The 144,179-nt window shown below is 39.1% G+C and overlaps 2 protein-coding genes across 4 annotated transcripts; one reads left to right on the top strand and one right to left on the bottom strand.

Annotated features, from left to right (window-relative positions):
* Positions 1 to 31,094: 31,094 nt before the first annotated feature.
* EIF3H (eukaryotic translation initiation factor 3 subunit H) lies at positions 31,095 to 117,421 on the bottom strand. 2 transcript variants are annotated; one of them, XM_074808164.1, is made up of 9 exons: positions 117,275 to 117,404; positions 116,881 to 116,962; positions 96,935 to 97,091; positions 47,990 to 48,157; positions 46,401 to 46,500; positions 44,862 to 45,011; positions 36,488 to 36,608; positions 33,778 to 33,910; positions 31,095 to 31,355 (listed from the first exon to the last, which is right to left on the bottom strand). In XM_074808164.1, exons 2-9 carry the CDS (start codon positions 116,890 to 116,892, stop codon positions 31,258 to 31,260), a joined length of 939 nt encoding a protein of 312 aa, XP_074664265.1. In that variant the 5' UTR covers positions 116,893 to 116,962; positions 117,275 to 117,404; the 3' UTR covers positions 31,095 to 31,257. The 2 variants fall into 2 exon arrangements, with proteins under 2 accessions (XP_074664265.1, XP_074664186.1); XM_074808085.1 differs by lacking the exon at positions 116,881 to 116,962 and having other exon boundaries at positions 117,275 to 117,421.
* Positions 117,422 to 128,440: 11,019 nt separating this feature from the next.
* Positions 128,441 to 132,002, top strand: UTP23 (UTP23 small subunit processome component). Of its 2 annotated transcripts, none has more exons than XM_074807960.1 (3): positions 128,441 to 128,650; positions 130,441 to 130,615; positions 131,503 to 132,002. In XM_074807960.1, exons 1-3 carry the CDS (start codon positions 128,499 to 128,501, stop codon positions 131,860 to 131,862), a joined length of 687 nt encoding a protein of 228 aa, XP_074664061.1. In that variant the 5' UTR covers positions 128,441 to 128,498; the 3' UTR covers positions 131,863 to 132,002. The 2 variants fall into 2 exon arrangements, with proteins under 2 accessions (XP_074664061.1, XP_074663973.1); XM_074807872.1 differs by having other exon boundaries at positions 128,443 to 128,686.
* The last annotated feature ends 12,177 nt before the right edge of the window (positions 132,003 to 144,179 follow it).

The raw sequence follows: 144,179 nt of genomic DNA, 5'->3' as shown, positions 1-144,179 counted from the left end.
GGCCTGGGTACATGAGCGAGTGAGGAGGGTAAATACAGACCTTGCCAGGGAGCCAGGCCCATGCAGCATCCACAGCCTGTAGCACTTCCCTACCTCAAAACCTGAAATAAACTTGGACACCACACCTTCAAGAAAAGATACAGCTATTTATAAGCATTCCAACTATGCCTTTGATGCTATTTCAAAACCCTAAGATATAATTTAGTTTTTAAAAAAAGTGAGAGTATCAGAGAAGAGGGAAAAAAAAAAGTTTAAAACCAGAAATAAAGTCCTACCATCACATTTTACTGCTGATCTACAGGCCTGCAGGTCTCACTCAGCCCCTGCCTTCATCGCAATCAGTTTTTTTAATTCACTGATTTATCACTGAATTCTTATACAATTAAATGTGTATTTTTTCCAAATATAAATTTTACATTTATCAGCTGCTAAACATGCATCGCCCATGCCCCTTCAGGAAACAGAATAGATATCACCATTTTACATATGGCAAAACTAAAATATCAGCACACTAGATGACATGTTAAGTTTGCCAAGGCAAGCCTATGTCAGAGATAAGATGAGAGCATGACTGCTTCATTTTCAGTTCTGATGTTAAATGTCAAGGTTTTCTATTTAATCTATTTTACTGCAACCTGGCAGTGGTTGTAAGTCTGACTCGAGAAATAATATCTTAAAATTGAATGTCTCTCAGTGATCTCACTGTGACTCTTACATTTATTTTATACCAAAATCCTGACAGGGATAGAGTTTTTGCCTGTTCTTGACAAGAATGTAGATTATACAATGTCTTAATTATTGGACATACCACATCTTTTTGGAGGTTTCCCTGTTATATCACAAAGGTCATGAAGGAGTTGCAAGATCCAAGCTTTAGAAGTGCCATTGATCAAGATCCATGCAATGATGTTAGCCACCACAGAAGGTTCCTGGGGATAAAATATGCAGAATTTATGCTGGTGCAAATGGGTCATCTCGTCAGGACCTCTTCTGCTTACCCATATTTTGCACAATCTGTCAGCTACAATCTTGAAAACTCCTTGACTAGGTTTTACAAGGGGAGCAAGCAACCTGTTTGGGACAGGTCTTCCCTGGCCTCCTCAAATGAGGTGAGAGGAGAATCTGAACCAGTGTGTCATCATCCTGAAGAAGCACATCAGGTCTTATACATTCTAGAAGGTGGCATTTAAATAACGGCTATGACCTTTTCTGGTCCTGGCCTTGTGCCCATTATATCAATCACATGTTATGAGAACAGCAGCTGGGTTTATCACAGCATACATTTTCCTCTATCTAATTACAGTCCTGCAGCCCAAATTATCTGCACAGCTTTGTTTAAAGTCTATAATGCATGCTTTGAACATCCCTTAAACTTCCTGCCAGTCTTGCAAAATCTTCCTCTGATTGCTCTGGAAGGTTTCTGGGGCACCCACCATACAGAGCAGGAAGCAACAAACTCAGCGTCTTCAGGGAAGTGGAAGAGACAGAGTCTAATGTGCCAAAATTCCGCAGTTGCATCTATGGGATGCGTACTGCATTACGTTACATTTATATCCATTCACTCCAGCAGTGTGTTCTCAATTCTTCTCCTCCTTTAAGGCTTCTTTATACTGCTCAGCTGATACCAAAAAAACCCCAAATAAAAAACCTTTAAGGCATCAGAGCTCTTCTGCTAGGAAATATCATCTGTATAAAACAGCTTGCCAGCTGGCTTGAGAATGGTGTAATGACTCTGGTCCTCTCAAGGCAGTGGCCCTGGAGACGAGTGAGAAGAGCAACAGGAAGTCCAGGGCAGAGGACAGGGAAGGGGAGAAGCACGTATGCAGAGGGCAGCATGGAGAGCATGAGGGTGCCTGGATGCCCCAGCACAGCTCAAAAGATGCTGCTCCAGAAACCCAGCAGAGCCCAGAAGGTGCCCCAGAACACTGGGAAATGCAGCCATGGCTCCCAGACCTCCCAGAGGGTATTTTATTCATACTGTGCTTTTTCATAGGACTCCATGCATACCTGCTGAGTTTAACATTTATGATAGCCTGAGTGCATCACTGAAGACATTATACTTAACTGTGGGGTGGGGGGGAAGATACCAAAATATACTGTGAACAGACTTTTCTTAAACACCATTTTCAAAATGCCTCAAGGATTATTCACCTCATTTTAAATACATACTGTATTTTAAACCTGCTTAAATATATCTTTAACTGAAGACTGGACAAGTTCCAACGAAGTCATCCATGTAGTTGAGGTAAATGATATGCAGTTTATGACCATATGTTATTTTATTAAATAAAAAAACAACAAAAACTGTTGTTGCCAAAGAAAAAAAGAAAATATCTTCCCAGAAGAAAAACATGTATTTACTTAATATTATGGCTGCAATAGAAGTTAAGAGAAGCCAAGAGATTCAAAGTCAAGGCTATCCTTTATGCTTTTACCCAGCAGCTATATGAGGTAAGAGCTGAGTGCCAGCCATAACTTGCATTTCTTGTCCAGCACTGGTTAATGTACCAATTTGTATGTTATGGAAACAGGCCTCAGCTGTTCTGTCAAACCCTTTCCTGCTTTTGCAGTGCCCACAATAAGCACCCAGCAGTATCCTCTTCCTGACTCTTTTATCTTCTGTCTTTTTTAAGCAAAAGCTGCTGCAGCCCAGCCATCCCTGGGAAGGTGCCACAGGCAGAGTTGTGGGGCTGAGCCCTTCAGTGATGGAGCAATATCTGATGGCCTGGCCCCAAACCCAAAGACAGACTTTCCCAGGAGATGCAAACCCCCAGAAGACAGAGGGATGGAGGAGTAGGCTGTGGGCTGGTGGCAGGCTGAGCTGAGGGGCCAGTGTGTCCTGGGGTGGGGAGCGCTCCGGGCTGTGGGACTCTGCAGCAGCCTGCACCCGCATGCAAGGGCAGGGGAGCGGGATTCATACTTCTGCAGCTTTGAGCTGCTCTGGGCATCTGCTCCCTCCCCTTGACATCTCTGGGCTCAGATCCCTGGACTCAGTTACCTGTTTAGCATATGCTCCAGGCCCTATAGGCACTAACATGAAGCTGATCCCTGTCCTAAAGCAATGGTCAGATGGGCTTCCCCAAGACCTTGTCGTGCCACGGACCAAGACACCATTGTATCAGGTGCTGTGCAGACTCAGAACTGAGGGATAAGCCCCACTCTGACAAGCATACTCTGAGGAAAACCTGACGTTGTTGTTGTGAATAAGCACCGTTCATTGCTCTGAACTACTATTAAAACACGCCAGCAAATAAAATTTCCCTATATATTTTCCAGTGTTCCCCTGTCTCACAGCAGCACAAGGGCAGGTGAGAAGGGTATGTGCAGGGGGCGTGGGGGAGAAGAGAGGTGTCCCAGTTAAAGGTTTGTGGGGTGAATGGCTTACACTTGAATTCAGTGCATGCTGGCTGACAGGCTAGAGGATTAAAGGGTTGCATACCGAGTGGAATTAAGAAGTGCTAGTTTTCCTAGCTCCTATAATTTGTAAAGAACGGAAAGAAAAAAAAAAATCTCATGGAATTAATCTATTTCTTATGCTCATTCCAGCTGTGTTTAATTTACCCTCTGCTATTTCTCCCCTCTGATCAAGGAATGCTGTATCCTTACATTCATATTTCCCCTCAAAATCCCCACGTTGAGCAGAGCTTTTCTTAATTGCTTTAATATGCTGCATTCTGGGACAGGAGAAGCTGATCCAGAGTGACAACTGGTCCCTCCCCCTGGCACTGCCACTGCCCCCCTCCCCAGCCTCACCCACCAGCATGGGGGTCCTCACCCACCCGGCAGCCCCTGCTTGCTGCCTGCTCCCCGCCAGGGCTGTGCTGCAAGCAGGCTCTGGCTGCAGCCCCTGCCGGCCTGTTTGACCCAACTCTGCACGTGCAAAGAAGAAACTACGTTATGCGCTTGACACAGTCACACCAAGCACCCTGCGGCAAAGCCAGAATATTCCCCTCTGCCTGGCTCACTTTCATTCATGGATTAAAAGGCAAGCAAGAGGCCTTCAGGCAGGCAGCCGGAGCCAGGCGTCCTGGCAAGCCTGTTTACTAGTAATTTAGCAACCAACGTGCCAGATGGACCAAGCCTGGAAGAGCAGGGATGGGGGCAATGCCAAGCCAACAAGGCAAGGGGATTGCAAAAGGGAGAAACCAGGGAAGAGGAGAGGAGATTCAGAGGACTTTTCAGTTTTGTGCATGTGTGTTTGCCTTAACTCAACTTGCAGTAGGTTTCTGTGCGGAACACCTCAGATAACCTGAGGTCTGCACTCAATGTGCTCTTGCATATCAGAAGAGCTGCTAGGCAGGGCATCTGTGCTGCAGGCGGCCTGAACACTTACCATGAGCTCTAATGCGGCAGGGAGACCTCATTGCAGGCAGAACAAGACCCTTCCACCATCAAGTAGCATTGCCTGGACAAACGACACTTGTATCTTAGCCCAAATCCAGAGCAAGGACACACCCTCCACTTCCTTCATCTGCCAGTTGTGTACCAACCCACCTTGCAGATGGGGCGTTGCAAGACCATGGGACTACCAACTACCAAACCACAGCCCTCTGCTCTCAAAGTGAACCAAGATTTTCCATGAGTTGTCACCCATCATTTCATGTTTCTTGTGGGCCAAACATTTGTCCCTGTAACAGGATCCCGTACCTCATCTAACGTGTTATTCCGTTCAGCAGGAGTGGGGAGTCCATGCAGGAGTTACAGACCTCTCCTGAGGATGAACCACAGAGAGGTAATGTATCTAGCCCTTTCCATAATGACCAGACTGAACATAGCACAGCTCTTTGCCAAAATAATCACCCACATGTAGGCCACTCTCTCATGCTCTGTGCAAGTCATTAGACCTAACTTATGTGGCAGAACTGCTCAGCAAAATGGGAATTACAGAGCAATTTATGGGGGCTAGGATGCATATTGTCCAATAACTTCCTCCTCATGGAAATTTCCCTGTAGGTATTTCTTCCTCTGCCCCAGCCCTGTGCCTCCGCTGCCAATGTTCTTACCTCTGTTCAGCCCTACTCTCATGCCCCTTGCTAGGAGTCCACAGACACGGCCCCCTCTCCACAGCCTTCAGGATTCATTGCTCCCCCCTTTGAGAGCTGCCCCAGGGAAGCCTGGGACAGATCATGTGGCAGAAGTCTTATTTTTTTTCCCCCCTTAGATTCCCATTCTGACCTTTCCAGAGACAGCCGAACAACCATAAATAGACCAAACTCTTGGAAGGGAGGGAAAATAAAGAAGAAAGGCAGGCAAGTGAGATGATGACGTGAAGTTATGCAGCATGACCGGGAAGTTGACAAAGAGGTAAATTATGTGGCCTTTTGCAGGGACAGCTAATGGTGGTGTGCACACAACACCCTGCCTTCAGCTTTGAATGTCCAGGAAGCAGGAGACCCATCATCTGCAGTGAGCAGGGCTGAGTCTCCTGGATGCCAGGGGACACCAGCACCACTATGCCCACTAACAGGCCAACCTGGGGTTTCCTCCTTTTGTGGCCACAGGTATGCTCCACCACCGTCTGGCTGGCTGCTGCTATTTATTCCACAATTTTCTAAAAATGTGCCTCGGCCTAGAAGCCCAGACTATTGCCAACCTCCTTCTTTAATAAAAGTAACAACAGCAAGGTATTGAAAATCACGAGGCATTTAGAAATATACAGACTCCTTTATGGGTGAAATAATCTAATAGACAAGCTGTTGTTAATTTACAGCCTCAATTTTCAGACACACTTCTTGAGTCAAAAGTACTTCCTGCTCCATAATTCCTACAGGGACACAGGTGGCCCAAATTGCAGTATACATCTACTGTACATTAAAATGTATTTCGGACTTAGCTTAAACATTTCTGAAATCTCAAGTTTATGTCTAGACTATTTTAATCAGCTAAATGTCATAATAAGCCATATGTTGGGCTTGATAGGTTACATATACCAGCCCCGCTCATAAAGTATCAAAAGGTGTTTTTAAAAAGGAGTCTGTGTTTGTTTTACCAGGAAAATGGTGCTTTTAGTCAGTCGTATCAAACCTACTGGCGAAGTGTACAGGCTCTGACGTAACTACTGGGAAATAGGGAGGCCGGGGTGGCCGCGGCGTGGGGGAACAGAGATCGCTCAGTCTGCCCCACCACCCCGTGCCGGCTCCGCTGGCAGGGAGCCGCTCTTCTCCCGCCACCCACTCGGGACAGACGCCTTCACCCCTGCTGCGAATGGCTGCCACACGGTCGCCCGCATGCTCCTCAACCTGTTTCTCATTGCGGCGCATTCCTGGGCTGAAGCAGATGGATATTTTCTACCAGACCTGTCCACGCAAGAGTGGATGGCACCAGCTGGGTCCGGAGCACCCCTTCATATCAGGTCTTACCTGTGTAGAGGGGGCTTGCTGTGGGAGAGCAACGTGGGCAGGTTCTCTGGGTTACACCAGAAAAAGGGGTTTCACCAATAAATCTCTGCCATTATCAAATTAAATTAATTAAGCATAAGAGCACAAAATCAACCATTCCTTCTCCAGAGCTTTCACTAGTATAAAAAAGCAAAAATCAAAGTCTCTTTCCTGAGCATTGTTAAGCTGAAATGCCCAGCTTGGGAAATGACCCATGACCCAGGGATGCCTTGTGCCAGGAGGACGGTTCCCCACCATGTAGGCTGAAAGGGATCCTCTGTTTGCTCTGAGCCGTGGAGGGCCTATGGCACACAGACACGTAGCTTGGACTGCCTCCAGCAGTGAGCAGGGATATACATGCACACAAATTCATCACACTGTCATACAAGATTATTTCCTTATGCAAAGCTGGCTCCCTTGTGGATGCAGAAATTCTCCCTCTGCTTCCAGCCACTGCCACAGGGAGGTCTTACAGCCCCTCCTCGGGCACCCTGACCACCAGAAAGACTTGATGGCTATGGGCCATGCTGTACCCAGCATCCCCGCAGGGCAGTGTGCCCATCCCCCCTCATCCCTTCCCCCTGACAGCCCCAGCTCAGATCACTTGTATGGGAAAAGCCACATATGGCCCTGGAAGAAATACATGCATGTGGCCCAGTGGAGGAAATCCCAGGAGTTTTATGGCTGGGCACTTGCCTTTGGACGTTCCCCCAGGGACTCAAAGTACATACATGAGAGCTTAAGGAGTAGTTTAATTATAGACTTTCCTTCAGAAAAACAGTTCATTCAATGCACAGGGATCCCCAAGGTCAACACCTGAATTGTGTCTAAAAGAGTACTCTTCTGGTTACCCCATCATAACTCCACAGGATGAGTGATTTGAGATATTAGCTAGAGTAACTCACAAACTGTACTTTAACCCCTACACACACCCCCAGTTTTTTGGCTCCTGGGTAATTTAGCCCATCACTTTCCAGATGTACTTATTCTTCCTCCTTTTAACAAGCCTACAGGGCAGAGGATGAGAGAGAAGTTGTCACGCTCTCATTCTGCAGGGAAAGTGTACTGCCTCTGCAGATATTGTGAAATACAGTCCAGCAGGGTGAAAGCATGAAGAAGCAGAGCCTGCCCATGGTATCAGGTAGGAACACTAGCTTTTTTTTAAAATCTATTTTACTGTCAGTGTCTGCACCACAAAACATAAATCCTTACGTGATCCTTTTTTTCAGGATCCCCCTGTCTGCCAGCAGTAAACATCTGAGAGCTGTTTTTATTCCCATAGCAGTTTATTGCTGTGCAAATACCATAATTTTCAGTCTCTACAAACAGAGAGAGATCCTCATCCACCCAGTTTGTTACTATACTTGCTGGGCAGAGGGATGTAGTAAAAGTCATGATTCCTCTCATCATCCAAAGTGGAATTCTGGTTTTTAACTCTTTCGCTGCCTATGCAGGCTTAGGGTTATTCTTTCTAATGCTGACTAGTCAATTTGAACTCTGGTCTGAAAATCCACACCACTTTCTCCCTTCCATGCTGACCATCTGCAGAGGAAAGAATAGCCACGCAGTTACTAAGATACATCATCAGCCCACGGAAATTGGTATGGCTTCATTGAAGGTACCATGCTGAAGATATGCAACATGGGCTTATGGCCTTAGTTCCAAAATAACAATTAGTCCATGGTCATGAACCACAGTTGATCATTTCCCTTTCTTGTCTCCCAGTTCTGGTTGCATAAATCCAAGATCCTGTATTGCTGTAGTGTAGGTCAACCCAGCATTTTCCAGTCTTCCTGCCCCAGTGAGCATCCTTGGCATGTACTACTGCAGGAAGGGACAAGTCCAGATGCATTTAGGTGCCCTTTCAGGCTTTTATTGGTATAGATGGGTCAGCTCCTGTAACAGAGAGCACACAAACAAATGTTGCATTTGTGCAACTCTAGATGACTGATTCCTAAACTGGGTGACCAGTATCAAAATGACATAATTTCATCAATAGAAGCCAAATTCTATTGTTAAATCAGTATATATACTGAGTTGTGCCATCACAATCACTAGGATTAGGCATGAGTTTGCAGGCCCTGCTACCTGATAATGCTCTTTCTTGCTTAAAGAGTTCACAGTGTCACTGAGGTGAAGATTGGTCCAGGTGGGATCAAAGCCACTTAATTAAGGCTCCTCTAATGCTTAATGCCATTGCATTCTAATTCCTTATATATTCGTTATGGAAATGAAGTGCCTTCAGAGACCTCCAGAGTGTGAGTCCTGGCTACATCCATAATGGGGGCCTAGAAAAAGCTTCCAGGTCTTTGGTCCAGATGCATAACTCAGCCACAATCTTTTCTTTCTGTGGGAAGGAAATCCAGGTATGTAGATTGGAAAGGAGGCTAGCACTGTCCCCTCTCACCTAGCCAACAGGAAAACTGGGGCTGTGAGGCACCTGCTCTTCCTAAATTCACCTCTATGGGGAAATCAGACACTTATTTAAGGAGACCCAGATCCCATTAGCAAATACATCCATCTTTCCTGTCAATTAGATGTACCACTTTGCTTCCAGATGAAGGGAGTTGAGCACAGCTGTTACCTTGAAGGTCAAACTCGAAGTTTAGTCTTGCACCTGAACAGCAAAGGGCACCTCTAGATGTAATCCTACAATTATACTGAGACATCTTCAGCTAAACATTTTAATGCACTTTCTTGACAGAAAACATTTTCATAAACACTTACATTTCTTTTATTGTTGAAATGCTCTACATGGGTTGTTTGGGGTTTTTTCAAATCCAATCCTTGTGTAAAGCATTCCCATTTTTAATCTCTTTCTCATTAAAAGTTTTTTTTCTAAAAGTAGCTTTGCTTTCATTTTTTGAGGGTCTTTTGAGATTTCCTTTTTTAAACTTCGAACAAAGATGATATTTTTAACAAGCAGTAATTATAAAACACAATACCTGATAGCTTCCTAGACAGATGGATCACAAGAGAGTGTAATTGGAGGTGGGTAGGAAATTACACCCCTACCATTCACAGATGCCTCTGTTCCTTAGACAGAGACACGTCTTCTGATCCTTGAGAGCTCTTTAATCTAACAAGCACACAGGGAAGAAAATATCCTCTTATTTCTACATTGAATGTTGTTGACTACAACTCTTTCAATCAGCACAACACATTTCAATTAAGTTTTAGACAGTGGTTTTGACAAATCACTGTCTGTTAGAACAAAGTTGCTATTGGAACGAGTTGCTAAATGGTGTGATGCATTTTCCATTATTTATCCAGTCCTGACTCAAAGTCTCTATCTTTCTAAAATATGTGCCGCAGTTTCACCATAAATTGTTATGTTGGGAACAGTTTGCATAGTACAAAATCTATGGCTTGTGCAATACTAGTCAAAACAGGAGTATATCTTGCAGAGAAAAGCCTCAGTCCCCTGTTTGGAAGGGACTTGGGCCCATGAAGAGCAACCATTTTTCGATCAGTTTTATGTTCCTAAGTATCAAGCAAGGACACGAGGCTGCTAAGTCAATCAGGCATTTCTGAACGTGCCTAAGCCATGGTTGATCTAGGGGTAATCTCTAGTGTTTCTGGACAATTTCTTCTTCCAGAAATAACCTGTTAATTTATATGATGAAAGGCTGACCCCCGCCCACACAGAAGAGCACAGAGGCACTGGGGAAGCCCCAGTCAGAGACATGAAACCCTGTCCCAGTCCCTCCAGAGCTGTCCCAGGAGAGCATCAGCCTCATGGGTTGGGTGAGACCCAGCACCATGAATCCATGGGAGCAGCTCTCTGGGGCACTGCACAGACTGGGGGTCCCTGTCCTGGGGGACAGGGCTCATTATGGGGTGCAGGGGAAGAGCATGATGAGATTGTGCAACACTTACTATGAGATGTTTAGGGAAGGAACCAAAGGCTGGGAAAGGGAGGAACTGATGTGGTTTGGGGAGGAACAGATGTGGGAAAATAGAGGGAAAAGAGCATCAAAACTGCATATAAAAAGGTCAGCATGTTTGGCCATGCAGCAGTCTGCCCTATCTTCTTAACTCAATTTCTAACACTTTTACAGGTGTGGGGCTTTCTCTTCTGCACACACTTGTGCACAAGGGGGTCTCAGTGCAGCAACTGGAGTGGGCCGTGGCACTGGGGCTTCACGTGTGCAGGTGCCAGTAACTGGGGAGACTGGGATCCAGTCTGAACCCAGCTGCTGGAGGGTTCCACCTTGTATATATGTAGATCTATATATTCCTACTAATGGACCTCAATTCTGCTGAGCCAGACAAGGGGACAGGATTAGGTCATTTGTGTTATCTGTGTGTGCGTATTTCTATCTATCTGCTTTATTTGGTATTATAGGTAAGTGTGTGTACTCATGTGCCTACTGGGAACATGTGCTCAGTGTCACTGCTGGCTGGGCCGGTGGATGTGGAGCTGCAGCAGCATCCCCTCTGTAGGGCTACTGGTTTTGGCAACTCCTAACATAAGCTTTATGAATATTTTCAAGCAAAGTTTGAAATTAAGCATCCATTATTCCTAAATGAATTGTCAAATGTCAGACTGAAATAAAACATGAGCTGTGATGGCCATTAGTATAGGAACCATAGGGAAAGTAAATAACAATACCAGATCCCCTTAATAAAGCCACAGTATCTCCATTTCCAGCTCAGTCTTGAGCTCTTCTAGCAGTGAAAGAGATAGACGTGGTATGGAAAATGATGGAGGGAAAGCCACAAAGCAGGGAAGGGGACATCCTGGGAGGTCTAAAGGCTGTCAGCTCTGTCAGGGCAAAGGACAATTAGGTCGATGTAAGACATATTTGTAAAAGTGTCCTGACCAAGCAGATCAGCCTTATGAGGACCTGGCGCCCTCCCAAGCCACTGACATCCACTGACCCAGAACAGAGGCAATCAGGGAGGCACGCAGCATGGCCGAAAGCAAGAAACATGCACAGAAAAACACAACCAAGCCCAGAATGGATCAGCTGATGGTGTTTCTCCTGATTTCTCCCTTCACCAACACCAAATACATCCAAGAAGAAGCAGTTATAAAAATATCACTCACAAAATTAGAAGACAAGGGGGAGGAGGAGGAACAGAGGAAGTATTGACAACGTCAGTACAACAGACAGACGTGCACAGCACTGCCAGCCTCAATCAGAAACCAGGCCAGACGGTCTTTATTTGTTGGTTGGTTAGTTGGTTGGCTTGTTTGTTTGTCTTAATAATAATACCCTGTGGGTTTCTTCTTGTTCACCTTTTGAGTTTTGAGCCTTGAAGTTTTTCTCTCAAGATTTTCTTCAACAAACTTAAAGCATGACTTAGAAAATTATCTTCTAATACAAAATGAAACATGAGATTCTTCTGCAGTCACTGGAAATTACACTTAAAGAAAATAATCAGCATCATGAGCCACATAAGAAAATTGCTGCACCATCGTTTTTCCAATTGACTACAGGAGAGTCCACATTCCTACAGGGCAGGTGAGGAGGTTCCCTCCTCCTCATCCCCTCCTTTGACAAAAGAAATCCTAATTACTCAGCTGTGAGGGAAGATGTAGTTTTCCTTAGCTATGGGACAAGCAGGGTATGAGGAGAACACAGAAGTCCAATGCTGCCTGAACCAACTCTGCTGCGAGTCATGTACTTGGCAGGGCAGAAGTGTATTGCTCTTCAAGTAGATTTGCTGTTGCTATAATCAGGAATGGGCTGCAAAGTGCCTGAGGCAAAATAGCAGGATCCCTCTGTTTTAAGGAATGTGTGTGTATGCTGAGTATATAAACCAGATCTGACATCCAAAGCGGCAGACAAAATTAAAAGAAAATGAAAAGAATGTTATTTATGACTGAAAAAAATCGCTTTAAGATTAGGAACAAGCAAAAGAGAGCCAGAGAACTATACAACCTTCTGCCTTGTCTCTTCCAGTGTTTTGAAACAGCAACAAAAACGGCCACAACATCAATGTTTAAAGTGCAGCACATGCACCAAATGTTTTTATAGTGGCTGTTCACAAGCAGGGTTAAGCTCTACTGCAGCGTAGCCAGATTTATCACTTCAGCCAGTTACCCACAGAACAAGACATATGTACCCGAGAGATCAAGTATTACAGCCTATCAGCCACTCCTGAAAAAATTGGCCTGGCCAAACAGATTGAAAGCCTGGCTGCTAAGAGATATCCTGCTCGCTATTTACCCTTTTCACACAATAATTGATTTACCTTTTCTTTATCGATATCCTATCATTACCCACCTTTCCTGGGCTACCTTCACCCTTTGTTACTCTGGGAACTGCCCCACATGTAGGTGGATGTAGGGAGCAGGACCCCACCACTGCTACAGGACCACCAAGTCTCAGCCTGAAGCCACAAGCAGTAAATTAAACACTGGTACACGATGCCTTTTCGAGGCAAGAGCAGCTTTTTCTTAGTGTTTGCCCGAGGCGTCAGTCACAGGAATTAACAGTGGTTAATACAGTGATGTAAATAGGGCACTTCTCTCTGCCCCAGCCACTCATTCTCCAGCCAGACACCCAGTGCATCTGCCAACTCCTCCTCAGGGGAAGATAGGCTTTTCAGTTTAAGCTGGTGACCACCAACTAACACCTATTGACTCCAACGTCCATGAGCTCCACCTGATTTGACTCAAAAGAAACAAACGTCCCCTAGAAGGACTGCAGCTAATGGGGGTGTGGGTCAGCAGCAGCATCCAGTCCTCCACAGGACAAAGTCATGCAGATGTGCTTGCTAGTCTCCCACCAGAGTTTCAACCATCCCCAGGAAGGACCTCGTATTCCTGGTGAAGCAGCAAGCTCAGATCACAGCTCAAACCAAGATCACCCTGAGCCAGCCTTGAAGTCCAGCTCCTGTGAAACTTTATTTTTATGTTCAGATGGGCTAAAAAGAGAGCATCTACCTTCCAATTTCCTGTCTGCAGCCACTTTGAAGCTAGCACATATTATTTAAGTGTATTTTTTTAATGTTAAATTAAAAAATTCCTTCATTTAATACAGAAAAATTATTACAGATGTTGGAAGGCTTCTAATGTTTCACCTGAAATGCGCACATTAGATTAAACCTTTGGATGCAATGTCTGAATTAATGTAGATCATTGCAAAGACATATTTGCTAAATTTAAGCCTATATGAGGAAACCAGTGAAGGTGGATAATTGCAAAACAAGGCATGTAGGACTAGATAGGAACACAGATTCTACCTCAGTCACTTATCAGTATCAAAGTACTTGAGACAGAGGTGATTATTTCAGGGAATGTATGTAACAGCACATAAATCCTTCATCTATGTGCCTCTGGTGCAGCCTAAGTTCGTAAGTAATAGTCATCCAGCTCAGCATTGCTCCATGGGGCCCATGGGCAACCCACAATCCATAAGGCACCAGAAGGTGGTCTGTGAACTGATTGCAGGAAAATAATTAAGAAACTAAACCAAAACACACACACGCCATCCCATGCAGTTGGCAGGCACTTATGTCAGTGCCTGCCCACAGGCACCATTCACTCCCTGGCTGCTGGTGCTCAGATCAAAAAGCCTTGTAGGTCCTTTGATTTTAAAAGATTGAAAATGCTCATTTAGCTTCTGTGAAATCGGGCAGAGCTGTGACTTTGGCTCCCAAAGCCTGCGCGTTCTCCCACTGCAGTCAGGAATGTGTTACCTCCTACCCCCTGTCCCTCTCTCACACAGAAACCACTAGCGGTGTTTTCCCTGGCCAGCAACAGAAGTAGGTCCAAGCTGCAAAATCTACACCTTGAGTCGAATTTCCTCAAAACTCTTCCCCACCCTGCTCCCAAATCCCCTGGTCAGTAACATCAGCGGGGAGCAGGATAGGACCCAGCTGTGCTGAGATGGCCAGTAGACAGTGTTACCACTCCAGCAGCGATGCTGCTTCATCTGCATTCTGCGGGATCAACCCCACCACGGTCCCCTGCCTGGGAGCAGGACAAGAAATGCCTAACCCTGAAGGGTCTCCAGTGCAATGGAGTTAAACCATAGCTGCAACCAGAGGGATGTGGCTCATCCTGTACTTAAATAAAAGGTGAAAGGACCCCATTATTTATAAATTTGGCATCCTGACATCACCAAATGAAAATAAAGATTGAGAAATAATAACATATAAAAACAATTTCAAGTACTAGAGACCCCACAGTTTTCCAGTGAGCAGTTAGCATGACCTGCTAAGAGTTATTGGGTATGTATGTTTAGCTGATTGATAGATGTTATTAGTAAAGCAGATTTTTCTGTTTCAAGATCTGTTCCAGTCTCCAATTAGGGCTATGAGAATATCGGTTCTCCCCTGTAAAGAAACCAGCATCTTATAATTGCTCAGTCAAAAGAAAAATGTGGTTCAGGGATTTTTTTTTTTTTTTTTTAAATTACCCTGTATTTAAAGAAAAGATGTGCTTTTTTTATCCCACCATTTGTGTGCAAAATCAGGACCAGCAAGCTCCCTGTGTCTCCTTGTTTGGAGTTAACATCAAAAAATTGCCTGACATCTTTTCTAAGAGCCAAGAAAGTCAGCTAGTAATCATGTGGGGTTGTGTGGCCAAAGGTACATAAACTGACTTCACATGGGACCAGCAGTAGATCAGATTGCATTGGGTGGAATGAAATAAAAAATCCCAGAAGTCTAGTACATTTGGAAATGTACCAAAACTGTCTCACTATACCAACCTGGCACATCATATGTAAAAAAGTGACTATTTCCTAGTACAGTATATGGGGTGTTTTATAGAAGTCAAAAAATCAGAATGGCCTTAGTTTGACATCGTAAACACAATATACTGTAATGTCATTGAGAGACTACTTGTTAACCTACTTGTCCCAAGATTAAATGCTGAAATTGAGCACACAGACCTACCTACAGTTTCCCTCCAAACAGAGACATGCCAGAAAAATCTCTTTGCCATACAACTTGGAAATAATTACAATAACTACGTAATAGTAGAAACCACTTCTGTTTAATTCACTGATATTATTTACATCGGCCCACAGAGTTTACAGCACTGGAAAGTGACACTATGAGAATGACACTTTCCTGTGCAGCAAGTCTCCATATCTGCACCTACAGCTATTCTGCTTGCTTTGAAAGCAAAGCTATGTTTGCAGCTGCAGTTTATTCTTCCCCCCAGGGTGTCGCTCCCCGCAAGGGACCTGGGGCAGTGCAGTGGGGACAGGAGCCCACTGCCACCGGGGCAGGGCAAACAGGTCTGCAGTGAGGCACCTCTTCAGCTTGGACTGGCATACCTGATGCCATCCAAGATGTATTCCCCCTGGTCCCATTCAAGATCAAACCTGCAATGACAAGTTTGCAGGTAAAAGGGCTGCAGAGGATTAACAGGTGTCTCTACACAGTTTTAGCTTTTGGTGATGATGATCAGAAGCAGTCTGCTGTGCGTTGGGTGCAGATGTAGGCTTGGCAACAGGGCAGGAGGGAGAGAACTGTCACCAAAGTCCATAAACCCGGAGTCACAAACTTCAGTTGTTAAAGTTACTACATTCTTAATCTATTCATATATTTAGTGAGATTAGATTACCTTTTTTAACAGGCTGCACCATGTGTTGGAGTTAGTACATCATTCTTGCTGAATTAGATCTATATTGTTTCCAATGTAATTTACAGATCACCAACAGCCTGGAGGTAGAGATTATTTCGCTTTCAAGAATAAGAAACAATGGTAATTAAAAGATGTTGCAGACAAAAAGCTAAAATGATTTTATGCAAATCAAGGTTTTTTAAATGTAAAACAGTATTTGTTAAGATTATTTTCTCATAGATCAGCTTGTGAACTCCAAAAGAAAACCATGATGGCTTCATTTCTCATGCAAAATACCTAACCTTTTAGAGCTATGAAATATAAGATGAAACAACAGCAGTTAGATCTGATGACACTTTCCCTAACTCCAGATATTTATCACCAGGTGTCCATAGGCATGTAGATAGCAAAAAAAGTGAGAAAGCACTGGGAAGCCAATACAGCCAGCTGACTTCCTAAGCATAGGATCTAAAACTAGAGGTTTCTGCCCACAGCTCCTGCATGCCTAACTTTCAAAATAACTTTCTGTAGCTGCACCCAAATGAGGGCAAATCAGTCATGCTTGTAGAAGAGCTGCTCCAACAGTTAATGGTTAATAGATATACATAATAAAGGTGGCCTTCCTTGCAAAAGTGATCCATGCAATGAAGAATCCAAATTCTGCTTATGACACTGGCTTTTAAAGTCCAAAGGTGTTTCCGAAAATGGGAGTCAGACACAAAGGTTTACAAGCTCTTTTGTTTGCCTTGTATGGTTATTAACATGTAGCAATTACTTTAGCCGGGTTCTTGTTGCTGCTGACTCTCCTCAGTGTTAGTGGGTCTCACAGTTTGCTCTCCTCACTGCATTCCTCAGCTGTACCAGATGTCAGTCCCCTCCTCTTGGAAAGGCTGAAAGCTCATTCTAAGATAGAAAAAGCCCACAGCCCTTTCTAACCTCTCCAAGTCTGTCTTGGCATTTTTTTCCTTCTGTTGTCATGAAAGGACAGAGCAATGAGGAGCTTAACCCAGTACAAGGTTATTCAAGTTATTTGTTTGCCATTAGGTATCACTGCGCAGCATCAAATTATTTATTCCAGCTTCCTAGGCAGGTGTGTGGCAAATTTCCATACAGCTTTAATGGGAATCAGATTGCCAGCTTCAAACTCAAATTCTTCATCTGCACCACAGCATGACTGTGAAGTGTTGCTGAGCAAGGGCGGGGTGAACAGTTATGTAGGAACAGACCGCATGGTCACAGCTGGAAGAAGTATGTGGGTCTCACTTAATAAAACTTGAGAGAAAATATTTGTAGCTATACAAAAATATCGACAAAGCCAGCAACATGATACACCTCATGTAACCAACGCAATTCTCTCCCTAGGATGGGCACGTACCATATTTCTAAGCTTGATTGTCAGTGCGGACTTGATTGTCAGAGCACACAGGAGTGCACATGCAAAGCACCTGCTGGTAGACGCAGCTGACGGTGGCACAGCTCAGCAAGGACACTCCTTGTGTGAGGACTTGCTCTGTTTCCATTTCCAGGTGGAAATTCAGAGTAGCACATACCCAGGATGAAGAGATGGATCTTATCTACATATAAAGGTCATACAGATACGGATGAGCCAGGAAAATGAGGTGGGACCCTCAACCCTAACGTGATCTCACTGGAGGTAACAGAGGCAATGTTGTTTGACTGACAGTCTATGTGCACCTGATCAGGTAACACCATGCCTCCTCTGCAGTCAGTAGAACTCAGGGCACAAACATCTCATCCAAAAGTAGATGCTGATGGTCAGATCCCCTGACCATCGCACACTTCACCAAGAGGTGCCAGAAGATTGAATCTGGCAGAAGTCAGCTGAGATGAATCATGCTGTAGGCAAGAGCCCTTTGCAGGTGGTAGCCTCTAGATGAAAACCAGCTTGTGTGGCCTCATCAAAGGGCTTGCCCAGGTGGCATGACAGCCAGGATCTTGGTGGTACCAGAACTGCTGGATCTGGGCTAGGAGTAGGTGGTGGGGTGCTCCCTGGGTGGTGGCTCCTGGCAGTGCTTCCCCTGCCAAGTCGATTGCTAAATGTTTATCCTACCCGGCTCACAATTAGGGAAGTTTCGTGAGGAACTATGGGATGCACTTTCTGCGAAGCACAATACACACCTAAATGCCCGGAAAAACAAAACAAAACAAAACAAAAAAAACCCCTTGTTTCACAAGGAAACAACAGAATGCCTTTATTTATTCCCTGCCAATATCAAACATGACTTAAAGCCAGATGTTGAAATAAAATGGCCTGATTTTTACTGCCACTACTACTTTGTGCTGATTTGGTCAAAAATAAAAACCTCTTAAAAACAACAAAAAATACACAGCTCTGAAACAACAAACCAGATCAGCATGGAAGAACAAAAAGTTGCTACAAACTCACAGTGTCAGAATTTGTTTCTTTTAATAGATAAATGCCCGTGATTATCACAAAAGTGGTAAAGCCAGCAGTTTCACTGAAGAGTCCTTGACTGAAGGGTCCTCACTCTCTCCCTAGCCTTGCACAGATTGAATGACTGCAAGGCTGGCTTAGCTGCTTGCCTTGCCAGAGGGGCACCGAGGGATGCCTGAGAAATGATGGTCTCAGTTCTAGATGAAGTGAGGGAGAGCTGTGCCTGGGTACTGGCTGTGTTTGCGATGCCATAGCTTGAAAGCATACCAATGGCAGGCATAACTTTATCACAGTGAAACAAACAAAAACACTCAGTACGCTTGAAATGTCAGAGCTGTCTCAAATAACTGAGTCTTTAAATTAATTTAAAACACCTCTAAGGTGGCTTCTGTCAGTCCAGGTGATCAGGTTACCATGCAACCCAGGTGAAACAGGTCCTTGGTGGCAACCTGTATCTTAATTATTTACTTAAATGAATAAAAAAATAGAATGAAAATGGAAAGAACAAGGTGAAGAAGTTCAATTTAGGTTATTATTTTGATGCACAACATGGAGTTCAATACCTGCTGCTGTCTCACCTGGATCCATCTGTAAATCATAGAATCATTTAGGTTGGAAAAGACCCTTAAGGATCATCCAGTCCAACCATCAACGTAGCATTAAACCACGTTCCTAAGCACCACATCTACACGTCTTTTAAATAACTTCAGGGATGGTGACTCAACCTTTTCCCTGGGCAGCCTGTTCCAGTGCTTGATAACACTTTCAGTGAAGAAATTTTACCTAATATCCAAACTAAACCTCCCCTGGCACAACTTGAGGCCGTTTCCTCTTGTCCTATCAGTTGTTACACTGCAGAAGAGACTGACATCCACTTCACTACAACCTCCTTTCAGGTGGTTGTAGAGAACGACAAGGTCTCCCCTCAGCTTCCTTTTCTCCAGACTAAACAACCCCAGTTTCCTCAGCCACTCCTCATGAGACTTGTTCTTGAGACCCTTCACCAGATTCATTACCCTTCTTTGGGCTTGTTCCAGCACTTCAATGTCTTTCTTGTGTTTCAAACCGTAATAACTACCCTTGTGAATTAACTCAGTGAGTTGCATATTGAAAACTGAATGCAAAAGTGAAGTGGAAGCTCTGCAATGTTATTAAAGCTTGTTCCAAAAAAGACTCACACACACGAACAGATACAGTTGTCACTGGACAGCACAGGATGGTGCTGGGGGATGCCATGAGCACAGGGGCCTCAATGAAGGGGTTGGGCTTTGGTTTTGCAGACCTAACTGGCGAGGACACACTCCAATTCTTCAGAAGAAAGTGTCATCTGTGAACTAATACCTGAGAAAAAGTTCCCTATTCCAACAATTTCATTTCCATTTAGTATCACCTGTACTCAAATGTCTACTTTCTCTTCCCAGCTCACACCATTGTCTGAGTTCTTGCAGCAGACTGCTCATCATTGGCTCCAGTCTGCTCACATTCTTGGTTTTTCTAGCTAGTTTCAGCTTCCTCTATGCAGCGCTCTTCCCACTCAATAAAATCCACATTTGCATCTGCCTTTAATGTCTTCCTCACACATGGACATTTCTTCAAGTCAGCTAATTTGCTAGGGCAGGCAAACAGCTCTGTGTCTTTCTAATTCCTTCCCTTTTCTGTCTCCCACCAAGACTTTCCTAAATGATCCACCCTTTGCTTATCCTCTTAATGATCACCTTCCTGCCTGTGTTTTTGAAACATAACCTGTTTCTGAGCTGGCCCCTCCACCCCCATCTCCACTGCCCTCCAACATACCATGCTGGCCAAAGCACAGCCACTCTCTTCCCCGCAGTCCTCCCTGTAACCCCAGTGTTGCTTTGCCAAAAGCACAACACTCATGAAAATGCAAATCAAGAAACATTGGCCTAAAACAGGTTTTTCAAACCTTCCATGGCAGAAAAGACCAATATCTTCAAATAACCATTAACCTTGTTACATCCCCTTTAGAGAGTTCAGACTTTACGTTTTTGGCAAACCAGTCTTTTTAAGACAACCTGTGATGGGCATGCAGCTTATTAACTGCTGTAAAAAGTCTTGACCTGGAGATGGCAAAGCTTTTCATGACCAGCATGAACAAAATCACTTTGCTGAAAAAATAAGTAGTTCAAAACAAAGGCCATTAGAATATAAATTCTTTTCTTTTGTCATCTGCTATTTGTGATAGATTAGAAAAGGCCCTGTTATTCCTGTATATATCACCCTTCAGAGACAAGCAGGATTCAGGGCTGAGAAGACCACAAGACAGCAGAAGACAAAGGCACCATCTTCCTAAAATGTCACTTGTCACTGACCTACTTGCCAGAACTTTCTCCTCCTGTGGGACCAGAGCAGACATCTCTGCCCAGTGGCCCTCATAGGCTGCTTGCCATCATCATGCTCCATCCCCCCCCCTTTTTTTTTTCCCAACAAAACCACCCTTTTTTTTAAATGGCCTTACCCGAGCCCAGTTTTGATACTTGGGAAAACCCATCATTTTATCCCATCAGTTGTTGGCACTTGCTCTTCAGGAAAGTGAGCTCCTTTTGGTTCTGCAAGCCCCAGTCCTCTCCTGGCTTTCCTAGCTTCTCTTTTTCCCCTGCTTTTATTTAAGGCTTTCCCCAGGCCCCCCGTGCCACAGCAGCTCATTCCTCAATGCGCACACACACGTCCTCCAGCATGAGCCTGGCTGCTGCTACACCCTGCTTCCCCTGCACCCTGCACTCATGGCCCATAGGGAAGTGCTGAGTACAGCTGGATTTCCAAAAGCAACGGTAAATTGTGCTGAGAAATGGCATAGCCTAGCAGCACCTTCCAGCACTCATAATGGAAAACAATACAGGAATTAGTGAGGTCTAAAAGATTGAAAAAAAATTATTTCTCTGTATCAGGGTCCCAATAACTCTTGGGAGAAGGGTCCTGGCTTTTTTTGCCATGCTGAGCAATAGAGATGAAGAAAAGCATGAGTGGTCGTCTCAGGGTACGGCACAGAAGAGACAGTTATGATCTTGAAATGAGGAGACTTCATTCAAAGGGACAAATAAAGTAATGAATTAAGGTATCCTGGTGGCAAAAGGGCTATTACACATGAAATAAACAACTTTAATGAGGTTGTAACCCTAGATTTATAGTCTCATCTCCATACGCAGGACTTCAGGTGCGTAACTCCATTAGCACTAATGGGACGTGCACAATTAAAGCCACACACACCAGGATGAGATTGCTGATATTAAAATCAGCCACGAAAAAGCTTCAGAGAGGTTCTCCTATTTAGCTCAGCAGAGCGATCCGAAAGAGAGATGCTCATTTGTAGCTGATACGATCACTTTGTAAGGCGGTCAAGTATGAGCACTCGCTGTGAATTGTCTGTATGGTGGATGTAAGTGAGTGGATAGTCTGTACTTTTTGGGTCAGATGTTACTCCTGTCCCTGCACATTTTATTGGACATCAGCTCTCCTCTGCCAGGAATAGGCTCCTGCTTTCCAGGGAAGGTCAGTAAAACTCGACTTCAGTCACCGTCACCTCTCACTTTCAAACTGGGGAGGTGGCAGCACAGACTTCCCACCCCAGACGTACCAAAACCTCTCGCCTCCCTCTCTACTTCCTGGCATGTTGTGGGGAATGAAGCAGGCTGAGCAGAGTGGCTCAGCTCACAGATACAGCATATTTTCCCTGCAGGTATCTCAGACTGAAGGCTGTCTATACTATTCTACTATTTCAGAAGGCTTTCTATTTTTGTGCAGAGCAGCATGAAAATACTCCAGCTAGCTGGAATATGACAGCAGTCCTGCGATGTGAGTTATCTCAGGCAAAGATTCATACCACTGACTACTGGCTCCTAAAGCCAGCTCTAGTCTGACCCATGCCCTGGGCCTAAAAAAAAAAAAAAAGCCTCTGGGAACTCAAAACTGACACGAAACAGCATTAAAGATACTGTACACTTTCATGTGGACAAAAGAATTGCCTAGCACATACAAAATACAGAACAAAATAGCTTAGTATTTTAAACCTCTAAATGTCCTGAGACCCTAGGATGCCACTTGTTTACCTGCTATTTAATAGTGGCACCAGGCAGCAATCACCAGTTGAAAAGGGCAGCACCTTATATTATCAGGTTTTTTAGCTAAAAATGCAAGCAGTGTTTTTGGAATGGCTTTCTTGCCAGAGAGTGGTAAAAGCTATTTAAATGTGAATAATGCCACAGCATATGTGAGGGTGATGGAATAAGGTGCAGAGGTTGCAAGCAGAACTACAATGATAAAACATTAAATACCAATATGACTTTAGATATTTTATTATGTTCTCCTGAGAGTAGTAATTTTTGAGATATATGAAGCATTCAGAAAAATGGAATTGAACCCTTCATCACACAATTTTTTTTCTCTAATATTAAAAATGTAATTGTACCAGAAGCCATGGGGACTCCTATTTTCTTAATATACTTAAAGATTTTTACAAGCTAATGTTAAAACTGACTGAAATGCCATACACATTCTTGCTCACACTTAACTCTGGTCTGAAAGCTATTCACTTTAGTTTTGCATTGTGATGTCTATATTCTTGTATTCTTAATACTCACCAATTTCAACAGTACAAAATTCTGACATCATTCCTGAAAAGTCCGTGTTCACACAGAATCCAACAGTTTTACCATCAGCTTTAGTGGCAGCAGGCTTTAGCCCAGAAGTCTTAAATCTGATAGACATTAAAGATGGGGAAAATTTACTGGTTAATCTAATTTAGCTAGCACAAGAACATTCTCTACAAGGCCAAGGTTATTAATGGCAGCACAAGTAGCTGCATTTATGTGGAGGCTACTTAACATTTTCCATTGTAATACTCCACTTCAGGATAACTTTGAACAATTCAGGCTAAACATTCCTGATGTTAGCTGTCTGACTAACAGGATCTTTTTTGGGAAGCTTTTGCTCAAGGGATTCAGCTATTTCCAAGACTGAGGTTACAGAAAAGAAAAAAAAAAAAAAAACACAACCCAACATAAAAACTACAGTTTCACATGAAAAGCTCTGGTGCTTCCATAAAGTAAAACAAGAGTATAAAGTAAAACAAGAGTTTTGATCATCACCCTGCTGAAAATTCAAAGAATGACCAAGGGTGAAGGCTGAAAAAGAGCACAGAGTATGGCTGAAAAAAAATAACATGATGAGCTAATTACAGGATTAAGAAACATAAGAAATTAAAAGCAGGTGCTAAGTAGAGGCTAGGCAGAAAAACTTTGTCTGGCTGGTAGGGTTACAAGGCTAGGAGTGTTCATCACAGCTACGCATTTTGGCCTCCACACTGCTTTGCTATTTGGAAATAGCAAAGAAGCCCATTAACACCTCTCTGTTGTCAGGTACATATATCAAGTAATTGCATTGTGCTGGTGCTTTCCACTCTCTTAGCTCCGAGGGAGGATAGCTGTGCTTTCAATACAGCCTCAGAATACAGTTGGCATGGCAGTCTACAATAAAATCTGCTTTACTGAACTTTGGAAATCTGAGCCCTCAAGAGACAGGAAAAACTTGAATTGTCAGTGCAATCTTCGTCCAGTTACTCAGCACACAACCTTTTAATGGCCTAATCATGTACTATTTTCTCCATAAGATGTAATAATCAGGCAATTATACCTAGATTCTCCAAATGATATCAAGGACCTGCTGAGCATGGGCTGGATTGAGCATATGAAGCACTTTAAATGCATATGACAGACATGGCATCTGCCTTAAGGAGCTTACACTCTGAAAATACAGAAGAGACAGAATCGCTGCTTATTGCACTGGAGGAGCAAAGTGCTGGGATTCAAGGACCTGCTCAGGGCATTTATCTGGATCTACTGTATCCAGGTTTAGATACAGGATTCTTGCTAGGCTCATGTCTACATTGCCAGGCACTTGTGAATGATAAAGCAGCTCATGTTTCATATCAAGAAGAGCTGCTCTTTACACCTGTGTCTATCAACATCACTACCTATGCTCTAGTAACAGCAGTGGCAAGTTCACAGCTATTGCCTTGGTGGCAGGCGGAGGTGGTGGCAAGGAGAGCTTGTGGCTAGTGGACCACAAGACAGGGACAGGCTTCTCTCCAGGCATGGTGGTTTCCTCCTTTGGGACTGCTCAGCCCATAGCCCGGGTCCCCTTTTGCCTCCTTCAGCGAGGAAAGCCCTCCTACCTTTTGTAGGAGAAAAGCAAAGCTTTGGTTGTCCCAAGAGAGGAAGCAGTAGCCACCTACGAAGAGGATGAGAAATTTCAGATAGATGCCTGATTCATACTACTTTAGTCATTTAAAGATACCTGAAAAATACCATAAATGTACAAAAGGACTCTCTTCTAATAGTGTTGTGATCTAATGGAAAGTCTTATGACTTAAGAAATATTCATACCAACAAATGCTACAGGATTTGACTTTTATGCCAGCGTGTGTAATCTGCAGACAGTCACAATCCAGTCACTTCGTGACCACATAACTGGTTTAGTGGTCAATTCAGAAGCCTCTTTTCCTGTCATAAGTCACCTTATTTCCCTTCTACAGATATATAAAATGTCTGGGTATCCTTCCCAAGTAGAAATTTTTCCTTTGAGAGTGGGGGTTCATTAAATATTCATCGAAGTCTTATGAAAATCAATTATCAAATGGGAGAATTTTTCATTTCCGAGTAGCTTGTTCAACTGCAATCCACTCCAGGACAGATGCTGGTGGTCCATGCAAACTCAGATCTGCACAGCTTCCTCTTCACACACACCCCCAGTACTATGCACAGCTGTTGATATCAGCATAAATGGTTACACTGAGCTTCTCTAAAGAAACAGAGTTTATGCAGTTATGCAGTCTCTTAACTTCATTCTGATAACTTCTAAACTCATTGGGCAAGTGCAATGAGATGATAGATCAGTGGGCTGAGCTGCTGAGGTCCCAGAGCAGACCTGCACAACATGCAGTCCAAGAGGGGCTGGGAGCAGGCAGAGACAGGGCGCTGCTCCGCCAGGAGCCAGGCGGCCAAGGTAGAGCGCTGGACCAGCACACCTTCAAAAGAGGGAGAGTAAGAAACTCCTGGAGGGAGCTGAAGATATAATGTGGCAGTTGTGTGCAGGAGTCACAGCAAACAGCTATTTGTGGTTGAACTAAAAAGACCAAAAAGCCACAAGAAATTTAGTCCATGACTGCTTGTGCTCTCATATATAACTGTAGAAAGTGCTCTTCTATAAACTGAAAGTTGGGGGGTTTTTTTCCGCTAATTGTACTAGAAACCTAGATAGTGCTAGAACACTTCAAGAGTCACGTTAAAAGTGATTAAATTGAATATGACCTTGTAGTCCATGTAAACAAGTTGTTAACATCGTTGAAGCTCATAATTGCTAATCCTTTCAGAAAAGAGTTTTTTCATAGCTAGTAACAACAGATTTTCTTGACTACTGTGTTAAATGTTACAATTAATATGACCATGCTTTTTTTGCTTCAAAAAAATAAAAAACTGTGTGGAAGTTGCACATTTAGTCCAAAACAGAAACTGCTCAAGTGTTACAATCTGGTTGAAGACAGACTAGCCTGGATCATCATACTGCTTACTACTTCTTCTAAAATATCTAAATTGGTCATTATTAATTAGACTTCACTTTCAGGCATATTTATTACCACATCTTGAAACAGGCAAGTCTGTTGCAACTGGTGCATTCCAGTTATATGTTTTCCTGCCTTAGATGCAATCTGCAAGCCAATAATTAAATTTGCTAATGGTAAAGAAGCCAAGTGAAAGATTTGGGAACACAAAAATTAACCAATCCTGTGACACACAAAACCTCCTTTAAAACCTTTGATTCATTTTCAAACGTCAGGATACGTAAGCAAGCAAACACTGCACATGGGATGAGACCCCTGAATCTTTCAACTAGCTTTCAACTTTCTAATCTGTTGGATGTGACTCTCCATCTTTTACTGAGATAACAGATGAAATCACACAATGAATGATGAAAACAGGACACAATTTTGCATATAAGACTAAATTTGCATTGCTCTAATACAGAAAAAGAAAAAAAAAAATCAAGAGCTTGATGTATCATACAATATTTAAGGAACACCACTCTCAATAGTGAGATATTAATAAATCAATCATTTAAACTAGAATGGAAATCTTTGCTGCACACATTCTTTTCATCTTATAAAGCTTTTGAAGCCTTTAACTGTGTTTCTCACGGATAAATACATTGCTACCCTTCCTTGTTTAGTTTTACTGACACCCTAATGCCTTTTAATATCATTGTAAAATGGATCTGGCCATTTTTCCTCACATATAAATGTTTGCTTTAATTGAAGTAAGACATGAACTTTTCTCTCACTAAGAAGCCTTTTGCCAAAGCTGTTGTTTTTAAAGACATCCTCTACAGCTCTGTGCAATTCGCTACCTCTCAGCATATGATGAGTTGTGTCAACAGCAATCTGTTCTGTCAATTAAAAGATCAAAAAATAAAACACAGGCCCAACTTTGTATAAACCTCCTTCCAGTTGTAAAGTTGGTATGAAAACCCCTCCCTCTGGACTAGTCCCAAGGAGCAGCACCACCACCTCCTGAACAGTGTCAATGCATTCAGTCCCCTACAGCTGAAGACTAGGGGCACAAGAAAGCTGAACTCAGGACCATACCTGACACCTGAGCAACTGGAACTTCCATCATGACCTTGATGTTCAGATTACAAAATTTAAAGCATCTTTCCAACTGCAGACAAAGCTTTCCAGAAGAATTCATGGAAAAGTAAAGCACATAAGGACAGAAGGCATTGGATTTAAAGCAGTATGCTCTTTTTGCTTAAAAATCAACAAGCTGTGGGCAAAATCTGAAGAAAACTAAAAGGAAGCATAAAATCCAGGGGAAGAAAATGCACAGGAAGGGAAAATCATGAGGGGCATATCTCTCACCTGAGGGCTGGCAAACTGGATGAGAAGCAGTTCTACAGAGAGCAATTCAATTCCTCTTACTGCACACATTGCACATCTTCGGGCTGGTGATATTATTTGCATCACCAGCTCCTAACCACTCCTTAACAGAGCAGCAGGAGTCCTTTGACTATCAAGTGAGAACCATTAAATAGTGCTTGCTTCTTAAAGACGTCTCAGATTGTCACCAGTGATTTGTCATATCAGAGATGCATCAGAAAGCAAAAAAATCAGGCAAATACTGACCAACAAGAAGATTAATAAATGACTCTGTGCTCAGAAATTTGCAAAGCACAAAGAACATAAACACAAAGATGTCAGATGTTCGTTACAAGTGTTATTGGTTGCCACTGCCAATCCCATCCAACGTCCCTGTTAGCACTAAAAAGGACATCTGCAACCTCACCCAGACCTTCTCTACTCTGTATTCTGTGCAGTTGCTTACATCTGCACAAATGCCGTCCATTCTTACCTGGCAGTACCTTACACTCACGCTGTTCAGCTCTGCATAGAAGTCCAGACTTTGACAAAATGCAGAGTAGTGGACATTCAGCCTCTAAACCAGTTAAATATTTGGGGGAATATCATGTGGAACTGCAACGAAAAAGGACATAATAACCTCATGCAGAATTAACTGGGGAAAGCACCCCAGGTTTCCTTCGTGGGGGCAGTCAGTGCTAGAATGCGTACAGTCCAGATGGAGCTTGGTCCAACTTTGAAAATGACAAAAGGAGAAAGGCATACCAGTATGTATCTTGATGTCAAGATAAGGGCACACCAAGTATGTCTGTATTACAGAAAAGCGCTCTCCCATTTGGTTTAATTTTCCTTAAATATTAAGGATTAGTCTCTGATAACAACTGTGGTAGTTAACCATATCCAAGGAATTACACATATTTTCTTAGTTAACCAGGCAGATGGTTCACAGTTCAGCATCCTTTCCTACTGCCTGTCCCAAAGATGACCTCCGGGCTGTCAGTATAACCACACACATTTCAGATTGTTAGAAAGGCTCAGAGATGAACCTAGTCCACTTTGTGTTGTGGAACGAGCACACACCACCCATTACTGTGACTCCTCAGGGAGAGCGTTACCTCAAACTATAGGAGCACTGGCTTTCTAACTATTCATCAAGACCAAGTTGCATCCACCCCACTTCACACCAGCAAAACCCTTATGTTTTGTCTATACATGAAAAGGGATTTGAGTCAGAGAACTACCCCCTCCCATAAGCAGGCAGTCATGGCAGTATGCCCAAGCTAGTGCTACGATTAAGGGAGATGGCACTTCACATCCCACATAGGCTCAAATTATCTGTACAATTAGAGCATTTTACAAGGAACAGTAGGGCAGAGGAAGTAGATGTCACAGCAAAATCAGAGCTATACTGGTGAAGATCCCAAGTATTGACCAACTAGAAGAAATACTCGTTTTCTTCAGCATCAAAACTAAAATAATTGTCCCCTTTTTTCTCCTTTCAAACCCCTTTTGAAAGAATTGCACAACATGTATCTTAGAAAACTTGCTTGTAAGACTCATGGCAATTAGAGCTGGATTCCAAAGTAACATTTTCTCTTACGAGGATTATAGTTCTGCACAAATAAAAACCAATTACAAAACATTTATCTCAACACAGACCTGCGTGGTTAGGACTGTGACAGGAGAGATGATGGCTAAATGTGGACTATGTCTATAGCCAATGACGGCAGGGACGGTTTTCTCCTATGTGCACATTCGATCCCATGTGTGCATACGCATTACCTGTGGACGCATGATGGAGCTGGAACCCCAGCGCAGAGGCCTTGCTTGCCTCTGCAATGACAATAGGCTTGCTGACCGAAAAGAAGTTCTAACTTCTTTAGAGGGGGTTTTAAAAGACACTAATGTCACTGCATTTTTATTAGTATACAGAAAAGCCTTTCACAACCAAGGAAGGAGAAAAAATAGGTAGTGCTGTGACAATTAGAAATGGAAAAGATGGGTCTCATGGTGAATGAGCTTCCAGCTCACTCACATTAGGAAGAGAACACATAAAAGTGAAGTTCCAGGAATATAGTGGGGAAAGCTCACACTGAACCCAGCATGGAGACACAGCCCCATCCCTTTTAATTCCTTATCACCACAGCTCTTGATTCTCCTTTCTAGACCAACAGATTCAACTTGGCTCCACCTCCCTCACCCTTGGAGGCTTCCTCTAATTATTTCCACCATGACAAAAGACCAAAGTGTGACTCAGAACAGACTAGTCAAATCATCTCCAAAGTCTACTTACACCTCACCTACTTTTGTATCTTATTCCCCTGTCTGACTCAGATCCATACCTCTAGAAGCCACAAATCTCTACTGAAGTCTTCTGTATTTCTTCACGGACTTTAATTGACATTTAGCACATTAAATCTAGCTATATAAAATTCACTGATCTTGTTAAACTCCAGCACAGTAGAATATTACTGCCCTTTTTCTCACATTTACATCTTCAATCTTAAAGAACTAATTCAAAACACACAGCTTGTTTTTAACCTATTCCAAGTATTTATTTTGCTAACACCTCCTTTTGCAGACCTTCTAGTATGTATAATGTTACTGCTGCTTCCTTCTATACATAGTCACTACAGAGTCAGTCTTCTATTCCCAGTTATCCAGAAGATCATTTTTTCTATCTAAAATGTCTCATCTTAGTCTAATTACCTGCTCCTACTTCTGTTCCCTGGTGGTTATTTTGGTCCTTCAGAAAACTAGAAAATTAACATGGCTTGAATATCATTTGTATAGGAAATGAAACTCGATCATGTGGTAACTGTAGCAGGATACTTAACTAATCTTTGATTTCAAAGAAGTTGACTGTATGAAAGCTAAGACAAAGGTGTCCAAAGTTCCCAAGGCAAAAAATGAGACTGGCAATTTGCCAGATATGTGAGGGCTGAACAAAATTTGCATCCATATTTACATAAATACTGCAATCACTATAGTTGAGACTGGCAAAGAATTAGTTCTTCGTCTAACTCCCAATTTTCACACACTTCTGACTTTCCAGAACATAAACCTTAGAGGCTGAAATATTCCATGATAGGTTCATATTTAGAGGATGTTATTTATTTTAAAAGACCAAACCACACTCCTTCAGCCATTTTAGGCTCTCAGAACTCATCGCACATGACATGCAAGAAAGAACTCAAGGAAAAAAAAAGAAATCAATGACAGTGACACATGTGAGTTGCCATGTATTAAACCTTTAAATTAACATACTTATTAGAAAGGTAAGTAGCCCAAGTTCAGGAATAAAGGCACATCCAGATGGCAACGTTAATGCAGAGTAGGTATGGTGTACATTTAATGTACACTAGCTGCTCCAGGTTAGCTACTTCTACAGTTTCTGTCATGAAGATTTCAGTAGCACCACTGGATTTCAATACAGTTGGTGGCAGCAACAGAAAATGAAAACACAGCTTAGCATGATATGGTGGGGATCAGTCTCCACATAACACGAATTTTGTATGTTCTGAATGTGAAGCCTATGAAATATTTGTGATATGGAAGGTCCATCACACCATGCTGTCTAAACAGATTAAAATGAGCAACTGTTCCAAGTGAATAGCACATTATGGTTGTAAATTCTCAACCAGAACTGGGAAATCTTAAATTTCTTCTGTGAAGCCAGCTATACTGAACATTTGTAATAATTTTTTTTAATTTCAGATTCCAAGTTAAATAAAACCTGTATTATTTGCTATGACTAAACACGAATAACTGCCAAACATTTAGAAAACCTGAGTGACCACAAAAAATTCCAGTCCAATAGGGCCAACAAATAAGGAAATACTAAAATATCATTAAAATTTGCCTTTATTTTTCTTACAGGAGAATTCTACACAAACCAAGGTGACTGTTTTACAAGACTCTTTTCCCAGTACACTAAATTTTCAAGAGGATCATGAACAGTATAAAACTGTAAATAACTTTTCCTGTTGAGGGCTACAGCAAAATTTGTTCAGTTGTTGTAATCTTGGAGAGCCTGAGCCATGAAAAGCTTGCCCAGGTTCTGTGCGTTGAACTCCTTAATATTCTGGCAGTAGGTATTAATTTGACCTGTCAATAGAAAAGAAGAATAAACCCTTGTCAGTTTGGCAATTCAGAAAGACATCCTAGAACATTGTTTTTAAAAAGCTAAATGTGCATGAATCATTCAGGATTTATACAGAGAAGCAACCAAAACAGCTCAACTACTCTGTACTTAGGGATTTTACATTTTCAGTACTCCCAAATAGGTTTGGGAAGAAGAAACTAAATTAGCAGAATAGATAAACTGGTATGTTCAAAAAAACCTTAATTCTCCTACAATTCTATTATGTACAATTTCTGAAAAGACCTATGGCAATAAAAAGAATAAACAATTCTTGCTGCTGTATTGGAAGCTTAATGACATTAATTGTTCAATTTAGTTGCTCTAAAAATACTACAAGACTGAATTTCAGTTCTGTCCTTATGCATCTGCTGTCCCTATTAAAATATGTGTAAAAAATATTTTTCAGTAGCAGATTGAAAATTGTGGTACTCCTGTTTGACACTTTGCTAGACTTTTTTTCCACCTAGTATTTCACTTTATTAGCTATTTCAAAAATCATCAGGGTATGAAGACTTGTCAGTGCTTTACAAATCAAACATGCCCATCAAAACATTTTAATACACGTACTGCTACAAGTTATTTCCCTTGTTAACTAGGAATAGCAAAACATGAAGCCAGTTTAATCAAAATTAAGACTGTTTAGAAGGCCAATAAACTCTCAATTTAATGCTCTGTTTGAAAAGTTTTTAAATGCCTCAGAGACAAAAGAGCTAAGTTTTATTCTTTATCCACAAACTTTACCTCATCCAAGTTGAAGTGGATGCTTTCAATTCTTCCCCTGACTATGGTAAAAGAACAAATGAAGAGAGTGCTTTGGCTGAAAACTGTTTTTTCTTTTAAGTATAATAGTTTGCAATTCCTCCTCTTCTAAGAGATGATTCATCCTAAGCTATCACTTCATAAAACACATGTGTACACACATACACACTTCTGTTGCATTTTTAAGCTATGCTAAAGCTGAATGTTTAAATACTTTAATGCTGCTAGGATTCATTAACTGGTAAAAACTATCAAAACAATAGTTTTTTTGAAGAGTCTGGAAGGAATAATAAATCAAGAACATTATTTCTTCTAAAAGCAGCACTTATGACCAATGATAAACAGTATTAATATTAAAATAATAATCTCTTGGTCACTCCAAAATTTGAGTGGTGGTTCAGACTTACTTTTTTGTTGTTAAAGCATTCTTTTCTGTACAGTAAATTACCAGGAATTCGGCTTAATTTTCTCTCCGTACAAAATAAGGTGATAGCTGACTGATCCAAAAAGCTTGCTATAGTTAAACAATTTACTTTCTCATTACATTTTCCAAATTTAGATTGCTTATCAGAGCATCCAGGTTTTCTGCTCTGTTGTTGCCATTGTGAGGTCCCAGACACCAAACTGCAGCTACGTACTGCAGCATACCAGTAAAATGAAAAAACTGGGGAGCTGGGACCTATACCTATGTTTTGTTCCCATTTACATTTTCATTCACCTTGGGGTACAGAAAGATGGGGATAGTTTCCCTAAAACTCTGGCTGTAGAAATCAAAGAAATTATCCCAATTCTATGTGAAATTAAAAGTAAAGTCTTCTCAGCTGCCACAACAGTTCAACACCTAGTGATGTTATCAGTAACTCAGGGCTGCAGACAACTGCTCTTCTCAGAATCAGTAGTTCCAGCCCAAACAGCTTATTCCTGGCCTCTTCTCTGTACAGCCCCCTAACTTCTGGAGTTGAGGGAAGAGCTGGGGTATGAGTGCAGGGAACAGCTTACTGACTGCAGTAGTCACTACACACATTTGTGCTGAAAACCTGCTCTGTGGGGCACTTCTCCAGCTCTCCTTCAAAATCCCATTTCACCCTCTCAGAATGGAGCCAGGAAGAGGCTCTGGCTGCTGCTCCTGCCCCTTCCCATCAACCCAGGAGGCACAGATGGTGAAGCAGGAGCTAGGTACCATGGGAGAAAGTCTCCATAGATCAAGTTTGAAGCTTTATGAAGCCATTCTGGTTAAACATAGTGGCTTGATTTCAAAAAGCTACATATGTTCATATCTGTGTGGGTAATATGCCTCTGTTACTTACCTAGGTAGTTTAAAATTCTTCTATGTGTAGAAGCTTACTTTCTAACAGAGGCATGGACTGCCTACTAGTAATAAGGTTGTTTTTTTTAGTGTGGGGTTTTTTTTTTTTTAATACTTCAGACACTGTAGATCACAGGTTGAAACCACCGCCTTTGACCAAATGAAGGATAGTATTTGGAATACTACCAATGCCAAAATATCACACCATAATGGCAAAGGTAATGAAAAATTAAGATGTTTTTTAAGGTAACAACTGCACTTTTTCCCCGGCTAACATTCGTATATGAAACAATGAGTTAAGGAGGCTGCTAGCACGTTACCTGCAATAAGGAGTGACTCCATTCTTGGAGGAGGCTGTGGTGGTTTAAAAAGTTTATTGATATCCTCCTCAGGAAGAGGGGCTTCTCCTCGGCTTTGACGTTGTATATTTTCTTGCTGACGTCTCTGCTGGTACTGAAAATAAAGCAATACAAACAGAATGCAGCAGGACTTCCAAAGCAGCAAAAAGTTCTTCTTTTCAGATACTCTTTACCTAACCACCAGCACTTTTTAAAAATATACTTTTAAAATGCAATTCGGCTTATTTCAAATAATGCATATGCAATTCACATTTTATTTCAAGTCACTGGTAACAAGCGTTCCTCCTCCCCCCCCCGCCCCGGTTAGCACCTTAAATAGGTGAGGCACTGGAAAATTATGTGGTACTGAGGTGGTGGGGTTAATTTTTAAAATTTTTTCATACAGATAAATAGTGTATCTGATAGAAAGAATACAGCATGGTAGATAAAGGCCTCCATTTCCCCACGCAAAAACAGAAAACAAAGTTGGAATATGTAGGTATGAGAAGCCATTACTTCAGATAGTTATACAAACCAGAAATATTCCATTTTCCGCAAGTTAAAGGTCAAAACAGTATTAATAGGAAAGGGGAAGAGAACTTGATTAAACAAGGTATTTTAAGCCAAAAGATATTAACTCTAAACTGAGAACAAAGAGGTGCTGAAACAAACCATAATGGTTTATTTCTCCATTCCAGTTATTTAGATATTCTGCCACTTTGATGTCATTTCTTTGTGGGTTACCAGAGGATATACTAGAGTAGCAGTTTGTAGAAACTATTCTGCTGTAAAATAAAAAACCAAACAAAACCAAAAGAGATTTCAGTGCATCCCTTTGCCATGTAAATTACTCAAACTTTCTAAAAACTAAGGTAGACCACTTCTTTAGTTATTGGATAAACATTTGTTCTTGCAGAAGTACATACATTCAAAAATATCTATGTGAGATTTCATACTCTGTGTCACAGCCAGGAATTAGTTGTAAGGTTTGTCTATCGAAGCCCTCATATTCAACACACAAAAATTTTTAAAATAAACAGGCCAAAGAGTACAGGGTGTTTTCTCTCCCTTACTTAAATGTATCTGTGCATAAGAGTCTGAAAACAGTTCATACTTGGTGGCATACTCAAATTAAGTATTTTTTTTCCCCAGTAGTGACAAATACATGTTTTTGGACAATGTTAAAAATAAAATCTTAAATGCCCATATTTGTATGTGAATTGCATGTAGTTTCTTCTTTCTTTGCATTACCCCATTCACTTCTCAGCAGTCTGCCTATTATTCTCTATTGAAACGGCTTGCTCTTAATCACAATTGCTCCATTTTAAAAATGAAGTTAAGACCACTAACTATGCTGCAATGAGCCACTACTAAAGCAGCTATAGTTAGTAAAGAAATGAAGTGAGACACCATGGAACCTACTTTGCTCGGCTTTTCAAAATAAATAAATGCCCTTGTTATTAACAAAAGCCTTTGAAGTGGATGCCATCTTTCTATTCAAATCAGGCAGAAAAGGAAAAATTTTCTAAAGATAACATGCACGAAGTTTTTATGTCCTCAGGAATTACAAAGACAGGAGAGATCACTGATCATGTACTGCTTCCCTAAAGTATTCCCGGTTCAAGATACACTTTACTTACGTGAAAAAAGCCAATTTTGATTTTAATAGTCAGTGATGAAGCATTTCACATGAACCACAGGTGCTCTTTTTAATAATTAGCTACTTTGTGTAGCAATACCTGCAATATTTTATCTTTAAAGTGGCCTGGCCCATTTTCAGTTGGCCGATATTGAATCTTGTCATATCTGTCTGCTAGATTAAAGAGTTCAAATTTATTTTTCATGCAGGTACTTCTTGAGTAAGCAAGTCACTCATTAACTTAATTTATCACATGAAGTGAATTACATTCACTAAGAGCTGCTTTCCAGGCTTTTAAATCATTCTCATAGTGCTTTTTTCCAATTTACCAGCATTCTTCTATAATTAGACACAGTATTGCTTTATCAAATGCAGCAACAGCAAATGAAGTAATATCGTCTCCAAATCACAGAACTGTTCGTGTTGGAAGAGACCTCTGAAGGTCACCTTGTCCAACCCCTTCTGCTCAAGCAGGGCCACCTAGAGCCGGTCTCCACACTCTCAGTATTCTCTACTCACACTATTTGGGATTTTAAAGAGGCTCTTTGGCATCAGGAATTAAAAGTCAGCACCACCTGATCAATATCACTATCTACTGATACAAAACATGACTAAAATGTCATTTCCAAACAGAGAACAGTCCATTCTCTTAAATATGGACTATGTTTATTTCTAGGTGCATGACTACATGTGATGGTATTAAAACATGGTTTGTTTTGGAACAATCCACTTGTAGTTTCAGCTATTTCATTTCATTTACTAAACCTCTAATTCCTGTGTCCACAGCATATTTATCGATTATTTTGGCTTATCATAAATCACTAACAAACATGTAAAATAGCAAAGAAAGACCAATCCACACTACATGTCAGCAGAAGTGAATCTATTTGATAATTCCCCATTGACTAGCATATTTTATAAATCTACTTAGTGGGTATGTTTCTGTAAGAATTTTATCTCGACTAGAACCAAATTCATCTGTCTTAGTTAACACCACACAAACCATATTTTGTGGAAAAAAATCCTCTCAGTCAGGTTTTCCATGCTACTAACCTGGTGTTTCTGCTGCTGCTGTTTGCTTACATTCCTCAGGTAGGTATTGTATTTAACAATGTCTTGGCTCATCTCATCCACTCTGTCCATCAGCAGCTGCAGACTCTTTCCTAGATGATTACTGAAATACAAGAAACATTCATGAAAGATTGAATTTATTAAAAAAGTATTTAAAATTTAAAATTCATTTCAAGTCATTTGACCAGCATTTCTACACTAATGGCACAGTGTGCAAATTTTTAAGTTCCTGGTTATCTTTGTTCATATATTTATTTGATGATACTTTACATGGCATCTTCTTAACTAGCATCTTTGCCACATTGCAAATACCGTATTTAAGTGTTTTGGTCTTTGCAGGGAACCTCACAGTTATGAAAAAACAATGCCTTGTGTGAATTTACTGATATTACAGATGCAGGTCGAACGTTTCACAGAAAAAGTATGATGCTTTTCTGACATGTAACCCTGAACAATGTTCCAGGAGATGTGTTCAAAGAGTTTGGTTTCAAGTTTCTGCTAGATTTTTCACAAATATTTAACTATCCCTCTGCAGGGGTAGTTAAAATACTCTTCAGAACTCCGTCTCATTAACTAGTCTATCAAACCACGCCTGGAAGTTCAGCAGACATCACTTGATCTTAGCTGTTGAGAGGGAGTGTTGCATCCAGTCCAGCCAGCTCCACATTCCATACCATAGGCAACATGGAAGCTGCTAGGCTGGGTGGGTCCAGTTCCAGTTATGCGATCTATTGCCTTGGCCAGACAAATGCAGTCTGTTAAACAACTTTTATTGTAACCATTTTTAGAAGTAGATTCACTATTTTGCAGGAATGCTCAACTTAAGGTATAGCTTCCAAGTTAAAGTTTTGGAAGTTTTTAGGTTGGTGCCCATGGAGACAGTATTCATCCTAAATTGTGTTTACAGGGTAGTGCAGTAAAAGAAGGATACTTACTGCTCTCTATTGATCCCTCTGATCAGAACCTAGTTTGTTAGCTCTGATCTAAGTCTTACCCAGTCCTTGGCTGAAGACAAATGACTCTAAAAAGCTAAACTCCATCCTTCTCCTCAACTGAAATTCACTACTGCTCATGAAAGTTTCTTTCAAATAAAATGTTTGCTTCTCCACATTATCTGAGATTCTTTCTGCTTTTTACACTGCATTCCCACCATCCTACAGCCTATGGACTGGGGAAACTAACTGGAAGAGACAGGCATAAAGTGAAAAGGGAACCACAACGTAATACTACGCACATCCCTTTCTAAGTGTAAATTATTCCCCAAATCCATAGAACTCATAGCTGGAGACAGAAGCTGATAATGTACTAAGGCACTAGAGTATACCTGCTGAGAATGCAGCTAAAGACACCCTTACCTCTGAGTACTAGGACAGTTATTTCACTAGCTGAACTGCCTGCTCACTGAACAAAAGGTTGTATCAGTAACTTCAGAACACAATTTATTTACAAGCCAGAGTTTTAAATCTCAGTTGCACACATGAGCAGATGGTGAGGAGGTCTTCAGCTACACAGAAGCAAGAAAGGCGCCACTATAATAATTATTTTTAAACTTCTTGGGGTTTTTTTGGTTGAACATTTCAAGCACATGATATTTGGAACTGTGGAATATTGCCATGGCTAGGGGTGTGCATATTTTCAGGTTTTTATAGAGTTTATATTATACAGAATTAGTGTTACAACTGGATATTATCAGAAATGCCTATGTAGGTACACACTAATAGCCTTGTAGGGTATATGGACATCAGGAATACATAATTATTTTACAGATAGTGTCCATATGAAATATAGCTCATTATAAAGAATGATTTTACGTGAATCTCTTTGGGACCAGTGTAGTACAGCAGAATAGAAAAACAGAGAGTTATTGTTAGAAGTTGCAGTAATATAGTGTTTGCTCTCATTGCCAGGGAAACAAAAAGCTAAAAAACAGATAACTTAAACAGATGTGAACTGAGACATGAAGTGATAAGTATGCTGCAAATACAGGACTAGCTTTTTCCTCAGTTCTCATGTGGCTGATACTCCTTTTTGCTCCATCTCTTAAAAAAATAGAAAGACCAATAGGAAGTAATTTGTAAAAATGTATATATACAATGTTTAAGCAAGTTTTATTCAGCTGAAGTTTATTCTGGTGAGATTCAGGAAATCAAACCACATTGCTCCAGCCCATAAGACTCATCATACACTTACTCTGCCCAAAGTCTCTCTCAGGTACCTCCTCACCTTGGGCACTCCCCTACAGCAGATCTCAAAGATCACACTGCTAGGTACCTAAATGCCCCCTGCACATCAATGCAACTAAAAAAATTAAAAATAAAAAAATTTTTTAAAGGGGGTGCCAGTAGATGCTGCTCACATCCCCATTAAGATTCACTTTCCTACAAGGCTCTGTGATAGTCAAATGTAGACAATGTGGAGCTCAGCACCTGCATTTGTTGTTCTTCTGATGGCATCAGTAATAAAGAAATAGCATTTTCAATGAAGTGTTTCAGTCAGCTGATTCAGCAACAGAGTCAATTAAATCGAGTTTACATTTAGATTAGCAAGTAGTGTAGACCAACAGCAACAGATCTATAAAGCAAAACAGCTGGTGCTGACAAACCAGTGTCCACACTACCTGTGTTTCAGGGGGTTTCTTATCGCTAGTTCTGACATAGTCCAGTGATCATTAGCAGCTGAAGCACAGTAGGTGCTCCTAAAGCCTATTTTCAGTTTAGCTTCATGTGAAATGAGTCAGGTCTGAGATCACCCAGTGGTGATGATCTGAGCACACTCTTGAAGTGAACTGAAATACATCGCTCCACCTTCAGATAGCACCAGACCACACCTCAGCTATCAATGAATCTTTGTGGGAGAAAAATATCAGCTGCAGAACTGCCATCATACTGAGCATCAGAAAGTCCACACATGTGGACTGTGGGATTTTTTTAGGGGAGAAATATAGATAATAAAGGGGGAAAAAACAGAATGGAGCCTCTCCTGCAGTTAGGACAGTGAAAAAAATATCTGACGTGTGGATTCTTACACATGTAATGAGGAAATAATCTAATGAGAGCACTTCTTCACCAGAATTGTTATTAGGATCACTCACCTGTAGCTTGGATGACAACCAAAAATGCCAAAAAAGGACAAACATGTACAAACTGTGGAAAAAAACCAGACTAGAAAGTATAGCCTGCAAAGCACTTTCTCATGATGTGAATTTTTTGGGGGTATAATCCTACACACAAAGGGGCAGATATAAACTCAAGTCCTTGACACATGGTTCTGATTCCTTGTTTATCAATTATCAAAGGTCAAATGATTCTGAGGGTGAGAAGTAGAAACCCATGAACAGAGTAGCCTAATCTGCAGAAAACAGTCATGATCCTTTCTGTCTTGTTCTTCCTGCTGGTGAGCCTTGCATTTGGCTCATTGGCACCCACAAAAGGAGAAAGAAACAACTATACATCAACTAAACTTACAGATCACTCACTACACGAGGGCACCCTGTTAGGATACAGATCTGGCTAAGAGACCTGAATGCAAGTCCCCCTCTTCCTGAGGTAATGCTTGTACCACCAGAGGCTCCCTTTGAGGAGATATTTTAAGGAGAGCAAAGGTGCAGTTTTCTGCTGCCAGCAAAGCCAGTTTAAGAGGTTCCAGCATCAGCATCTTTCTGCCTCTCTCTCCCTCTTTGCCCAAGGATTACAGCACTCTCAGCTGTATGGATTCAGCTGTTTGCGTGGGCACACTTCAAATGCTTTCAGTGAAATAGTCTACTGTAAATGCAAAAACACCCTCTGTTGGGATTTTTTTTTTTAGGGAGGCTGAGCAAAAGGCTGGAAGGGAAGAGTGGGAGCCTGACTTTTTCCACCAGACTATTCCACAAAGCTATTTGTACAGCCATATTCTGAAACAGATGAGGGAATAAAAATCTTTGAGGGTGAGAGGGGTGTAGAGAGGAAATGGGGGTAGTGGGGAAGAATGATGCAGCAGCTGGGGCTGGAACCTCAAACTGTCTTCGTTTCTGTAGGATTCATAATGGGGAACTACACATGAAGTCCACATTTACTTCAGCATCTTTAATCAGGAAAGGATTCCAGACACACACTCACTAAAGGTCTGAAACACCCAGAACGCAGTCTCAAGTCAGACACCAAAGCTTCAAAGAGAGGCAGCACTTCACATATCGTTCTCAGTTTCCCATGTCCTGCTCATTAGTTCTGTCTACACACAGCTCATGGGCCTCAGCTTGCACTTTTGGAGAAGTCCACCTACCTACCTGGCCCGTGACAGAGCAGAGGCACCCAGCCTCCAAGATCTGAATTCCTGTGCTGTACCTAGACACCTCATTTTGGGGTATAACAATTCTGAAGCTGGAGGTGTCCAAAAAAGATGGTCCCCTAACTTGCCTACAATCACCACAAATGGATGCCCTTATTTATTTCATTTTATTTTGCTTGTACCCTTGCTAAGGAAGATGAGAACAGGGAGCAGTAAGAGGAAGCATAAAAAAATGCTGTATCTGCTGCTCGTTTTTCCACTTTCCATCAGCTCTACTGAGGCCCCTCTCAGAGTCACTGTTTTTCAGGAAAGGTGCCACTCTGTGCAGTGTTTCTCCTCCTGGTGGGAACAGCTTTGGGTGGATTAGAGAGGTACTGCTGGGTAAAGCACATCTTTTTGATTAAATATTTCTAAGGAACATTCCCACCGCTTAGTAGAACTTGTTTACGTCTCAGCATTTCAGCCTGAGTTCAACCTGTGCTCTTTTTAAGAGGATTTTGTTTGAATGAGATATGTAAGTCAGGAGTCTTGAGCTCCATTCCCTTTTCTATTCCGACTTTGATGTGTGCCTTTGGGCAACACATTTACCCTCTCTCTGTCAGCTTCCCCCATCTGCAAATTAGAGATTTTCATAATTATCTTAATAATCCGTTAAGCACATTGAGATTTTTGAATAAGCAGTACAATGTATAAAGGTTAATATTGTTTTCAAAAGCCAAAGTAACCCTTCCTTATGTCACTTTTGCAAAAATACTGCATCTGATGTTTGAAAAATATATCTGCCAAGTAGATGTTACTGCAGTAAATGTTCAGCACATGTTTGCTTCTACTGACGCACACTATTAGAAAAATTGCTTGAGACAAATTGAGATATTATAGAACAACCCTATTATGAAGCTAGACCACAAAAAAGCTTTTTTTAATTTAAACTAGATCATCAATAGAATAGGGAAGAGATGGATGAGAATGGGAAAGTTGGTTGTAATTATTTCTCTGAAGATCTGGAACATTATCTGACAGGGTTTTAATTCTTGAGTCTCTATCAAAAGACTGGCAGTACTCCAAGGTCTTCAAGACATTTTGGTCCTTAAGGGTAGCAGGAGGAGTTTGAGCAAAAGGCCTTTACTTGCTATTACTTGTAGCCTTATGCTATTCTGCCTTCAACTTCCTTCCCTAGAATATTCCAGTCAATTCAGATTTCACAGAGAAACACAAATTTATGCCCAAAAAAGTAAACTACTCTATACAATTATCACAAATGTATTTCAAAAGAAGACAGACATTAAGGTGCAGACAAAGTACCTCAAATAGGTACAGTTTCAAACTCAGACAAGGTGGGTGGCTGAACATGTGAGAATCTTGATGAAACAAACTCTCCAGAGAACTATGGGTAAATAAATTCATTGCCAAAACCATTGCTTCAGAAGATTAAAAAAGGTTCAGGGATGCTCCCAAAGCACTCAAAGAAACCCCAGAAAGCCCAACCAACCCCCCCCCCCCCCCCCCCCCAAAAAGTAGCCTTAAAGTTACTGCCAACTAATTCTACAACAGCAAAGTTAAGTAAGGAGGATATGCACCAAAATTAAAAGTTTGTATCTGAGATGTTTTAGCCACAAATATTCACAGACAAAAATAAGGAAATGCAAAGTGAAAATAAAACTCTAGAATAGTGGGGGTTTGAGCTCCCCTGCTTCAAGCAATATATTCTCTGACAGAGAAATCTTCGTTGCTGAATTCAAGTAAAAACTAGTTAAATATTTCAGCATGCAGTATAACTCATCCTACCTTGAATATATAAACATTAAAATGTTTTCATTTGCCAGCTGACGAGTTATACCAATGTAAGATATCACTTCATGTAACCTGCCTGGTAACTAAAACCAGCTATATAAAATGTTTAAAAAAAAAAAAAAGACACATAAAAAAACCTCCAAATAAACCCACTGGGGTTATTTACAAAACTTTATCCCCTTCAAACCAAACTAGAGCACCTTAAGTTTCTCAAACACACCAGGTGAGACAGAATGCCACCAGGAAAGTCAGTTCAGGAGACGTAATTCAGAAATACCTCTGAAAACTGATGAATCTGTTGAATTAATTCCCCATTATTGGGAAATTTTAGACTTCAATAAGCTCAAGAAATTGCTGCCAGTATACAGGACAGTCACTGGGTAAGTTCAAAGAAACACACTTAATTGAAAAGGCACTTTTAACCATGTTTATCAAGAATCCAGTTCCACCTGTGTCATCATCAAGAACACTGCTGCACTGCTCCAAGAAAACACACACAGAAAAGAAACTTTGATTCACTAAGAAAAAAGTTATCCATTTTTTTCCTTTTGAGAAGGATTCCTAAACAGAAATGGTGAAGTTTCCTTTTTCTTTTGGGCTCATGTTTCATTTGTTCACTTTTCATCCTGTTTACTGATATGAGGACCGACACAAAAGCCTGTCTTGCACCATGCTATTAACACTGTCATTCCAGAAAGGAAATTAATTTGTATGGTTCTTATCTTTTATCTTGAGTCAGGGCAGTGGTACAGAACAGATACCACGTAAGATGTAAAACTGATTAAAAACTTCAACTGTGGTTTGTGATCCGTTTAAATTAATTTCCATTTCCAAAATTGTGTCATGTGACTAGCGGTAGCCCATGCTAGGACTCAGGGTGCTGGGTAATCCCAACCATTTTTACAGGAGCAAACCCATAGAAACAATCAAGAGCAATGCTGTCAGGTCACCAAGAAATGTGATGGTCCTCCTTTTCACAGTAAAGTAGTAGAGCTCGTGAGCAATCACTGTCATCTCCTACATCCAGTGCCCATCCCCTTCGCAGATGGTAAAAGCTTTGTGATCTTTGACCAAGGAAAGAGCCTGTCAGAAAGCCTGCAAAGTCAAGCAGACTCGACATCCTGTCAAAAATTTTTCACTTTGTTAATTCCAAGGTGCAAAGTCACAACTTTACTAGACAAAATTAATGACTAAGTATCTCTTGCAACATTTATAAATTTCCTGGCAGAGTTCAACCCTATACTGTTCTCTCTTGACCAATTTCTCTAAAAGCTATTAGATCCCTCAATACATCCACATAAATTCAAGTAAAGAAAATAGAGTGGAAAATTTCTGCTAACTTGGGCAATATGTGGACCACCAGCAATATGGATCCATTAACAGCCTTATATGATGGGGGTATGTGTGGAAGGAAAAAAAAAAAAAGGAAAAAAGAGGCCACTAGCATTCAGCTAACTTGGTTGTCAGAAGGGATCAGAATCTTGTCAGACAATACCTTGATGTAGAAAGAAAGTGTTACACCCCAGAAACCTATTAGTGAATACATCCCAGTTTAAACACGCAACAAGATACTGCATCATTTGGTGTATCTGGTTATTTTGATCAGCTCAATAATAATCTAATTAACATATGTACTGTGCTGGGCAAGATTTAAGCACCACCAAATTTCTGATCATGCTGCTAGAGGTCATGCCTTCTTTGTTATCATAAACGTATTGTCAGGGCAAAGCGCTACAAGAACAAGAAGTTATTCTTAGATATGAGAAGATCATTCTAGAAACTCTTAAACAATTTCTGACATCATGAATGCTGGCTGTCATGACAATCAGTCTGAGCATTTTTGCCAGTTTCTCAGATAGACCCTTTATTCTTTTACTTTATTTTCAAATGAATCCTGCTACCAAAGTAGAACCAATGTGATTTATTTTTTATTAAAATAATTTATAGAATTACTTAAGGAATATTTAACAAAACCAGTTTTCACTTCCAGATCTATTTGCCTGAATTTTCTGAATGCCAGTACTTTCCTAAAAAATATACACTACTGAAAAGATTGTACACTTCATGCAGTACAGGTATATGCGGATTACAGACTGAATTTAATCCTTGAATCTAATGCTTTGTTTCACCACACAGTTTTTCCTTCAGCAAAAGAACATGAAGGGTAAAGTCTTAACCCTGTTAGAAGTCAAGGCAAAGCTTCCACAGACTGTAATGAGGCTGGGATTTCACCCAAGGTGTTAAACTGTGGTTTGGGAAAGCGAATAAAAATACATCCATTATTGTAACAAGTACTTACCTGCTAGCCAGACTGAGCAATTCATGTCTATCGGCTACTGCAGATTTCTTTTCCAGTTCCCACAACATCACATTGATCAGGTATGAATTCTTAATTACAATGGGCACTTCTTCAAACATGTTTTCATAAGCAATACTTGCTTTTTTCAAGCTGTGAAAAAAGTTTTAAAATATTTATTCATATAACCAGTAACTCTCTTGTTCTTTTTGTTGCTCCAGCAATTGACAATTTTGTAAAATATCTTGATTTTTATAGTTCCACAATCAAACAAAAATCAAGTTTTGGTAAGAGAGCGTTTGCATGGCAAAACCTCACATTTACAAAGACTAGAAAAAGCTGTTCTAAGAAAAACTCTCCGAAGTCAAGCAGCCGTTTGCTTGCTAATACATTACTTACATGAAAAAGCCTCCAGCAAAAGACTGTACTGACAGGATTAACTCTGCCCCTTCCAAAATATTCTACTGATTTCCCTGCCATCAGGGTTTCTTAAATAGAAGTGACCAGCTAGTCACCACATGACATTGAAATACCTTTAAAATCATAAATGCTACAATGAAAAATAATTTCACCAACAGCTGAATAATTATAATTTTTACTGACCAAAAATTAGATTGACAAAATAGGGTGTGTTTTGAAATAATTAAATTTCATGGGGGATATTAAATATAAATTTCCAGTGTATATTTCTTTTACAATAAGCACATAAAAACTATTTCTACTGCTTTATAATAAACAGTAATACCTTTCATAAAATCTGGAAATAAAGACATTATCTATACGTTTCTAAGGAAATATATCCTTAACTTCCTTGTATGCATACTGGATTTTGGAATAAAAACTTTTGCCTTCTCTCCCCGCCTTTTTTTTTTTTTTTGACTAAGCACAGACTTGTTTGTTCATCATGCAAATGTTATGTTTAGACACCAAGAAATGAAATGATTCTGTTTTTCCTCAACGAAGAAAGTTTAACAAGTGCTTGTGCTTTTGCCGTTGAACACCAAACTGTTTGAGGAAAAAGATGACGGCCAAGGCCTACATCTATCACAAGAGGCTAATCTTCTGAAACAGAGTAATTATCCAACTTTACTCCAGAAGATTGTGTCCACATGGGGGAGTTAATTTGGAATAAATACAGAAGAACAGCTATTCCAGAATACCTGTTCAATTTTCCTTCTGGAAAAAAAAAGCTTAAAGACAGACCAGCTATTTCCCTTTTTCCACTTCTTTTTTTATATTTTTGACTTTGTTCCCAGATACAGCTATCTTCACCTTGGTCCTTACAGCCAGCCCACTGACCATCTCCAAAAATCAGTTCAAGTTCCACCACTTCAGTCCTTATTTAGATGCCCAAAGACAGACTTTCATGCCTTCTCAGCCCGCTCTATCAGTGCATGTCTATCGCTAGCCATATATATCATTTCCCCAGCGCGCGCTATTACATGAGATTTTAAAATACAGTATTTCATCATCCCATGTACCCTTCTGTCTCCTAAGTAATTCAGCAAAACCTATGACAAAACATTCTTTTAAGTTACTTACGCTTCTGGAGAGAAGTCTTTTTCTTTGCAAACTTCCATCAGTTTGGGAGTCAGCCTATATGCCTTTAGTGACAAAGACCCTTGGGCAGTCTTAATGGGATCTATAATTAAAGGAAGCACATTATTACTACCCCCAGATTGCCTCTTTTTTTAATATCTGAATGAAACAGGAGAAAAATAACTAATTAGCCCTATTAAAAAAAAATTAAGACAACCAACACAGAAAAGACTATAGTGGAAGTAAACCTATTGTATTCAAATGTAAAATACATCCAACTATATACAGTGAAGCTAATTAATAAACTTAACTTGGAAAACATGGGGGGATATAGACCCATTCTACTCACATCTTTATTTCCCCATTAAAGGTCTAGTTCACATTTTCTTTTCTTTCATATGAACCATTCACATAACTTATGTAAGAGCTACCTCATTTAAATAAAGATTTTTCCCTCCAGTCATTATGCAGTAAATCAAAATATTCATTAAACTACATTTCATACAAAAAAATTTGTAATTTTAGAGTAGCAATAAGCTAATTCAGATCAAGTTGCCCTGCTGCTTTGTGCATAACAATGTAACTGGTATATAAAAAGATCAGTTTTGCCTTGACATACTCTACTGAATTTAGGGGGAAATTTTCTAAACAAACTGTTACATTCCTAGGACAAAGAAGCTTAACACTTGCAGCATGATAACAGCTGAAGCATGCCAACATGAGAATAAAAGCTGTGTTAACATTCATGTTGTCTGAAACTTAACACAGTAAAACTTTTAGCAATCGGTGATAAAATGAAAACCAAAATAGACTGAAACAAGTGGAAAATTCATCAAGGTCTGATGATGCAATGTTTCCAGCCAATATAAGTATACTTTAACAACTTGTTCTTTACTGTAATCCAATTGTTAACATACTGAAACAATTTTGGGGCAGCTCATAAGATTGATCGTATTCATTAGTATTTTTTCTGACAGATACTCAGGACGTTACATTTACTTCTCAGCTGGAAACTATATGCAAGTCTGCCAGATATGGCAAACTGTGAGTGTTTGGGGAGGGGGAGGCTATAAAGCTGTTAAATTGCCTACGGTTCTGATACAGCACAGAACATCTGGTCTGGAGAGCTTGAGGAAACACCATTAAATAGGCAGAAAAGAAAAAAATCTTTGTGCTAAGAAACAGTCCAGGTTTTGTATGCTTCTGTCAGAGGTATAAAAAAAACTTGGCAATTCGTGCGATGATTGGTCAGTCACGTACAGAGCCAGACACGCTAGCAAGCAGGGTTTGTTAGACATCTGGTCATGTTCCACCAGCCCCTTCGACGAGGGAGGGGAGATGAAGGAATAAAAATGAAGCAGCTACTCCAGCATTCCAAAACGTACACATCAGGGCTCTGATAGCAAGAAAAATAAACAGAAAGAAGGAAACCCTGTCTAGACTTAGCTGCTGCTGAGGCTGCCGTAGACACAGGGTTGGTATTTACTCGAAAAGGCCTGCCAGGCTACTCTTACAGGCAAAAGACAGAATACAAAAATAGTAGTAATAATATTAAGAGGGGAAAAGAATAATAAAGGAAACCTCATACTAACCGTAAATGAGAACTACAGACTCCTCAATTGCGTGCTGGTAACTGAACTGGGAGTCCAGGAGGGCACGAGTGACAAAAGAGCCATAGTACGTGGACTGGTACCAGCCAACGTGAAGATGATCAATGTTTACGTGGCGAAGGCTTCGCATCATTTCCATCTGGTACTGAACTAGATTAAATAAAAAGTATGTTTAAAAAGTAAACTTACACAATCTGTACTATTTCAAGAGAGAGCTTGATATTAGATGAGCAAATTGTATTTAATTTTATTTTCATTTTTGCAACTGCATAGACGTTTGTTTATTCACTGCTGGACTGTCTTTATTAAAATCCAGAGATTCCTCAGAGAATGAGAGTGACTAGCTTGAGTAAGCAGACTTTCTTCAGCTGCAGTTAATTGCTAAAGTGATCAACAAACTGTTACACGTCATTTACAGTGTGTATTACCTTGCTCATTCATAAAAAAAAAATTCTGACACTGGGTTTCATTAAGCAGTAACATTTTACCATTTAGTAACAAGGAAATATTGTGATTTAAATTGTAATACTGTACAGAATTAGATTAGTTTTAGAATCAAAAGGAGACTTATTTAATGAGTATATGAAATGGAAGATGAACTATTTATGTCTTTTTCACAACGTAAAACTACATTTTCAGTATTAGAGTATGGGGGAGAAGCTATAGGTGTCAGTTTTGATTGCATTTATCTTCAATTTTTCAACACTTTCTTTTTAGAGGTATATAAATGCATAGTATGCATGTATGTATATATTATACATAATACACAAACATTTATATACAGTGAGTTACCTTAGACAGTAGAGAACATTTTTTGTCAGGCTTTTTACACCAAGAGCTGTAATGTTTCATCGTACCAAAGCATAAATTCTGCTTCTACTAAATGCTTCATTCAAACAGATTCCCTTGATGGAACAGAATTCTATTCAGGAATGTTTAACATAATCTCATCAAGCAGATCAACACACCTTATCACTTATCAGACCTTTTAAACAGACAGACACTGTACCAGCCAGTTAAATTTAAGGAAGCAGATTTCAGTGTGATTATCAGACAAACCAACGCTCACAGCCAACTATAGGAAATCAAATGCAACAACACTACACAATCCTTATGTTTTGTCTGCAGCTGCAAAATTTACAAAGATAAAAACAACCCACTCCTATGCATTCATTTTTGTTAATATTTTTTCAAGGCTTCTCCTTGTGCAGATGAAAATATGAAATTAATTACAGAAGAAGGCAACATAAATTAATTGGAGGACAGAATGTGCTATGTTTTCAGACCCCACTTCATATCCTTTCAAGAGGAAAAAAAAAATCCAACCATATCCAACCATATTCTTTAAAGATACGAAGAGACATTTTTCAAGACTGGACAAATATTTTTCTAACTTATCACCCTTACAGCACAAACTACATTCTGCAGTCTGCTGGCCCTTTTCATTATATTGCCATATCTTACTGACTGTATTTTTAAAGTAATCTACATACATTTATATAAACCCTTGCAGACTTTTTCCACCAGCATATGTTGGTGCTTGCATTCTATTTCATAATATCTTAATAGATATTACTTGCAGTATGTGTTTCATTCAGGACACCATGATAATACAGCACCCCAAAACTAATACCTCTAAACCATCCAGGCTACAGTCTGAAATCCCATAATACACTGCAAGCAAAGAAAAGGCCTGCACCATCTGGCTGTCTCTAAACCAAGGCAAATCTAAAGATGCCACTACACTCTTCAGGACAGGACAGACAGTAGAACCGATCAAACAACTGTTTTAAAGTCTGCTTGAAAACCTTCCCCCTTACTAGATCAAAATAAATTTTAATCCCACTTTTATTGCACAACTTCCAGAAATAGTGGCCAGTTTCAAGCACACTCCTTACACAGCAGCCCCAATGCTTTAGCAGGTAGCAAAGAAGCTCCGTCCTTGGACTTAAAGGTTTTGTTGGGGCTTTTTGGGGGGAAGATGTTAAGTTTCTAAATTTTACAACTAAAACAAAGAACACAGACCTCCCCCAGAATAAACTAAAAGACTCCTACTCTGACCACGACTTCGCATTGAAAAAGCATATGATCCATTTATTAAATGTAGTTAGAATAAACTATTTTTGTTAAAATAAGATTTTCAAAGATAGATCTGTGTGGAAAGCAAGTAAGGCTTACTTTTGACATGATGGGCTACAACATGCTAAATAAAACATCAAATTATGGTTAGATCCTTTCTAGCCAAATAAAGTCATGAAAATGAAAAACTAGAATGGGATTTTTAAAAGTGGCTGAAAGAGATAAAACATTTTTTGAGAATGAAGTTATATGTGGATTTTTAGATAGCTGAGCTAGAATGCTCCTTACTGTAGCAATTCTCTTGTAATTGAGAACACTGTCAAAGTAGAGGTGGTCACATAATAATGGGAAGGAAAAAGATACTTATATACAGATTCCTATGAAATCATGTGGTTGACCCATTCACATAATTTCTCCCTTAAGAGGTGTAATGTTAAAAAGAAGGAATACCCTAAGAAAACATCCAGGTCTTTTACAAATTTAAGTAAAGGTATATCATGCTCTTAAAAGCGTTCACCCTAGAAGTAACTGGTAACCAAGTTCCAGGACAACTTATTTTCTTAAATGCAGTATAATCAGCAATACGTAACCAAACATAAGTGTAAGCAATACCGTCTAGAAGAAAAAGGACTCACTGAAAGCCATCCAGATTTCAAGTCAGCAATTCCTCCTCTCATGACTGTTAGCAGTTAGATGATAATGAAGGCAATAGCGGAAAAATCTCAAAGAACCAATAAAGCATCAATAGCTAACATCTCTGCCTTGGGAAAACAACTGCAGAAATTAAAACATGATGCAGTCCCCACCAGGGGGAAATGGAAACTCTTTTAACCAAACATATATATTTTATAAGATGTATTAGTAGCTAGATAGCTCCAACCAGCTGCCAACTTGCACAAATGGGTAACAGCCCCCAAGTTGCTTTTGTTGATACCGTTACCACTGTTTCTTTGTATCTTTTCCCAACCTACAGAACATCACCTTTTTACCTAGAAGTTTAGCAGAGTAGCCAAGAGCTCTCTCTTTCTATCCAGTCCTCAATCTACTAGGACTTGGGATCGTCATGCACTTCTTGTAACGAGGAGTTCACTGTTTTAAGTCAGTCGTTCCCAAGCCACACCACAAAGGTGCCTCTAAAAAGCGCCACTAAGTCTGAGAGTGCCCAGAACTGAGGTGAGCAAGGAAAAGGGCAGGGGAACAGCCAGACCAGGATGCTTCCCCCCTCTCCCCCACATTTAAACAACATACTTATGTTTTTATGCAAATTATTTGTTCAGGAGTGTCCTTGCACTTCTCATTGCATTGAGAACGCACAGCCTCTGTCTCCTGAGCACCTGAGGTGGATTTTTTTTTTTTTAACAGAAAGTGGTCTCTTTTGCTATTATTAAAAAAAAACACCACCAAAACCTCCTTCCTCTAAAAGGGCAATTTTTTTGTAGTTTGCAAACAAATTGGGGGGGTTAATGCAGCTAGAAAGTGTTACTATAATTTGTCTAAAGCAGAAAAAGTGCAAAACTATACAGTGTGGGTGTTTTGCTTGCATATGACTGACTTTTGTGAATTTGAACTAACAAAATCCCTTCATTGAAAACAGTAAACCCTATTACAGTAGTTTGGTGGGTATTTTTTCCCCCTGAACTCAACTACATTTTAACAAACTTGTAAAAGATTAAACAAAACACTAAAATAATGTAAACAATTTTTCTAAAAAATACTGGCAACATTAGAAACTTTATCTGGGCATTACCATATCGGAGGTATACACCCTACATTACCAGTAAGAAAATAACATACTCAAAATTACATAATAAATCAGAGGCAAGGCAAGACTAATGTGATGACCCATTCAACACTGGGACAACTCACACATGTTCTCTAAATACCTTCAAATATCCTTGGACAATAACTTCACTATTTGAAAACCTGATTTAAGAATAAGTCAAATCAACTGAGGCACTGAAAAAAGGAAAAAAAGGTCCATGCAAGGACTTTAAAATGCAAACAAATCTAAGACACCAGAGTTTACAAACAACTGGAAAATTCTCATCCATCTTGAAATAACAGCTTATTTCTAAAATGCTTCCAAAACAAGTGTTCTTGTAACAACCTGATATATGATGCAAGTTTATTTATCACTAAAACTGTATTATTTTTATTTCTTTATAAACAATTCATTAAAATACAGCTCTCAGCAGGTCACAGATCAATGTATGTGTTGTCGAAACTTAGTCCTTAAATAGTTATCGTTACCATCAGATGAGATGCATTTCAGCCTGGCCACATTCAGACTGCTGGTAAATATTATGACATGTGAAACCCTGATCAAAGATGGCCTGGAGGCAATACATTTGATGGCACCTCAGATGCTCAAGGCCTTAATTTCTAAAACATATTTTAACTTGATACGCCTTAAGAAATCTGGTTTTAAGAGCAGCAACCAATGTGTCTCCTAAAAACCCATGCCCCACCAAAGTGGAAGAACTTCATGCCCAGTACCACGTGCCGTAGACTGGTTTTACATTGCTGCTCACCCAGCCTGCTGCAGCACACACTGGACACAGGCAGCACTACCAAAGGAGTAGCACAACCAACTCTATGCTATGAACCACTAACATCTGCGCAGCCTTCAGTCTGGATTTCACAATTGTTTGTCTTGACTCACATTTCACAAATTTGTCTTTAATCAAACAGCAGAAATTACACATCTTCATGAGGGCAGGATACTGATTCAAGAACAAGGTAGACCTTTACCAGCTTCCTCAAAAAGACTCTCTGAGAGTATGTGAGGATGAATATTGCTTCCTCACAGAATCTTGGGGCATACAGAAGACAGATGAACTAAAACTTAGGGTTGTCACTAAAATTTACTCAAGACTGGGCATATTTTCCAAGGGACACAAAAGTCCATCAGAAGAAACAGCTCCCAGACTCTGTGCTAACACTTCTCTGAATTTAACTGGCAACATGAACACGGCAAATTTCCGTTATTCTGGTCAAACTATATTGAAAAATAGCTAAAATATTCCTTTTATAGCACCACCACTAATGTGGATAGTATTTTTAAGGCAATAATTTGTCTCTTTTGAAGTCCTACCATGTGGTAGCATGCATTCTGAACAAGTGCTATACACTACATGGTACTTTTTAGCAGCACAAAAAATTCTGTTTTTTCTATACATATTAAGCTTTGCCAAACCACATGTATGCTTCAGACAGTATCTTCAATGACTAAAACAAGTTAGCAGATGCTAGTTCAAGGAGCCAGCGTATGCATTTGAAAAGAAAGAAAATTGATTTATTTAATTTAATTAAGCACAGAGAATTATGGAGACAACAGATTAATTCGTTTCCCTCCACACACAATCTCAATTAATTGTCTAAAAAACTGTGAATCACAATGACTGCATCTATTGATAACAATTCCAATTGTGAAGATACAAATATAATTAGTACCACAACCAACTTATTCTGGTTAAAAAATACAAATTAAAAGGATGGGCAAAAAGAAACAAGAATTCGCAGTGAATTCCAGCAAAGGCAATGTTTTATCTGAAAAAACCTTCAGATACTGCTGAAATGTATTTCTTAAGCGTGCAACACATATGCATACACGTATTTGCAGATTTTTATCTAAATCCAACCCCCCACACACTTCTCCCAAGACAAATGCACAAGCTTAGTAACTCAACAATTCTCCTATTCAGGGAGAAAAAAATTAAAAGTAAATATTGCCTTCCTCAATAATATTCATTTCCTCCTCTGAAATATCAAGTCAGGGTTACAAAACAGTACTCTATTTTATGCACTTCTCCTATACTGGGCTGAAAGCACCTGATCTCCTCTAAACTTGGAAGCTATGCAGACGAGGACCTGTAAGTAGCTGGATGGGGAAAAAAAAAAAAAAAAAATCACCTGAAAGTAGGCAAAAGTCCAAGAGTCATAGTCAATCATAAGACCACAAAAACAAAAGTGAGTCAAAAGACTTAGTTCAACTCCATTTTAATTGCTAAAATCAAGGATGAAAAAAAAGGGGAAAACTTATTTGTCCAAAGTGGATTAAACTTTTCTAAAGAAATTGTTATATTTTTAAAAGTTAGCAACTGTGATGGAAAAAACTGCACACCATCTGAAAAGCACACTTTACAAATCTGCATTTTCTTTACAGACTTAGGGATAAATTGAAAGCAAATCTGTACCAATCACCTCTATCTATGCCACTGATGCTACAGCTTTAGTAAGAGCAAGCCCAACTGTTTTCTGTGAGTACACACTCATTGCAGCTACAGAGGCTTTGTCAGTGTCTTAGTGCTTTCTAAAGCAAAAAAGTCCTTCATTTTATGAGAAAGACGGGGAGAAACAGAAGAGGGAAAACTCTTAAGAGTAACTATTCATTATGTATGTTCACTGAACTCATTCATTTTTAACCCTGATTATAATTCAATGTTGGTTTTACTACAGCACTGTGTGATATTAATTGTGCTCTACAGAAAAAGTATGGGACACCCAGAGGAGGTATCACAATCAGTATACGAACAGTGAAAAGTAACAGGAACATAGTAAAAATAAAACAACATGTCTGGAGTGCTTCTGTCTGGAGATACTTACCAAAGATGTAAGCATGTCTCTCTAGACTGTTATTTATTACCAGTTCAGACAGCAGTTGCCCATGCATAGTCTCCATTAGAGTTGATGACTAAAAGCTTGGCAGTATGGGCAGAGGTAACTGTCCTGGAGTTTGGGACACCACGCCAATGCAGGCAGTAACTGCCCATCGCTACCTTGCTGCTTTACAGAGGTGGCTCCAAAACATAGGCCAACAAAAGGACATACCTCCTACCAAAACAGAGCAAGGTAGGAAAGAGTAGCTGTTGCCAGTGGGAATAAGGGAGGATGAGGACAAGTTTTCAGAGGAAAGGAGTAAAACAAGAGAAAGGGGAGCATGGGGATGTGCGTGACGGGACACCGGGAAAGCAGCAAATGGAAGCACACCACTTCCTGCACATGTGCTGGCACTCACCCAGTGTTCTCTGACAGCAAGCTTAAGGCTTTGCTCTAAGCACATAACCAATGAATTAGGAGGCAGTCAAACCAATCAAACTATCATATCATTTTATTAACACATTAGCAAACACTCAGATAAGCTTTTGGACAAACTAGATCTCGCTGACCACACAATTCTCTGTAATACTCAAGATAATGGAAATCTGTACTGTTTTTAAATAAACACACCCAAGACTCAAGAATAGCCTAAAGAAGATGGGCAGGACTGTCAAGGTAACTTGCAAAATTGTCTTCTAAAGCACGGAACATTACTCCAAAGGATAAAAGCATTATAATACTACCTTCCAGAAAAATTAAAGCTCTTGAATCTAAAAGCATTTTTTAATTAAAAAAATGCATTTTAAACTAGCATCTTGCAATTAAAGTTGAAAGCAGTATAATTTCACTTTTCTGCTGATGATCTTTAAGAAGCATGTGCCAGAAGAAAATGCAAAATATTTTGAAGGTTTTCTGCCATATATTTGGAGTAGTTTTCTCATTATTTATATAGAAAGCTCCATCTTCACAGTATCTTACAAACACTCACCACTTAATCCTCAATCTCCTCCTATATGGCAGGTAAACAATACACATATCTAAGCATCCATTTGGCTTACTGCACTAGTGTTTTTATGTTGACTGAAGATGGATTTGATATAAGATTAAAATCTTTATCAAGAAAAAAGTTTCAGTCAGCCTACACTGTCATGACAGCAGTAAATTATACCACTAAAAATGACATCTGGGCAACTTCATTCTAGCTTTCCTTGTAAAAAAGCAAGAAGACGCTAACTCATTTCCTAATAAACATCAAATGCCTAATGCAAGCATCAAGTGTTTTCTATTAGGAATGCATTCCCATGAACTTCGGCACCTTGAAGGCTTTACTTACACAATTTTTGTCCAGTGACTGTCATTCTAGCTGCTAAAATGCAAAGTAGGATTAAAGGCATTAAAAGAAATCAGCACAGTCAAAACCCAATTGTTAAGAGTAACCTCGTATCTGACTAAGGACCTCCTTTTTAAAAAAAAAATTAATTAAAAAGTTTAGTAATATTTCCTTAAGTTTCTTTACTGGCCATTGATTTTTTTCTTGTTTACATTAACAGGTAAAAGCTCTTTCTTTACAAAATATTATCAATGTATCTACCTTAGTGCTACAAATTACAAAGCAATTAAGCACACAATAACACAAAAATGTGTGGTGAAAATCTAATTCCTTTCCCACACAAATGTCAATCAGATTATGTAATATAAAATTTCATAAAAATACATTAAGTGCTCAGAGAGGTTATTAAATTACCTGGAAAAAATTGGAAATGTTTAAAGATTAATGAATTACATGGTCATTTTTGGGTTTTTTATTGTAACACAGATTTTCATATTCAACAATCTGAAAGCAGAATGGGGACAGATGCTGAAATGGAAACAACTCAGCAATCACTGCACTTTGAAAATCAGTAATGCCATACAGTACACATCACAGGAAAGTCAGTCTCATTTTGTTAATAACTTTTCAATAAGTGAAGAAAAACAATAATGACTTCACATAAGGGGTCTGGGAGCTTTTAAATCCCCCAACTCCCCTTGAAAAGCAGAAAAATATTTTCTTTTTTGTAAAGCTTCAAAGTTTGGGTATCTTGTACCTCTCCTAGTGTTAGCATTGCAACAATTCAAAGGGAAGGGGGAAGAGAAAGGACATCTTCAACAGCTTACTGAAAGCCAAAACACCCATCTTGTCTTACCAGATACAATGAAGTGAGTGGTTTTCTGATGCCCTGGTATTAAATATCCACACATCTGTTTTGAAAAATCTCTCATACTGTTCTCAAGTTCCACAAAATGTGGTCCTAACACTGAAGCAGACACAGCCTCCATACAACAATTTTTCTGAATTGTCCTTAGAGTAAATCAGGATTCATTAAAAGACAAATAATTTCTACAGACTGTTTCTTCAGCTGAAAGTTACACAGGTGATTTGCTTTCTGTGACCTCCATCAGCCCATCATGTAGGGATGACACTGTTGAATATTTGGTAGGGAGAATCAGTCAAGAAAAGTTCTAATTTTCGTCAAAACAGAAGAACAACATGGTAGCTACCCCCATAAACACATCTTTTGAAACAAAATCACACAAGTATCTAGCTTTCAAATGTGTTAAGAGCACATGCAGAGAAAAAAAAAAAAAAAAAAAAAAGAGGAACGTGTCTTCACCCTCAGGCTTACAGCTTCCTCCATCGGAGGGCCTATTTGTGTGGAGCAAGATCTCCCCATGTGCCAGGAAGGCTTGAAGCAGTTAACATCTACTCCTCCTTTAAGGAAGAAAGGAGGACCCCGCACAACGCCCAAAATTCACATTTGTTTTACAAAGTCTACCAGTTTTATCTAGCCCGGGTGCTGTTACTCACTGATCAAACAGCAGTAAAATGCCATATTAACTTCTTTCTTTTCAGTAAGAATAGCACTTAACTCTCACCTCTCATTTTAGGCAATAACTAGGAGCTTTATATAATACCTAGATGAACACAACATCACAAGAACACTTAAGTATACTTCTTACAATACTCTTAAAACACCACCTGACACCTCTCCATAACACCTCCCATTGAGTAGGTAGCCATTTAACTGTCCATGACACAAAGAAAGACTGAGACATTCCATCTGACTAGCTTAGCGAGCAATGTTTAAATTGTATGAAAGCTCCAACTAAGGGTAGCTTCATTTGGATCTCTGCTGTACTACCATCTATGTGCACTCCTCATCACTGTTAGCCAAGTCCTCAAGCCATGAGGAACATAACTTTAATCCACACAAGGTACAGGTAAGTCAGAATCCAGGCAAAGTCCTATCCAGTAGACAGATGAGAAAACATCTCTCCACTATTTGCTTTGCCAAGCACTGACTTTCAGATAAAATTAATCAAGTCCTCTTGGTTACAATCTCTGCCACAACAAAATTTTCTACCCTTCTTTAGCTTGCAGGCAGAAAGATCTGAGGGTGACAGGTTCCCTGCTGGTGTAGCTCTCAAGCTAAAGATCCAACCGCTACACAGGAGACAGACATATATTCAACATCACTTATCACTGGGCAACTCTTTAAAAAGAGAAGAAAAAAATTAACTTGCACTAACGTGGTGCTAACACAAAAAAATTCTTAACACATAATTTTCTAAAAGGATAACTAAACAACCCCTCCACCTAAACGCTTCTATAGATGAAGTGAAAGGCTTGTGCTGCACACATGGAAGCTGTGGATCCACACTTAGCTGATGCCTGATAGAGAGCCAGAACTAAGTATCTGAAATAACTTTTTTTTTTAAGATATTAACACATTCATAAGGGATACACATTACACTAGTATTTTATTGTAGCATGTTGGTCACCAATAGCTGTTCTCAATTCTCTCTTAGGATAGTTTAGAGTTTGTGAAACAGTATGAAAGAAACTGATTGTAGGTGAGCTCAAGAGTAGAAGACCCTGATTAACATTTTCTAGGGATTAATTTTGGAGGAAGAGTAACACCAGTGGTTCAAACCTTGTGAAAGAATTTGCTTGAAAGACTCCTAAATTATTGCAGTTAGATGACAAGACATTTTCACTTTTCATTAAAACCTATGCCTTTTTATTAAGTCCTCCCTGCAAATGGACATGGCACAATCATTTTGGAAGCTGTTGGCTGCGGGTTAAATCAAATTCTGATAGAGGCAGTCTCTTCCCGCATGTGAAAGCCAGCCTCCTTCAATTCCTGAAGATAAATAATATTATGTAAATGTCAGCGTGACAGGCAATAGCATTAGCAGGGTACTGGAGACACCAAAAGTTATTTAGTGGCCATGGATGCTAGCAGGCAGCAAGAGTTTACAGTGATGACAGACATGATTTTCTGGTCAGAATGTCATCATCCAGAACTGATAGCATCCAAATTTTCATCCCATAGAGCTAAGCACCAATGTTAGAAGAAAAACAATGTGTTAAGAATTTTGGAGCTAATCAATTGAGGAAGTAGGTTATGCTTCATTAGGTGAAACCTTGTTTTTATGCCAGTTCAAACAGAGATATTCAAGGACATGACTACATCATTGTATTGTTTCCTTACATGACTGCTGCCACAACAGCTATCGATTAAATAGCATATGCAACATTTCATTAGTGAAACAGTATTAAGGTACTTAACGTTTCAAAATGTACAGTTTCAGGCATAATGGTACAGATTTCTGAACAACTCCAATATGATGCTTTAACACAGGGTTTGCAACTTTACAACACAGGTGCCATGGAAAGCCAGCAGCTAAAGTTCTGGAAGGCTCAACTGGCAGCATTTTGACAAAAGAGTGTCATGAAAATAATTTTTTTTCCAATTTTCACTATCTTTCTACCAGAATGCTCACTCCTTAATTTGGGGAAGAAAAATACAATTTATCATGCCACACTTGGCGGAGGGAGGAAAAATTCAAGTCCTTGTTTTAACACACAAGAATCTACTGAAGTACTGAAGTATTGTTTAGTCTTCAGAGGCTTTCCACACAGATGTGAAGAATGTAAAACCTGGTACAACTAAATGACATTTCAACTGGCCAAGACAGATCCAGCCCAACTGTGCTGATGCATTAACATTCTCCAAATCCCAAAACTGTATCAGACTTCCAACCTTTGTCTTGGACAACCTGAACGGGACCTATTACAGGTCCCATTTTCTTCCCAAGGAAATCAGATTTCTCATCATCACTTACTGCTTCCTTCTTTTCACTTATGTGTGTATGTATATGTAAGAGGGGGAGAGAGAGAATATACACAACCCCCCGACATTTAAATATGCAATTAACCAAGAATGAAGGTGGATACCATGGTAAATGTTAACACACACGGCCATACTTTCATATACATCAAAAAAGGGTGTTGTTAAAGCAAGTTCAACAATGAGTAATGGAAAGGCAACTTCTCAGCAACAAACAAGACAGAAGCGTGATAACATGTGTTTGCTCACAGTATTACAAGGTTCATCTCTACAGCCACACCACCCCACCCCGCCAAAAATCCAGCTTATGATTTCACTCCACTGCCCAGATAATAACCTGACAGGGAATTCAGACCAAGGTAACTCAACACAGAAATCCCCATTTCATTGTGCATTAGTGCTGTAGTTAGGAGCTATAACACTGCATGGTATCTACTGAATGGCATTACCATTGGTATTACTCAGTAGAGTTTCTAAAGCCCCGGCTAACACTAGCAATGCCTGTCATTAGTATAACTTCTTCAATGTGCCCTCAAAGAAACAACGAATTCAGGCCAGCTTCAAAAAGTCTTTTCCATAGCACAGCAAGAGGAACAATAAAAACAGGAGTGGTTAGATATTTGAGGTGAAAGACATGCCTTCTCACAAGCAGCCTTTGGCATCTAACAACTTGAGATCATGCACTGTGTTCAAATGCAAAAGGTATCAAATAATTTAAAAAAAAACCTAAACCCCTCAACAATTTAAGAAGATTAAATTTAGAAAATAAAGCTCATGTCTTTTTGATCAAGCTACACAAGACAGGGTGAATTTTTCCCCTTTCTAGGGCTTGTAACATCATATGGCAGGATTCTGCAAGCCAAAGCTAATATTTCAGCAACATAGCACTTGCAACTTTTATATCTAAGTGTGGCTTGTTCTTTTAAAGTAGCCAAGAACTAAACTCACACCCTGTTTAAAGAGGCAGAAAAAGTGCTCTGTGCCAAGGAGGAAGTTATAAACTTAAAGTACGCTTTGTACGTGGGAAACAAGTTGGGAAACAGAGGGACAGATCCACTGCAATCAATTCTCTAACAAGTAAGAGCAAAAGCACAATGTAATGCGCAGTACATCAGAGCTGGAGACAGGAGGCTGTGGTTCCACTGCTCGCTCAGTTGAAGGACCCCTGATGGAGGCTGGACAAGTCAATTCTTTCCATTCCTGTTTCTTCTCTGAAGATTATAAACCCTTGAGACAACACTCAGCATTTACTCTGAACACAGCCCCAGAGCAAAACAGCCCCGTTTGAGGAAAAGATGAATCATTGAATCACTTGGTGGTACCTATATTTTTCTGACTGCCAAAATGCCTCTGTAACTAAATTATATTTACAAACCTAAATTAGAGCTGGAGAAAAAAAAAAAGTTCATCAAAATTAATTCTACCCAAATAGACTTCAGATAAAAGACACAGTGATGATGAGGCATGCAGGGTTGATCAGCAGCACAAAGTCCATCAGAAGGCCAGTCACTAGTGGTGCGCCCCAGGGGTCAATCCTGGGTCCAATACTCTTCTGTCATCTTTGTTAGTGACCCAGATGATGGGACAGAGTGCACCTTCAGCAAGTTTGCAACGATACAGAACTGGGAGGAGTGGTTGATACACAAGAGGCTTGTGCTGACATCCAGAGAGACTTCAACAGGCTGGAGAAACAGGGTGACAGGAATCTCAAAGTTCAGCAAAGGGAAATGCAAAGTCCTGCCCCTTGGGAGGAATAACACCAGGCACCAGCATATGCTGGGGCTGAGCAGCTGGAAAGAAACTCTGCAGAAAAGGCCCTGGGAGTCCTGGTGGACACCCAGTTGACCATGAGCCAGCAATGTGCCCTTGCAGCAAAGAAGGCCAACAGCCTCCTGGGCTGTATTAGGCAGAGTGATGCCAGCAGTTTGAGGGAGGTGATCCTTCCCCTCTGTTCAGCCCTGATGAACACCTGGGGTGCTGCATCCAGTACTGGGCTCCCCAGTACAAGAGAGAAATGGATTTACTGGAGAGAGTTTAGGGACACGCCATGAAGATGACTGGGGGCATCTGTCATACAAGGAGAAGCCGAGAGAGCTGGGGCTGTTCAGCCTGGAGAAGAGAACGCTGAGGAGGATCTTATCCATGTGCATAAATACTTACGAAATTCAACTTAAACATAAGACAAAAAACTTTTTTTTTTTTTTTTTTTAAACTCTGAGGATGGGCAAACTCTGCAATAGGCAGCCCAGAGATGCTGTAGATCCTTGGAGATGATCAAAACCCTGTGATGGACAGCCTTTTCTAGGTTTGAGCAGGGGTACTGGACCAGAGACCTCTAGACATCCCTTCCAACTTCAGCTATTCAATGATTCTATGACTGGAAAAGATGGCTTAATAAGTTAGAACATGATAAAGAAAAGAAAATAACGAAAAAAACCACCAAACCTTAGTTCAAGTCACATAAAACATTGGTCAATTTTTTTCTTTTTTTTAAAAAAGTGGCCAAGATCACAAAAGTTCTGCTACATACTAAAGAAAAACTATGGCAATCTAAGTAATTCAAGTTTGGTTTGAGTAAAATACAGGCTTTTAGAAACAAACAACCATAGTGTGAAATTTCATCAAAGGAGACTTTTTGTGTTTCAAAAACAGTTATTTTCATTCTGCATTCATCTTTTTGTTAGTTATTGAAAATGTTAAAACCAATTATGCAGAACACTATATAATTCTCAAAGGATTCAGCCCAAATACTTTTTCAAATGCAAACAAGACACTAGTCACAATAGGTACAAAATCTTTGGTTAATAGCCACAGACTGTATTTATTTTACCCTCTCTCATTGAATGTCAAAAATGTAACAGAAATGGTTTCAAAAAATTAACATGGGTAAGTCAGTCCAAAAATATTTTGTTTCACAAACTGTGCTTAGATTTGCAACTGCAGTTCAATATGGTAAGCAAACATGAAAATACAGAACTGTCAAAGGACAAAAAGGAAACAAAGCCAAGGACTGAATAACACTGAACTACAATGTCAAGAGGACTTGAAAAGAGAGGCCTGGAGAATTCATTTTGTTCAACAGATGGGGAAACATGGCAGAAAGAAATACAAATTAAAAAGCATCTTAGTACACTGACCATGATCTCCTCTGTTTAAAACTGCATTTCAATCAAGAAAATCAAGAAATACTGTTGCAGCCATCAACAGCAGTCAGTAATGTAAAAATGTAACCAGAATGAAATCTAGATGAACTGCTGAAGATCCTTTCTTTGCAAGATACTACAAAGAATGCTATTTTCTGAAGTATTACACTGAAAAACAAAAAATTTACATGTCACAGTTATACATTCATATCAGAAAACAGTTTGGAATAATAAAAGTTTTTTGAGCTGAACAGTGGCAACTTTGAGGTATCTGGAAAGATAATAATTCAGTAACAATAAGCTCAATTTCTGTTTACTTAAAATAATTATTTTAAACTTCCCAATTTATTTTATTTCTATGTATCACAATCATAGTATCAGGTGCCAGCAGGAAATACTGCAAACTTTGTCAAAAGTTTTCTCTGCCTCAGAAGAAAGATGTTTATACCGTTCTCAGTCTCCAAACAGCTACTTAAAAACTGCAATTTGTGTTTCCAACACCTCCTCCATAATTTATCATAGGAATATACTCAAGGGAACTGAAAAAAAATAAAAATGCCTCCTTTCTGTAGGAAGACTGTGAGCCACAGCACTGCTTATTAGAGAGCATTAAAGTATCCACATAGGCACTGAGCTTGTGGTGCATGTGTACAGTCCTTGGTCATAAAACACCAACTAGATTATGTTGGTTGGTAGCATAATAAAAAATATTTTTTTCTACATAGTAAATCATTTCAGTTACTGTTTAGCTTAAGAGTATGATACACTTTTTCTACAAATAATCTTCCTTGAGTTTTTACACTTAGAATTTAGTAGTCTTGGAAACCATGTCCCACTCCTTTGGCAGGTGGAAGAGAAGATTACATGTGAGAAATGGCCTAGCCTGAGTCATGTGAGTTAGAAACACTCAAGAAACTGACTACCAAAACCTCAGCGTGGGAGAGCTGAATCCACAATTTCACAAATCCAGACTTCCACTAGGGTCTCAGCATAACCTGGTGCATGGTAAACTGTACCATTTCTGCAATGGACAACCCTTACATGAGATTTTAAGGCAGCTGGCTAAATTAGCTATATCATCACTTCAGCACAACTGAAACTTTGCCCGTTTCACTGTTGTCTTTTAAAGGAGAAGTGGAGCCCAGGCTGTTCTCTCCTCCCTACTCCTCTATCCCCACAAGGCCATGTGGCAATGAAAGTCTATCCTCAAGGCCTCCTTTCTTAGGCATTACTTTGAAGCATGAGGAGGAACAGAAATACTACCCCGGACTTAAAGATATGCCAATTAGCTTTTAAAATAGACTTCCAAACTCCGTTTTGGAGAGCAATCGCTGATCACATCATGCTGGCTCTGGTAGCCAGCTGTTGTTTTAAAAGACAGCTATAAATACATGAAATACTCTCCTGATACTACTTTTCTATGTAAGCAATTGTAGCTGTTACAAGGAGGCTATGTAATTAAGTCCCAAAGGGGAGAGACATTTGCACAGCCACAAAGGAGAGATCCACAAACGGAAGAGTATGTACAAAGAATAGTCTTTGTTAAGACCTGTTCCATGTTACACAAGAGTTCACAAACTCTTGATCCAAAGTGTTTTTAAAATGACTATCTCTTTTACTTCTCCTTTCAAGGACAAGAGCAATAAAGAACTTGTTTTCCAATACTGCATTTCAAGTGCACTCGATCTTTGCTTGATTTTTCAAAGTCTGACAATTATTCTCCAAAACTCAAATATTCAAATCTACAGAACAGTCAGATTTAAATGTTTACTTGGTTCCTACTTATCTTCTAGCTGAAGCTGACTAACAACTCACTCAGGCTTTTTGATAAGTTTCTAAACGGGGTATCTCCTTTTCATGGAACCGATACAGTGATGCAAGACAAGACAGAAGACAGAGCTGGTGCCTGATGAGCAACAGCATTAAATGTGCTTGATCAACAAAAATCACAAAACAGACTTTATAGACATTTCACTTGCTGTCCCCTACAATTTTCACTAGTAAAACTTTCCAAGATGTGGTTCTGTTATACTCCTGAATCGCAAGTCACAAGTACTAAAATTTTCATTAACAGACACCAAACACATATCAGCTTTAGGACAATCTTGTAACTCAAACATGGCAAGGACAGCACATGGTTTTAAGCATGTGAGCAGGTGCAGGAACACAGAAGCTGAATTTCTGACCTCCTACCCTGCACAGGGGCTATGGCTGCTGTGCAAAGACAGTGAGCCACAGAAGTGTCCTAAAGATCAACTTCCTTCCACAACTACCAACTGAATAACCCTCTCTAAGGGATCTCTTCTTGAGATTCACAATTGTTACTGAAAATTCTAAGGCTTCTTCAACCAAGAGATTATTTTAAGCTGTAAACAAGTTTTAACAGCAAATATATATTAAATTGCATGAACCTTTAATGAAGAAATATAATAAAAAGTAAGCAGTGAACTTACATAAACAAACAAAACCTGGTCAGTTTAGTGTTACAGTATCTTTACAAGCAAGCTTAGTGTAATCAAATTGGATCAATACATGAAATTACAAAGTATCTTGTTGAAATTAGTTTAAAAGAAAAATATATTTAACATGAGACATTCCAATGCTTCTTCAGGTTATAAAGGGTTCCTTTATCTCCAAATACCCAGAACATGTTTAAAATACATTCTGAATTTTATTTCTCACAGTGTTTGATATAAAAAACAAACCAGAAGGTTGCCCCAAAGATAAATGAAACATCTGGTGAAACATGTAATAAGCTTCAGGCTCACATCTGCTACTGAAGTTAGTATTCCCGCACTATAGCTACAAGCTCTACACAAAGCTCTATAAGAATAACTGAGAACAGGGAGGATTATAGAGAACACATTCCTCAATCTAAATTGATATTTCCTCTTCCATCTGAATCAACATTGTGCTTCCATATGTATGCATTAATGTCCAGTGCTAACCCTCAGTGAAAATAATTTCTAAAAGTAAAGTTATCTCATTTAAAACCTATCTTATTATTTTTTATCAGGAGGGTTTAGGCAGTTTTATGCATTTATCTAGGCATATTTATATTTATATACATATATATGTTTATCTAGGTAAAACTGGATATACATACATATATATAGTTTTCACTAGTATTAGACCACAAGCAAACTGAGAACAATTAATTCATCCATACGTCATTACATTTGACAAAACTTATGTGTAAAAAACAAGAGTAGACAGTAAAAGGCATACTTACTATAATTACATAAAAGTGCAGCCCCAAGTATTTTCAAGTAGTAACTGATAAAACTGAATGCAATGTATTTCCTAAGGAATAAATGATGCGTAACTCTCATTCCTGTTTCTATAAGAAGGTTGCTCAATATTTATTTTTTTTTACCCATTTACTCCTAAAGTTTCAATTTCTTCCATAAACAACGACAGCAAAACATTTACATTTAATGCCGACATAAATTGCTTTGTATTTGTGACATTTTAAAAAGACCCTTTTGTGCTATGGAGAGTTTAGAAAAAGGCAGATATCTGCACAGCAGGGAAAAAACCCACTTACATTTTGCAACAGCTGTGAAAGATCAGTCCTCCAGAGTAACTGAAATCAACAGCAAACTGAGAAGTGTTTAGGAAATAAAATGTTTCCATCACCTCATACTATCATTCACTTCCATTAGTACTGATGAAAGAGAGACTGGATTTTACACAGTGTTATAAATGGTAGGAACATTACTGACAGTGGAAACAGAGCTTGGTCACTAAACAATTCTAACATCAAACCTGAGACAAAAATCAGAATAATAAATACCCTAGTGGGCATTTGGTTAGTCAAACTTAGAAGATGAAGAAGTGATATCCAGACCCAAACTTACTGTTCTTGGATAAAAATTTCATAGTAGAACTGAAAGCGATTAAAATGTTTAATGCCATCACAGGAACACTGAAACTTTTCCACTGAAAAGACCACACGTTAACACAAACTGTGTTGCAGAGAACTCTCTCAGTACAGGTCCCTTTTCTCCCACTTACTTCTGCATAATAGCCTTTATTATAATAATCTAAAAAGTTTTACATGTACTTAATGCAAGACATCAGATAAAAACAGGGAACAGATGAATGTAATGTAGTCAACTAGGGAAAACAGAGATTAAGAACCATGGAAAACGTAGTTTAAGTGAGTAGTGTCATGATATAATCATGCACAATACCAAGAATCTATCACACAGAAACAGAATTGTGATACCAAGCATACCCAATTATTAGGTGTTGATGTTAGGCTTGTGTCCTGCTCCTTGACACCCTGCAGAAAAGTGATGAAAGGTTCCAGGATAAAGAAAGGGACCACCTCTGTCTGACACAATGAAAACCGAGAGGCAGAGGGGACACTTGTGTTTGTTCAGTTTTAAGAAAAAGCAAGCAAGCTTCAACTTCTGTTCCAAATAACTGTTCCAAATAGTCTACCTTGCAATGTAACTTCAAAATACTTTCAAGACAAGTGTGATACAAAAGCTTCTCATAACTCAAATCAGCTGGGGGGGGGTGGGGGTGGGGGGAAGGAACAACAAGAACAAGAACACCACCACCAAAACCCAAAAAACCAAACCAGTACAAATAACCGAAATGTTATTCTGACATGGACAGCCCTACAAAATTTCTATGCCAGGGGTCTGTAAATCATTATCTGTTTATACCACCTTGTCCATGGACATTAGTTTGGAGGAATCTCAAGCAAAATACCATTTAAAGATAAATACTCAGCTAACCTGTCTTTGTGAGCTCAAATTTAGTTCTTCCCTTAAGGAGAGACACAACAGTTGCTTGGCTTTTCTACACAATTTGACAGCTCTGAATCAGATGGTATTTTTTTCAGGCTTATTTCATAATTACTGTGTCTGACATGTTATCTAGATACTTAGCTAAGAGTAAAACAAGTCACCCCAATAATGTTTACAGCTCTTGATCATTTTATGATAAAATAAACTCTCTGCTGTGTTAACACACAACAAAGTAGATAAGATGGGAACAAAAATGATACTGTTTCATGTTACACTCAATCCTTTACCCCGAATTGCTGCTGAAATGGGTGGTCCCTACTCAACCATCCTCTTCCTCCAGCTATGTGAGCTGCATCAACTCATTGGATTCACTCTCCAGATGATCAACAAACTAATCTCACTTTGTGGCCATGCAATCACTCATCCTACGCAATGGAGGAGGCAGGAACATGCAGTCAAGCGCACAGAGAAACAGTCGGGGACCCCTCCTATTCCTTGTCTTGTTAGATTACATTACATGTATTATGAAAGTCCACCTGTAGACAACAAATCACTCCTAGAATGAATAGCATCGTAACTAGAAAAACCCAATCAATTTTTAAAAATTTTTTTTTGCTATACTTCATTCAAAAAACCTGTCCTACTAAAATAAAGAATGGGTAAATTACATGTTACAGTTAATTTACCATTCTTGAAACCATCCAACTTAATCAATACACTGCTGCTTCAGGCCACAATATAAATGCCTCTGTTACCTAAGAATTGCTTTGCCAGGGAGTGAGCTCTGAGTGACAGATGCTTGAATTACAAGATTTAACAGCCAAAAGACTGCTGTAAGAACATATTTAAATTAAACACTACCTACAAAGGTCTCCCTGTAACAACCATCATTTACTTCAGAAATGGCAGTGCAATGAAATGGTCTGCTCCTAGTAATGCGTGCCCTAACAAGAGCTATAACTAATTAGGAGAATCACAAGAAACTTAAATAGCATTAAAATGATTTAAAGTCATCCAGAACTTACAGAATTTATCAAATAATACATATGTGCAGCCTTACTTTGTTTTTCACATATGAGAAACTGAAAAAAAGATTGTAAAACTCGAAGCAAGACATTAACTGGAAACTTTAATTCACTGAAGTTTAGAATGTGAAGGAGAACAAACCCATAGTCAAGAGTGACCTACGTACAGATACAGGATTTATGCAGCGAACGATTAAAAAGGAGTGTCAGAATTCTGAAAGAATAAATCTTCTCTTTAAAAAAAAAAAAAGTCTTCTGTGTAAAAAGCTGTATAAAGGGTAAGCATTTGCTTTGTCAACTAAACAGGTGTTTTGGGGATAGTGTGTATCAGTACAGAAAGTACTTTAATGATAAAGGAGAGCTCCACAACAGCTTGAAATAGAAACACATGTAATAGAAGACTGTGTTAATACTCAAGGTCTCCTGGAGTTAAAATTACCGATTTGAGTATTTTTTTATAAAATTATCAGGAAATAGTATCTGAAAAGTTATATCACCGAGTTACAGGGTCTGGAAATGACATATGTTGCTTTAAGTCACTCTGCGTTCTTCTCCCCATCCTGCAGTGCATGTAAACCACACCCCCATACACACAGCTTTGTGGTGCTGTCAGCAGGTCAAGTAGGATTAAATTATGCAGAGGAAATAATTGTACATATTTCATCTATGACCAATTAACATCTACATGAAGTGAGTCAAGACAGGAACTATCAAAGAAAATGTGTTCCCTTCTGCAGAACTCTATATGGACAAGATGAATCACAAAGAATATTATTCAAACTCCAACTGTGAATTGCATTTCTCGTGAGAATGAGAGAGAGAGAATAGAGGTTTCTATTCTTGGGAGACTGCTATCAGTAAAATAGCAGAACAATTAGAAGGATTGAAGTATATGTTTAATTTTGCAGAAAATGCAGGATCCAGTCCCCAAAGTTTGATCCTTCAGATTAGATCACAACAGCATGAATTTTCCCATAGTGCCAGCTAACACCTCCATACCCTCCCTAGAGAAGTGACATCTTTGAGCACCTTCATATTGAATGAACACTACTTCACCAGCTCAGGCTTTACACAAATGGTTTGAATCACCTTTCTCCCATTTCTCAAAATCTCTTAATTTCCTCTCTAAATAGGACAGCTGATAAAAACTAGCCAGTATATTTTCTTCTTCTTCCCAGTTGTCCTTCCTCCTCAGTTTGGCATTCCCTATGGCTCATTTTATTGTAAATCCAAGCAAGCTTTACTTTACATTAAAAATCCCACCTTGGAATACATCTGCTTTTATTGATGCACAACGCTCACTAAATATACTGCTCACAGTCAGCACGTGGAGATCCTCTCAAGTTCTATCCTAGACCCATCCTTAAGAGAAGTCAATCAAAACATAAAATACAACCATTCCTACACATAGGAACAACAAATGGACAACTAAAAGATCCAGTCTCTTGATATTTTCTTGATTATAAATCTGACATTTGCTTTCCTTTGGCTTTGACCAGTATACTAATAATTTCTTCATACCGATTCACAAAGCTGATACAGATAGTTCTCCTATACAACCACTTTAACATACTCTAATACAGTGTAAAAAAGACTGGAGTGGAAGAAAACGTAAGTTGATCTCTCCACTTTTAAGGCTTTTGTCTGTCTTTCCATCTTCTGCATGTAAATTCTCACTAAATACTGAAAAAAGACTCATTTCCTTTTTGCTATTCCCACACCCAATACCCATCCACATTATCTTTCTGCAGTATTTCAACTAAACTTATGAAGAAAAATCACAAACGCTGCCCTTTTTTGCTTATGAAGAGTTGTCTAAAACCAGCTGCAAATCCTTCTCATTATTCTTTGAGAAACCATTCCTCTGTCAAGATGTTTAAGAAAAATTAATAGGCTTTTATCAAGTTATCAGATTTATTTTAATACCCATGCTGAAGTTGCTAACGTTTCCAAGCAGGGAAACATGGTAGTTGGTGCATCACACAAATGCAACACAACCACATTTTGGTTTGACAAATATCTTAACACACATAAGCAAATACACAGCAACCCCTTTGGGCCCACCTTTCTAATACAGGTTTTAACCGTTACACCACCAAATGGACATTGCAGGGAGGAGGACACTTCCCTATATGCTTAGGAACTGAAGATCCATTTATAAATTCTGAAGGAAAAAGACTGAATCCTGTGAAAAATTAGTGAGCAGTTTATGAATGACTCTAAAAATCCTCTGAGATACCAGCTTTTAGGCATGTAAGAAACAGCAGAGAAAACATGCTTGTGTTTGAACAGAGACAGTTCATTAAGCTGGATACTAGGAAGGCTGAGGTACCATAAAAACACAAATAGTATTTTTTAAAAATTGTTTCACTATATAATTAAAAAAAACCCCACTCAGATACGGTCCCCTCCGTCTCACCAGAACATTAAATGCAATTACACTTTAAAATGTGCTTAAACAAAGAACTCATGAGGGGTTTTGCAAAAAATCAAAATGTATCAGCTAAAGCACAGGAAAAACTCAATTAAAAGTTAGTGCCTTATTTTAAAACAAATGGTGTTACACAAAGTTTGTTATACCTTCAAAAGTAATTCCTGTCTCATCTCACCTTATCCTCTCTTCACTTGCATGTTTCTGTGAGAGTGTAACATAGTACTGACTTATAAACTTGGAATGGAAAATTATCATGTCCTTCAGCACATACTTTCAACAGGTTTGCTATGCGCTGCTTTAAATATTTACTTTTACCATTTGTTGCTTAACTCCGTTCTATGATGTGTCTTTACCATGGCCAGATCACAGATACCTTCTCATTCTGGGGTGAAATGTCAGTTGAGATCCTCCCTGCCACCAAATTAGCTGCTCTCTTTGAGCTTCTCCATCTCATAAATGAAAAGCAAGCCTCGGAAGATCTGTCTCAATAGAATAAATTTGGCCTCTGAGATACTGTCAGGGGACATTCCGGAGCTACTACCCCATCCTTCCTCCACAGCTGTAAACTGCTCCCTTTGTCTGCAATTGCCCACCACTTCCACAGCAGCTATAGCTACCAAGACACCCAAAAGACTAGAAGTACCAGAAAAACCTACACGTTACTCTTACGTAATTTAAGAAAGTCAAAAAAGGGGTCTGAAAAACAGTAGGACTCCTTCTGTCCACAGTGTTAAGTGTTGAGTGTGACCAGGTCAACTCAATTTGACAGTGCTTTCCCTCAATTATCTGAGACCAGTAAAATTTTCAGGACTGGGTAGGGTAGCTGGCTTATTCTAAAGAAATGCTTTAAAATCCTCCTTCAGTCTGCCCACTGCAAGAAACAGTGCAGTTACCCAACTTTGTTCATCATCTTTTGTGGAATTTTATACAAAATAACTGAAAATCTGGGGTTTGTTTGTGCTTGTTTTTTCATTAGTCAAATGACTTGTACAAATTACATGGGAAAAAACCTTAGGAGTCATTAATTAATTACACTTAGAAAAACAACACGTTAAAATATTTCTAAAGACTACTTTTTCCCCCTTCAGTATCACAGTAAGAACCACAAGCTTTATTTATTTTGGAATGACTTACAAGCCATTTTCCTCTAGCTGGTTATAATATTGTCCACTGTCTTCTAATAGCTGTGAAGTATCCTTTTTTTCAGTAACAAATTATACAATCTATTTGCAAGTCAGCTGTTTTTCTTTCTTTTTCAACTTCCATGAAGGCCATCCAGATACAGTAATTTACTGCAATTTATTTTCTTCTTGCTTATAAAGAAAAAATTTTTTTTACAAAAAACAGAGCAAACTTCAAATACTGTGACCCTCATATCTGTTGAGGTCTTGCTCTCCAGTTGGTTTTAAAATGACATAGTTAAACATCTCGGACAAAATTCTTAAAAAGGGGGAGGAGGGAAAGCACTATTTACATGCCCAGTTTTCAGATAAATTAAAGTTTAAAATAAAATCTGGCCTGAAACATCAGAATACTAGTAAGTATGGCATGCCAAACATGCATACCACCATCTGATGACATCTCAAACAGATTCATCTAGTCATTAACTTCATACGTGTCCTGAAGTGACAATATTTTGTATAAACAGCTCTCTTGCTTAAGAAAATAAACCGGTTTTGTTGAGCAGAAGCAAACACCCTTCCTAGTATGTAGACTGATCACCTTCTGTAACATCTAAATACACTAAGTGTTTTTAATCTGTACCTTATATGTGTTTATCATGAAAAACCATGATGGAACACTCAATGGATAAAGCATTTTTAGTAATTTTTTCAAAGCATACAAAGCATGTTCCTCTGAAAAAAAGGGAGGGGGCTGGTATGCTTTAGCTCTTCACATGAAGAACTACTTAATGCTCAAAAAATTAGACATTTCTCAGCTATTTCCTTAATTTTTAGAAAAGGAAAGCCATGGTTTAATAGGAGGGAGAGGATTAGTCCATGAAAGCCTGAGGGGAAAAAAAAATAAAATCTTTTTTAAACAGAAGACACAAACTGAAAATAGATACTATTATTAAAAAAGAAATCACCAAATGTTCTAGAACAGATGCCCACATTTTTATTTTCTAGTGTTTACATAACTAAAGAACTGAAAATCAGATTACGTGACACAAGCAAAAGATTACTATCCTCTTCTCATCCAAAGCACAAGTTATTACCAATTTATGGTGAAATACATTCATTGCTGTCAGATTTTCAGCAATTGTGTTACTGGGAGCCACAGAATGAAACACCATATCTGCATTTCTGCCATGACTAAGGGAATACATATATTAGGTTTCCATACAAAATTTCTCTCTTTACTTAGGTTAGCAGCAGGAGTTATTTTAAAGAATTACATATTTCCCCCAGTGTCAAAAACTTGCAGGTCCTCAGGGTCTCTCATGGAGGTAAAATAATCACTTAGCACACAGTTCATCAAATTTCTCAAATGCTGTTTTTATGCATTGAATCAAATCCTTCAATTTTTACAATGTAGGAAATAAATTTACCCATTTTAGCCTTATCCTTATGAAAAGAGAGACTATGCTCAAAAAGACAGACGATACTTTGCATTGTAACTTCTACTTCCCATCACCTTTTCACTCCCAGTAACACCAAGTTACAACTCACACCACAGTAAATACCTTATTTCTTCATGCATAAATTCTCCTCTTCTCTCTCTCCACCTTATTGCTGTGATCTCTCTCTTAGCCAATTTAATGACCATATTTCTTTCCATTGTCCCTGCTGCTTAAGAGTTGCCTGTTTACATATGCAACTCTCACCAAGTAAATACAAAAGTAGTACATTATCATCTTGTAAACATGAAAGTACTAATCTATCATCGTCTGCACTTCTCTTAAGCATCACTTTGATACATTTTGCTAATCCTTCTTCTTTGCCTTTCTATTTACTGCTAGGGACCAGGGCTAATCCATCTAAAATTTTCTTGAAAAGCCTATTAAAGACATTCTTTTTCCCAGTATAAATTGTAGGTAAACATTACCTAGTAGCCTATTCACTACTTAAAATTACCTACTTGGCCTGTTCAAGTCCCAGTATGTAACTGTTTGGCACATCTCTATTCCTCAGCAGAATGGACTTGTAATACTATTTGACTGCTATGATACCAATTAATTACCACATAAAATCTTCATGATACAGAATCATGTAACTCCCATTACGTTATATAAAAATTATTTATTACCAATAAAAATAAGAACATCTACTTCTAACAGCAATGTTTTTTAAATAATGAAAATGTATTTTTTTAAAGTATAAATCACTAAAATATAATCTTCAAATCAATATTGGAGTTGCAGTGAGACTACCACTGTCTTACTTTTCTTGGGAGTAAAATCTAATTAACTTGCACTAAAAGTAGCCAGTTCAGTTGGAAAAAAAAAAAATCTCCTCCAGGGCTGAATCATTAAATACTAAAAACTTCATTTCCAGCCCACTGTGAAACAGCAAATATGTTTCAAATAGGTCAGCTGGATTATTTTCTGTAAAGACAATAAAACTACCTGCAAAGAGGTACATTTTCTTGGGAATTATTATTTTGTGATCTCTTTTGTAGGAGGCAAAGCAAATAAATCTGTCCTTCAAATGAGCCATCCAAGCTTTTAAAAGAAGTCTCTTCATATTTCTGGGGTTTTCTGCATCTTTTAAAAATAATTGTTTAAAGCATTTGGGAGGCCCTACTACTTAGCTTGATACCAATTTAGAAGAAGGAAACATGTTCTATTGCCAGTTTCCAAATCAACTTGATGACCAGGCCAGGAACAAAGAACCACCATGCTCTCAGATAACAATTTAATAAAATCTGTGGCATCTAAGTAGCAATCTTTACCTCAGCATGATACTCGCAGGCATCAAATTTAATAAAATGACCCCAATAAAAGTTAATCAGAAGTGTTTAAATGTATTGGCAATAAAAGAAATTTTATGGCCAGAGTCAGTTATCTTCTGTGTGACAAATTAACTGAGCACTGAAAATGGGCGATGCATCAATACCATTTCAACAATGAAAGACGCATGCAAGTCAGTCGGGAGAGAAACCCCACGCAGAAAGGATCACATAAATGAATAAAACCCCCACACCACCATACATTTTGTACTACACAGAAGAGAAAAACAACCAAATGCGTTTATTTTTCTTCAAGACAACCATAACTTTACTGAGGCTACAGCAACAGGCACTCCAATAATGCCTGCTCTTTAATTACATCCCAAATGCAGAACAAGTATCATTAAACACCAGAAGAAAACAGCCATGGTCAGAAGCTTTGCAGGTATACTTACAAGACAAGGGATTAATTCTGCTCAGCTATCTATCATGCAAGTTTGAATGCTTACCAGTATGAACCTCTGAAATTTGTGACCCTAATTAACTTTCCTGGAGTTAAGATAAGCTAGAGGGAGCTGGTTAATATTATATGTACACAATACATTACAGGAGTAAAAGCATCATTTTTAAAAACAGCATCAGCAGATGTATCTAGCTCAAAACGACTCAACATGTTTTTTGAACTTAAAGCTGGTAAGTTTTCTCCCTGGAAACAATCCATTACCTTTCCCATCACGACAGTTGTCCTGATACCATCTAAAGCTTCTAAAATTGTGTCCTTTAACAAAGACAAGCTTTGTACATATGTTTCAAAAGATCTCTCTTTAAGAAACTAGTTAAATTATGTTCAGCTCTGGTTGCTCTTATTTTAAGCAAGAAGTACTGCATAGCTTTGCTAAATGAGAAGCAGATCAGAAAAACAGAACAATTAAACAGTAGGTTTGGGGTAAAAAAAAAAATGTAACAAAAAATTTTGTCTATCTTTAATACCTCATGATTTTGCCTTGCAGCATGAGATGCATTATTGCCTATTAAGAAGCGTAAGAAAAAATACCTTATCTTGTGAGCCAATAGCAGCTGAAATGAAAGATTAAAACCAATTATCTGTCTTGTCAAGGCTGAAGTATCTTAAGGAAAAGTCCTGTTTACTTTTTTTCTTTTTCTTCTCCAAAGCAGAGGTCAAAAAATATGTTTTGCTTATTGAGCATATGGATAATACCAGCTTTCTTTCACCATCTCACAGTTCAGTGTCTTACAACCAGAAGAAAGTCACTACTAGCAAGAACTGGTACATGTAATAAAGAAATCATATTTCATGAAGCTGGGGGGTGTCTCTGCAGTGTCCATTTTTATCCATGTGTACTTCAAACCAGACTATAAATTCTCACAGTTCAAAAAATTCAGAAGTACTTTTCTATCTTAAGAATTGCTACTCTCAGTCACCTTTCTAAAGAGAGATTTTATATATACTACTACGAAGGATGAAGCCTGTAGCACTGTTTCCCTCAAAGATAAATGTAATTTTCATATTCTAGCACCCCTTCAACTGAATATCTGATGTAACCTTTCCCAGCACATATTAACTTCTACTTACTTCTGTCTTGTATAGACAAGCAGGAATTTTATACAGACATGGTTAAAACAATTAGAAAGATAGTTCTGATAGTTTATTCCTAATTGGCCTTTTTTCACGTTAGGAATAAAATTAACTGTTAAAAGTTTTCTTTGAACCACAGAGAGGTGCGTTCATACATTAAAACAAAAATGCAATTTTATTTAATGCTCGTAAGTTCTACCAGCGACAAAGCCACGCCTTAACATGAGCATTCCTGGTTAGTAGTCTAGCTCACCAAGCATTGCTAGACCGTCACCAGTAATACACACATTTAGCAAATGAGCATGGTAACTCGGGCACTACTGGATTACTGGTTTATGATCTCTCTAAGTGACAAGAACAATAAGGAACATAAGGAGAAGCTTTAAGACAGCCGTATGTTGAAAAGAACAGGAAGAGAGTCAAAAGACTTCAATTCTTTTCATGGTAAAACTCTGCTCTTCAGCATCTAAAAAAGAGACAAGTTGCAGTGCTTGTAGTTAAAAGAGCACTTTGCTTCCCTTTCCAACAGTTCCCTACAGCTGCCACCTGTAAGACCACAGTTCAAAGGACCACATGGAAAAATAAAAAAACACAGGAAAGGAACCCACACAACTGAAGAGCTGGAGGAGCAAGAAAGAGAATCAGTTACTGCCTTTTGTTTAGGCAAATTAAGTGTTGTGATGTTAGACATTCCAAAATTAGCATGAGACAAGGTTCACAATTTCTCCCACAACTACCCAGGCATCCCAAGGAAGTTACTTAAATTCTTCTATGCATCAGTTTCTTTAACTGTAAACTAGTGATAGTTTACCTCACAGAGAGGTTATGAGGCAATTAACTGATCATAAAGCGTGCCAGGATCCTCAAATGAAAGGTGCTATGCAAGTGCAGGGTATTAATCTCACACTCTAGGTACAAATCATTCTCTTATCCCACCTTCTACCTAGCTTTGGCAGCTTTACAACCATTTAAACTCTCCACTACACACGTTGGCTAGGTTCCCCACAGCAGACACCTTAGACACAGTGCACTTTTGTGGTTCAGCTACCTACACTTTCCTGCATAAAACAAGGCATTTGGTTCAAGACATCTGCAGCTTCAGGTAGACTGCCCAAATACACAGCCTGCGAGCTTCACACAGACATCGAATTTTTTGGCTGCAGTACTACAAGATCCATGAAAACTTCTGTCAGCTGCATGTAACAGATACGTTGCCAGATACCATCTAACTTGCGTAAAAGCTGTAGCATAGAAGGAGCAAAAGGACCACTAGCCATCTTTGTAAGTTTAACTTCTAATTGCATGCTTTTTAAAACGGTCGTTGGTTCTATAACCAGTTAGAATGTTTACACTTCATTCATCATAATGTTATTTAAATAATATATTAGATGAAGACTTCCTTCTAAATTAATAAAATGGTGTTAAGTTTGGAGCAGGCAGTAACATAAACACTGGAAAATTCACATTCATGATTCACCAGTGATACGGATGCAGCAGAGGTAGCAAAAAGGACAACGCAGCAAAGAGATAGTGCTTTCATCAGCCTGGTCTGCAGGTCAGAAGATCAAGTAGAGAAAAGGTTTCAAAGCAGGAAGTGCAGGGGAAAAAGAGCAACAGTGCAAGCAAGGGCAGATCTGCTCTATGTTAACAGGACAAGCTGGGGGAAGGAAAGAGAAAGATCAAGGAGAGAGACAAAAATAGTCATAAATCAACTGTTACCCTAATGTCATAATCTGGATGGGAGATGGGAGAGACTTTAGAAAAGAGGTGACAGTAAAAATGCATTTACCATCAAGTGATATTCCATACAAAAAGTCTGAAGAAAAAGCAAAACACTTCAGAAAGTTAAAGAAAATACAGCATTTGCAAGGTTCCAGATTGGATAGAAGAACAGCAGTTTCGGAGTCTGCACGTGTGGATGACATGATGACAACAAAGCCGATTCAAAGACAGCCTGGTGGGACACTACGAAGGAAATGCAAAACAAACCCTAATGATGATCAAAGTTACACAACACTGGCTAAATCCACTTTAGTTCTGCATTCACTATAGCTTCTAGTTATGATTTACTAGTATAAACAAAGCCTTTTTTTTTTCTTCCAGCAGCTCAGAAGCGCTTTGCAGTTCCCCAGGCCTGAAACCAAGGTCCCTTTCCATTCTTTTCTTCCAAGCCTCTTTTGAATATTTTTCCCTTTTGACAGAGCCAACAGCAATAGTGTTTTATAGATGTTCAGTGCGCTACACACCTTTCTGCTATATAGAGACAAAAAGAAGCACACACATACATTTACAGAAGTCTTGACTGGAGAAGAAAAGTATTCTGGGAAGAAAAATACCAACGGTTCTTCTAAATACTTAATACTTTTTAAAAGACTGCTGAAGCGTTTAAAAACATCTGATCAATTATGTTGTTCATGTCATGATATATTAATTGTATTCCTATATAACAAAAATGAGTCATTTTGTTCACTTGTAAGAGTATGAACAGATTTATAGACAAAATATATTTAGTATTAGTAAATAAATCTAGTGAAAACTTTAGTCCATGCCTACAATTCTCTTAACACTTCCAGCCATTTCGTCATAAAACCAGAATGGTGATCGTGTCTTTATCAAGATACGATCATGATCTTTCATGAGAGTGGGGGTTGTATTACTTAATTCCTGTAACAGTTTCCTGAAATATAAAAAAAAAAAAAGGGGGGGGATGGGCCTTTACAAGACCTTACTAGGAAATGAAAACAAAAAAAGTCTAGCTGAGCTGAAGGCCCAGAATTTAGCAGCACATTTCCTAACAATAGCTTACACAAAAGTGTGCTGGTAAAAGTAACTACCACTATTTTTATCCAAGTTTGCAATAAACAAATCATTTGATCAACTAGTTTCTATACTTAATACACATTTGGCAGAAAGACTTAAGAGTGTCCTGGAAGCTATGTCACTATTTTAGCTAACTAAAAAAGAGTTAATGGGGATTGGGAGTCTACATTAATATTATGCTTTGACATTTGAATATAAAAATTGACCGCTACCATTTGCTTTATTTGGCCAATACCTTTTTAACATTAAGACGTGTACCACATTTGAGAACTGATCCAGATAGAAACAGACTCACTGTGAATGATATTTGGAAGTCTCTTAAATACATGGGCTAGGTCCAGATAACCACAGGCAGTCACAGATCTGTTCCCATTTATATGGCACTTTCCAGTTTATGCCTGTACAAGTGAGATCTTGGCTACAGATCTGCTGGAGTAACTGCTCACACAAACTGTGCAAGCAGGACCCCTGCTTGCCCAGGACCCCGCAGCAGCACTTACAAACCAGCCAGAGCCCTTGCTAATTCCAGAAGCAAGGTAGGAGGAGTTATAGGACTTCAGTCCATACAAGTCAGTCCTGTGGACACGTTTAAAGAGGTTTCCTTAAGCTTTGAATTGAGTTTAAGGACAGTGACACAACGATGAGAACTTCTGAAGAAAGGAGATGTGAAATAAGCAAGAAGGTTATATATACACTGCATGCACATGACCTGAAAATACAGACCTACTGCTATTTTAACTAAGATGATAGCATTTCTTTGAAAGCAAAAAAGTCAACAGTAAAACTAATTAAAAAAATAGCTTAATAATTAAACTTTGTGCTGAAAGAGAAAACATGGATTAATGAAACAGTTGCATATATTTAATGAACATTAAATTTTACACTCAAATTGCTAAAAAATATCAAGGAAAAATTAGATTTTATAGGAAAATATATATAAGGAAACTTTAACTTTTGCACGTAATCTGGAAACAGAAAAAAAAAAAAATCAGAAGTTTAAAAGTGGGGAGTATTTGCCCTATTTCCCCCGACACCCCGACCCCAATAATCCTCTCCAAGTGACCCGTTCTTATTTTATAACGTGGTAGATCTCAAACACATCTGGACATTACACTGTGGTAAATTACATTTACCATGTTCACATCAACTACCTTCCTCTGTGTCAAAAGGGAAAAAACTGCAACACATATAAATGAATAACATGACAAATAATGAAAAGCAACACATTATTTCTTCTTTATACTGTTCTGAGATACCTGAGGTACAACATTTAAGTGTTTTCATACAAACTCTGATTTTCCATTTCATAACTCTAAATATTTTTAATGAAATCAAACCACCTTCACATCAACCTCTGCACAAACTAAGACTTCCACATATACGGGGGCATATGGAAAATATTACCAAACAACTTGATCAAATTACAGATGTTGAAATGTACAGAATTTAGCAATTTAAGTCTCTTTCAAATTCAGGATAAATAGGATATCAAAATCATAGGGACAGAGCTAAAAGTCATTTGATAGACATTTCCTCCCATTATATACTGTTCACAGTGAGCATTTGGCTAACGTATCCTTCGAGACTTCCCCAGACTTCCCCTCAACCTGCGATAGCGTACCACTTTACAGTGTTTCTCCTCATGACTCACCCCTGAACAAAAATTAAACCCACTGCTTCTTCTTGCAGCCATCTTGGACACAGGAAAAAAAAAATATTTTCTTCTTTGTTTGCAGAAACCTTTTCCTTAATGGAGACTTAATGAAACGTCCCTTCACCCTGTCTGCTCTTAAGAACCCAAAACCACACAAGAGAATCAAAGAAAATCCTAAAAGCTACTGTCATTATTAAACACTACCTGTTTATTATTATTAAACACTTATAACTAAAAAGGGGAGGGGGGAATTTTCAGTAGCAGATAAACACAGCAAAAAAAGTAGTATTGTTAAAGGCTGAATAATATGCTTAGCTATCCATGACCAAACCAAATAAACAGCTGCTATCAAACAAGCAGTTCTCCTAGCTCTGCCAATCAGTAAAGTCTCAAAAAGTTACAGCCTAGGTATTTTGTATATAGTGATGGGTTTATTTAATGTCTGCATCAATATTTTACTAAGAGAAAGAAGACAGCTATTTCCCATATTCGTTATTAAGATGGATCAGATTTTATTAATTTATTAGCAAGAATGAGCAGGATCAGAGGATGGACCTAAGTGTTCCTTCTTTCACATTAAAGTGCCACTTAAATGTGTGAAGGGAAAGCAAAGGAAAATCGTAAGGAGTAAGTCTGCGTCGTGCAGAGGGCAGTGCTGGGAACCTGAGGCTGGACCAGAATCCGGCTGTTTCACAGTGCAATGTAGAGCTGTGCACATGGCCTACAGTCGTGCTTACTCATTGCACTACCTCCTAAGAGACCTGGCTGCAGCATGCCAACATACACACATTCTTATTGATGTCCACCATGATCCCTCCACCCGAGATGGCAGCACGCCGCTCTGTGTGAACTCCTCCGTCTGCTCCCAGCAAACGTGAGTTACTACTATTGCTCTCCATGGCATGATGCAGATGGGTCCCACATCCACTGAAAATCCTCTACTGGCTTTCTGTCAGATTACAGGTCTTGTTTAACAGGTGCTTTTGTTCCAAGGTTGACATGTTGAACTAGCAGCTCTCCCATACCAATATCTGATTTGAGTACTGTCTTGGTTTTTGCAGTCCTCTTTGCATTGTGTCAGACCAAAATCTAAATCACAGCAATGACAAGGAACATTGACACACAGGCAACTCTTTAAATGAAGTTGTGATCAAAGCATCAAGTAGCAAATAAAAGCCAGGTGGCTCTAGTTTATCATATGCCATACCCATTATTTCAAGTGGCCCATTTAATGGATTTCCAGGTGACAACAAAAGAAAGTTTGGTGCCAATTCTTTCATTTCTAGCTCTGCTTATGTATCTGGTGCCTTTTGATAAGAAGGTCTAATGGAAAAAAAAAGTTAAAAAAATACTTATTTTCAGAGTCAGACTTTTTGCCACAGTTGGCAAAACCATGGAAACCAATGTGGCTTTGTATTATTCACTATCTGCATAAAGCTTAGCTAATTACAAAGGAGATACCAAATGACTCATGTTTGCCATCGTTTTCAGTGGGTCAGTGTGTTTGTCCTGCAAAGTTGAAAACATTTAATGGCAACTTTAAGAGACTTAACCTGCAAGTTTCAATTAAAAACAGTCAATATTTTTAACTGCTCTTCAGAGTCTTTACCTTCAAAAGGAGCATAAGCTCTGACAGCAGACAAAAAAAGATGATTTGACACTTATTTTTCATTTTAACTTCATGCTTTATGCATGCAAATATATCAATTAATTTTTCACTTAAAACATCATTATAAGAAAAGTGGCTTGGAAGATTCAGCCAAACATCACAGAACAGAACACTGAATAACAGGAATCCATCTTCAAATGTATTTCTACAAAGTAAAGCCAAGAGCTTAAATTTCTACGTTTGAGAATGGAGACTTTTTGTTTTAATTCTACACCACTGCATCAAAGTAGAATTTTACAAGGAACTCTGTCATCCCTCACCCTGACATTCGTTATTTCAAGTAATGTCTTGCTTTCCCCCCTGCTCCAAGCACATTTTAATTTCTGACCCACTATTTCAATTCCTTTTCAAACAGAGAGAGAATAAAATTTTTGCATAGAAATCATGTTTAAAAGTCTAACATTTTTTAAATGCTATGGCATTTAGACTTCCAAACCCACATATGCCTTTCAGTTATAACTGCAATTTCAGTTTCCAAATTAGCCAGGTAGAGATACCAATATTCCACTGAAAGCCATTAAGACCTGGACACCTAAACTCCTATGCTGTTTCTAAAATTTTTGAGCAAGTATATGTTTGTACAATGTTTAGGACACCCAGAGCCAGCTGATGCCTCCAGGCATGAGCACAGTAAAGCATAAATCATGTTGCGCTTCCTAGTTTGAGAGCTACACAGCCTTCAGGATGGGAGCACTAACCTTGTTCCAATTCACATCTAAACACTTCTTACTCCCACTGCTCACCATCTCCTCAGCACTCCTCTGATCTTCAGTACTTGGTGCTTATTGGAAACCATCACTTTGTGCCTCCAATACTAGTTTCTGTAAGTTGATCGACCCCAAACAGATCCTCAACTGTCTTTTCATCTAGTCTTCCATCAGCAACACATTAATCAATGATTTTTTGACACTGTACTATTCTAACAAGCAGATGACCAAAAAAAAAAAAAATATATATATATACACACACACACACTTGCAAGGAGATATTTCATTCCTACTTTTTTTGTTTTGAAATTATTCTTCCTATTCCTGAGGAGAATTGCCATGCTTGGTCTAATTCATGAATACTTGGTGCTGCAGCCTTGTGTTTCTTGTACATGATGAGAACTACATAACTAGAGCGCAATACATCAAGTCTAGAAAATCATCCTCAGTAGAATTAAAATAATTTTTAAAAAAGTCCTGCCCTTGTAGCTTTAGTTACTCCTTGTAGGACTCAGGAACATGTTTTTCAACTAGAAGAACCACTAAGCTCAGGGGACAAAGACCTTCAGAATTTCCTTAGTAACAAAGACCTCCATTTTTAAGAGTGCTTGTTGTTCCACTGCATGAGAAAGGCTTTCAAGCCTCAGTGTGTACCAGGAGTGGCACCCAGTGTCCAAACTGCATCCTTACAACAGCGTCTTCAATTCCCTTCTCAGTGTTCCCTCATTCCTTTCTCCCAGGCTGCAGCCACAGAAAATCAGCAGCTCTATGCTTAAACTGTACATTTCATAAAGTGTACTTTACTTAAAGCAGTTTACATAAAGTTTGTGCCAAACTCTTTTTAATCAACAGTGCATAGATGAATCAAATTTGCAACTTCTTCACATGGAGAACAACTATCAAATACGATAAAATACTTCAATTAAGCCATACAGCTATAGATTTAAACTCCAAATGAAATCAACATTTGCATAGACTATGGTGTTTCAACTGTACTCAACAACTGACTTAACAGCCATAAATTGATTTATTCCCAATCATTGGTATTGCTTAATAGTCCCAATCAGTTTTCCTACACATGCTTTGTTAAAGTGGAATTAAAAATCACTGAAAGAATTAGAAAAAAAAAAAACAAACAACTTTTTTGGCAGCTATGTGGGATTTTAGAGATCATCTAAGACAACTGAGTAAAAATGAGAGTAACAAAGGCAGCAAATAAAGTCCTTTTGTTTCCTCCCAAAATTGATCAGAGAGGTAAGACTTAGGTTTAAACAAGATTCAACACCTCAAGTAAGCTATAAAGAAAGCTTCCCCCAACCCGCTGCAACAGCTGCAATTTCTACTTTTTTTTCTTTCACTATCACTGACAGTTCAGAGTTACACAAAGTGGATTAAGATAAAACACTTAATGATTAAAACTATTATCCTAAAGCATTAAGCAGTTATTACTCTATCGGTAGGTAAAAACACAGTATGGAGCAACACAAACTGCTACAAAGTAAAAAAAAAAAACAACATGCTAGGGGGGGAAGAAAAAAAAAATCTATTTCCATCTACATGTGAAAGTCAAATTGCAAATACCCCTTTCGGTATTTTGCCAGACTTCAGCTGGTCATTTTTCCTGTTTCACTAATATCAAAACCTAAAACCCACCATAACCTCCCTCCCCTCAAACAATGAAGCCTAGCGTTGCCCATCTTACTTGCTATCTGCCTCACATGTGCTAGTTCAAGGAACATTACATGAATCTCTTCAGGAGTCAAATGCCTTAGAGCTACGAGAAATTCTGAGTTCATGACAACGTAAAAGATTAGATCTCAGTTACACTGCAAATATCTCTGAACCAGCTTTTCTTTCTCAACCAAAGGCACAAAAATGGCACAATGTAACAGTTTATCGAGAACTCTAAAATCCTGATGTTTAGTGTCTGTAGTGCCTCCCTAACTTACCCCTCTAATTCCTCTGCTGCACAAATGCATGCTGTAAAAGCTCCAAGATGTATCGCATGGATTAAATTTTTAATATATTAAAATATGTATATACACATGTATAAATATATATTTTAATATATATATTCACACACAGATATTGAATAGCATGTTCAAATCTTGTTGAATTACTTCCCCGTTAAGATTTATTTTGTTTCAACAAGACTTCCACTTGCAAAAACAAGCACACATTGCACAGCAAATATATCTCTGTTAGGTGCCTAATATGGCCAGGGAAACCATTTTGATTATTCTGTGCCCACTTATGCATTGTCCTACAAAACAATAAGATAGAACAGCAAGAAACTAGCAATTAAGTGAGTCTGAATGCACATCGGGAATCACTAAAATCCACACCAGCCAAGTCAGGAACAATATGACTGATGAATAGGCCATATTATATTAGGATTGTTAGCAAGTGTTAAAAAATTATCCTTAGCAGATGTCCCTTATGACCTAAATATATCGACAATGAACACGCCTGTCTTGTTTTCTAAAAAAGTTTTAAAAAATCTTTCCATTTCTATTATTGACTAAAACTCCACAATGCTGCATGTTGGCTATAAATATGTGCATCAAGGATTTATCACAGTAAGCCTACAAAAAGTATGAGTATTTTACTGAAGAGTAAACAATCTATTTTAATGTGTATTTTTCTACTGCATGAATTTACGCTGAACTGAAGCATGTAATCCAATAAAAGAAATCAAACTGTGTATTCAGCAAACAGTGAAACAAAAGACAAGCTGCATACTACAGCAACTTCTCGACCAACACACCGCAAACCAAAATACAGTAAATGTCTTGAAGTTAGATGGGTGAGAACAACCTTATCTGCAATAAATACATTTTGTAGATACAGTCAATATGGAATTATATAAATATAAGGTACTATTACATTTGCAGCTATGCACAGCCTACTTGTCTTCAGTAGAGCTTTGAAGAAGTTTTATTTCCTTGAATTTTGCTGTTACTAAGATTCTATACACTGGCTTACCAGACTACAGAAAAATGCAAGATTTGCTCAGTTTGAGCTTTCTCAGTTCCTTCATATATTTTTCACTGCAACACTGTATTTAACAACATACATTAATTATACATAATGCTAAAATACAGATCTAAACTTAAACTCTACTAAGGATTGTTCTCTTTTCTATCAAAGACTAGTATTTTGCTAGAAAATATTTTAAGTTTAGTAAAATTTGTGAATCAATTTCTTATCCCTTCAACTCCACTGCTGCAGTAGGTTTCCTGTTAGCAAAACAGATTTCAAGTCTGTTCCTCAAGTATTCAATTCAATGTTCAGTACTGAACCTTGGGCCAGTAATATGTCTGTCTTTCCATCAATGAAATAAATATAAATGCTATAAACAAAAAAGGTGTGACTTGAGTTTAATATGTTCTATATCTCAAGTATATATAATTTTCTTCTAGAAGAAAATAATGCTACATAATTTTTCCAGATTATGCAGTTGAGAAATCTATAAAACATTACGGAGAAACAAAAATATTTTTCTTAATTTATTACTACTACTTATTTCAATCAGTTTCTATTATTTTTCAGCCAGCTGCATTAATTTGAATTGTTGTTCAATGGAACTATGTGCACTTCCTTCATTTTGGATCTCAGAAAAAAATATTGTTCATTTTGCTGTGCTTTTCTTCAGCTTCCTCAAGTTTATTACGGCGTTCTTCAGGGAAGGAAATGGCCAAATACATGCATTAGCAAAAAAGGAAAGGAGGTGGAATGGAAAGAGGTAATAAAGTGTTAAAAGAACACTCTCTTCCTCTTGGTCCATTCACACTGGGAGAAGTGTTACCAGAAGAACAAACGAGTGTAAAGTCAAGATACCTGGCCAAAGCTATGGGGGACCACGAGCAAGCCGTCTCTTAAGAAAAGACATGCTACAGACGAAAAGAAGACACGCAAAAAGCACAAAGTGTGATCCAGGCAGTCCAATGGAAATGTCTACTCCTGTAGCACACTGTCCAAGACCGAAGAATCATCATCAAGGATGAAGAAGTAGAACGTTTTTAGCAGAACTGACAATGCCATCTTTACCTGGTCTGGGCTTCCTTCTGTATGAAGCTTCACTTCCTCCAAACGCAGAGGTAGCTTAAAGCTACTAATTTTCTAACTTTTAGGCACCCAAGATGGCACGTACCTCAGTTGGGTAAGATGAATACAGAATCTACCACATTGTCTATTATATGTTCTAGCAATTGCCTGAAAAAAACCCCTGTCTCCTTAAAATACAAATGGCTATATCCATACTTTTTTCCTGAATTGTGGCACAGCAAAATTCAAATGCTTAGTAAAAGATAGAGTACATCTGGGAAAAAAAAAAAAGTCAGCAAGTTTCACCTTTGCATATATCCACAGCAATACTGTTTTATAAACTAGAACAGCTAAAAGAATTACTTGGGAGTGTCTGCTTTTAATAGGAACTAGCACATTAGATATTGTTTACCATGTTTCCACAAATTAATGACAAAATACAAACACGAGGTCATTTGCATCTGTGCAATTTGAAGTATGGGGAGTATAAAATATTTTCATATTTCAGAGTTCTTCCATATTCAAAAAACTGAACAAACAATACATTAAATGAATTTGTAAAAATCAAATAACCTTCAGATTCTTTGTTACTCACCAAAAATTATTTTAAAAACTTCTGAGTGCTCAGGGTACTCAAACCTGTACATTTTCTCTCCCCTAATAAACAATAAATATAAGGCTTAATGTTTTCAAATCACTATCACAAAGAAAATACAGGCATAAAATTCAGACTGATGCCTGGAATCAAAGAACACATATTAAACATCTGAATGTACTTTTATTATTTAATTGGTTATCCTCTTCTGTGCACTTTTATGTCTTTAGACAAAGTTGAGCTGATTATATCAGCAAGAAAAATCAAATTCAGAATAGCTCATTTGTAATATTTTACCTAAATTGCAGGTAAAAACCTGGACATTCATATTGCTGATTACATAAAAATTAATGAGTTTCTACAAGTGTTACAGAACTATATGAAATATCCATATAGGAAATTAAGCAATCATATATCACAGCTATAAATAAGGAATACAGCTAAGATAGAACACATACAATGCAGTAAAAATCTCCTAGCTTCAAGTTCAAAACTTGCAAATAGTGAAATGGTTAAATGCAAAACTGAGCTGTTTACAATCTTCCAACTCATTCTAATGCTGCTAAAAGATAGTTACATACAGCAAACTACTTATCACTTAAAATAGATGTTTCTATAACTTTATTTTTAGGATTACTAAATGATTATACTTAAGCATAATTTTCAGTATAGGTCAGCGTGAAAGTTTATTAGATATGACAATAATATCCATTGCAATCACAGATTATTTTTAAAAATTTTATCAGATTTTTTTTATAGTTTTATCAGAATGTAGGCAGACGTAAGATTTTTTTATGTTTAAAATTACTCAAGGAAAAATGTCATGAAATATGTTGTCTTAAAAAAAGAGATAGTACAACATTTCTGCATTTAAAAGCAAATTACACTAACTTCTTTTGCAGAAAAATTTTAATGGAACGGGATTTAAATAGAACTTTAATATGCCTCGTGCTTTAAAAAGCAAAATGATTTCTCTTTTTTGATTCAAAATTAGACATTGAACAAAAGGAATTACCTACCATGTTAAAGCATTGCCTCTACAGTAAAAATCAAATTGAAAATCCAGAAATGCAATAAACAAAGCATTTCGGGCATTTTGTGTAATACTACCAGAAAAGGAATAGTTTATGTGCGTTTTTTTAAGTCTGCACAGTCCAGCAGTATAAACCCACTTAAATAAGCTAAGAAGTTCCACCACAAGTACTACCTCTTCTTTCTTAGTTACGTGTGGTAGAATTGGAAAGTGAAGAGAACCTGCAAAACAAGAAAGCTCCTGTTCTGCTTTTAGGATACACACACACACACACAAAAGTCTCTGAATCAAATTCTACCAAGCTATATAGTTCCTTAGAACAAGCAGCACATTTAGGCTGATTTAAGAAACAAAAAAACACTGAGTCAGTAGAGCTGTATTTAATTCAATGCACTTTGTAACATATTTTCGGAATTCAACTGTATAAAAGATTATATGAACCTTATCAGATGAAAATCATTTTTATCCCTCTCCTGTTTGCAAGCCCCAGGTTTCCTGGCTCAGAAGCAGCCCCGGCGGCGGGCTGTGTGCTGGGTACGAGTGCCCTCTAATGGGGGCTCCTCCGAGACCGCCCGCCGGCACACTGCTTCCAGCCCACGGCCTGATCTAAGAGAGCTTGAAAACGGAGATGATGATACGGACATGTACACTTCACCTTTCTCTGCTGCATTTAAGATAATTAAAAGCACTTTTTCTTAGGACTTTTTATTACAGAAACATACTTTGGGATACGTTGCTGTATCTGATCCAGACAAGTCCACATATCTGCACATACAGGGCACTTCAGACTGTGCCCTGAAAAGTAGCTTTCAATCTGGATTTCTTCTTTTCCCAACAAAGACAACACCCTCCAGTAGAGATAAGTCTGCACAGGTTGAAAACTTACACAAAACATTTAACATACTGCATGCCTGCTACTCCACTAAACCAGTACAATTATGTGAATTGTGTCAATATTAGTTTCCTTTTAGGAAACAAATCAAGAACTTGCACTAGTGACAGGTAAAGTACAAAATGACTCAGGTGTGATTAGCAGCTTTATTAAAGAACCTTGATTATGTGATCTTATTACATGACAATTAAGCACACTAATAACCAGCCTCTGTCAATAAGTATATTCCAATATCAGTTCTGGCAGCCCACCAAAAAAACCCAAAATACGGAAGACTAGATAAGACTGTCTTATGTGTTTAACAATTGACTATCCACCCTCTGACATAATCATCTGAATTCCTTATAAATTAATCCTTACCAAGTGTACGGACTATTTAATGAATTCTCTACACAGAAATGATAAAGAAAAAAATCCAGCTTAAAATTCAATATCCTTTTTACATAGAGCACAAAGTGAAACTTCATAAATGCACGCACAAACCTGATGGGCTTTTGCCAGCACTTGAAAAGTGCACAATTGAAAAGTCAACATTTACACAGTATAGCTTTCTTCCTAAATTACTACAAGAACTTATGAAAAACAGAGTTGAGGGATTCAGATAAACGTACTACAACTGGAGCCAGAACCAAGGCTGTGATTTAGGAGCTTTTAGGTCATCTGTTCCTGTCCTTAGTGAAACGAAACTTAAATTTCATATAACTGGATTCTGCATTTCAGAAACATTCCATTTTCTTACAATAACAGACAATCCACATGACCTTCTCTTTTTTTGTCAACTGTTATACCTAAAGAGAATAAACCCAAACAAAAAAACAGAAAGAAAATTGTCAGCTAAAATTGCGTCTGCCTACTGAGCTACAGCATGTTAAAGTTCTGTGCTGCAACAATAGAAGAGAAATAAAATATATGCCTGCAATGATAAACTTTTGAGTTATAATACCAGCAGATTTAAAATGGGAATAACTGGAAGTTGGTCCACAAGAAAAACTGACAAAATTTAGCCTTGACAGAAAGGACATGAATCAACACCGCTAGTGAGCTGTGATTTAATGACATCAGGACTTCTACAGCAACACTAGCGAAAGAAATCAACCTTCACAGAGCCCATTTGGTCCCCATAGGTATATACGTACTGTCTGGGAGATTCTGTTTTGACCATACAGTGGTTTCAAGCATCTTAGGGATTCACACTACCTCTCCAGTTGTACTCACAAGGCTGTTAGTGGACCTACACTACTAACTTAGTAAAAGGAAAAATAGAACACAGTAGCCTTTTTTATTAAGATGCTTTCTAAAAAACCGAACAGTCCACCAAACAGCACCCCACCTATGCACTGAGGGACAGTATGCTGTAAAGTGTAAGAACTCATGTGACTTTGGTCTTGAAGTCCCTATAACGTCAAACCAGTGTAGCAGACCACAGGCTTCACTTCAAGAAATGCAACCTCAAGACCAAGTCCTCCAGTAAAACAGGAGGGGGCCTTAACAGAGCCAATACTCACTGCAGTAGGCAACAGTTCAAAAGCACACATTCAGTTTGTTGCTTTATCTTAAATTGTGTGTTCCTTTTAGCTACCTGAAGCCCTCCGTTTCTGCAATGACCACATATGGCAGGTCACTGTACTGGCAACACTGGAGGTAAGGCTCAGCAGTACAAACTGCTGCTACCCCTGGCTGATAAAAACTCTGAAAAAGCACTATATAGGAGCTACAACATGTTACTCCATATGCAACTGCATTCGTTTGAGGTTAAATAGAAGCCACAAAACAAAGAAAATGGTGTTTTTGTGGAAATGTTGCATTATGTTATTTCTACTTGCCACTGAGTGATGATACAACTAAATACAACCTACAGCACAGAAAAATACAGGTATTAGAATCTTTAATCATCCAGATAAGATACTTCTAACCTGCAAACTGAAAAAGAAAATTAACCTCTGCTAAGAAAATAAAAATCACATCAGGGGTGGGGGGAGAGAAGGTGGCATCACCTTTTCATCTGTAGCATTTCAGAGGGAATCTAATAAAAAATGCATAGTTATAAAAGAAGAAAAAGTTACAACCTTCTAGAACTTATTTTGATGTATAATTATATAACTGTCTCAAAGTTTCTATTGGCATAATTACCACAGCACTTAATTTATTATCTCAGCTTTGTAAGTACTACATTTTTAACTGTTGCTTTCCATGAAAGGAATACAAATTTCCTTTTAACAAAGAGAAAAGCTACTCAGTGAATAGCACTGAAGATAAAAACAATGAAGAGCAAAGGATTGAACTTAACATGTCACTTAGAGACACATTTTATAGTCAAGAATAATACATTTATTTCTTAGGAAGAAAACACCTCCCTCATGCATTACACCTTTTTTGTAAACCTTAACTGAAAGAGAGCAAAACTACACTCAGACAAAAGCTTGGAAGTACCCTAAAGTGAAAGTAATTCTCAGAAAACTACCCTCACAAAGACAAGCTGGGGTACTGCACCATTTCAGGGAAGTGCCCAAGCCAAAAATCCTTGCAGCAGAAATCTGATTTTTCCTAAATAAGAAGTTGAATCCATTGGGGTGGGGAGGGGCACAGGAATAGGCATTGTACGTGTAAATAACTTAAAGTATCTTCTTTAAGATCTGTGTTTTGAGAAATAAATCCTCACAGGTATTGAATGTAAGTGCACTAGTAATAAGGAAACACAGTTATAGTTATCTGAAAAGTAAATGCCTGAGCAAAAATCCAGAGTGCAGCCCCAAAATATCAAACATTCATGCTGAAGCATCTTTTGCTGAAGACTCAACAACGTACCTGTTCTGCAATTTTCTTCCACTAGCTCACACATCAGCAACTAAACTTCACCTACAGATTTCTAACACAGAGAGCTGGGTTGAACCCTCTCACCCCCTCTAAAAATCTTGTGCTGCAGCAGGTCAACTAAGTGTTTAAGCCTTCCCTGACAGGGAAATCTTACCAGAAAAAAATTATACTTTGTAAAAAGAATTTTAGGAAGACGACACTGCAGGAGAACTTTCTAAGATGAAAAACACCTGTGGATTCATAAACAGTAGACCATCCTCCCAGATTTGTGGTAACAATTACTTGAAGCTAAAAAAAACCCTCTCATGTTTTCAGTAGTTTCTAGAAATAGTCCAATTCAAATTGCACTAAAAATGTTCTGGCACTAAAAGAACAAGTCTGGGTAAAGTTTTTTTTTAAATCAAAAATTTCATTTTTTAATGAATTCTGTTGCAGCAAATAGTCAAAACTTTAATATTGTCTCAGGTATTAGCGGCAAGAGGCAAAATGGCACCATAACAAAAGCGTATCTGAGCATATCTGAAGCAATTGTTGCTGCTACAAAGTTAGAAATACATCTTTATCAAACTGATTCTTAAATGTCATGCATACCTATTTCAAATTCAAATTAAGGATATTTTCTTACCATCCTCAAAAATGTGTTTTTATTAGATTTTCTCAGTTTAAAAAAGGAAAACATTAGCTTAAATGTGTCTTGCCAGTTATCCAACAGGTTGTTTGCTCAAATATCACCCTCCTGTACATAAGTTCAGTTCTTTTAATGATCACCTCAAGACCACAAGCCAAATGAGTATTTTTCTGGTGATATGTTCCTAGAGCTCCTGCAAAATGATATAGAAGTAGTTATTTTTTGGGGTGTATTCATTCAATTCTCAGCATAGTAGATTAGGAGTTTGTCAGCAGATAACCACACCACAGTCGTTCCCCATTTCCGCCCCTCAGGAGAAGGGCAGCTGGGGTAGTGTGGTCCCTCAGCCAGTGCAACAGTTCCTGCATTAATGTAAGATCAAGTACGACCAAAGTCCGCCAAGAAATGCAGGCCCAGAAACCTGGAATTTCAATAGGATTGTTCCTATTCCAGAATCTTAGACAGGGAGGAAAAAAATTTACAAAAAAAAAAATATACACACAAAGGAAGAAGACAATACAACATTATTCTGACCAAAGAGAACAACATTAAGTATTATTCTAGGTGATGGAGGCACTTAAGTGCCAAGACCCTTATACTTCCCTTCCAAATCTCTGGACCTAAATTTGTGCAAATATATAAAGCCAGTTATGATACTGACATAACGTACAAATCTTGGGGGGAGGGAAATGTCTTGCTTGGTTTGGTTTTTAGTATCCTGAATTTTAAGATTCTGGCATATAACAAGATTTCTCTGCTGGAATATCTGTATCTAGAAGAAAAAAAGAATCTTTTGAAAATCTGGCAGGATGCTTGCGTAGGGAAACATACCTCCAGAGAAAACAAACAAGGAGTATTTATAAAATATTATTGGTTTTCACACTGGCAAGATAGAAGGTAAATCTGTACAGAGCCTAAGAAGGTACCTATCACTCAAGCTAGCAACCTCAAGAGCCATTTTGTTTGGGTTTTCATCTTCCCTAGCCTCTACCACATAGGTCAAATGGCTGAACAAGCCCTAAGTAAAGAGAATGCAGAATGAACATAAGTGCTGTGAGTTTTCTGAATGGTTCAGTCTATTTAACTGTATTTCACCGAGAAGAATACAGAGAGAACCTCTCTGTGACCCATACAGTAGAGGCTAGGGAAGATGAAAACCAATACAAAATGGCTCTTGAGGTTGGCTTATAGGGTTCAGCACAGGCAAGCTCCCCTGACCTGGCTGTAAATTCCCTGCCACTGCTAGAGGCATGCATCAGCGTCACTGTGATAGGTTCACTTTCCACTCTTATTACCAAAACTCATAATCAAGAAAATTCTCCAAACCAAATGATAGTTTAGAAAGCCGACATTGGTTTATTACAGCGCTGGTGCATGGGGGATTTCTCCCCGTAACACGCACACTAACCAGACTTTCAGCACTATATTTATACACAAAACTTGCAGAGTAATTTTCCAAGCCTATGACGATTGGTCAGTAATTTACATACAATTATAATACTGCTGACAATAATTCTACTACTATGCATGCTTAGGGGAAGGGTCTTCACCTGGGCAAGGGTCTTCTTGACCTACAGGCATGATTTTTAGTATTATAATGAGGGTAGTTCAGCTGAGGATACATGGACCTTGAGTTTGCTTGCCAAGTTGGCAAGTTACCCTCTTGAAGGTCTAATTGCTCCGGGATGTCCTTGCTCAAAGAAGGTTATCTACTTGTTGTTCTGATTAGGGATGCCTTTGGCTTTAACATAGACATCTTTCTTGACCTAAGCATAATATTGCTACATTCTTCTAAAAGTTTAACCTTCAACACTCTGGCTAAAGTTTGCTCTTCTTTCTGCCCCTGCAGCATGGGAACAGAAGGTTGACAAGCTGAAGCATCCAGGTGAGGGAAACTCCACAAGCCTGCCTTTTGCACCTTACTTAATGCCAGGATTATTGCCTACATGTTGAAAAGGGAAAATGTCAGACTGGTAAGAAGAGTCACTTTCTTGGAATGAAGTTTCTCCCAAGCAGTAACAGTTGAACCTTGCATACCAGATCCCAGGCTTACAGCTTCAGCATGGTAGTCATCATATGGTGAGATCAATCCATCTCTAAAACTGAATTTATTTCACTCCTTGTTTGTCTGTCAACTACATGAAAATAATTCAGCCATTTTCTACAGGAAAAACTGAAACATAGGCTCCAATTAAAAATTTAGATTACTCCAATCCTTTGAAGAGCTCCAGAAGAGAAGGAATCTTTAAAACATCTTTTAGGCTTTAATAAAATATAGTTATGACTCAAGCACCACATTAATGTAGGACAATTAAGATTCCCTTGTATTTTGCTTTTTTTTTTTTTCATATAGCAAATTGTATAATCCCCCAACAGAAGCAATAACCAGCTAAGAAACCTTACCAAGTTCCAAAGAATTCTTAAAACAATCTGTTTTAAAGGCAGGGTCTGAGATTCTTTTGTAATAAGATAAAAGATTAATTGAATAATATCTAATCTCATTATAAACAAGAAAAAGCAGTTTATGCTTAAAAGATTAAGGAATCTTGCTTAAACTGAATTAGCAAAATTAGATAAAAATCAAGCTTCCAACCTCAACTACTTTGACTATATTGCCTCTTTAGTTCCTCTTGAAGTCAATCTGTCTCTCTAAGCCCTAACAAAGAAGCGTTTCTACTAGTATCATTAAATACACACATATTACCAAGATTAGAATTGCAAGCCTTTCAAGTTTACTTTATCAATTTTATATCAGTCTGTGTCAAGCCAATTAGACTGACTTACAGTGGCAATAACAAAACATTACTAGGACCAGCAAGGAAACACCAAGACAGATAGAAATCACTGATGCTACTTCTAGCTCACTTGGAAAAGCAAAAATATCACCCAGATTTCAAGTTAACCAGTGACTCTTAAGCTTAAAAAGCTCTGCTCTCCAGGCTTTCAAGGAGTACTAAACACATACAAATAAATCCACAGAGAGGCAATCTATATGCCTGACTACACATGTATACATGTATATATATACATACACATATACACACATAGCCATTTTCATAAAAAGCTTTGAAGTCAATATAAATTATAGACTGGAAACTTATGTAACTTTCTGTGTGGACAGTCTTATTCTAAAATAAGTGTGTTCATATAATACAGTATTTATCCGTATAACTTTCCTTACACTGACAAGATTACAGCTGGATACGCAGGATGACATTGTGAGTAATCCATTGATATCTCAAGTCAAATAAAAGCAGTCTCTGATCACATACAAGCTTCTGGTCATTGTGGAAAAGAAAAATCCTTTTCTGCACATGGCTTTTTTTTTTTTTACCTAAAGTTTTGCAAAACTGTAACCATTACCTTCATCAAAGTCTGCATCATCTTCTGTATGCTGAGGGAAAGGGAAGCAATTTGTGATTTCAAGTCTGTCATCCACCACAAGACCCAGCAGCACTCCCTGGACCACTTCATTCCCCTGTCCTTCTTCCTGGTAATGTTTAATGATCTTTAACACAACCTACAACACAAAGACAAGAAAACCATATTATGCAATGGGGTTTCTTTGTCCTCAAATTATATATTCAAAACTTCTAAACTGTTGGAAGTGTTGCATGAATTAGAGCCGCAAACCAAGTGAGCTATTGGCTTAAACACCAGCAATTTTAATAAAGGTTGAGAAACTGGAGGCCATCCTAATATTACAGGAAAATAAAGAAGACCATTAAATGAATGGTCAAAATGCAGTTTTAAACCCATTTTCTCAAATACCCTTCTAAAATGAAATATTGATTTTCTTTTTTTACTTTACTTTGTTGGTGTAACTGTTAAAAGCTATCTTGCAGGGGCAATAAGCTCCCTTCTGACGGAAACACTGCACAAGAAACTATCAAAACACCTTGAAAGTAACTGCAGAAACTGGTAGGAAATTTTTTAAAAGCACAAAATGCATCAAATTTCAGTTGCATTAACCTTCAAAATTACATCTCATTGCAGTTTTACTTCAGACAATAATGTAATTTATATTTCGGTAAACTATGTCATAGGATATTTAAGGATAATGAATGATAAAAGAAAAAAGGAACACAAATTACTCATCATACTTTTAATAATATAATTCTCACTTCCTTCCCTAAATCTGAACTCTACAATAATTCTCATGAGATGATACTGTAAATTGGAACACTATGAAGAAAACCACTCAAAAATAGTCAATCATATGCTAGAAATGATTTACACTTAAGTAAAATTTTATGCTTGACAAGAAGAACTAGAACAAGATAAAACACTAACCACAAACACAGAATTGAAAGTACTTTTGCTTTGTCCAACATAAGTGGGTTTTATTTCACTAAACCCTAATCCATCCAAGCAAAATACAACAGAAAATGTCTGATGACTATGGTGTCATTAAAGCAATACCACTTTAATGTCTGTTGGCAAACAGGCTAGTCTAATGGATTTCAGCTCAACCACACTGACAAGAGATTTTATACAAATACTGGTATTTAGTGAACATTCTACAGGGGGGAGGGAGTTAAGCCCATATTTACACATCAGGAACATAAATTTGTCCCTAGCTTTCTCCTTGGTTGTTTGGCAGAACTTTATGTCATAATTTTAAAAACACCATTAATGAATTAAAGTACCACAATAGAGGTTAAATGGAACAAACAGGTGACTAGAAAACAAATTCTTTACAAATACACTGCCTTCTTGGGGTAAAATGGGAAAACAAGAGCTTCACATACAGCCTGCTTTGGAGGGTGGGGGGAGAATGGAAAAGAATACCTTTTTCCAACTAAGTTGGATATAAGTATCAAACAAGACTAACACACACTGATTCCTTGTTCATTCACAGTACCACTTGTACTTTCTCCTGCATCTAGACATACTTGCATTGAAGCTTCTCAATCATGGGTAGATAACACCGTTTCACCCCCATACACACTCACATCTGTCCCACAAGTCCTTTGAAGCCATACTTTTTTACCCAATTTGTTAAAATAGGTCTACAGAGCAGAGAGACAAAGAGATACTTTGGTTATATAAAATGCATTTCATGGGAAAACAGTAAGGAAATTAAGATCACTGGGCAGAGAAGTAGAATGTAACCGTGAAAGCAGAACAGCAAACACCAGTTCAAGATCACCTGGATGTGAGTTTTCTATGCACACTGACTGCCCCTGCTACTGCGAATCCTGTTTGCCTGTTTGATTCCATTCCAGGAGCATTTGTGATACGATGCCAATTTTATCACAGCATTTCTGATGATAATTGCTCACAGAAAGCAGCAATAAATGAAGAGAGCACGGGTTGTCATAGCATATCAATGACTTTTCAGGGACATAAAACTATGAGTTCAGAAGTCTTAAATGCTAACCAAATATCCCAATACATAATGAAGTTATTACACAAGCCTGCAGTTTTCAATCTCCAGCCTGAAGACCACAGCAGATATTATCCAAGGAGATACAGAGCCCCATTTAGGCCTACCTGCAAGCTTGGTTTCTAACGGAGCCTGAGAAAGTTAGCAGAGAAGGTCATGAACTCACTACTCTAAATTTCACACCCGTTAGCAAGCTGCAGAAGTTCAGGTTTATGACCGCACTGGAAAACACATTAGCTACCGAAATCATTTATAAAAAGATAAATGAACAAATCTGAGAAATGCATCCAATGACACATGATTCTTGTTTTCATTTTGTTCTTTGTTCTGGAGAGTTTTATTTAGCACATAAGACACAAGTCTTTAGTACAGCAGGCTCTTGAATTTGATTGAAAAACCTGCCATCAAAATACTACCATATGACCAAGAGGCAAACATGCACTAGAACTTGTGTTTCAGTACTAAAAACAGACCTTCAGGTGTAAAGTAGAACTATTTCTCTAGCGATAACAAGACCAGTTTCAAACATTAAAAATGTCATTTCCATTTGTTTGCTACTCTAGATACAGCAGGAGGAGCTGATCACTATACAAATGACAATACCATGATATTTCCTGATTTGACTGTGCAAACCAATACTTCATATTGAGTAAACCACACACCTCCCAAAAAAATGAACACTAACTTGTATCTAGACATTTTCAAAAAAAAGATATTATGTTTATGAAGCATCAGAACGAAATCAGAATAGTTTTATTGGTCTGAAAATAAATGTAAGAAATGATAAATAATGCAAGTAACACAACACACTGAGAAATACAAATCAATTTTTCCAAATGACACAGAAAAAAATATTCCGAAGAAATCAAAACAAACATCTGTACAACCTATCTTTCATCCAATGCTGATTCACTTTCCAAATACTATTTACAACTCCCATCTACCTATTCATCTACTAAGAGATATTGTCTCTGTGTACAAACTGCAATTGTTTTAAAATACCATTAGACTCCTCACTGCTATACCATTGCTACGTGAAATTAACAGTAACCAAACCACATTTCAACTATTACAGTTATTTACATAATGCAGCTGGTCAGGAAGGAAATGCTATGTACTCAAGTAGAAAATGTATAAAGTAATTTGACTTACCATTAAGAAAAAAAAATCATATTTCAAAATTTGATACTTCTGAGCGCACAAGTCAATAACCATATGCAGCTTGATTCAGTAGTGTGTAAGAAATATTCAGGTACATAAAGACTCTTTAGAAAAGGATATACAAATAACTCCTAAAAAAAACCTCAAGTCCCCCAGCCTCGTAAATTTAGTGTTCAAAATACCGAAGCAATTTAATCACTTGGAGTAGCCACTTGTCCGATTTTAATGGCCATTAATCCTCAATTTAAAAAAAAAAAAAAAACACCACAAAAACCCCACAAGCCTGCAATTCAGCAGTGCTTCTAATCTTCAGATCTTCAAAGCACTACTCAAATATGAAGACTGAGGTCATATTACAAAAAAGAACCATTCTGAAACTATTAAAAACTTCAAAGATACATATTTTAGCTGTAGGAGTATAATGCCAAATTTTAATTTTGGCTACATCCTGACATCACAGTTGTTAATTTCAGAAGTTTGTATCTCACTACAGAAATACCTATACCATGAACCATCAGCTGGAATTATTGTAAGCCTTTGGGGGGTCCTGGGAAGATTCTGCTGTAAAGACATGAATATGCCAAGATACACATTTCTGCATTTCTCTGAAGAGAGACATCAGCAAATCAAAGCACCGAAGATTCATTTACAATTGTGTTCCAGAGAGCAGAGCTGTGAAGTCACCACACTGAAACCAGATTTCCAGTACCTGTGCTGTCTTACAGATGCGATATCAAACAAGAGAGAGTTTCTGTTGGCCCACGGGATACATGATGTAACAAGCTGATTTACAGTCTTAAATCAAGTATTTAAATCTTTTTGAATGCTTAACATTTTTTCCCACCCAAGAAAGCGTTGTCAGCACAACCACTAGCACCAATTGCCAGCATCTGGGGAACGAGTCTAAATAACACTGTGTTATGTAGCTATTTTCAAACCAACCATAACCAACATGTACATCAAATGTAGAAGGTGCCACAACACCCACATCCTCTCAATATTTAACACTAGTGAAAGTGTGATCAGTATTTAGCTTGGCAAAAGAGTCTTGAAAGCTATTACTGCTAATAATGTCTGATATATTTTGAATACATCCATATCACATACGGAGCCTTCTCCAAATGAATTCTAAAAACTCAAACGATGAACTTCTACATTTAGGCATTACAGTATGAGCAATTTCACTTAAAATCCTAGCACAAGAGAATCATTAATGTATTTTTGTAAATGGATAGATCTCAACTATCATGACTAACAATAACTCACGTAATTGAGTTTGAACTGTGCTAAAATCAGAGATGCCTAAAATTAAGACATCTACCTGACACACATAAAATGCATATATGGCACCTCTCGAAAAAGAGAGTTCACCTGTTTAGTAATATCCAAATGAAGACATCAAATTTTACACTAATTTAGTGGCCCAGCCTGCTTCCCCAACACACACTACACCAAAAGCAAATCTACAACTTGTGTTATACTGAAACTTAACCAATTAGCCACACAGAAATTAAATTTAATTAACAGTTCTGAAATCCTCAGGTAAGCATGGAATAACTTCGTTTTTAAACAAAGACTTGAAAAAAAAATAAAAGAAAACTGGAGCAAGATATAGTGAAATATAGGCAATGTTAAGATTTTTTAATTGTTCCAGATGAGGGTTTTTTTGGTTTTTGCTTTGTTTTGTTTTTTTAAAAACACTACAGATAAATGCTTATCCTACACTAACAAAAGACAAGTGCTGGAAGCTGATCAAGCAAAAACTTGCCTTGACCTGATTTGTCTCCTGGCTATAGCACCACTTGATAAGACGGTAAAAAAGTCTCTCAACTTTCCTATCAGAAGAAAAGGAATTCTGAAGTAAATTAAAGATACCACTGCAACAGTTACGAGTAAGAAAACATACATCTAATACATATAACTCTCACCTCCAGATGATTAAGGAGACAGATGTTTACAGACACACATAAAAAATTCCAACTTAATCAGTGCAGTCCACAGAAACATGTTCTAGAAAGCACTGTCTGACAGACAATGTGTCAAAAGCACAAAATCAACAGGTTGATACCCTAATCTTTTGGGTATATACAGTTGCGCCATGAGGTGAACTGAAGATTAGAGGTAAAACTGAATTTTCTACGTTATACTAATCTTGAGAAGTATGACAATCTCTACTGACAATCAAAACCTGAATTCATTTAAATGCATATTCTAGATCATCTGTAGAGATTTTTTAATTTTCCTAGATTCCCCTACTCAACAGTGCTGATTTTCTGACCATCCCTGACATGATTGATGTCTAAACATTTATTCTTTCCTTCCTCACGCTTAACTTTGGAATAAATGCGTTTATAACTGTTAGACCAATTTTATCTCAGGAGAAGTAAAAAAACCCATTGTTTTCCATTAAGACCTTCAACATCTTTAAGTAATTGTTTTGACAGATATCTTCAATCCTAAAACTGGTGGCCAAAAAAAAAAAAGGCATTTTAATTCCCTGACAAGTAATCTGAAAGATACTTAATCTGAACAAAATCTAAAGCCAAAAGGACAAGACTAAGAGGACCTGGAAACCAAGGTAACTTTAAGAAATGCTGTTTCTGAACAAGTTCAGAAATAACAAATCTTAGCTGTCACTGTTCTGTCTAGCACATATAATAGTCATTCTTTGGACAGAAGGCCTCAAACACCCCACAATGTTTTATCTTTATCTTGACTGGCTAGAGCCCTAACACCAACATTACAAAGCCTTTGAAAATACAGTTCTTGGAAGAGTAAGCTTACATTTTTATGTCACTCAACAGCTAATAAACACCAGATGTTAAAAGTCTTATTTCTGAACTTGACAGAAATTTGGGGCTTAAAAACAATAATTATATAGGAGGCATAACAGAATGATGCATTGCATTTCATACCATCTCCATTGGTTACAAATATCAAAATCCCTTTTTGACATGAGTGTGGAAGTTTCCTGGAGCTGAGCCTGAATTCAACTCTTATGAACAATGCATATTGATGTGAGGTGGTCCTCAAGTAGGGGATACTACATACATTTTCACACAAAAATTATATAGGATTCTGTTGGTTTTGTCTCATGTAGGCCCTCAGTACCAAATAATTTTGGAAATCCATGTTACATTGAATGGAAAATATTCCACCTTGAACTGTAGGGCACTTTTAGCAGGTGGAGGAGGGAGGGAACGTTACATGCTCCTGTACTATTTGAATACTTCCGAGTATCAGGAAGCATATGAAAAGCACGCAAAGCTTTTTGTACCCTGGGTGACTTATTACGTCAGTTGCTACCATTATTACTCACTCAGTTGGTAAACCTCAAGATTTCAGATAATTTAAGTACAAAAGGGAACATCCATAACCTTCAAAAAGGAGCGCAGTTCCACAATACGTAAGTTAGGCTGAAGAAAACTACCCAAATCATAACAGATTATTGATCTAACGTCAGTATTTTCAGTCACTTCTACTTGGTTTAGGAATCCTATCACTCTGTAATTATAGGAAGCTCAATGGTTTTCTGTATTACCTCCTGCCTCATAAAGTGCTTATAGCCATCTAACTCAACACTTTCCTGTGTGGGTTTGTTTTTTTTTTTCCAACAGCACAAAGAAGGCAACAATATCCATACACAGGATTAAGCTAGATAGAATATACCTCGCCACTTTATCTCAGTAAGTGGATGACTCAAAGCACAACTCAAACTCAGCAACAGGCCAAGAAGCATTTTATCGCTCCTTCCTGAACATTGAACGGTTATGTGCACTCTTTAGGGCATGGCTGGAAAAGATGTACCTTGCTTACCCTGAAGCTCAGTCTAGAAAGTAGACATTCAGTTCCTTTTTCACTTTCCATAACTCCATTACACAGATTACGTGTATCTCAGCAACACATTCAATGTAAACTGAATGCAAATCTTAAACCACCATCAGGTAATGCCCCATATAAAATATATCATAAGTATCTTCTCTTTCAGTTGTTTTGTTATTTCTCTTTTTAAGAACTACTTCCAAACTGCTGCAATGCAAGAGCTCTAGAACATCCCTTCAAGCAAGAGGGAAACCAAGTCTAAGAAGAGCAGGGCCTTTCTCTACAGCAATACAGCTTGCCTGCACCTTCCCACAATCCCAGTCTTCCAGCAAAGGTGGTTGCTCACACAGTGCAAGTCCAGGCTTCCTACGGACACTGTCAAGTGATTGACACATACACTGTATTTACTGGAAGCACATCCAGCCGCTGTACACATAGGTCACCTTTGCATTCTATTACTGGGACACTTCAAAAGCTGTAGGGATTTAAAAAAAAAAAGCTCCCAAAACCCCATAAAGCCTATAAAAAAAAAAAACCTACTCCAAATTGTAAAAATCATTGATTTTATATAAAACCAGACACAGAACATGAAAACAAACAATTCGTAGGTAGAACTAAAACTAGTAAATATCTAAAATAGAAAATGAAAAAGATTTTGCTACTGACATAAATAGGTGGTGGAATTCTGCATGAAGAACTGAAATAGTACAGACACTAAGCCTGTTTCTGCACAAATACAACATTAGAAGCGGAGATTACTGGGTTTTGGTTAGAGGCCTGTTGGTTTTTCACAGGCTGTGGTTTTCCTTGACTCTGTCAGAAACTTACATTAATCAGCTAATGTCTTGTAGGTACCATGAAACATCTGTTTAAGTCATTTATTTACTCATGTCCAAGTGAGCTGCTTGTTCTTGCAAAGGGAAGAAGTTAAACACAAAGTGCAGTGCACCAAAGGAAAAAGTCATTAAACAGTGGAGAAAAAGCTAAGTTTATTAAACACAGAAACATAGAAAAATACCAAATGTTAATCAAGGTGTGTTTTATCAGACTAATCTCTTCCTGATTTTGTCCCACTACATTTTCATTTGTTCGGGTTTTTTTGTTTGGTTTTGTTTGGGTTTTTGTTTTTTTTTTTTTTTTTAGACTGTTGTACAGTTCAGGTTAACAATCATCTCCATGGCTGTTCACAAGCCATTAGTACACTTTAAATATTGCTGCAATGTAAGTAAAAATGCACCATTACATTTCTGTATTTAAATTCTCCATTGCCCTGTTCACACACTTCTATAATGCATTTCTCTGCAATACAAAGTTTCATAGCACATTTCACAGTACATGGATTCATGTTCATTCCCATGGAAACCATCAGGGCCACAGGCACTGCTGAATCACTTCCTTGCAGAAACATTTCTGTAAGGCAGCCCCAGTATTTCAATCGTTCTAGCAGCAGGGCATTAGATGTTATTAGCACATTGTTATGAGGCAGTGATAGGGCTGTAATAAGATTAACATCCAAAATTCTGCTAGTTCCAAGTGGGACAGAGCATTTCCCTAGGACTACTTAGTGTATTATTTCTCTTATTTCACAAATCTCACTGAACTCAAATCTTTTTGAGAACATTCAGTACTTTAGGCAATTTTTGGAAATTGCCAATACAATTTATATTTATTACTTTTAATGAATTCAGTACCTAACCATCATTTCAAGAATGAAAGCTGATGAATACACTCCTTTAGAGCACAACATATGGAAATTATATAGAAATAGTAAAGGCAGTCAGTTTCAACATTTTCCACTCGATACACCAGAGCCTTATGCTTATACTTCAACATACAGTCGATACATATGTTCTGTGTATTAGTGAATCACCATCATTCAAATAGTCACAGCGCTCACTAAGCTAGTAGCGTATTTGCAAGTAAAAGGTTTTCTCTTCAGCATCAACTTCCAGCAGCTTCCCATAAAAAGATTTAAAGATGACAGCCAAAAGCAGCAGTAGCAAGTTTTATTTAACAGTGTATTTTTTAATCAGATTGTACCAAACTCACTTTGAAGCTGAAGAAAAACTGCAAGACAGTTACCCTTATCTATTTGATCTTCAAAAATTAATAAAACAGTGAAGAGTTAGATGGGGAGGAGGGAGTGGGGGCTGATTTGAGGCTAATGATCTTTTTCAAAGACCATACCCTGCACAACAGAACTGGAACACATATACTATTTAAGGGTGTGTCTTAAAATCATGACTTCCATATGCATTCAATAGACCCTTCCAAGTAACCAGTAAAATCCCTACTGGACACGACTTCCATGTCATTTTAATAATTTATAACCTTTTGTGCATGATTTTTTCCACATTCAAGCGCTTATCCCTTCTGGAAAATGCTTGGTTATATGCTAAGGGGCTGCAACAGAAACAGATCCTCCTAGTAACAGGTAGTGCAATCCAGAGAACCGAGCCTGGACTGAGTCTCAGTTTTCCTGCTGACTTGAAAGTATAAAACTGATGATAAAATATGACAGTCAGCTATTGCTGGTAAGATTCAGCTTCCCCATCTTTCAAACAGAGATAAGACTTGCCTTTGTATCACCATCTGAACATGTCCATGTGAAAACCACTTCCAGAAGAGGGCTCCATTTCTAGTAACACTACTGTGACAGCGAGATTAAAAACAACCATTCTAATTTTATCACTGAGAGTGCCAATGGATGAGGCAGTATGGCTTTCAAATTGTTCCCAAAAAGTGATGATAGCTGCAGTAAATACCCTATATGTCATCTAAAGTCTAAAGCTTTAAATCAGTTAATTTTTTACATTGATAATAATGTCATAGTAAAAAATAACTGTCCTAAGTGCTCAAAACTCAGCCCTATGTTAATGAGTAATTTTGTCAATGAGATTGCTTATTTTCCTCAGATATGCATTAAAAAACCCCAAACACTGACAAGGAGTGACACATCCAACTAAGATCCTAAACACCAAATGGTCACAACATTTGCTTAACATGAATAGGTATGTATATTGCGCATTGCACAGTTATGGGGTTCCTTGGAAAAGGAAGGATACTCAGCAAACGGATTGCAAAGCAGGATACAATGTTTAAGCAGAACAAAGGCATAGACTGACAAGCCTTATATGCTCAAAGCAACATCCTAATCCTCCTCTTCCAGTAAAAGACCAAATATTTATAGAGAAAATTAGCCCATTACTGCATGCATACTGCAAAATTCAGGTGCATCTTCAAACTCCAGTGGGTAAATAAGCCTCACTAACACCTTTAAAATTAGATTAAGCCAAAAGAAATTAATAAAATGTTTATCTGAAATAAGCACCCACATACAAGTCATTCAAGAACATTCCCACGTGTATTCCTAAATAACTTTGTGTACACGTCTTAGAAAAGACATCAAAGTTAAATAAGTTATACTGTCTTTGTTTTGCACTTTTGATTTTAGAGTATTGAATAATCTTACAAAATGCCAACACGAATACTTATTATACAAGCCTGAAATTTTCCAATTTATTACATTAACAATTTATGTACTTTCCATTAAGATGATACCATTATGTTATGTGGTAACATAATTGAACTGCTAAGCATTATTGTTAAAGCAGGTATCACATCTCTGCAATCTTAACACTGCCTGAAAACTTAAAAATTATAAAAGAACAGCATGCTCAAAACTGTACCATCACTGAGAATGTATATTAAGTGTGTGTAAATATGGAAAAATAACACACAAAATAATCATATCCAAAAAATGTCTCTAGCAAAGATAGATTAATAAAAAAAAAGACTATAGCAATGGTAAGTTGAAAATACATTTTTTTTTCAAATATTAGAAAAAAACAAAATACTTGTTCCTCTTCTTACAAGGCCTCTCATAAGGTCTGCAAGTTTTATTTAAAAGGTGGAAGAAAAAGTCCTAAGACGTAATAGGGCATAAAAGATGTTCATTTTATACATACCACAAAGGGCCTTTCAGCATCTGTACCTGCTGCTTTTCTACCTGTGGCCTGCCATATCTTGTGTGCTTCTCTCAACTACACCATGCTGTATGTCAGCTGCAAAGGTCTAAATTTGTTACAATAAACTGAAAACCAAAGGAGAATATTTAACAATGTTTCAGTGTGCAAGAGAAATAATTAATTGTCTCAGCAACAAAGCCAGTAATTGTCACCTCTCCACTCATAGATACAACAATTTAACACCTAAATAAGACACAAAGGTAATGCTTATTATCTCGTTTGTTTCTGATGTAACATTTTAATCATTAAAAAGAGTTATTTGAAAGATACTTGGTGGAAATACTCTTTTCCTTGGTATTAACACAGCCAAAGAGGTATCACAAGAGCACGATTTACTGTTTTCAACAGTTACACATACATAATTACAAGGCAAGAGACCAATTTGATATGCACATAACTGGAACAAAAAATAATGAGAAGTTTAACTGTTAATGACAGCAGTGTAAAGGGCAACACATTATTTCTCCTTGCACACAGCAAAAAAAGACTGTTTTGAAATAATATTTTCCCCTTCAAGTCTTTAAGTATAACACTGCTCAACACATTTAAGTCACCTCCACATTTAGATTAACTCCTTTTGTCAGCACACTAGTTTCATGGTATGAAGTGATACCAGATGTTCTAGTTTTAAATGCCTCACTAGAGTATACTTACCATGACACTTACTAGATGCTGACTGCACCAATGCACTCTTACAAATTATTTAAAGTTTGTGCTCTGTTAGAAAGTATACCTGCTATCCATTGACAAAACATACTGAAATTTTAATCCTCAAACAACCACAATGTTTTACCCATTTCAGGTTAAGAAATCTTCACTAAGCCTGAAAAGTGTTATAGTCCAAGGAGGTTCTTGACTTTTCAATTTACTAGTAGACATCAATGCTTTCTCTTCGGAATATAAACACGGATTATATGTCACAAGTTTCCGTCTGGGTTAGATTCATGCAACTCATTGTACCTGAAGATTAATAGAAAGTATATACATATCACCCAACTAATACAAAATGCTTCTGTCTTCTCCATGGTTCAAGATATCCATGAACACATCAAGCTAGTATTCAATTTGCACACTTAACTCTCAGTGCCAGCATAATCGGATCTAAATTTTTAGGGAAACAGGTCAAGGAAAAGTGAAAGAGATTAAACTTCAACTTAAAATTCCATATGAACTCCTTTGGAAGACACACAAAACACAATACAGCCTGAGGGATGTTATATCCTAAAATCCCATTCCACAGCTCTGCGATGTCAAGAAACTGTACAGAGAACATCAGGCAGAACACGTAGTCTGGGCATTCTTGCAAAGTCTTCAAAAAGGGCAAAGGAGAAGGGAAGAAACCACAAGAAAAGCTACAGAAGGCACAATCTTCACAAATTAAGAAATGTCAGAGACTTTTAGCCAGTTCACAGGCTTCACTGTTATTACCAATGACTCAAATACTACAGAAGTTGATTCCTTTCTTTCCAAGAGTGTCAAAAGTTGTCATTACAAAAAGTGCTTAAACAATCACTTGCAAGATGAGTCTCAAAAACTGATTTTCAGTAAACGTGGTACCTTATTTCATTTACTATGATCAAACATACCATCCAAAACAGCTCCTCACTCAAGAAGCTAACTAGTCTTTCCCTATTAACAGTTGGGAATACAATCCTATCTATCACAGGCCTTTAGGACAAAAGTGACTGGTAATGAGAAAACAAGACACAAGCGACTTAAATACCACAACTATGAATAGAGTAACTATTGAAAAACAATTAAATAATGTTAGGGTGTTTTAAAAAACATAGATTCACATGTTTTTATCTACGTTAGAAATAAAAAAAACCCTCTACATACTGTAGATGAAAATACAAACCATAAGGCACACTATACCACCACCAAATCAGGGATGATGTAATGAAGCTTAAACTAACAATCTTTGATTAAATCAGTCATATCTGACAAGACAAATATCTACACTATAGCCACACTGGTGCAAATACAAATGCAGACACGGTTAGAAGTTCTAACCATCTTCTTAACATATTTATGTTTTGGCCAATGTATGTCTGTATTTAATATAAGTAAACTGACAAGGGTATCTTAAGGTTTAGCTTAAGTTCTATACAAACTTCAAGAAGTACATCTAAATATATATTCAAAGACTCACAGTATTAAGTAGCTGGAACAAATATTACCTGGCATTAGAAGATCATCTTGATTATTAACATGGCATCTCACCCTCATCTCACAGTTTGATGGCCTAAAGATTCAGGTATCCCTCACACATTGCTATCCATAAAGGCTTCTGTTCAAAGCTCTAGCAGTATTCAATAACTACAGACTGGCAATTTATAACTAGTATTAAGGCTTTCCACATTAGCAGCTATGAAGATAAAGGAATAGAAACCTACAGTCATTTTAAGAAGCCTATATAACTTTTGCTGCTTTCTACAACACCTAACATTTGTGTGCAATGGGCACACAAAGTGTAAAAAGAATTCATAGACAGTGTTTGAATAAAAAAGGGAACATCATTCCCATTAATGAAATAGTATGAGCAATGCACATATTAATGCTTCAGCATGTTGTTAAGGCTCCAGTTATATTGTTATGCAAAAGCAATGTATAAGAAAACCTTATTCAGTCAGTCAACACTGTGTTCACCAAAAGCATTACTGGATATAATTTTCTGAATGCATACGTAAATTCAAGAGGTTAGGATTTTAAAAAGAAAAAAAAAAGTCATGTATCAGTGCTTAAGAATTTAGTTAGATGAGGAATTATTTTCCTTTACATTTACTCTCCTTCCTAGAATATCCTCATGCAGAGGATTTGCAAAGAATGAAACAGCACACAAGTAAAGACATACTTCCCTGTGACTACTCCGAAGGCAAACTTGACCAATAAAAAAACCACTTATTTGGCCTAGCAGCCAGCACACTTGCCTTGCTAACAGATCCCCCAACTCCCAACCCACAGCTGTTATTTTCCCAGAAGAAAGTTTACATATATCCATTATCTACATACGACCAGACACGACCCACAATCCATCACATGGAGTAACTCTGGTTTTCAGTATTAGTTCAATTTCTGTATTACAAAAGCTTTCACGCTCATCTAGTAAAATTGCTACTTATCCTGCCTGATCTTATGTCTCTGAGTGATACACCAGGTGTATCATCTCTGCTTTCAGAGTTTTATATCTTGCCCGATATCACTACTAAAATGAAGAAAACAACCGGTCTCACACCACCCTACAGCCATCAACCTGCTGCTTCCGGTAAAACTAAGTAATACTGAGCCCAAATCATCATTACTCTGTTGAAAAGAACACTAATATTGCAAAAGCAAATGCTAAAGAGTTACTATAAGCACAAAACGAGGTTACCCTGCAAAATTCCATTGTAATAATGCAGCAAACTGGAAGATTTTTTTAATGACAAACTAATGCGCTCCATCTGCTCTCATGGTCGCAGCACAGTTACTTTAGTAACAGGGTTTCTCTGTCCTCTTCGCCTCATTTACTCACTTTGCTGTGTGAGAAAAAGGATGTAAAGGTACTGCAGAGCAAACAGTTGGCGCTCATATAGTTAAAGGCTATAATCCAGTGCATATGCAAAAGAGGCCAAATAAAAATTGCAACAGCAGAACAGTAATTTTGGAAAAAAACCTTACAATTTAAGAGATAATAAATAACTATCAGGAAATGCAGCTGATCAGAATTGTTCATTACACACTCTTCTATGATTATAATGGCTCTTATTTAAAATTGCAGATGCAAGAAATCAAAGTACCTTTATCCTTAATCCAATAAGCACAAAATTAACACAGTATTTCCTTTTCACCCTCTCTCATTTCAAATTTTCCCCTGGAAAACAAGTAAATAACAGGGTTCTGAAGGAAACAGCAATGTTCCACAAGTGGGTTTATATCTGAAACCCTACAACAGAGTGGTGTTTCATAGCACAGCCATAACACCGAACAAAAACAGAAATCCTTTTTTTGTTACATTATCTTCATGGTGTAATGCAGAGCCTAAATTATTATAGGACAAAGAATGAAAAAGAGGAAAGATGATGTTTGTTAGCTTTAAGGAAACAAACACCAAGACATGAAAAAACCTGAAGCAGTTGTTCATGTGATTCTATGAGGTTATTTTCAATATAGCTATCTGTATAAATCAACAATACAGCCCCATCAACCACACTCCCAGAAAATATGTGATTTTTAGAGACAGCTACAAAAGTTTTAGGTATGCAATTGAAGTTTGAACTTCAGACTTAACATCAGTTTCATAAAAATAAGGAAAATTAGTATTTATACCCAAATTTACAAATTCAGACCACTCAGACTAATAATTGTAAGTACAAGAGTCCGGTAAAAGTTCCCGCAAATGTATGGATTTTACTCTGCATTTTGACATCAATAAATGAAATCATTTGGTAACCTAACCTTCTCCCTTGCTTTCTTGCAAGAAACAGGAATGCACAAGCATCTTTCTTTTTTGTACATTAACACAGAAGGTCACTTGACTGCACAGGTAGGTACTCATAAAAGAAAACTGCCATGTCTGTTCAGCTAAGCTGAAAATTTCTTTCCATTCAAAGGAATAACTACTGCTTATGTTTTAAAAATCCATCAGCTTATAGTTTGAAATTTATTTTACCTTACTGAAGGAAAAGAATATAAGGTCAGTGAACCAAATCTGATTAATTTCAGCAGCTGAATTCCAAAAAAATTCAACTCTACTAAAGAATTTCTAGAAATACAATAAACAAGAGTCCATTAACACCTCATGCAAAAAAAACAAAATAGTAAGCAAATTATGTCACTGCTTTACATTTATTTCAGACTGCGTGTGATAATCATTACCCCTTTGGGGAAGATCCTGAGTGGCTTTTGAGTCCCTTGCTACGAAGTGTCATACAAATGTGAAACTGAAAATCTAGCAAGCTTATAAGCACTGAAGAAATGACTCGCAAAGTCATGCACAACCTAGTCTAAACTACGCCCATGAATTTTGTCAGAAATAGTAAGTGTTCAAGCTATAACATGGTTCTGTTAGTTCAAGCTATACCTGGATCCCACTATTGATAAAAAAAAAACTCAGAATAGACTCCAGCAAGTGTAGTAAAAGCTACAAATTACAACATTTATTGTACCTGTTGCTACTTCCCCAGTCAGCAGGAAAAAGGGATCAGACAATCTGCTGCACAGGAGCAACTGGGAAGAAAGCCTACATTCTTTCCTTCCATGCATTCCTCACACACACACACCCCAGAGCTGTGCTACCCTTTCTCCTCCATATATGAAGCGTATAAAAAGCATGTTATATATCCTTTCTTTCAATGAAAAAGTGAACAGAGACAAAATTCAGTTATCTACAACAGACTCCTAGATGTCCAGTCACAACAACTTTTCCAATCTGAGTGGCATGACTGCAATTAATTACAGTTGCAATCAACTGTGAATACAGCTGGTACATCTGGAACTAGCTGCCCTGATCTACCACCAAGCAGGTGACAGTATACAGAAGCCCCAGAACTAATAATAATCCAATGTAATTTTTTAGTCTTCATATGCCTGAATTCTGTTTAAATTCACATTCTCAAACAGAAAAAGATGATCATAAGGTGATCTTAACCATGTATTTCTTTTAAAACACAACTACAAAACAGTCTGAGGTGACCACATCAGATACACATGTTCCAATAACATAAGACCCTAAGTCAGTAGAATTATTAGTCTAGTTCCCTATATAAGGAAAACTAATATGATGTCCATGCTCCTGTCTTCCAAAGTTGCTGGTGATTTTAGTAAACTTCAGAAGCTAAACTTATTTCTTCAAGAGAGCTCTCTTTCTTATGGATGCCATGCAAGTTCTTAACTGAGCAAAGTAAAGAGACTATTTGAAGAATAAGTTTACTCAACTTCTAAAAATGCCTTTAGAAAGCAATCTGCACAAGGTAAAAAAGTTTACAGCACTCCAAATGGTCAAACAGCTTTAAGAAGGTGTGAGCTCTAATTAGGTCCAAAAGCCAACTGCAAACCAAGCTGCAAAAACTCAGTCTTGCCTTTTTTTTTTTTTACAGGTCTTATATTAAAAGCACCAAAAGCATAATTTGTTCTTCTGTGATTACTGTACATGGACACTCACTATAAAATTTACAATTACTGTTTCTAAGAACTCCAGAAGGCATTTAAGAGTCTTCATAAAGCTCTGTATCCTTGTAGTCATAATCATCACAAATTTGAGCGATCACGTAACCGCTAATCTCTCAAAAAAGCAGAAACATTAAAAGACTGCTTATGTGCCTATATGCCACAGCCATACAGAAACAAAGCCAGAAACATCCTATGCATGTGATCACCCCTACTGTGAACACAAGTTTTCTTTGGGCTACTCAAGTGGAGAGAACACAATGGAATCTCCATTCAGAGTTCTACAACAGGAAGCAAAGACAACAAAACGTGATGGATTGAACTCATCTTCTGATCTTTTTCTCAGGATTAGTCAAAAACACAATGGCATTCCAAATTCAAAACTGCCAATATAACTGCATGCATAGATAATTTGTCTGCTACAAATCTCTCAAAAATGAATCAGAAAACAAAACCACATTCAGGCTACCAAAACCAGAGTACAGTCCTTGGAATCTCATTGTCATTCTGATACAGTAGTTAGCCATATGTATCATTTGATGACTGAGACCTTAACTATCTAGCAGAAAAGCTGATAGAAAAGGGTACAGGCTTCTATTTTTCCTCTTTTTGTCAAACTGTGAAGATTGGAAATCTACATTCACATTTCATTTCAGAAGCATTTTATAAACAAGCATTCAGGTACTTCAATCAAGTTATCAAGTGTCTACAGCGTGACACAGTTCTCCCTCAATCTTCCTAAATTTTGGTGCTATTATTTTTTGCAGAATAACAGTATAAACATTTTTAAAAGTTATGCAAATTTAGCTTATCTTATTAGTTAGGATTTCATTGTTGGCTTTTACTCCTGACATAGCAGTGCTTTCTAATTTACTATTGTAAATTAAATACCTGAAACAAAACTGCATTTGACCTAAATCCAAATTACACCATTATGCAATAAAATAAGGAATTAACTAAGAAGTTAACTATAGGATGCTCTACTTGTATCAAATTTTAAAAGGAAGCCAGAAAAGTAAGTTGCAGCATCATTATGTATTATGTTTTAAGGTAACATACTGACATTCATTACTAATGAAGAGAATTATTATTTTCTTTTACTTTACTGTTCCTTTGAAATAACAAGCTTTCTAAAAGTACTTTCACATTCTCACATATACAGAAGACTGATGCATCTTCTATTTTGCATACACAGACACAAAACAATGTACACGGCATTCAAAGCAGTCCCATTTGAAAGAATTGCTTATGCCAACTGCCAAAGATGAGGCATCAGTGGAGAGAGAGATTACTAACTTCCTTAACGCCCACCAAAATCCATCCCCAGTTTTGGCACATAATCACCTTGGTCACGATGAAGTTGACTGATGTGGTCTTTTTATTTTGTGAGAGAACAGACAACACATTTAAATCAGTAAGACACTAGAAACATTTTAGCAGAATTTCAGTAAGACATTCTGAGGACTTGCAATGGGACCTACTTTGTTTACCAAGCAAGCAAATTTATGCCAACACTTCTCTTCACCACAGGTGTCATAGAAGTTTGCGAACCACACTGTTAGTGTCCTGAAAATGCTTTGTGTAAGATCCATTGGGAGACATCTTCAGCAGGTGGAAAGGTTTCCAGTAAGTTAATCATACAAACTCCAGGCAAGAGGCACCACTATGCTGTACCAGAAGAATACACAAGGACAAGACTTTAAAAAAAAAAAAAGCATAAAGCAAAAAGTCTTCATAGGTATTTATTGGACTGTCAGAAGCAGACCATCAGGGCCACTCACAGTCGATCTGAATGAACAGTAGTTCACAAAGCAGACTGCACATCTGATAGAGGACAGTTCTGAAACATCTGTTCCCTTTATTTCAATAAAGCAGGAACAAAAGAAATCAAACTTAACAGTTGTTATTAAGTACAAAAATGATAAAACAGCTTTTACACCCACAGAAATGGAATTAAAAGTGCCAACCTGTATCCTGCTCTTAACTATTCTTTTTCATTGTTCCCTCAAATTTGCTAATAAAAAGCCACACATGCACCACTGTCCATCTGGCTCTAGCCTGCTCGTAACAGCAGCAGCCTGTTGTCAGCTACTGTATTTTAGGGATATGTTTCACAACCAGTCAGTTTTCATCACTTCGTGAAAGTGCTGTGTGCACCAAAGCCAGAGATACATGGACAGTTGAACAGAATAATCCAGAAATACTCTAATTAATTCAAATTTTCTCTTTCATAAGAACCACTATACACAAATAAGTTATTCTTCCTCTTCCCAAACATTCACTATACTGTGTAACTCCAGGATAATGACTGGGGACTATCACTAATAAATGCCAAGTAGGCTTCAAAGCTTGCCCCAAAACTATGATCTCCCTTCTCATTACTGGTATACTGATTCTCCTTCACACTTCAACTATACAGTCTTCTGGTGACACTCGGGAAAGATAAAGAAGAAGTAACAAACAATGGTTCTATCCTTGAGAAGTTCAAGTAACTATTTTTTCCCCACTTTACATTATTGTGAGTAATAACAACTGTATGAGACATGAACTGACACAAAAACATCCAGCTGCAAAGCCAAGAACCAAAATCAATTTCAGCAGACACTCTTCCGCTTAAGGTCACCTCCATTAGGATGGCTTCCTTCTCTGCTAAACCCCTTCAATCCATCGTTTTCTTATATTTCTTATTAATAAAACACAGTAGGTTCTAGCAGTCCTAACAGGGGAGGCAAACAGCACAACAGATGAGGGAAAAAACCCACCGTGCTCGCCATCTCTTACAACAATGTAGTTTTCAACACTCTGAGCTACGACAGCTGGAAACAGAAAACCAGAGCAGCGGAGCTGAAGGAAGAAAGGGAATATTTAAAAGCAATAAATTCCTGCCCTGTCCCAGCCTTCGCTCACACAGGGGAGGGAGCCGCTCCCCCCGCAGGGATGAGCATACAGGGAGCCTGGCCACGGGCTGGGGAGCTCGGGGAGAGTATGAAGCCGCTTCTGCCCCTCGGGGCGCCACGGCGACCCCGGCCCCAGTGCGGACGCCGTCCCCCGGCCGCGTCACCACCCCACAGACGGGACCAGGCCCGCCGGCGGCTCCACGCGGCCGCCCCGTCCGCCCGCCCCTCCACCGGCGGTGGCCCCGGCCCCTCCGCTCACCAGCCCGTCGATTTGCACTTGCTTGACGGCCGAGTCGCCCGTGGCGGCGGCCTTGCCTTTGCCTTTCGAGGCACCGAAGCCGCTGCCGGCAGCCCCGGAGCCTTCCTTGCGCGACGCCATCTTTCCCCTCGCACCGGCCGGAAAGAGAAAAACGAAACACCGGAAGCGGCGGCGCGGCCGCGCGTGGGGACGCGGCGCCGGGCGGAAACTCGACGGGCGGGAGGCGCGTGCGCAGTGCGGCGGGGCGGGGTTGGGCCTGAGGCTGGGCCTGGGGCTGAGGCTGGGCCTGGGCCTGGGCCTGGGCCTGGGGCTCGGACTGGGCAGCGGCTCCTCATGGCCCCGGGCGGGGCGGATCGGCCCTCGCTCGGCAGCTGGCACGGCAGCCCCGGGCACAGGCTCCACGACTGGAGCAGGAGAAACCCTGTGCTTTGTGCAAGGCGCTGGTGGCCATCCCGACTCACCCGGCCTGGGGCGGGAGAGGGGCCGAGGGGCCCTTCCTCTCCACATGCCTCTTCGTATGCCTCTCCACATGCCTCTCCACATGGCGGCTGGCGCCTGGCAAACCGTTTCTGACAACCTGGGGACCTCAGGCTGTGCATTTCCATGGCTTCCTTGGGCGATTCTGATGGCAACAGTCATGTAAAGTTACAGCTATGCCACTGGGCCAGACTTGGCCAGGGTGTGCAGTGAGGGTCCCTCAGCAGGACTGAGGGAGGCTCTGCTCATGGGGAGCATTTACACCTAATAAACCAGCTTGATACTGAGGGAGAAGCACTTCCAAGCCATGAATAGATTTGAAAGCTTTGGATTTTAACTTTAAAAAAGCAGCCTGCTATGGAGTTAGGCAAGTATGTGTCTTGAGGATGAGTAATAAGTCCTCAGTGCACTGCGAGGGGATACAAAATCTTAACATTAGATACAGACAAAACCCTTAACTCTCAACTACTCATGTTGATGCCAGGAAAGGGTTTAAGTGTTGCATTAAAAGTTAACTGTTGGTTTTGCTTTGCTGCTCTTCTTTGTTTGGTTTTGTGGGGTTTTTTTTTCTAGTATTTCAAACCCTACACATTCTTCTGAAACATGGAGTGGGCTGTGAAAGGTAGACATACCAAACACTCCAAAGCTCTCCAGACACTATGCCAAATATGTGACCTCATAAAAATTCACCATTAACCTTTTCAACAATGTAGGTGACACTAAATTCTTGCTGGGGGAGGAGAACATATTTAACAACACCAATACAAAAATGTAGCTGCATTTTCCAGCAGACACAGGCCCAGCGTTTGCCTGTTCCTATAAAATGGCCTTAACATCACAAGAGTATTCGCTACCAGCTGCCTGCATCAGGACTGCAACACATTCAAGCAAAGAATCTAGTATAATAATAATCATCCCCACCAGGCAAACCTAAATACCACTGATACCACTGACCTGATCTGCATGGACTAATAAGAAACCTAGATACCCAGCTTAGCTAAGAACACCTCACGATAGATGTCTAAAGTTAGGTGTGATGAATCCCACTTTATATTTCCCTTTGGGAAAAATCCGTTAAATAGAGATTAAGGGTGAAGCGTAGAATTGCAGCACCACTGAGGTCAAATGTGTCTTGTGCGGCAAAGAGACTGAAGTGTGCGTGTGCAGCAGGATTAGGGCGTTGTTCTAGAAAATAGGTTTGTAGAGAGGCTGATGCAATAAGGACCCAGAGTTTCACAGCAGTATGCTGTAGCCAATGAGCTCAAACATCATGTAGGTGTTGCAAATTTGAGTCCTACCCTTCACAGATTTCCATGACTGAATGTTGCACTCCCACTGGCACTGCCTTTTGAAGTTTTTCTAGAGAACAAAGTTGGTTGATTCAATATTAATATTTCACTTTGCTGTTATATACACATGCATATCCAGTTTTAATTTACAAATATGATCAAATAGCATTAATTAAAGAAAACTAAGATTAGAAAACAGTATTATGGTAATATAGTGGTTTTCAACTCCAGTACATGGACTGCTGGAGATCTGTGGGCTACTTCAAAGATGCTGGTGAAAGGTATTTAAATAGAAAAAACATACCTTCTGTCAGTAAACGCACAGTGCTTTACCACTGGCAAATTCTTAGGGATCTGAAAATGAATGAGAAATTCTCTGACAAGACAGAAGTTCCTGCCTATCAGTTTTTTAATAGAAACTCAATGTAATTTTAAAAGGAAAAAAAAAAAAAAACAAACAACAAAAAAAAACCCCACCCCAAAACAACAAGTAGCTACAGCACAGAACATCAGTGTGTTCAAAGCGGTTGCTGTGGGCACCCAAAATAGCCCTATTCAAGGGACTGGCATAGGGCTCACATTACTTAATGCTCTGCCAGAATAATTCAGTTAATTATAATTAACATGAAAAATGAAACACAAATATCAACTTTCTACTTTACACCAGATCACTGGAGGCAAGAGGCCATAGAAAATTTCACCATTGAAAATACTGAATTATTGAAGAGGAGGCCATAAAAAGGGTGTCAGACCAAAAAATTTTAGTAATGTTGCTCAACCCACTCAGGAAAACCACAAAACAGATGACTTCCATCACAAAATATTTTAGAAAATTCAAGTAGTGCACAAACTCCATTAATCATTTTTAAATGATACTCTTAAATCAAAAGCTGGAACCAAACAAAACCCTTTTATTCCCCAGTCCTACTTAAGTAAAAACCTTTGTAGAAGTCAGATGTGTCATTTCTCTCTACAGCACTGCTGCACCGTATCAGTGCTATGAGCAGAACTAGTGTTGCTAAATGGAAATTATCTGATTAAGGGTTCAAAGATGTAATCCCTTCCAAATTGTCAGACTGACTTTACCTTAAGGGCTAAACCAACTTGAATTACGTTTGTGTATGCTGCAGGCTAAGACCATGCACATGAATAGTTACCTGAGATTGGCCAACCTGCAATGACTTGTTACCACTTGGTAAGTGGGTCATGTCTGAATTCTGTATTTTTCCTCCCTACCCTCTCAGCAATTCCAAATATTTCTAAGCATGATGAACACCTTAATTTCATTATCACAAAGTATAGAGGAATAGGGAAGAATCACTTAGGATACACATATAGCAGTCTGTACTTGCACTGAGACACAACACCCCAAATAACTACAATTGCCTAAAACAACATTAATTACCTACAAAAAGAAATTGTTTCCAGTAAAATAATCTCCAAAACTCGGTGGCAACAGATTCTCCTAACACAGACTTAAAATTGCCTTGTAATATCTTACACCCTTGCAGAAGTTTGAAATTTAGCAAAGCTCGGTTTTCTTGAAGAGATGAGGTATCAGGCTTAAACTTTACAACATCAAGAACACAGGCACATGGCACAACTCCATGTGAATATACCACTGACCTTATTCAGTGTGCGATTATATGTAACATATCTACTCTGCCTGAGCAGGCAAGTGCATGAAGATTCTAACATCTTTTCTGTGTAGAGTAAAGGCTTGTATTAGGGAGAAATGTAGTGAATATAAGACTGTACTTAATCACTATGTTCAAGTAAAAAGCTTACTCTACATAATTCTACACATGGCATGGTCTCCTTGCTCTTTTGAAATCCCTTTCTTATTTGGTGGTTGCCTTTTGATAGTAGCCTCTCACATACATACCACTCTCACTGAAAATCCTTATGACAAGAAGGTCCCTCTGTGTCAATGGTATCGGTGGTGGGTTGACCCCAGCCAACAGCCAAACACCCACCCAGCCTCTCACTAACTCCCCTCTCCCATGGGATGGGGAGAGAACAGGAGGAAGGCAAGAAGACTTGTGAATCAAGTTTCAGAAGCCATGGGACAAACAAGATCTCTTAAATGCTCATTCTTTTATTTCCTTTGATTACAAAAAAATAGCAGTTGGGAGAAGATGTATCAGGGACACTCAGGTCTCTCCAGCAGACGCAGTTTTGCCAAGCACATGCATTACTGTTCCATTAGCTACAGTGACAGTAGCACTGCTTGCCATGTGCAGGCAATTCCAAATACCAACTACAACTTCAAGAAGCAGCACTGTGTGTAAATCCCATGTAATTCAGGGTTTTTAGCCATATGTGTTCTGCTGACAACAGCATTTTAAATCTAAAGGAAACTAAATATCCCCTGGCATATCGACTCCATGTTAAAAAGGTTGTCCCTGATAAATAAGGTAGCACTCTACACCCACCTTGTTCAGATATCACTGATCACTGATCACCGGATGCAAGCCACTGACGTGAAGCCCTTTGTATAGTTATGTCTACAGCATGTTCAGGATTCTGTTTCACTGATAAATAATAACCTTTACTGTCAGATATTCCAGTGCTTACTACTTTACACAGAGGAGCTCAGTGTGAAAATTTAAGATCAGGCTACATAACTGCGTGTGCCATTTGTGCCAAGGAATTTCTAAGTACTAGTATTTGTCATGAGGCTAATTGCAATTTTAGAAGTTACTGGTGCCAATACTGAAGGCCATTCCACAATTTTTTCTAATTTTCTTGAAGAGAATCAAAGTCAAGAAATTGGTTTTATTGGATTTTTTATTTGAAATAGGAAATGGAAAGTAATAAGGTGCAGGAGTGATAGAAAAAATGGTAAAGGTAGGAGCTGCAACAGTACAGAAACCCCCAGGGACAAACATCAAATGCAATAAAGGAACTACAGGACCAGAATGTGAGCTTTGAAAATTCAATTTATCTTCTGTAAGAATGGAGGTTTCAGGGGCCATGCATGGTTTCAGCCATGCTCTTAGACAGGCAACCTTTTAGCATTTGCTTGACTAGATGTAAAAGCATTGCAAAAATGTATCAGCTGTCCTGGAGAGCAGCATAATAAGGTATTTTTGCACGTGAAGGAAATATTTTAAAATATAAGTTCTTCTCTTCAGAAAGTTGTATTTTTTTCACCGCAACTTTTTCTCTGCTTTTTCAATAACTGTTTTCCAATAAATGTTTTCAGTTACCTTCTATTCTTACCCACTCTTTTTACGTTCCAGGTGTTTATATTTTTTATTATTAATGTATCATTTATTATAGCACCTCAAAACCTTTAGCATACAGCTAACAGGAAGAAAAGAAAATGACGTAGGAATTAACAATAAAATTACCTAATTGGTAGTTGCTGAAAAAGACTGAGACATTTTAAGTGCTAATTTTGGCCTGTAAAACAAAGAAAAGTTATTTTCACAACTTTATATGCTTCTAAGCAGAGCCAGACTCTTGCTACAGTATAAAGTTAGAAAATTATGTAAGTATAGAGAGTATATATCATTTACCACCACAATGTAAAATTCCACTTCTCTGTTCCCAGTTAAGTGATTTCTCTCTGAAATCAATGAAGAGGTGAAAAGACTTATAGTATCTCAGGCAGCTGAACTGAATTCTCTTGCACAAATCAGAATTTTGGCCATAAAGTTAATTTCTGAGATAGACTTCCCATGCAATGTGTCTTTTGATGTCAATTTGTTCTGCCTTACCTTCATAATCAACAAATGCACCTTCTTATTCTAAATGACATGTAAGCTATCCCATGCCAAAAAGAACAACCTTCTCTAAGGAGAACAAGAAATGAGGAAACAAATGGAAGTAAGCGTACCAAAAATCTAAAATGTTTTGTGTCTTCCAGCTTCCTGTAATCTCCAAAGCAAAACCATGTAGTAGTTTAAAAGAACTAAAATGGACCTGATATGTTTACTTTCTGTCAGAAATACTAAAAGGGCAGGAAGGATGTTCCTTCTGCTCAAAATGAAGCAATGGATACTTTCATAAGCGCAATAGAAGACAAGATGTAAAGCATCACTCCATTCTTCCCCTCTATCTACCTAGCATATCAGCTGCCACATAATCAGTGTTTGGCAAGATATCTTCCTGTCTTCTGCATTCTTCCGGCTCCCCAAATTGAAGTTACAATTTCAGTCCTGGGTACTCCATGAAGACTTCCTCTTTTTCTAGATTATGGCACTTTTACGTCACTCTTAAGTGCTTCTGCAAGCTCTGTGAGTATTGAGGGAGCTGAATGGCAACTAACTAGTGCAGATTTCGATGAACAGCGCAGGGAGGAAGGGCTGCTCCAAAAGGATGCCCTTGTGTGTCCATACAGCACCATGAAACCAGTTGTTTAACATGTACATCTTAAAGAGCTGTACGAACCAAAAATACTGCATAAACTAAATGATTTGTATCGGTGATCTGTATCTATTCAAAAAGACAAAAGATGTAGTTAAGTTAGATAAGATCTGATTCTGTTCATCATTCATGTGTATTTAGCTCAAGGTCAAAAAAGAGAGAAAAGCTGGTATAACATTTGAGAAGCTGTCAAAAATCCCACTGATTATTTTCAGCCCTATAATTTCTTTCAGCTCTAGTAAGAAAGATAAAGTTGCCTGCAAAATCTTTGTTCTCCAGAACATTCTCAAAGTATTTACTACTATAAGCAGTCACTTAAACGCCTGTATAGATATCTGCTATATTCTATTTCTGACCCATGGAAGCCACCAGTATACAGTAAAACTAAATATCCTAACCTCTACATTAAATGTGTGCTTCTTATGATACACAATTTAAAGATACTTAATGTGGGACATACTGTGATGGGCAGTTATGGTATTTAAGCCAGAAGTAATTTTCTAACTAAGGAGTATGATAACAGTAGAGCTAGGAAGGTGCAGAAAGCTTTACCACATAGAAAATTCTCATCTGCTGAGTTTGTACCAATCCATAAAGAAAAAACAGAGCTTGTCACAGCCGTGTTTATTATAAAACCAGATGCTCTATTCCCATGAGGTAGTAGAAAAATAGGTTCTGTAAAAGATGAATGTATATGATGAAGGCTAAAATTCAAAAGCTCAAAACCAGCCCCAAGGCGATGAAAGGAGGAACCAGCCATGAATAATAAACATTCTGACAAATATAATTTAGCATATGAAATGCTGCTGAATCTTATTCTGTGGCCGACACATACCTCAGAAAAATTAAAAAATACACCTAGGGAAATATTTTCAGACACACTCCAACAATGTTTTACTGTCCTGTGTTTATTTATTATAGTTTTGTTTCCAAATGTTCTAAGTGAAAACTCTACCCTCTTCTTTTTTGTGAATCAGTTAATTTTTTGTATTTAAGCATGTCTGGTGCTAAGACTTACTAGAGATAACCACAGAGCACAACATTTGCCCATAAGCAACACATTCAGATGAAAAAGGTCTGACACAGGACAAGTTTGGGAGAATCAGGAGCTAAGATCTTTTTCTTACCAAGCATTTGCCAAGTGTCAGCTATTAAGGGAAATCTTTGTTACTTTGTGGACCTTTGTAGGGCCTACTTTGTAGGCCTACATCAAAGCTCTTTTGATTAAAGAACAGCTTTCACGTCAAGTAATCCACACATCACGGCAATTTTATATTCTTTAATTCTACTACCGCATTACCTAGCATCTCAAAACCAGAGCTGAACTCATATATGCCAAGAGATAGTTGTCTCTGTAAAGAGCTAATACTGTGCTGGAGCAAGTTTTGTGCGCAGTGCAACTGGTGAAGATGGGTTTCCTATGATGCCTATCATTGCTCGAATTTGGTAAATTCAGTATGAACTTCCTCTGGATATATAGAAGGTCTCCTTCAGTGTGACACCTTATTTTCATAAATATTATATATCTACCCATGAGTTATTGGTATTATCGATAATGTCACAGGAACTGTTATGTTAGATCAGAACTGTTCCCTAGACCAGTAAGTATCCTGTCTGGCAGCGGTCAGGGACTTGGGTTTCAGAAAAAGAAGTTCCCATTTCAAATTCTTTTGCCTGTCTTTGGAAAAAAGAAGTCACGCTAGCAAAGGCAGTGCTTCAACACCTTCTACCCTCCTCCACAAACTCACTTCCACAATGATACTGCTGGTAGGCAGCCTACTGATAACACAAGTGGTTTGTTAGTTCTTCAATAAAATGCTCACTTTTAAAAAAAACAAACCTCAAAGTCTTTTAGTGGTGCAGACAGATAATTGATGAATTAGTTAAAAATATAATAGCAAGCAATTTCATAAAGGTATCTTCCTCTGAGTTTTATGACAAGCTTTGCTGTGCTACAGTTTCTGTAAGGGTATGTGGGATGTAAGAACATTTGGTTCATTAAGTCATCTGGTTAAGGACTATTTGGTATAAAAGAAATAAGAAACAAGAAAGAAAGTGATATATTAAACACACACAGATGCACAAAAAATTGTCGAATGAGCAGGTGGTAACAAAGACAATAGTGAAGAGCAGAACTCTTCATGCCATTAAACGAGCTGCCCAGGAAGCCACCCTGAAGAGGGTCAGCCTGAGCTTCATCTCTGGTAAGAAGGGGGAAACATGGTTTTCATGAGCATCACAAGATATTTGAGGAGGCATATGGGACTGTGTAAAACTTCTTATGGGATATCAGCAGGGTCTTGTGGGATTATGTAAAACTTCCTATGGGATGTTCACAGAACTGGCCAAAGGCAGGGAAAGGAAGGATCGGGGTGGATCTAGGAAGATGTGTGGGGAAATGGGGTGGAGGGGGCTCACATATGAGCTGGCAGCGGTCAGTACACTTGTCTGACTGAGCTCTCTGCCCGATCACAGCAGCCTCTCCTATCTCCTTTTTAAGTCCCTTTCTTAACTAGTTTTCTTTCTTAACTAGTTATCTTTCTCCAGTGAATTTAATCCTGTGGATGTGTAATGTGCTAGCAGATTTAAGCTGGACTAGCCAGTGAGTAGGAAGAGACGTGCATACATGCACGGATGGGTTAGGGAAACCAAGGTCCAGACACGGGTATTAGATTGACTGATGGCCAGTATTTGAGGGACCTGTGAATGTGGGTGTGGGAGTATAGGGAGTGAGGGCATGTGAGCGGTCACTTGGGAATGTCAGTCCTCATCAGTTGGAGAGGGGGAGCTTACGTTATATATGATTTCTGCTAGAGTTAAATGTGCCATGGTAGTCTGCATGGCTGGCTGTGTTAGTGTCCTCTGTGCGTGCGTGTGCATGCATATGCTTGTCCAGGATACACACGAACCTAAGAACCCTCCTGGGTCCAAGAGTGTACATGGATGGACTTCAGCAGCCACCTGGGCTGGCCGAGCCATCACTGGGTCCTGAAGACCACTGGATTCAGCAGCTCCCATAAGATCCTCACACTTAATACGAAATCCACTTTACAGATGGCTCATGGGAATAGTAAAAGAATTCAACTTGAAAGGAACATGGTGAATTATACACAGAGTACTGTCAAACTATCAAAATGCTAAAAAAACTGTACTTCTCTGCACTGCTATTGTTATAGACATTACTTTTAACATTTAAAATTTATCAAAAAGAAACTTTAAAAGAATTGCGTAAAAGTGAAATACAGTTTGCACAATGGTACTGCAAGTAGTTTATCATACAATTAATGCGATCTTCTGCACAATGAAGGAGAAATCTACGCTGTTGTTTTGCCTGCTAGCCAGCCTTCTGAACATATTTCACCATACCAATGGCATTACAACTTCTCTGTGATGATACCATTTACCAGCTGAACAGGGAAGGAGTATCTCATCACAGCGGTATTTAACACCCTACTCTGGATTATATCTTACTTTGCGTTTAGTCAAAATGATGGCTAGTTCAAGCTCTCATTTACTTGTTTCTCCTCTTTATTTCCATTCTGCAATAGCAGCTGTTATCATCGTAGATTCTGCATTCTAGCTGTGAGATGTGGGAAGTGTTCTTAATAAGGAATAACTGCCTGTCTTTGGACAGTTAATTAGTTGTCATCCCACCCCCAAAAAAGAAAAAACTACTTGAAGAAAAAAGTAATTAATAAGGTTTTACTTTGGAGTCTTGCTGAAATGTTTTGTCTAATTCTTTAAATAATGAAACTATGCAGTTAGATAGAAGAACTGAGACACCACACCAGTATGGGAATATGTTGGCCACAGGACTGAAATTTAATAAAGACCAATGAATTCAACATATCACTTAGCTCATAGAGTAAGGTGTGTATCTATGTATGTCCATGATACTCAAGAGCACATGCAACTGCCCCCTGAAGACAGCTGGAAAGAAGGTTTTAATGACAGAAAAATGCTGTCAACAGTGCAATGAGATCCCATGGAAAATACTCTTAATCACCTGTTCTTCACACTTTTCGTCCTGTAAGTACTTTAAAATATCTTCCCATTTAAACATTTTAATTTCTAGAACAGTAATTAATTGCATTATTTTTCAGTTTCTCTTAACACTGACTAATCCGCTTGGAAGCAGATGTTTTCCATGTCTGTTTGTTAGCAAAAAGACCAGTATGACAGGTGGGTATTTGCTTGAATGACTTAGAACAGTCTGACTGATCACAGCTAACTGGCAGGTACCTTCAATTTTTTGCTTGCAATTCAGTTGTCCCTGGCAAAGATGCCTCCCAATGTACCTGCATAGCAGGACAGATGTCTCCAATTATCATTTTGATGGTGTCAAGACATTGTATCTCTTTGCCTGCCTAAAATACAGGCATCAAAATTCAGTTTAACTGCCAAATGTCTGGTGTGCTCATGTTTTCTGTTGGACGGGGAGGAGTTTGTGCAATCTAGCTTTCTGACAGCTGTTTCCCCCAACTACAGTGAAATTAAATTTTCTATTTGTTGTGGAAAAAAAAAAAAAAAGTAGTAGTATTAAAATGTAGAATATATGCTTTTCAACTTCGATTTCATGCACAGAGTTTACATTGATACAGCCAAAATGGCAAACAACATAGGCAGGCATCGAACAGGCCGTCCTAAGGCAAGTATGCTGATGCATGACTACACTAGTTTCTGAGACAGTAACTGCAATTTAATGATAGTGAATTAGAAAAAATAAAATCGTGTGTATTTCTGATCTCAGCAAACGGCAGGAGCTAGCGTAGCACTGCAAAACACAGGAAGCGCCAGGTGGGTGAGCGAGGCCCCGTGTGCAGGCCGCACGCACGGCGGGCAGCCCCGCCGGCCACGCACCGGGAGCCCCGCACGGCAGCAGGACACGGGCTGTGCCCGGCACCTTCCACAGCCAGAGCGGAACAGCAGCGCGGCCCGAGCGGGGGAGGCGGCTCCGGCTCCCTCACGCCGCGGGGGGGGCGGGGGGCCGCGGAAGGCCCCGCCCCGCTCCGCGGCAGCGGCCGGGCCCGGCGCAGTTTCCGGGGCAGCCGCCGGCCGTTCCGGGCGGGGGCGGCGGCGCCGCCATGAAGCTGACGCGGCAGAAGCACGCCAAGAAGAACATGGGCTTCTACAAGCACAACTTCCACTTCCGCGAGCCGTTCCAAGTGCTGCTGGACGGCACCTTCTGCCAGGCCGCGCTCCGCAACAAGATCCAGATCCGCGAGCAGCTGCCCGGGTACCTGGACGGCGCCGCGCAGCTCTGCACCACCCGGTGGGTGGGCCCCGCGCGCATGCCCGCGGAGGGGCGGTGGGAGCCCCGGCGGGGCAGCCGCAGTGCGCATGCCCGGGAGCGCCGGCGGCGGCGGGGCGGGTCGCGGCGCGCATCGCGTGGGCGGTGGCGCGGGGCTGGGGGCTCGCGTGGGTCCGGGCCGAGGGCGGTAGCTGTGGCGAGGGGCAGCGCTGTGGGCTGTAGTGAACGTGCTTTCAGTACCACCCGCCTTTCCGAAGATGGCAGAAACTGTTGAGGGATGAGACGGGGCGAGGGGTAACCCCGGTGTGCGAGGGACGAGGGACGTGTGGGTGGGCCTCTTCCCGCTCCCAGCGTCCTCCTGGCGAAGTGAGAACAGCGGAGCCAAGCTCCCATCTCTGGGTCGGGAGGGATTACAGCTGCTCTGGAGTTTCAGCCTGCCAGTAAGGGATTGTTTCCAAAGGAGCTGTTACAAAGGGAGAACAAGGATGTGCTAGACAAAGACATGGAAGGAAAGCATGCACACTAAATACCTAAGTTGCCTTGAAGTTGTGTTTGTTTTCACTTGGCTTTGTATATTGCATGTGATAAAAGCTCCCTCGCTTGTATTTTTGCAATGACAGAATAGCCAACTGCCCACCATGGAGACAAGTACGGAAAATACCAGGAAGATGTATACCCTAGGCTACAAAAATTAAACATTGAGGCATCTTGAAAAACATACAGAGCTGGCCCATACCTCTAAACACTAGACAGTATCTAGTCATGACCTTAGCTGTGAAAGGTTCAGAAATCACTTTGATCCAAACTGTATTCCAGTCATGTCTAAATGTCACTTCTTCCTTCCTTCTTTCAGCAACATCTGTTGGTCTTTTTGAGGTGTTTTCACTTGGGGCAGCTGAATAGACTTGTTTTCTCTGCTGTCAGAATGCTAAGTTGGTGAGGCAGCACCTCAGAGGCATGACCAGAGCTTCCCTGAGGAAATGGGCTGGCTCTCTGTGAGAGTCTTTGCAAAAAGAACAGGCTCAAGTTTTCACAGACTGACCTCAAAGGCTAAACTTTATTCTCTGGAAAGACAAATAGTTGCTGCCATATGCTTGAAGCTGTATTTCAAGGCCATACATTCCTGCCACTGCCCACATTTAATAGTGAGAATCACTGGCTGGAGTAAGTTAGGTTTCATCTGTTCGTTTCTGAGTATCCATGTAGCATCCCTGTAGACTGCTACGCTGTCCTGTGTGAACATCTGCTCCGAGTGCTGCTTAGAGCAGGATTTTATTGTCTAGTTGGAATGTTATGGAGCCATGAACTTCCGTATTTTTAAATGTATGGACAGTCTTTTTTCTTCTTCTGCTTGAGTTGGTTGGATTCTGACAGCAAGTTTAAGCAAGGTGATGGACACTAATAGAGAGTTTAACTTGCCTGCAGTGGTTAATCATTTTGTGCTAATTCAAGTTACATTATTTGTTAAGTAGAGTTCATATGCTAGGTGGTATCTGAACATAAATGTAAGGACTTGGCATTGTCACTGATAGGAAATATTTTTATATTATTTAATGTAACTTAATGTTGTTACTGGTTAATCTTGTTTGGAACTGAGGAAATCTTGCTGATGTTTTCAGATGAGCTACTGCTTTCAGATTACAGGGTGCCATTTACAAATCCTAGATCCTGAACAACTGGGCATTGCTCCTACCTAATTAACTTGTGTCAACCTTTTGCTGTTGTAAAAAATTCATAGTTATTGTTTAGAAATCATTGTTGCTTTTGGTTTTCAGATGTGTTCTAAAAGAACTGGAATCATTGGGGAAAGCACTGTACGGAGCAAAATTAATTGCCCAAAGATTTCAGGTTCGAAACTGTTCTCACCACAAGGATCCTGTGAGTGGTTCAGCCTGTTTACTTTCCATGATTGAAGAAGGCAACCCTCATCACTTCTTTATTGCTACACAGGTAAATACTCATGGGAAACGTAACTCCGTGATCCTTTGGTACCAAGGATAAGGAAACCCAGAGAAACCTCAAGTATTAGATTTTTAATCTTAATAGATTTTAAGCTTGTGGGAATTAGTCTCGTAAAGCCTTGTTCCCTCTTAGAGGTATTTGCTAATTAAGGAGGGAATCTTTTGTCTTACTTGAACTAGATGTTTTTACCATAGAAGGATATTGCTTAGTTTAGCAGAAAGTGTAGAAAACATACTGACTACCTATAGACATGTAAGACAACTGATGGATGTTAATTTGCATATCGCCTGTGTGTGCATCCCCTGCCCTGAACTTTTTTTTGCAGTAGTCTGAAAAGTGAAATTAAGTGTTAAATGACCATGTAACTTCAACTTTAAGAAACTTTGGAGGGTTTAAGTAAAGAATAAAGGTAGAACTTGTGTACAAATAAGAAAGGCAGGTTTTTTCTTAGGTCTGTATGTATAAGTCATATAAGCTATATAAAAGATACATAAAATGGTTTACAGTAGAATTTTGTATACTTACATAAGATATAAGGAGTTTAAAATGACTTGTTATGGAAGAAATTATGTTACTTCTTGTGGTGGACTGCATACCAATAAACCAGGGCTTTTTCCTCAAAAAATGAAAGTATGCTTATACATGCATGAAAAAAGGAAACGTTAATAAATTTTCTATCAGAAGTACAGCTAATCGGAGTGAAATTGAAATTTAAATTGCTCTGAAACGCACTGCAATGTATATCTGCTAGATTAAGTTTCTTATCTTTTTCATAATGTAATTTATCTTTGTAGTTTTGTATTAAACCTAGGTGCATTTGAATTGCAAATATCGTTTAATCCCAAAATATTGACTCTAAGTATTTAATTTTACAGGACCAGGATTTAGCAAACAAAGTGAAAAAGAAGGCCGGCGTTCCTCTCCTCTTTATTATTCAGAACACTATGGTGCTAGACAAACCTTCTCCTAAATCTCTGGCATTTGTTCAAAAGTTGCAGACAAATCAGCTTGTTCCAGAGCACCAAAAACAAAGTATTGTGCAGCTTAAAGAAAAAGAAGGTCTAGCAAAGCAAGAAGGTGAAAAGAGAAGAAAACGAAAAAGGGCAGGTGGCCCCAATCCTCTCAGCTGTCTGAAGAAGAAAAAGAAGAAAACACAGGAGGGTCAGGAGCCTTCTGCTGAAAAGAATAAAAGAAGAAAAAGAAAGCGAAAGAGAGTTAAAGCAGAAGCCATGTAGTCAGTGTAGAAGAATGAAGAAGAGTAAACCCATCTTTGTAAACAATGCAGGACTTGAACATTGTTTGAACTTTGCAAAAAGAAAGATTAATGTGCAATCATGTGAAATCAAGTTATTAATAATAAAACTTATTTTTATGAGGTGTTACTGGTTATTACTGCATCTCAACATTTGCAGGTTATTGTCCTAGTAATTTATTCTATTGTTTAGTAATGGGGTTTGTGACAAAATACTTAGGAACCTTCATGTTTCATTATTCTCTCCAGCATCTTAATTCCTGCCAAAGAGTTCACATGATTGGTAGCAGTTTTTTAGAAATGCTTCTTGGGTTTCATACAGGTTTTGGTGGGATTCTAGACTTCTTTCTAAATCTAGGTTGCTATTTTTACTAAAACTAGTTTTGACAGTTGTTCTGTTACAGAATGTGGAATTGACCTAAAAGAGCATAGTATCTTATGTATCTGTATTGTTTGAATACAAAAGTTAACTCTCTTGCAAAGTGACCACATGCCCTCAAGACGTCCCTTCCAGCCTAAATTACTCTGTAAACTCCATGTGACCTGATATGCCTGTTACTCATGATCTTTTATTAAGAAGATCCTGCAGGGCATGTGATTGCGTTGATATTGCTGACATTATAATGGCAGGTCTAGTGGATCTAGTTTATTTCTGGTTTATTCTTCCTTTTTAGATAGGAAGAATGCAACTTGAAAATGCTGAACCAAAGCGCTGGCTAACACCAAATGACATCACAGTATAGCACAGCTGTGGAGGAGTCCTGAAATACAGCCAGCTGATGGTGATGAGACTCGGACCCTGATGCTTGTTTCACTGTTCTGTAAGGTTAGAATAGAACTGGGTTGGAGGAGGGAGTTGCCAAAAATGTTTCAAGTACCTGATTTTCTTTAGTAGGTATTTCCTGTGCCTTGCATGTTTGGTGGCATGAGGAGGCAGAAGTGAGTGACTGAGATGACTTAGTAGAGGGTTATGCAGTACAGTACATGCTGTGGCATAAGTGTGCTGTAAAAGGGTTCCCAGTCACCTCTTGCCAGATTTTTAACTTTTTCTAGCTGCATTTCTACTCAAGCAAGATGTAATTCTTAAAAGGAAGGCTTTCTGTTGCTTCACCTACATGAGTTTAAGCCATGTTTTTTAAACAATCTTTCAACCTATGTGTCAAAATGTTTGCAAAGAAGTTCTTACACGTGCATTATCTGCAGAAATTTTTGAATTTCTGGAGTACACAGCTATAATGTATGATGCTTTCTGTTGAGTTTTCAAACTATAAGGACAGTTGTTTCATGGGGTTTGAGCCCAAGTGATGGGAGTTGGCCGGTCTTAGCAGAACCAGCAGGGTTGTTCCCTAGAATCTGCAGGTTTCCCTCTGGCCAGCGCAGGAGAGCTGTGTCAGTGTGTGCCATGCTTGCAGCATGGTCTGCTGCTGCTGCAGGCCCAGGTCGAAGCCGTTCCTTGCAGCACAGCTGTTAGGAGTGGACGGTGCCTTCGTTGTTCCAGGTGAGAGACCACGTGCGCCTTGGGAATTGACCCCGAGAGATGAAAGCGGCAAGGAAGGGTGCTATACTCAAGATGAAAGCTTTAAAATTTAAAACAGTCATGCTCATTGTGGTATTGTTCCTACGCTGTTTGCTAATAGTGAGTCCCGAGGAGAAATTTAGTAACTACTAGAAATTCCTTAATGCAGCATATTTGATGCATATCGCCTGTCTCAAGCTGTCATATTCCCTGCTCCTTCACTTATTTGGGCACAGTGACATGTTACAGTAGTTTTGCTTCCCATTCCCCCTTAAATATTGCTTGTATTTCTTCCCCCTCCCCAAACCCATCTGCAGAAAGCACTGCTATAAGTAAAGCTTGGAGCAGACAGCGGAGATGGTTCATCTTCAAAATCTCCTTCTCAGTCAAAAGTATATTAAAACCCAGTCACTTTACTAAAAATACTGGTTTTAAAAATTGAGCAGAAAACACACCCTAATTATTTACAATAGTCACTTTCAGTGCTGTTGAAACACAAAGCTTAAATACACCTTTTTTTAAAGACTATAGACAGACAAAACCATAATTGCTGCAAAAAAGAATATTTTAACAGTCCTCTAATGATTCCCACCTTAAGGAATTTAAAACAATATTTATCTGTGTTTCCTTAGTATTTTGTTAACACAGACTGAGTCATGGTGTTGCCATTGGGAAGAACTGGAATGAAAAGGGAGTGAGCTCTTAAGAGAAAAGCTGTAAAATTGGTCTGCAGCGTAGTAGCTTTCTGCCAGCAAGGTAAATAGCTTGTCTTTCAGTTTTCAAAGAGAGCGTCTGCCCAGGCAACAAGCAGAGGCAATTGGACCATGTGTTGTTATCATTTTGAAATTTAAAAAAAAAACCACCCCAGTTTCCAAGTAAAACAAGCCCACTGGGCCAAGGCTGATGGGCTGTATTTATATCATTAAATCAGTAACGCCAAGAGCAGCCTGTAGCACCAAGCCTGGCTGGCAGGGACTGGGTCTGTCCAGGCTAGGCTCTCGAAGTGCACATCGGCGTGGGTGCCTGTGAACCGCCCCGTGTGGATGCTCTCTGGCTGCGCTACCTCTGCCTGCCAGGATTTGGTGGAGGTTTAGCTGGTCTGAGCTAGAAAGCGTGCCGGAGTCCCTCTATAGTTCAGAGATGTGAGTCACTGGGAGTGTCCCTAGGTGTTGTGTAAAACACCTCTCTGGAAGTACCTGTAGAGCGAACTTTGCTGTTGTAGGTGTTCAGCTCCATGTTCTGCCCAAAGCCATGGTGCCCAGTCCTAGTCCCTTCTTTATCAATAAATGCTCTGGAGATCTGGCCAGATCTCTAGTATAGACAGGGTTCCCAATGTGACTCTTCTAATTAAGTTTGGGATCATTTTGCTGTAGCATTTTGAAACAGAAAGCCAGAGGTGAATTATAAGGAGCTTGTGCGAAAATTTCTTTGGGGCTATTGATTTCCTTTTTTCTCAGGATAAATATATATCCTGAATCCTATGCAGTACCTCACTAAATCTTTTTTTTAAAAAGAGGGAAATAACCACTGTTGCACGGTACAATGTATGCTATATGTGCAGAGTAATAGAAGAAGAAAACAATAATGCTTCAGCCACAGTCTGCAGGGCATTAATGCTGAATTTAGGACAGAGTCTCATCTACCAGCAGCAGAAGATACTTACCCAGACTGTCTGCCAATTCAACTGGCTGGATTTATACATTGGTGTGATCCAGTATTGTACAATAAATCACTCCCTGAGCATCTGTTAACGACACTAAATAGAGGAGTTAATTAGAAGCTTCTGGAACCTGGGATGTTTATGAATCATTAAAGTAAATATGAATGTGGTATGACTTGCAGAATAAATACATTCTGGTGGTGAAAGGAAAACAGGATGTCCAGAGTAGTCCTGCTCATTTGTTTTCAGCTACACTGATACGGTGTGAATGACTTCTCCATCAGCTTTAGAGTGTTCCTGGAGTTTCTTGAACATGTTCTGTCAGATACAAGATGAAGAACGCCAGAACAATGCCATTATTTATTCTCATTGCATCTTTCATATAGAAGTTTCAGAAGCAACTACTGTATATTTCATACCTCTGTGTGGGCATAATATCTCACACAGGGAGCAGCCAGAGATACGGGGAATGAACAAATAAGAGCCCCAGCAGGTGTTATCATTTACAGTTTCGGGGAGAAAGATTGCAGTGTACCAAGAGAGAATGACAGAAAGCAAAAGTTTTCAGACCCAGAGAGTCAGGAGTGAGAGAGAGACTGCACCTTGTGATTTAGAAATGGCCTAACTAATGACGGGAGAGGGGCTTGTGATGTGTTTCTGGTAATTATTATGGCTGTGCACTCCAAGCCCCAAATTTGTCTCGGAGAGCTCAGCTGTCTGCCCACGGAGCAGTCATTTTGCAAAAGTTGCTACAGCTTGTACAGAAGAGACAGGCTGGGCTCTCTCGAGGGGACTTTATTTTCTGATTTCTTCTGTGGTTGAGCGGAAGATCATGCAGCTGCGCTCTGTGTATGGATACAGGGAAACAACGAAGCTGTTAACAAGGGTCCAATTAAAAACACCACAGAGCCAAGAGCTGGGAGGAAGAAAAGAGACAGTAGATTAGTCACTGGGATTTAAAAGAAACCAAGGGAGAGAGAAAAATACATATGAGGGTTTCTGGGTGTTAACTGTAGGAAAGAATTGCTCAGTAGCAAAAGGTGAACCAGAAATGGCTTAGTGGTCAAGGAGAGTAGGGAACAGAATAATAAACCATAAACAAACAAAAAAAAAACCTTTCTAATTCCCTTAAGAAAACGTCATTGCCCTTTCTGACTCAGTTTCTGCCTTTTCAAAACAGGGAGCTGGACTGACTAAACTGCTCACAGATCCTGCGTTGATAGACTGAGAGTTCCCACAGAATGTAGGTCTCATGATGCCAAACACTCCTTGTCTTTATGGTTTTTCAATATTACACACTTTGCAGCAGTGGCAGGTTTGCAGCCAAATCCTTTTTCTGTAGAGCTCGCCTGACATTGCATGTGGCTCACTGCCCAGTACGCAGATACTGCATCCAGGAGCAACCTTACTTGTGCCATTATTGATAGGGTGAATTCATGTAATTAATTGCTCCTAAGGGCATTTGCAGCAATAGCCTGGGATAGACTGAGGCTCTTCTGGCTGTGGAAACCATGACCCAAAGCATGGTACATTTTTTTTAAGTCTTATCTCCTTCCAGGAACTCAGTAGGGGACTTCAAAAGTTTCTTGTTACAGTCTTGACTTCCAGTTGATCCAGAATGATCTTTTTGCCATATTCATTCCTGTGGGACCGAAGATGCTACTGATTTGACTCTTTGGGGCGGTTATTCTTTCAGACTGTCTTGGAGAAACACTGAGGAAATTTTTCACTTTGTGAATTGGCACCCATTTCGACAGACAGGTTTTCAGAAAAAATGAAGAGAGCAGTTTTCTAGAATTCCTGGCTCCCTCTTTCCACCCCTGACCTCTCTTTCAGCTCCCAAGAATACAAGCACGGCTGTTCCAGGATGGTCCAAAAATCTGTCTAGCCCAGCATCGCAACTCCAATAGCAGCTGAAAGCTGTTCCTCATGAGTAGGATGAAAATAGACAAAACATTTTTTTGCTACTTCCCAGATCACTTTCCAACTTTCTGACAATTTGTTAGGGAGTTCCTGACCGAGGGAAAATATTTTGTTTTTAACAGCACACAATGAATTTCTGTTTCACTAATTTTTCCAGTCTTTCCTTGAGACCGTGTAAACTTTAAGCCTCTAATTTTCTGTGATAAGGAGTTGCAGAATTTGAACATATCTTGTGAGAAGTACTTTCACGTATCTGTTTTGAATGTGCTGTCTACCAGTTAGCCCTTGTAATAGATGAAGCATGAAGCAGTCATTCCTTGGTCACCTTTCTCATGCTGCTCATGACTGCATACACCTCTGTGATATTTCCCCTCATTCCTTTCTTTTCCAAGTTGAAGTGTCTTCTGCATTGAGAACAGTGGCATCTAACAGGAAAGCAGATTTCAGCTTATTCAAGCCCACTTGAGAAGACCAGAGTGTTGCTGCTTTCTGCTGGATGTTCTTCAAGGTTGTTGTGGTTTAAGCCCAGCGGGCAACAAAGCACCATGTGGCTGCTCGCTCACTCCTCCCCCTCTCCGGGATGGGGAGGAGAAAATATAACAAAAGTCTCAGGGATCAAGGCAAGGACAGGGAGGGCTCACTCACCAGTTATGCTCACAGGCAAAAGACAGACTCAATTTGGGGAAAAAAAAAACATCAATTTAATTTAAACACCACCACCACTACTAATGTACCAATCAAAACAGAGTAGGACAGTGAGAAATACAACTACATCTTAAAACACCTTCCCCTCACCCCTCCCTTCTTCCCGGGCTCAGCTTTGCTCCCAATTTCTCTACCTCCTCCACCCAAGTGGTGCGAGGGATGGGGCTGTGATCAGTTTATCACCCCATCGTCTCTGCTGCTCCTTCCTCCTCAGGGCGAGGACTCCTCACACTCTTCCCCTGCTCCAGTGTGGGGTCCCTGTCATGGGAGACAGTCCTCCACAAACTTCTCCGATGTGAGTCCTTCCCACAGGCTGCAGCTCTTCATGAACTGCTCCAGCCTGGGTCCCTCCTGCAGGCTGCAGTCCTCCCAGCAACAGACTGCTCCAGCGTGGGCTTCTCTCAGAGTCCCGGCCTTCTTCGGGCACAGCCACCTGCTTGGGCATGGGGGGTCCTCTGTGGGCTGCAGGGGGACATCTGCTCAACCAGCTGCAGGGAACGGCCTGCCCTCTCACCATGGACTGCAGGGGGTTCTCTGCTCCAACACATCTCCTCCTCCTTCAGTGACCTTGGTGTCTGCATAAGTGTTTCCCTCACTCCTACTCCTCTTTCCACTGCAGGTTCCCCTTAAACATGTTATCACAGAGGTGTGGCCACTATCGCTAATTGACTCGGCCTTGGCCAAAGGTGCATCCAACTTGGAGCTGGGGAAGCTTCTAGCAGCTTCTTACATGAGCCAGCCCTGTAGCCCCTTCCGCCTCTACCAAAACCTCACCACACAAATCCAATACAGAGGAAGAGCGTGGACAGTCTTGTGAGAAAAGGCACAGGACAGGAACTCTGCATTCAGCTCTTGGTTTGTCACTGAATCCCTGGGTGCCTCAGCTGAATGCCATTGGCCCTGTATGTGTCTTGCCTTCACACCTGTGGAATGATGGTGTAAGTATTTCCCTGAGTTCCCAAGCTCTTGAGAGGTTGGGATCACTATCATGCACAAGTCAGCGGGCTATTGTGATGACACTATTGTAAGAGCTCAGTCTTCGCCTAATATACAATAAATCCTAAATAAAACTCAGCCATACACTAGACTTATGGTTGTGTCCCTGTACCCTAAAATTAAGATGTAAATGATAATTTGAATAGAATAGAATCATAGAACAGCCCAGTTTGGAAGGGACCTCAAAAGATCATGTGGTCCAACCCTTCATGGGAAAAAGAGCCTAGATGAGATTATCTAGAACCCTGTTCAATCGCATCTTGAAAACCTCCAGTGATGGGGACTCCACCATATCCCTGGGGAGGTTGTTGAACTGAATGATGGTTCATACTGTAAAATAATCCTTTCTTATGTCAATATGAAACCTTTGCCAGTGCAACTTGTTCCTGTTGCCCTTTGTCTTCTCCATGTGGCTCCTTGTGAAGAGAGAGTCTCTGTCCTCTTTGTAGCCACCCTTTAAATACTGGAATACAGTGATGAGGTCCCCTTGAGCCTTCTCTTCTACAGGGAGAAAAGACTTAACTCCTTCAGTCTTCCCTCGCAGGACAGGTTCTCCAGCCCTCTGATCATCTTTGTGGCCCTCCTTTGGACCCTCTCCAGTCTGCCCACATCTTTCTTGAATTATGGAAGCCAGAACTGGACACAGTACTCCAGGTGAAGCCTGACAAGCACCGAGTAGAGTGGGATGATCATGTCTCTACCACTGCTAGTAATGCTTCTGCGTATGCAGCCCAGGATCCTATTTGCTTGTTGTCCACCAGCATCCCCAGGTCCCTTTCAGTAAGGCTGCTCCCCAGACACACAGGTCTTAGACTGTACTGGGCTCTTTGGTTATGTTGTCCCAGGTGCAGGACCTTGCACTTGTTTTTGTTAAACTTCATACAGTCTGTGCTAGCCTGCTCTTTCAGCCTGTCCAGGTGTCTCTATAAAATGGCTCTCCCTTCTGATACGTCCACTGCACTACCCACTTTGGTGTCATCAGCAAACTTGGTGAGGGTGCTTTTCAATCCCATCATCCAGATAATTTATGTAGATGTTGAAGAGCGTGGGACCTAGTATCAATCCTATGTCGAGAGAAGAGGTTATTGTGTTGTGGAAGGCGATCAGCCTAGTCTGGCATCATCTGCCATTGGTAAATCTGTGCTGGCTTTTTCCAATCACCTGCTTCATTTGATTAGCCATGCTTTCTAGGAGGACTTGTTCCATAACTTTCCCAGGGATTGAAGTAAGACTAATAGGCCTATAGTCTTCTGGGTCCTCTTTTGGGCATTTCTTGTAGATAGGTATGACAGTTGCCCTCTTTCAATCATCAGGGACATCTCCTGAGCTACACAACTTTTCCAATATTATAGACAGTGGCCTTGCGCTGAGAAGTAACCAGTTTCCCTGCCATGTTTAGCAATGGTCCTACGTCTGCCCTGTTTTCTGCTTACTGCTCATGCATCTGAAGAACCATTTCTTGTTGTTCTTGACATCTTCAGCCAATTTCAATTGTAGCAGAGCGTTAGCCTTCCTGACTGCCTCTCTGCATGCCCTAGCAAGGTTTTTGTAGTCCTCAGTAGCTATATGACTGCATTTCCATAGCCGGAATCTTCCCCTAAGTCATGTGACTGTATTTCTATCCAACTTTTAGACCTTGCCTCTCATTATCCACAATGAGTTTTCAGAATGAGAGTTGCTTGTTTATATTAGACTTTTATTAATTAACCTGGATGTTAAAAAATTATATAAGGTTTCTTCATCATCATCATCATCAGAATGCTTACTGAATAGCAGTATTTCCTTTTGCATTGTGTAGAAAAGAAGTCAGATTTATTGTTGACCTAATCAAGAACAATACCATTGGCATCAAGCTTGAGTCAGAGAAATTTGCACAAAAAAATCCAAGTCGGTGCTATCAGAACCCAGGCAGGCCTGCCAAGCTTCTGAGCTGAAGATATTAAAATTAAAATGGGGATATGGCATTCACACAAATCACTGCTCTGTGCCAATCAGTGGACTTTTTCCATCTATCTGTTTTTTTGCATGTCTGGGGGACTTGATTTCAAGTCTGTATTTATTTCTCAATGCTAGTGAGAACTAGAACATTGTTATTACATTGATACTTGACTGTATCAAAATGGCAGACAATTAGCTTCAGTTATGTAGACTATCTGAGGGATGATTATTAAATTTTTAATTGGTCTTTGTGTGTAATGGACTAGGAAAAGGTAAGAAATAAGGCTGTATAATTAATCTGAAAAAAATCTTGTTTCTTCCCCTCATTCCTTCCTTTTCAATTATTGAGATTTTTTTTTAAATTTATTTGTTGTTGTTGTTATTTATAACTTATTTAATTATCTGCTTTGGAATAATTTTTGGTGGACACTTGCCAGTTTACTAATATTCACTGCCCACTACCCGATGGTGTCACAAACACACCATCTGTTCACTTGTGCTTCCCAGAAGTCTCAGAAGTAGCTAGCTGACTCAAGCTGCAGGTGGTAGGATTGCTCAAAATACATAATCACCAAACTTCTAAATAACAAAACTTTTCTTTCATGTATGTTTTTTTTAAACTACATTTGATTACAGCTTTCTCAGCTGTTATACATGAGTCTACCTCCACCACAAACAAATCTGGTACCATTAAGCTGAAGAAGAGTAATGCCCTGCTTTCACTTTTTTTTTTTTTTTCCTGAAGGATTTCTCAGCTTTTTTTTTTCATAATTGGGCCAAAACTGTGTATCCCAATCCCTGGACACATTTCTCTTGTTATCCTACTCACCTGCCTAGTGGTAAGCACCATTTGTTTGGTACATTTGAGAGTGACATGAACACCACTTAACTTTGGCTGTACCCCTGCACCAGCATCTCTGCATCAAAGCCAGATCCCACCAGCCTTTGCATCTCCTTTCCCCTCTTCTCCTCTCACTCCTCCATCTCTTTCCAGGTTCTCTCCTCCCTGAAAGCCACAGAAAAACCTGTGGCATTTAGGTGTATTGGTCTTCTGCATGGGTGTATGAGAGCCACTTAACAGATGGAGATCAAGAGTCTAGGGAAGGCACTGGATGCATTTACATGTATAGGTACATTGGGCCCAGAAAAGAACCTTAAAAAAGAACCAATAATGCTAATAGTTGCTAAGTTTAAGTAAGTTTAAGTATATCTAAATTACTAAGCTTAAATGAAAGTTTAAGACTGGAAATTCTGCTCTTCAGTTGAGAGCAGAAGGAATGGCTGAAAAATGTATAGTAAAATACTGAAAACATTTACTCTTCACTAATGTGCTTGGCTTTATGACTGTTTTTATCTGACTGTCTTGCTGGTAAACTTTTCCAGGAATGGGTTTATGATCAGCATCAACTTGTAGAATCACATGGGAGTTTCCCAGTTGCCTGTTACGTTATCTAGAACGAGCTCCCCAATGGTGTTAGGCAACTAACTCACACTGGAGTACTTACGCACATTAAATGACCTTGTAAAACTCAATCTTGGTTCATCCTTCTACCAGATTGTGGCTGGGGGAGCAGATCTGAAAGCTGGGAACACTGACTCAGCCTTGTGCAGGACAGTGCTTGTGGCTTGGCTGTTTTGTAGCTGCTGTGCCCATTCCTTCAGTTATTAATGAATTAATCCCTATTAAAACATTTTCAAATAAGAAATCTCAGTAGGTTACAAGAATAATAATATAATTATTTCAAAAGGCAAAATAAAGGAATATTTTTGGTGGGATAGTGGATGTCTCTGCAGGCTTTTACTTAAACTCCATGAAACAGCCAGTGTTGTTTCTGAGACTGAAGATTAATTTCAGTGCCATTATCAAATGTAACCCTTGAGGAATTAATTTCATTTGTATCTCATATCAGAGTCCTATTTATATAATCAAGCAATCTGGAACAGATAAGCCCCTTCTTGGGAAACCTCTGCTGCTTGACAATATTTGACTTTGCCTCAGACAGGTTATGGCCCACTGGGAACTGAGGAGCTCACTAAAACGCCATTTGTAATGCAACGTGACAAATCCCAGAGCCAGGGCGATAATCTCTGCAAAGTCTGTACAAACAGTCCCTCTGTCTCAGCAAAAGTGATTAATGGGCTCTGCAGAATCAGCATACGGCCCTCTATTAATTACTTCAGAGGGCCACTAAATGGAAACCCCAAAAGCCTGCAAAGGCTCTGGGGGAAGGCTGGGGGATTTGCGAGGCCAGGCTGGATGCAGGGCCCTGCACTCTGGCTGCAAAGCGGAGAAGGGGTGCGAGGCAGCCTGAGCTCTCCCCAGGGGCCCTGGGGACAGCTGCAGAGGTTGTGGGGGGTCTCCAAGACGCAGCTCTGCAGGGAACCTTAACTTTGCTGGTGCTCAGCACAGCAAGCGGGATCACGTTGGCTTGTCTGGGGTGGGCAGACGGGCACTGAGCTGCTTCTGGCTGCAGCTCTGTTCCTTCAGGCACTTTTTGTCCCCAGGTCACAACCCGGGTGCTGGATGAGAAAACCTCTGCCGAGCCTGGCTTTAAAGTGGAGACAGGGAGGGCAGTCAGGTGGGGACCAGGAGCTGGACGGCATTGTGGTCATTCAGAAGGAACCGTGGTTTGCAGTATTCCCTCTGTCCCAGCCATAACGGATGTGTTTTGAAATGCATAGGCCCTTTGTAAATTATTGTAACTCTACTGCAATGAGTGAAACCGTGCCAATTTATCTCCAGGGAAGATCTAAGCCTAAATGTTTTACAAAGAAAGAAAGAAGATGAGCAGAGAAGTGTGCATTTATCTTGCCAGTATGTTCTCTGGGCCTCATCCAAGGAGAAAAACTTCTACATCTTGTCTCAGGACCTTTAAATCCCAGTTGTGGGACTCTGGTTAGAGACCCCCACAAAAAAGTCTTAATGAATTTACCATGGATTTTTTCTAATTCATTAAAAATAAGTCAAATCCAGTAAAGCACGCTATCCTGCCTGTATATTTTTTACTTGTCCCATAGAAGTCTCTGGCAGGGATACCATTGCCTGCCCAGCCCTCTAGAGTTACCCAGTGATGGCACAACCCCAACAGCTCTGCCAGATGTGATGTATTTATGCCCAGCAGGCTGAACTCCCAGTCGTTGCACCATAAAAGTGATTTCAGCTGAAAGAAATAATTTGGTTATTCTGACTGTTTGGTGTGATCCGGTGACCACACAGGACTTCACTGCATTTGGACAGGAATTGTATTGATTATTGATGGTGTACTGATTACATCAGGTGTGAAGTCACCCTGACAAAGAAAGATTTTACCCTTTCTCTCATGTAATAGCCTACACCTGTGACGATGGAGCTCAGACAAGGAGGGGCACAGTTTCCCACCCTATGTTATACACAAGAAAACTAAAGGTAGAAATAACTTTTCCAGTTTACATGCGAGGGGTAAAAATTACAGCATTTTGACTTCCTTGTCTTGTGCTTATTCTAATGTCCTAATCAATTCTTAAAGAGTCTGTTCATCTGATGGTCACCCTCAACTGAAGCAATACATGAAAATGGATAAAC

This window comes from Strix aluco, chromosome 1 (assembly GCF_031877795.1).
Source record: "Strix aluco isolate bStrAlu1 chromosome 1, bStrAlu1.hap1, whole genome shotgun sequence".
NCBI classification, from domain to species: domain Eukaryota; kingdom Metazoa; phylum Chordata; class Aves; order Strigiformes; family Strigidae; genus Strix; species Strix aluco.
The sequence above is the reverse complement of the archived record's forward strand: the minus strand, read 5'-3'. Positions and strand labels throughout refer to the sequence as shown.

Bases quoted from the DNA above. Each gene is read 5' to 3' on its own strand.
- EIF3H (XM_074808085.1), bottom strand. From the start codon at position 117,394: ATGGCGTCGCGCAAGGAAGGCTCCGGGGCTGCCGGCAGCGGCTTCGGT. The intron at 36,609-44,861 runs GTAAGTACTTGT...CTTGTATTTCAG, and splicing joins TTGCTCAGTCTGGCTAGCAG to TAATCATCTAGGAAAGAGTC. The intron at 31,356-33,777 runs GTAACGTGCTAG...TTCTATTGACAG, and splicing joins GGAGTCACTCCTTATTGCAG to GTCAAATTAATACCTACTGC.
- UTP23 (XM_074807872.1), top strand. From the start codon at position 128,499: ATGAAGCTGACGCGGCAGAAGCACGCCAAGAAGAACATGGGCTTCTAC. The intron at 128,687-130,440 runs GTGGGTGGGCCC...TTTGGTTTTCAG, and splicing joins GCGCAGCTCTGCACCACCCG to ATGTGTTCTAAAAGAACTGG. The intron at 130,616-131,502 runs GTAAATACTCAT...TTAATTTTACAG, and splicing joins ACTTCTTTATTGCTACACAG to GACCAGGATTTAGCAAACAA.